Source organism: Ranitomeya variabilis, chromosome 3, assembly GCF_051348905.1.
Source record: "Ranitomeya variabilis isolate aRanVar5 chromosome 3, aRanVar5.hap1, whole genome shotgun sequence".
Classification (NCBI taxonomy): domain Eukaryota; kingdom Metazoa; phylum Chordata; class Amphibia; order Anura; family Dendrobatidae; genus Ranitomeya; species Ranitomeya variabilis.
This window is the reverse complement of record NC_135234.1, coordinates 424220016-424364194: the sequence shown is the minus strand read 5'-3', so window position 1 is coordinate 424364194 and position 144179 is coordinate 424220016. Positions and strand designations below refer to the sequence as shown.

At 44.7% G+C, this 144179-nt stretch overlaps 1 protein-coding gene across 1 annotated transcript; it reads left to right on the top strand.

Annotated features, from left to right (window-relative positions):
* Positions 1-50035: 50035 nt before the first annotated feature.
* Positions 50036-127824, top strand: GUSB (glucuronidase beta). The gene is made up of 12 exons (XM_077296375.1): positions 50036-50239; positions 56313-56501; positions 65985-66166; positions 81764-81906; positions 95896-96083; positions 96616-96768; positions 104014-104192; positions 105311-105457; positions 112575-112659; positions 121177-121353; positions 127160-127295; positions 127382-127824. Exons 1-12 carry the CDS (start codon positions 50036-50038, stop codon positions 127516-127518), a joined length of 1920 nt encoding a protein of 639 aa, XP_077152490.1. The 3' UTR covers positions 127519-127824.
* Positions 127825-144179: the final 16355 nt, after the last annotated feature.

The window sequence follows — 144179 nt, the reverse complement described above, 5'->3', positions numbered from 1 at the left end:
AGTGTTGTAATATGCTTCCATAGTGGAGGCAGGAAACCAGGTGACAGTACAGACCATGACTGGTCCATGCTGCTCTTCAGAGCAATTTTGGCAATCAAGAATTAATATACTGATTACTGTTCACAACCCAGCCCTATACTGTTTTTTCTTTAAAACAGGTCCACTTCTTTAGAGCAGGCACACTTTAAAATAAAACAACATATTCCCCTTAGTTTTAAAGTCTCATAGATCTCGTGCCAAACCTCAGCATTAGACAGAGAAAAACTTTGCCTGGAAGGTTTCATGATTAATGCTAGTGTTACAGCAGCATTAATTACAATTGTATTCTCTTCAGGTAAAGACTACAAAGTTCTCTTTGGAACTTGGACTTCCCGTGATGACTATGAGAGATGTACAGATGAGCAGAACAACGGCTGTACGCAACCACTTTTCTGCTTTAAGGAATTGAAGAAACTTCAGATCTCCACTGCTTCACCCTTTATATGTTGCAGTCAGTGTATGTGGCTCCTGTGTTAGGCATATCGGTTATGTCATTACATCTGTAAATCAGGAAAAGCCTGTGCGCAGCTCCAGCCTAAAATAATAACTAAACAGAAGATACTTGGCACCTTAACCAGCAGGAAACATCTGCGCCGACATCCCTGCAGGAAACGGTGCATCCTGGATATTGGAACAATCTGCCCCTAGACTAGAGGGAAACTCAAGTAAAGATTGTAATTTATTGTAATTATTCATAAAAATGCAAGCAGAGACATTTTCATGACAACTGCTTCCTGACACATTAGCCCACCAGGCGGTAGAAGTTTCCTCTTTGACAACTTGTTGTACGTTTGCGTGTCTGTGCACCAGAAGTGTACATCAGTCTGGTGTGCCAGACACAGGATTGCATATAAAACCGACATATCAATTGTTTCTTCATAATTGTCCTTTATTTTGGATTCACTTTTGTGTTTGGCTTCAAAATTACCATAAAAACTTAAAGTGATTATCCAGGACTTTGATTATTTTTTGCTATGAGGTTAAGAACTTACAAGTAGTTGCTAACTACCTGACCTCTGACAAAGCTACGATGTGGTAGCGATACGCATGGGTTTAGCATTATCGGGCACCTTTTCTTATTTATGCCCCGCTGATCTCATTTGGGTGTACTCTACATCCATAGGCTGATTATAATGAGGGCAATCTCATTATAATATTTTGTGCTCCACCATTGATGGCGCTCATTGCCAGACAGGGAGTGTTCCTGAAGCTCCACTGCTGGCAATACAGAATGGCAGCAAAGTGAAAGGAGATCTCCTATTGCCTTATCTGTGACTCAGTTGGTGTGCCAACGTAATCTCAAAAATATGTATGCCCCGGCCACAAGACTACGTGGAGCTGCAGAAGTTCTTAGGGGGAGGAATTTTATTTGATCAAAAAAGGAATAAAATGTTGGTGGGAGAGAAGGCATTATATTATAATAAATTAAGGGAAGAAGGTCGGAGAGAGAATATTATTTATTATATTATTATTAATATTATAATGAATTGAGGGTGGGGTGTGGGAGAGAGGACATGACATAAAGACTTGGGGGGCATGTAAATATGAATTAGAGGGGCATGTAATTATAACGAACTGGCCCAGCGGATGGAGCACAGTGATAGGGGGTTGAGGATTCAGCACAGTGACTGATAATGAATTTGGGGAAAGAGTTCAGTGGCTAATTAATTTATATGTTCATTGGGTGGGGAAAAGTGAAAGGTGACGGGGGCACTGTGGTGAATTGTCAATGTACCATTTTTTTTTTAATTATATACTAATGGTGGGTGAATGTCTGTATTCAGCGGCAAAGTATTGAGGGAGTTCTTATTCAGGAAACAAATGTGTACTGTGAGGGGAATAATATGCGAAGGTCGTTATGTGTCCTCCAGGATACGCATAGAAGCATACTAAACCCGCTGGAGTGCATTGTAATTACAGCCGCAGCTCTGGTTGCAATTAAAAATAAAATAGAGTGTGGATCAAACTATTTGATCAAGTCAGATTTAAGAAAATCTAGTATGGGCTTTAATTTTTAGAGAGATCTACAGGATGGTAGTGGGATGGATCTCTCCCTCCACTCTGGGAGTTGTGAGTGGTCCATGTCCACGATTCACATTTAAACTTTGAGTTTAGGTTTGGGTGTGTCAGTTTGTGTATTGCTAGAAGCAGAGTAGGGAGCTCTGTGCAGTACTGGTCTGCGTGAATACTGAACACAGGCCAGAGAAGGCAACACAATTGATGCACCCACGAGTGATATGGCGGTGCAGTCGCCCATGGCAATCGGTTTGGAACTGACAGTATTGGATGTCCCGACTGTAATCTGAAGGATAATGTTTGCCATTACTTTGTGAGTTTTGAAATGAAATACTTTTAAGTTGAACAAACCTGGGTCACTGCCTCTTTACCACACTGTGTGAACACCGCTGCATTACATATGGTTGAGAATGCGGGCACTGTGAACTAAAGGCATACCCGAACGAAAACTTCATGTCTATGATTATGCCAGAGCTTACCAATTTCCAAGTGGACTGAAGTGCTCGCCAAGTTCCTGATGGGAGATGCCCAGAAGGTCTAATTTGACCTCAGTCGGGAGGATGCTCCAGACTATGGGAAATTCAAATGTGAGATTCTTGCCCTACTGGGGTTTAATACTTATGTACAGGCACAACGTGTGGTATCAGTGGTCTTTTGTGGAGACCCGACCCGCTGGGTCCCAGGCGTATGACACCTTGTGGTTAGTGAATAAGTGTCTCCTGCCTGAGACCTTGAGCCCACCCCATATGTAGAGAAGGTAATAGTTGACCTTTTGGTGTGAACTCTGTGAGCATCTAAAACAGCATTGGGTGGGGAAAGGGGACCCGGTAACCAAGACCAGGTGGTTAGCTTGATCGAGCATTATACAGCCACCCAGGACTTCGTACGAGACTCTGCCCTACTGTGGGTATCACACCGGCCCATACAAGCCCAGGAGCCTGGGAAAGGGTAACATCCGTCTGCTGGGGACAGTCAGAACTGAGCCCATATTGAGTAGGTATCTCGGAGTGAGGGTGGCAAGAGATCAGTTTCCTCTAAATTGGTCTCAGCTATTTGCTGAGAGCCATCTTGCAGGTACGTGCGCTGACCCTTTAAAAACAGGGCAGCCGAGACACAGGCAGCATGCTGGGGAACATGCCGCACGACCGGGGCAGTAAGTCAGCGCACCTGCATAGAGGCGTTGTGACGCCTAGAAAGGGATGTGTTACGAGAGTGGACCATCTGGTTCGCGGCTCTGAAGCTCCCACGGGCGAGCGGGCCTGGGTGGGCCAACCCCTACACAGGGATCGTTAGGAGCAGACCCGAGGGAGTCAAGTACCCCAACAGCTGGCACCAAGAGGGACGGCTCAAGAGGAAACACTCAGATGGACGCACAGGCTAAGAACCAGGGAGGATTAGACAGGTAGAACCAGGCAGGAAGACTAGAACAGACAGGTAGGCAGTACAGGGCAGAAAGGGGCCAGAACTGCATACAGAATGCACACGGTAATCAGGCGCCGCCAATATGGAGGAGCCGCCTGATATACTGTGTGCCGACACCTGATTGGAGTGAAAATGTCTCTGGGAAGGTGCAGAGAGGGTTAATAGGGAGCTGAGAGGGTTAATGCACGGAGCTGAGACTGACCGGAAAGAGGAAGAAGAGAGCACCACGCTGAAACTCCCTGACGGCAGAATGACAGGACGGAGGATCAGCGCGGCGCCTGAGGCGGTGAGCTGAAGGCAGGACAGAGGACGTGGAGACAGGGGCCACAGCAGAGGTAGTGGCAGCGCGGCGCCTGGTGCGGTAAGCGGGGAGCGGAGCAGAGGACCCGGGAGCGGAGGCAGCGGCCGCAGCAGAAGTTGTGGCAGTGCGGCGCCTGGAGCAGTAAGAGGGGAGCAGAGGCAGCAGCTGCAACAGAGGTAGCGGTGGCTGCAGTGGGGTAGCGGCAGCAGCGGCCGCAGGCATGACAGGCGTAAAGAGAGAGCCATGTGGGGATGCTGACGGTAGTGTTGCAAGTAGCTTGTTGATGGTTATAGGAAGTGATTGCATTTATTTAATCCAAAGGGGGTGCAACTAAATATTAAGTTGAGGGTACCAACAATTTTGTTTGGACCATTTTGGGGATTTTGTGTGAAATGGTGTCCAATTTGCCTTTTTTTCCTCAGTTTTTTTTTTTGCGTCCCAATACACACAAAGGAAATAAAGACGTGTAAAACAAAACGTGTAAATGCCAAAATTTTCAGGGATAAATACTGAATTCTCTGAAACAATTTCAAGGGTGCCAACACTGTCACTTATTACATGGCAATCCATTTTTTTGTGTATAGGGCCATCCTGTTTTATATAGTGCCATAGTAACCTCTATTATGTATAGCGTAATGTATAGCACTGAACATAAAGGAAAAACAAGGTGCAGTCTTTTTGGATCAGAGCATCTGTGTGTTCGTGACATGCCAAGTGATACATCAGATGCTGGAGCAGCTCACAATCTCTATACTGCTCAGGACCCTGACTACTCTTAATCTGTGCCCTAACATTACTTTCAGGCTCGGTTTTAGACAAAGTGGGGCCCTGGGCAAAAGTTTAAAGTGGAGCCCCAAATGTTCACATATTGCACCATCACACAGAAACATTTTAGTTGTATTTCCATGCGCTGAGTGAGTTCAGGCCATTAAACAAGCGTGATCAACAATATTGAGGTTGTTTGAAGTTTGTTTCCCGGTCTCTTTACACTGGCTGAGGAAGAATGATCGCCACAGAACAATCACTAGTAAATCATCTGTCCCCATAAAGTATCATGTTATCAGCAGCATATCTGCACTGGGTGATGTGCTGCTGAGAACAATGATTTCTATTCCAGCATAAAAAAATCACTTGATGAATCGGCAGCATTTTGCTCGTTTAGTATAATACACTCCATAGTCCTCTACATAGTATAATACACCCTCTAGTCTTCCATATACTACAATGCACACCCCATAAACTTCCATATAGTATAATGTGCTCCATAGTCTTCCACATAGTATAATGTCCCCTATAGTCCTTGATATAGTATAATACACTCCCCATAGACCTCCTTATAGAATAATACACTCCCCATAGTCCTCCATATAGTAGAATGCACACCCCATAGTCCTACTTATAGTATAATGCACTCCCCATAGTCTATCATATAGTATAATGCACTCCCCATAGACCTCTATATAGTATAATGCAGCCTCCATATAGTACATGGAGTATAATGCAGCCCCCATATAGTACACATAGTATAATGCCACGACACATATAGTACATAACGCAGTATAACGCAGCATCATAGAGTATAACGCAGCACCATAGAGTATAACACAGCCCCATAGAGTATAAATGTAGCCCAATAGAGTACAATGCAGCCATATAAAATATAATGCAGCCCCCATAAAGTATAAAGCAGCCCCCACAGAGTACAATGCAGCACCAGAGCATAATTCAGCCCCATAAAATATAATACAGCCCCCATATAGTATAATGCAGCAACCACAGAGTATAATGCAGACCCCATAGAGTTTAGTGCAGCCCCCATAGCATATAATGCAGCCTAATCTAATATATAAAGCTGAATGTGTGTGTGTGTGTATGTATGTATGTATGTATGTATGTCCGGGATTGGCATCTGAACCGTAGCAGCTACAGCCACAAAATTTTGCACAGTCACACGTCTGGACCCCGAGAGCGTCATAGGCTATGTTGTGAGGTGAAATTTTAACCCCGCGCTTTCCAATTCACCAAACAATTTTGCCCCTATCTACATAATGGGGAAAAAGTGAAAGGAAAAGTGTTGGAGGCGTCGCAGCTACAGGCACAAAATTTTGCACAGTCACACGTCTGGACCCTGAGAGCGTCAAAGCTATATTGTGAGGTGAAATTTTAACCCCGCGCTTTCCAAGTCACCAAACAATTTTGCCCCTATCTACATAATGGGGAAAAAATGAAAGGAAAAGTGTTGGAGGCAAATTAACAGCTGCCAGATGTGAACAAGGGGGACTTAAAGAATGACAGCGATGGCACCAAAGAGTATATACTGTACAGTTGCTAAGGTGGGGCCCCAACATGGGATAATCACACCACCACGGGGATATGAACACACACACAAAATGCGCCACACACTACCACGTGCTCGAACACATATACCACCCTCAGTGCACATTTCACCACACATACACCAACCTCGCCACATAAAAGTAGAAACACAAAAGTCGCCGCTCAAAACTCGCCACGCGCAAAACTCTCCACATGCAAAACTCGCCACACGTGCAAAACTCGCCACACGCAAAACTTGCACACGCAGAAAAATTGCCACACGCAGAAAAATTGCCACATGCACAAAAGTTGCAACACATGCAAAAGTTGCCTCACACAAAACTTGCACATACTCAAAAGGCACCACACATAAAACTCGCCACGCGCAAAACTCGCCATGCGCAAAACTTGCTGCACACAACTTGCTACACTAACCTGTCACATGCAACTCGACACACAAAAAGTTGCTACACGCATGTCGCCACACAAAACTCATCTCACAAAAGTCCCTACATGCATGTCGCCACACGCAACTCAACACACACAACTTGACACACGAAACTCGCCCTAAAACACACACAAGTCTGGTATCCTTCAAAAATAAAAATCTGATTAATAAGCAGACAAACTACAAGAGCAACAAATGTACCATATAGGAATCCGGCAGCTGTCAGTCACATGACCAGTCTATTATGTGTATGTGTGAGCTAATATATACTGCCAGGGGGTGGGCTTACTGTTGGCTGGGGATTTATCAGGCTGCCATTTTAGCTTACAAATACTGAGGTAAAAATACTGACCAAATAACGTGTGAACGAGGGCTAATACAGGAGGAGATGGCATACAGCTATATACTATATACAGGAGATGACACACAGGTATATACTATTTACAGGGGAGATGACACACAGGTATATACTATATACAGGAGGAGATGACACACAGATATATACTATATACAGGAGAGATGACACACAGGTATATACTATATAGAGGAGGAGATGACATACAGGTACATACTACATACAGGAGGAGATGACATACAGGTATATACTATATACAGGAGGAGATGACACACAGGTATATACTATATACAGGAGCAGATTACCTACAGGTATATAGTATATACAGGAGGAGATGACACAGGTATATGCTATGTATAGGAGGAGATGACATACAGGTATATACTATATACAGGAGATGACACACAGATATATACTATATATAGGTGAGATGACACACAGGTATATACTATATACAGGAGATTACATACAGGTATATCTAATATATAAAGCTGAATGTGTGTATGTATGTATGTGTGTATGTCCGGGATTGGCATCTGTACCGTCGCAGCTACAGCCACAAAATTTTGCACAGTCACACGTCTGGACCCCGAGAGCGTCATAGGCTATGTTGTGAGGTGAAATTTTAACCCCGCGCGTTCCAATTCACCAAACAATTTTGCTCCTATCTACATAATGGGGAAAAAGTGAAGGGAAAAGTGTTGGAGGAAAATTGACAGCTGCCAGATGTGAACAATGAGGACTTAAAGAATGAGAGCGATGGCGACAAAGAGTATATACCGTACAGTTGCTAAGGTGGGGCCCCGACATGGGATACTCACCACACACGGGGATATGAACACAAACACAAAATGCGCCACACACTACCACGTGCTTGAACACATATACCACCCTCAGCACACATTTCACCACACACACACACCAACCTCGCCACATAAAAGTCGAAACACAAAAGTCACCACTCAAAACTCGCTACATGCAAAACTCGCCATATGCAAAACTAGGCTCACGCAAAACTCGCCACACGTGCAAAACTCACCTCATGGAAAACTCACCTCATGCAAAACTTGCACACACAGAAAAATTGCCACATGTACAAAAGTTGCACCACATGCAAAAGTTGCCTCACACAAAACTTGCACATACTCAAAATGCACCACACATAAAACTCGCCACGCGCAAAACTCGCCATGCACAAATCTTGCTGCACACAACTTGCTACACTAACCTGTCACATGCAACTCAACACACAAAATGTTGCTACACGCATGTCGCCACACAAAACTCATCTCACAAAAGTCGCTACATGCATGTCGCCACACGCAACTCAACACACACAACTTGACACATAAAACTCGCCCTAAAACACACACAAGTCTGGTATTGTCCTTCAAAAATAAAAATCTGATTAATAAGCAAACTACAAGAGCAACAAATGTACCATATAGGAAATACGGCAGCTGTCAGTCACATGACCTGTCTATTATGTGTATGTGTGAACTAATATATACTGCCAGGGGGGAGGGCTTCCTGTTGGCTGGGGATTTATCAGGCTGCCAATAGCAACCAATCACAGCTCAGCTTCTATTTTGCTACAGTTAATTAACCTGAGCTCTGATTGGTTAATATAGGCAACAAAGACATTCTCAGTATAACAAAGCTAATATATGTTGTGAAATGCTTCTATTTGCTTAGTTTTTGCCTTTTAATAATTACATTTCTATCTATTTGTTTTGTGGTTTTTGTGTGCAGAATAAATTTTTGTTAACACATTCTATTTTGCTAACAGCAGTCATTAACCCGAGCGAAGCCGGGTAGTACAGCTAGTAGAGTATAATGCAGCCCCCACAGAGTATAATTCAGCCCCATATAGTGTAAGGCAGCAACCAGTATAATGCAAGACCCATACAGTATAATTCACACACCATATTACTTCAATATTATAGCCACCACGTACTCACTAATTTAAAAATGAATAAATATATACTCACCTCTCATCGTTCTCCCGCTGCTCTGGTCTCTGCAGCATGTGTACTCAACTTCACTGCTCGGCACAGCATGGCGCACGATGAAGTCACGCCCGCTGCTTCAGCAGCAGAGGAGGAATGATGGGAGAGGAAGCGTCACTTGACGCTCTCTCCTCCATCATTGACTTCAACTGTATGAGTATCTATGATGCTGATACAGTTGAATGTGGAGGTGGGCGGAGTCAGTGCTGGCCCTCATAGCGGCCTGCCACTGGCTGGAGGCTCCTAGGGGAGGGGGACTCTAGGCAAATGCCTAGTTTGCCTGCCCCTAACGCTGGCCATGCTTACTTGTGGATCTTGTCTTGTATTCTGAATATATCAAGCAATGTTTGGGGGGTTTATTGCCCCTTTATTAGTTTCTTACCATTTGTATTCATATTTTATTCACTTAATTGTATTTGCATTTTAAGCTGTACACGCTTTAACCAGGAGGACAAATAATCCTATTAACGGGGATATTCCGGACTTTATAAAAAAAAAAAGTACCCAAGCACTAACAGACATTTAATTGCTACTTACCTGCCTGTTGTGCCTGGTGCCGTTCTTCTGTAAGGTTCCCGAGCGAGGTAGTCGTGGACGAGCTGCTGCTTCTGCATGCTCTTCCACTGATAGGACTCAAACCCAGCAGTTCTTGTGCACCAGGGGACAGCTCTTCCCTCTGAGCTATTTAGCTCTCTGGACAGTTCCTTGCTGAACCAGATACTAATACTGTGTTGTTCCTGAGTGTCTCCACCCTGAGTTCCTGATTGTTTCCACCCCGATTTCCTGATTGGCTCAACCCTGTGATCTCCTAATTGAACACCCTACTTAAACCTGGCACTGCACTTCCTTCCTTGAGAGATTATTGTGTTCCCAGCCTTTAGTCTAGCTGCTTTCCACCTGCTGCTTATCCTCAAGATTCTACTGCTGTTAAAATGTACCGACCTCTGGCTATTTCCTGAATACAATACCTGCTTATCCTTCCAACTACACTGCTGCACCATTTACCGACCTCTGGCTATTTCCTGTCTACGATGCCTGCTTATCCTCCCAACTATACAGCTGCACTGTGTACCAGCCTCTGGCTATTTCCTGACTACAATGCCTGCTTATCCTCCCAACTATACTGCTCCATGTACCGACTTCTGGCTATTTCCTGACTAAAATACCTGCTTATCCTCCCAACTATACTGCTGCACCGTGTACCGACCTCTGGAAATTTCCTGACTACGATGCCTGCTTATCCTCCCAACTATACAGCTCCATGAACCGACCTCTGGCTTTTTCCTGACTACAATGCCTGCTTATCCTCCCAACTATATTGCTCCATGAACCGACCTCTGGCTATTTCCTGACTACGATACCTGCTTATCCTCCAAACTATATTGCTCCATAAACCGACCTCTGGCTATTTCCTGACTACGATACCTGCTTATCCTCCCAACTATTCTGCTGAACCGTGTACCGACCTCTCGCTATTTCCTGACTACAATACCTGCTTATCCTTCCAACTATACTGCTGCACCATTTACCGACCTCTGGCTATTTCCTGTCTACGATGCCTGCTTATCCTCCCAACTATACAGCTGCACTGTGTACCAACCTCTGGCTATTTCCTGACTACGATACCTGCTTATCCTCCCAACAATATTGCTCCGTGTACCGACCTCTGGCTATTTCCTGACTACGATACCTGCTTATCCTCCCAACTATACTGCTGCACTGTGTAGTGACCTCTGGCTATTTCCTGACTACAATGCCTGCTTATCCTCCCAACTATACTGCTGCACTGTGTAGCAACCTCTGGCTATTTCCTGACTACAATGCCTGCTTATCCTCCCAACTATACTGCTCCATGTACCGACTTCTGGCTATTTCCTGACTAAAATACCTGCTTATCCTCCCAACTATACTGCTGCACCGTGTACCGACCTCTGGAAATTTCCTGACTACGATGCCTGCTTATCCTCCCAACTATACAGCTGCACTGTGTACCAACCTCTGGCTATTTCCTGCCTACGATACCTGCTTATCCTCCCAACTATATTGCTCCGTGTACCGACCTCTGGCTATTTCCTGACTATGATACCTGCTTATTCTCTCAACTATGCTGCTGCACCATGTACCAAACTCTGGCCATTTCCTGACTACAATACCTGCTTATCCTCCCAACTATACTGCTGCACCGACCGTGTACCGACCTGTGGCTATTTCCTGACTACAATGCCTGCTTATCCTCCCAACTATACAGCTCCATGTACCGATCTCTGGCTATTTCCTGACTACGATACCTGCTTATCCTCCCAACTATATTGCTCCATGAACCGACCTCTGGCTATTTCCTGACTACGATACCTGCTTATCCTCCCAACTATATTGCACCGTGTACCGACCTCTGGCCATTTCCTGACTACAATACCTGTTTATCCTCCCAACTATACTACTGCACCGTTTACCGACCCATGGCTATTTCCTGACTACGATACCTGCTTATCCTCCCAACTATGCTGCTGCACTGTGTACCGACCTCTGGCCATTTCCTGACTACGATACCTGCTTATCCTCCCAACTATGCTGCTGCACTGTGTACCAACCTCTGTCTGGCCATTTCCTGACCACAATACCTGCTTATCCTCCCAACTATGCTGCTGCACCGTGTACCGACCTCTAGCTATTTCCTGACTACAATGCCTGCTTATCCTCCCAACTATACTGCTCCATGTACCGACTTCTGGCTATTTCCTGACTACGATACCTGCTTATCGTCCCAACTATACTGCTGCTCCATGTACCGACATCTGGCTATTTCCTGACTACTATACCTGCTTATCCTCCCAACTATACTGCTGCACCGTGTACCGACCTCTGGAAATTTCCTGACTACGATGCCTGCTTATCCTCCCAACTATACTGCTGCTCTGTGTACCGACCTTTGGCTATTTCTTGACGATGCTACCTGCTGGTGCTGCCACTAGTGGTTGCAATTTCACTACTCCAACTCAGGTGAGTCTATAACAACCACCCTAAAGGATTATTGTGTCCCAATCCCGGTGTGCTGTTAGGTACAGGGTGCAGCTCACTTGTGAGCCATAGGCCTCCGCTGACTCCAGACTTCCATCTTTAGGAACCGCCACACACAATCCAGGGGACACCAAGTGCTTTTCAACAGTCAACCTTTTACTGAACAGTTCACAGTCATTACAGTGGAGCATCTCGGATAGGGCAGAACAGGTTACAGTCTTTCCCTTAGGTACTGGACATTACTTCAGCTGTAGTATTCAATCCCGATAAAGTATCCCTTTTCCTGCTGTCTCCACTACCTCTAGGGATCCCTCCCCAGCTATGGCATTGCACCTGTATTCCTTCATCCTCTGCCTTTGAGGATCCATGTCTATCTTCCCCTGCAGGTTCGATGTGCCCGAGTGCCCCAGCGACAATCTCGTGGTCCCAGGCCCGATGAATGGATGCGCATGAAGGAGTTGCATGGCAATCCACTGCCCCAAGTGATAGGCCTATGTTGGCCCTAGCAGCCCTCTGCACTTGAACTCCACAAAGCACTTGCTTAAACCTTCCACTACTCCTAACCAGCCATAACCATTAAGTACCTCTCCTTTTATTAACACTATTCCCTTCCCATCTGTGGGCCTGTACCTAACATTTACTATGTCTTATCTATTTCCTATCTCCTACTGTATATTACTAATAATCCTTGCTTCCATTTATCTATAAACACTTATCTCTATACACTATCATGGGGTTTTGCCATCTGCCCCGCTTTCCTACACATTACTATAACATATTAAATAGGAATTATACACATACACATTAAATGCATAAAATGCATAACACTGTTCACATTACACAAGCATCCGGCGTTTGTCTTCAGGATAGACAGGATAAATAACCAAAAACACAACAAGGGACAGCATCATTACAATAAACATCTATAAAGCTGTCATGATATCCTATAAATATATATTGTATAGAGAAAAACACAATAAACCAAGGACTACGTAGCAGGACGAGTCGCTAAAAAGATACAACCAAAAAAGATTGGGTCACAAGGGCCCAAAGAAAACTACCAAACGTCCATATAGAATGATATATAAAACATGTATCTTTATTGATTCAAACAATTAAGTATATCAAAAGTAGAAAATACATCAAATTACAGAAAACAGGTGAGGTACAGCTCTGCATGGTGTGCGCAGACACCACACAGGCGTGCAAGCATATTAAGGGCACAGGAGTCCCAGGACAGATACACCCGTCATGATAAATAAATATATCCAAACAACAAGAGGTTAATACTCAAGAGGTTAATGCTCATCAAATATAATTGTTTGCAATATATGCATCATGAAAAGAGCCATAATGGCAAGGTACTAATCCATACAAAGATAAATAAATTACCTCTTAGTAGAAGGACGGGTGATATGTCACCGGGGTCCGTGCGCCCTCCCCGACGCACGTTTCGGTTATAACACCTTCTTCAGGGGGAGGGTAAGACAGTCCACGTCCTCACACTATCCATAAGACCACTCCTGCCGGGAATTCAGAAGCCTCTGCTGACGTCACATCTACAGAGCAGAGGCTTCTTTTATGGTCTCTTCTGTAGACAGGGCGGGACTTCCATCATTCTGATTGACGCTGCCTAACTGTGGGAACTGTCAATCAGGAAGTCCTGCTCCGTAGCGTCAGCAGAGGCAACTCTGGACGAGGAAGAACAGGCAGTTGCAATTAGCGTCTTAGTGCTTAGGTACTTTTTTTTTTGCAAAGTCCCAGATACACCCTTTAATGTTTGCCTGATGCTGAGATTATTTTTAAATTATTATATTCATCCTCGTGTTTGTTGTTTTAATGTTGTTTTATTTTGTTATTAACTGTCAGTGTTGTACTATTATTTCATACAAATTGGCATTTTTTATCATTGGTGTGCAGTATTTTCTCTGTGCAGCTACCTTTTGTGGCATAGTTCTGAGCTGATGGCACTGCTGGGCATCTGATTTTGAAGGGTAATAAAAATAATGTCTTTCATCTGCTGCACTAAGTTTCCCTGTTGTCCCCGTCTGCGGTCCTTAAGGTTGCCCATATCTCGGTGCCCTATATGTTGAGAAATACATCCATCATGGAATACCACCGGGGAGGCATGTGACGTAGACAGACTGATGCTGTTTGGAAGCGAAGGCCGGTCACACAAATATTCATGTTAGATTTCTCTTTTGCATTTTGAATTGATAAATAAACTATTAACACTTCTTTAATTGAAAACATTCTTACTTTGTAGCAGTTTTTTGCGCCGGCATAACCCTTTTACACAGTCCAGGCTATCATTTACACTTTTCCTTTATTTTGGATTCACTTTTGTGTTTTGCAAAACAAAACCCTAGAAACCTCCTACTAAACTTCAATGTGTGATTGCAGCCTATTATCCGAATATAAAATCCAGAGCATCACTTTACATTTCTATGTTTTGAATTTTTTTTATTTAAATGCTTTAAAAAAAAAAAAAAGCAATGCACGTGACAAGTTGTGTCTGAAGCTCATGTGGAGACCTATGTGTTGTCATGGTAACAGACCACTGAGTGTGTGTAACTGGACCCTGTAGTCACATACTTCCCTTGTGGGCATCACCAACCCCCTTTTCCCGTGGGCCTCTGCTGGTCCCACCCTTAGGCTGTGTGCACACGTTGCGGATTTTGATATGGATCCGCAGCGTTTTTGGACCCGCAGAATTGAATCAAATCCGCAGTGTAGTGCACAAGCAATGTTAATCAATGGGAAATCTAGAATTGGTGTGCAGATGCTGCGGAAAAATCCGCGCGGATTCGCGTTTTATTTTCCACAGCATGTCAGTTCTTTTTGCGGATCTGCAGTATTTCTGCACCCATTGACTTCCATTGTGTCAGTCACATCCGCAGCTAAACCGCAGGTGTAAAAAGATTTGCAGTTTTGCTGCAGAGTTGCATGCGAAAAACACTGCAGATAGGGAGGAGGAAGTGTGTGGGCGGAGAATATGTGTGTGGGCAGAGACTGTGTGCAGAGATGTGCATGTCTGTGTGCGGGGGTTGTGTGTGTGTGGGCGTGTGCACGGCTGTGTGTGTGTGTGTGTGTGTGTGTAGACTGGCATTGTCCGATGGGACTACTATGTCTGCTGTCACATAGAACAGTGACAGCATTAGCCGATGATGGGATGGTAGTCCCATCATCCGGCTACTGTGTTCAATAGTAAAATAAAAAAACACCTATACACATACAGTATATACATATACACATACAGCACATACGCACCAAACAGCTAATTCCCGACGCCCTCGATCACCTGCAAAAAAAATAAAATAATAAACCAACAGTATAGTTCTGTTCCAATGTAATCCATTTAATAATTGTCCCACAACGATCTCCAGAGTAGAGCTGTCACATCGGGAGATGTGACCTCTCTACATGGCTCCGGTGATACAGTGACCGGAGGTGATCCTCCCACAGAGAATCATTCTGCCGCCTAGAGGTCACCTGAGTTCATGCTGTCACTTGCGGCACCGCTGCGTGAGAAAATTCTCACACAGCTGTAGTGGCGTAAAGTGAGAGCACGAACTCTGATGATACACTGCGGGAGTATTATCTCCGGTCAGTGTATCATCGGAGGCCCCTGTAGAGAAGTCACATCTCCCGATGTGACAGTTCTACATGGCAGATCGTCGTGGGACACTCCTTATTAAATGGATTACATCGGAACAGGGAGTATTTGTGTTGGTTTATTTTTTATTTTTGCAGAACGAGGAAAACTGTGTGTTTTATTTAATTAAAATACTTTATTCTGGCTGTGTCTTTATTTAACAAGTAAAAACTATAGGATTAGTAATGGATAGGTGTCTCATAGACGCTTCTCCATTACTAAGCCGTGGGCTTGATGTCACCTTCAATACAAAGGTGACATCAACCCCACAACTATTACCCCACTTGCCACCGCTACAAGGCAAGTGGGAAGAGAAAGGCTAAATGCCAGAATTGGTGCATCTTAGAGGTGCGCCATTTCTGGGGCGGCTGAGAGCTGGTGTTTGTAGCCAGGGAGGGCAATATCCATGGCCCCTTCCTAGGCTATTAATATCAGCCCGCAGCTGTCTGCATAGCCTTTGCTGGTTATTAATTATAGGGGGTGTGGAGAAACGGGGTCAGTGGGTGCCTTCGTCCGCTGGCCCGGCTGTCTATAGCAAGACTGCATGGACCAGGGCTCATACCACTGAACGTCCGCTCTATCTCCCAGTGGGCAATACACTACACAGACAACACAGGGTTAAGCTAAAAGTGTGGCAATACTTTATTGAACCACAACACACCATAGCAAACCGAACAATCTCAGCAATTACCCCAAGATGGTGCACATTACAGGGCCTCACCCTTCCACTGACTCGCCAAGATAATGGAAGATGTTATATCAGAGCTCCCAGGGTCGCTATTCCACCTGTGATATACACACAGAGAAGAGATATCGACAAGCGTAGGAAGATGACAGAACAGTCCATAGAGTCCGTACAAGGTCAAAAGCCAGTTGACATGATGTCAGAGCTCCCAGGGTCGCTATTCCACCTGTGATACACACACAGAGAAAAGATAACGACAAGCGTAGGGAGATGACCAAGAACTGTCCATAGAGTCCATACAAGGTCCAAAACCAGTTGACACGAGAGTCACCACTTAGCTTATCTGACCATCTCCATGGAACCAGGCGATCCAGTGACCATTCTCCAAACATATCCATGGTTCAGAGATGGTCACTGGATCAGATCTGTGTCCTTTTCAGCCGAAACCCCTAGGTTGTTTCCTATAGAATCATAGATCAGTGTACCTCGTGATGGTGCCATGATGAATTGGCTGCAGTTCTTTCTCTTGTCTGTTGGGTGTTTTGCCGAATGTCCGGCTGTTACCTCTGTGTTACTACAGTCTCCCATGATGTGATCTCTGAGTCTTTTAATACCCAAGACATGTAAGCTATTTTTAGAATTACCCAGGGTCCTTCAGTCCAACATCAAGATAAGGCAAACAATGGCGATGGGATCAAGAAGCGCTATTAGCATATCAGCACACATCAATAAACAAAGCTTAACACACCCTATGTACAGTCACTATTACATACACAGTATGTAAGGCTACTTTCACACCTGCATCGTTTGTCCTCCGTCGCAATGCGTCGTTTTGGGGAAAAAAACGCATCCTGCAAATGTGCCCGCAGGATGCGTTTTTTCCCATAGACTCGTATTGCTGACGGATCGTGACGTATGGCCGTACGTCGCATCCGTCGTGCACTGGATGCATCGTGTTTTGGCGGACCATCACGAAAAAACGTTCAAGGAAACGTTTTTTCGTACGTCGGATCCTGCATTTCCTACCGCGCATGCGCGGCTGGAACTCCGCCCCCTCCTCCCCAGGACTTTAAAATGGACAGCGGATGTATTGAAAAACTGCATCCGCTGCCCACATTGTGCCGAAATTTCACAACGTCCGTCGGTACGTCGCGCCGACGCATTGTGACGGCCGCCAGACGACGCAAGTGTGAAAGAAGTCTTAGATAGTATATCAGTTGGCAAGTCTGTCTTCTTGACCCACCAGACATAAACACTTAAATTCACAAGCCAATATACAGATAAAAAGCCAGTTCTTTTGGTTTGCAAAAACATGGTTGTCTGGGAAATTAAGATACAATCTGGTTTCTTCACAGGGGGACCCTACGTCATTTTTCTTGGGGTCCCCTATTTTAATAGCCAGTAAAGGCTAAATGTATGGCTGCATGTATTTCTATGCAGCTGAACGCTACGGTCCGAGTGACAGCGGCAGTGCCAGGTACTGAGGTGCGAGGTGTGTGTAACTCTTTATGTACGATTTTATTATGTTTATTACTAGTGATGAGCGAATATACTTGTTACTCGAGATTTCTCGAGCACGCTCGGGTGTCCTCCGAGTATTTTTTAGTACTCGGAGTTTTAAGGTACCTTCACACTGAACAACTTAACAACGATAACGATAGCGATCCGTGACATTGCAGCTTCCTGGATAGCGATATCGTTGTGTTTGACACGCAGCAGCGATCAGGATCCAGCAGAGCACAGCGGTGACGTCACCGCTCTGCTTTACGGCCGGCGCTTACACAGTGCAGGGAAGCGGATGCCGGGGGACGCGACAGACACCGGAATGTAAGTATGTAGTGTTTTTTTTTTTTTACATTTACACTGGTAACCAGGGTAAACATTGGGTTACTAAGCGCGGCCCTGCTCTTAGTAACCCGATGTTTACCCTGGTTACCCGGGGACTTCGGCATCGTTGGTCGCTGGAGAGCTGTCTGTGTGACAGCTCTCCAGCGACCACAAAACAACGAAACAGCGACGCTGCAGCGATCGGCATCGTTGTCTATATCGCTGCAGCGTCGCTTAATGTGACGGTACCTTTAGTTTTCCTCACCTCAGCTGAATGATTTACATCTGTTAGCCAGCTTGATTACATGTGGGGATTCCCTAGCAACCAGGCAACCCCCACATGTACTTATGCTGGCTAACAGATGTAAATCATTGAGCTGCGAAATAAAAACTGAATTTCCGAGAACTAAAAAATTCTCTGAGGACCCCTGAGCGTGCTCGAGAAATCTCGAGTAACGAGTATATTCGCTCATCACTATTTATTATATATATAGTATTTATATATTCAGTTATATTTGATTTGTGTGTGTGAATATTATATGTGAACATGGTATGTGATGATATTAACTAAAGCAATTGTTACCATCCACCTCTCGTGTCTCCCCTTTTCCTCATGGTTTGTAAGCTTGCGAGCAGGGCCCTCATTCCTACTGGTATCTGTTTTGAACTGTGATTTCTGTTATGCTGTAATGTCTTTTGTCTGTACAAGTCCCCTCTATAAGTTGTAAAGCGCTGTGGAATATGTTGGCGCTATATAAATAAAATTATTATTATTATTATTATTATATTATGGTCTTCAATGGAGTATGGAAAAGAAGAGGTGGGACAAAGAAATGACACAATTTTTTTTGTTAAATAATATATCTTTATTTAGCTTAGAAGAATGCATACAAATCCGCATTAAGGCCATGTGCACACTTTGTGGTTTTGACCGCGGATCCGCGGCGTTTTTGACTCTGCGGATCTGCAGCAGTTTTCCATGCGGTCTACAGTACCATGCAAACCTATGGAAAACCAAATCCGCTGTGCACATGCTGCGGAAAAAACCGTGCGGAAACGCAGCGTTGTTTTTTCTGCAGCATGTCAATTCTTTGTGCAGATCTGCAGCGTTTCTGCACCCATTGACTTGCATTGAGTTGGGCAATTCCGCAGCAAAACCGCAGATCTGTGGTTTAGCTGTGGTGCAACGCTGCAAATCGGGAGGGGGGAAGAGTATGGGCGGTGCGTGGGCGGAGACTGTGTGTGTGTGCGGGCAGGGTCTGTGCGGGACCGTTGGGGGTCTGTGCTGGCGGTGTCTGTGCGGGACCGTCGGGGTCTGTGCGGGCCTGCCGGGGGTCTGTGTGGGCCTGTCCGTGGTCTGTGTGGGCCTGCCGGGGGTCTGTGTGGGCCTGTCGGGGGTCTGTGCGGGCCTGCTGGGGGTCTGTGCGGGTTGTTGTGGGGTCTGTGCGGGCCTCTCGGGGGTCTTTGTGTCTGTGTGCAGGCATCGTCCGATGAGACTACAAGTCCCATCGGGCTATGCCTGCTTCAATGACAGTTAATGACACATTAGCCAATGATGGGACAGTAGTAGTCCCATCATCCGGCTAATGTGTTGAATGTAAAAAAACCTACAAACATACATACATACTAAATACATGCTACATACATACATACTACATACATACATACTACATACATACAACATACATACAGCATACTACATACATACTACATACAGCATACTACATACATACAACATACTACATACATACTACATACATACTACATACATACTACATACAGCATACTAAATACATACAACATACTACATACATATTTATACATACATACTACATACATACATACACACACCATACTACATTCATACTACATACATAAAACATTCATACAACAAACATACTACATACATACAACATACTACATACATACTACATACATACACACAACATACTACATACAACATACTACATGCATACTACAAACATACTACATACATACTACATACATACAACATACTACATACAATACATTCATACATTACATACAATACATACATATAACATACAGTACATATAACATAGAGTACATACTCACCATCACTTGTCACTTTGATCCCGAAGCCAGTGTCACCTGTAAAAAATATTAAAATAATAAACAACCAATATACTCCCTGATCCGCAGAAATCCAATAAAAACGAGTGTCCCACGACGATCTCCCGTGGAGAGCAGCAGCATCAGCTGATGCGACCGCTCTCTAGGGGCTCCAGGAATACAATGACGGAAGATATCCTTCCGCACTGTATTGCTCCGCCACGGTAAAAAGTAGTCCCTAGTCTCACTTTTGGCACTGCTGTGTGAAGGTATGTGCACACGTTGTGGATTCTCTGCGGATTCGCAGCGTTTTTTGCGGTGCAGAAACGCTGCAGATCCGCAATTGATTTACAGTACAATGTAAATCAATGAGAAAAAAAAAAGCTGTGCACACGTTGCAGAAAATCTGGTGCGGAAACGATGTTGATTAAAAGAAGTAGCATGTCACTTCTTTTTTGTGGATCTGCAGCGTTTTTGTACCCATTCCATTATAGAAATCCTCAGGGGTAAAAAACGCAGTAAATCCGAAAAAAAAAACCGCAGCCAAAACGCACAAAAAACGCTGCAGATACGCACAAAAAACACGACAAATCCGCAACTGCGTTTTCTGCCAGGAGAGGCAGAATCCGCACCAGAAATTCCTAAGGCTAATCCGTGTGCATATAGCGTGAGAAAGTTCCCACACAGCAAATGCCATAAAGTGAGACCAGTGAACTACAGTAACCTCTCAGTGATGCACTGCAGGAGCCATTGTCTCCTGTCAGTGTGTCACTGGAGGTCCTATAGAGCAGTGACATCTCCCGATGTCACTGTTCTATAGGGGACATCGTCGTGGGACACTCGTTATTAATTGGACTGCGTCGGACAGGTAGTATACGGTTTATTATTTTAAGTTTTTTGCAGGCGCTGAAGTATGGTAAGTATGGTTAAATTAAGAATAATAAAATACTTTTTTCTGGCTGTGTCTTAATTTTTCTTTTCTCTTTCACTACTCTAGTATTAATAGTGGATAGGCGTCTTATTGACGCCTCTCCATTATTAACCCGGCTTAATGTCACCTTACAATAGCAAGGTGACATTAACCCCTTATTACCCCATATCCCACCGCTACTTGGGAGTGGGAAGAGAGGGGCTAAGTGCCGGAATTGGTGCGTCTTACAGATGCGCCATTTCTGGGGCGGCTGCGAACTGGTATTTGTAGCCGGGGGGGGGGGGGGGCAATATCCATGGCCCCTCTCTGGGCTATGAATAGCAGCCCACAGCTGTCTGCATAGCCTTTCTGGCTATAAAATATAGGGGGACCCCACGTCATTTTTTTGGGGGGTCCCCCTATTTTAATAGCCAGTAATGGCTACGCAGACAGCTGTGGGCTGATAGTCATAGCCTGGGAGGGGCCATGGGTATTACCCCCTTCCCAGGCTACAAATATTGGCCCCCGGCCGTCGGCATTCCCCCTCTGGTGCAGAAAATTGCGCAGGAGCCCATGCCATTTTTTTCCTTTTTTTTTTATTAAACGCTCATTAAGAAACATTGGCCTTTCTATTATATATCTATGGCTATATCGATCTATAGATATATTTATATATAGACTAGATGGTGGCCCAATTCTAACGCATTGGGTATTCTAGAATATGTATGTATGTATATAGCAGCCACATAGTATATAGCACAGGCCACGACATATTCTTGAATACCCGATGCATTAATACAGGCCATGTAGTATATAACAGTGGCCACGCAGTATATAACACAGCCCACGCAGTATATAACATTTCCCATGTAGTATATAACACAGGGCACGCAGTATACAACACAGCACATGTAGTATATAACACAGCCCAAACAGTATATAGCACTGCCTACGCAGCATATAACATTGACCACATAGTATATAACACTGCCCACAAAGTATATAGCAGCCATGCAGTATATAGCGCAGCCCACACGGTATATAACATTGACCACATAGTATATAACACAGCCCACGTAGTATATAGCAGCCATGTAGTATATAACGCAGCCCACACAGTATATAACACAGCCCACGTAGTATATAGCAGTGTGGGCACCATATCCCTGTTAACAAAAATAATTAAAATAAAAAAGTTCTATACTCACCCTCCGGCGTCCAGCGAAGCTGTGTCCATACGTGCGCGGCTGCCGCCAGCTTCCGTTCCCAGGATGCATTGCGAAATTACCCAGATGACGTAGCGGTCTCGCGAGACCGCTAAGTCTTCTGTGTAATTTCGCAATGCATCTCTGGGAACGGAAGCTGGCGGCAGCCGCGCGCCTCGGCGGACGACGGAAGGTGAGAATAGCAGGTTTTTTTAATTATTTTTAACATTAGATCTTTTTACTATTGATGCCGCATAGGCAGCATCAATAGAAAAAGTTGGTCACACAGGGTTAATAGAGGCGTTAACGGAGTGCGTTACCCGCGGCATAACGCGGTCCGTTAAAGCTGTCATTAACCCTGTGTGAGCGCTGACTGGACGGTAGTATGGAGCGGGCTAATTCTCTGCAGGACTGTGCCCATCTCTGATTGGTCGCGGCAGCCAGGACAGGCAGCTGGCGAGACCAATCAGCGACGCGGGATTTCCGTGACGGAAGTTGCACACAGAAAGATGGAAATACCCCTTAGACAATTATATATAGATGTATCTGTAGATACATAGATATATCTATCTATCATATATCTGGCTGCATTCACACATCAGGTTTTTGCTGTCAGGCACAATCCGGCGAGTTTTGAAAAAAAACGGATCGTTTTTTTTCCGCCGGATCCGTTTTTTCTCAGAGTTGTATTAGCGCCGGATTGCGCCTAATTGCCACACGTTTCATCTGTTTTTTGCCGGATCCGTCAGAAAAGTTGTTTCCAGCGGACGGAGAAAACAGAAGAACGTTTTTTCTGTCCGGCGAAAAAACCGCAGCAACTGATCCGGCGAAAAACGTATGAAACTGAGATGTGAAATTATGAATCCGGCCTCCGAATCCGTTTTTTCATTCATTTTTTCCATTGAAATCATTCACATCTTTCGTTCTCTCTCTCTAAAAAAAAAAAACAACGGATCAGTTGCATCAGTTTTTCACTATTTGCAACGGATCGGTTTTTCAAAAATTAGCCGGATCCTGCCTGACGGATAGATGTAGATAAATATATGGATAGTTAGGCTACTTTCACACATCAGTTTGTTTCCGTCAGGCAGGATCCGGTGAATTTGTGGAAAAACGGATGCAACTGAGCCGTTTTTTAGAGAGAGAGAGAATAGAAGATGTGCATGATTTCAATGGAAAAAAATCATGGAAAACCGGATACGGAGGCCGGATTCATAATTTCACATCTGTTTCATACATTTTTTGCCGGATCCGTCGCTGTGCGTTTTTTCACCGGACAGAAAAAACTTTCCTCTGTATGTTATCTCCATCTGGCGGAAACAGTTTTTTTTTACGGATCCGGCAAAAAACGGATGAAACATGTGGCCATCAGGTGCAATCCGGTCCCTAAGGCTTCTTTCACACTTGCGTCGGTGCGTCTACGCACGCAGTTTTTCAAAGCATCCGCTGCCCATTCTGAAGTCCGGGGAGGACGGGGCGGAGTTCCGGCCGCGCATGTAGGAAATGGACGCGACGTACGGAAAAACGTTCCCTTGAACGTTTTTTCGTGCCGACGGTCCGCCAAAACACGACGCATCCAGTGCACGACGGACACGACGTGTAGCTAAATGTCGCGGTCCGTCGGCAATACAAGTCTATGGGCAAAAAACGCATCCTGCGGGCACATTTGCAGGATCCGTTTTTTCCCCAAAATGACGTATTGCGACTGACGTCACACGACCCAAGTATGAAAGACGCCTAATACAACTCTGAGAAAAAAAAGATCCGGCAAAAAAAAAAAACGGATCCGTTTTTTTTTTCAAAACTCGCCGGATTGTGCCTGACGGCAAAAACCTGATGTGCGAAAATAGCCTAACTATCCATATATCTATCTACATCTATCTATCTCATTCCTTCTGTCTATCTATATGTGTAATGGAGTGTGGGTTGGACAAATGTAAAAGAGGAGGTTGGACAAGAAATTACAACACAAATCTTTTTTTTTTGTTTAATAATACATCTTTATTTAGCTTTCAAAATCGCATACAAAACTGCTTAAGGCTGTGTGCACACGCAGCAGATTTTTCGCGTTTTTTTCGCTATAAGGGCTCATTTCCACTGGCGAGGAAAACGGACGAGTGCAATCCGATAAAAAATCGGATTGCACTCGGACCAATGTTATTCAATAGGTGTCTTTTCATTTGCGATTTTTTTCTCGGCCGAAATCGGACTGAGAAAAAAATCGCAGCTTGCTGCGATTTGCTGCGAGTCTCGGCCGAGACTCGCCAATGCAAGTCAATGGGTGCGAGAAAAAAATCGCACAGCACTCGCACCATGCGAGTTCTGTCCGATTTTTACGCACCGGTGTCCTTTGAAAAGCCGGCAATTCAGCGCGGTGTACAGTAAAATCACACCGACAGGTTAGAATAGAGTAGATATATGCACATAGAATGTGTGTATATACATATATATATGTCAGTGAGACACCTATATATGTATATTTATATTTAATGCAGCGCTAGATAGCATTAAAGCCGCTAATTCAATTGCCGGCTTTTGCTCTCTCCTGCACAAACCCGACAGGATATGAGACATGATTACATACAGTAAACCATCTCATATCCTCTTTTTTTTTGCATATTCCACACTACTAATGTTAGTAGTGTGTATGTGCAAAATTTGGCCGCTGTAGCTGCTCAAATAAAGGGTTAAATGGCGGAAAAAATTGGCGTGGGCTCCCGCGCAATTTTCTCCGCCAGAGTGGTAAAGCCAGTGACTGAGGGCAGATATTAATAGCCAGGAGAGGGTCCATAGTTATTGGCCCCCCCGTGGCTAACAACATCTGCCCCCAGCCACCCCAGAAAAGGCACATCTGGAAGATGCGCCTATTCTGGCACTTGGCCACTCTCTTCCCACTCCCTGTAGCGGTGGGCTATGGGGTAATGAAGGGTTAATGCCACCTTGCTATTGGAAGGTGACATTAAGCCAGATTAATAATGGAGAGGCGTCAATTATGACAACTATTCATTATTAATCCAATTGTATGAAAGGGTTAAAAAACACACACACACATGATTTAAAAGTAGTTTAATGAAATAAACACAGCGGTTGTTGTAATAATTTATTGTTCTCTCAATCCATCAGGAACACCCTCGCTTGGAAAAATAATAAACGCACAAGATACATACCTTCTGGTGAACCGTCTCGTCCCACGAAGTAATCCATCTGAAGGGGCTAACTAATATTACAGGCACGAGCTGCGATAAACCACTGGCTCGTGCCTGTAATCCCCCGGGTGCTGAAAGGAAAGCAGTGATCTATACTTACATTCAGTCGCGGTGAGGCGCCCTCTGGTGGATGTTCTCATGAACTGCAGCCTGGGAACTTTTTCCCACGCTCCAGGTCATATGAGGACATCCACCAGGGGGCGCATCACCGCGACTGAAGGAAATGTAGGTCAATGACCTACATTTCATTCATTCGCTGGGGAATTACAAGCACGAGCACAGCTGCATTTAGCAGGGCTCCTGCCTGTAATATTAGTTAACCCCTTCAGATGGATTACTTCGTGGGACGAGACGGTTCACCAGAAGGTATGTATCTTGTGCATTTATTATTTTTCAAAGCGAGGGTTTCCTAATGGATTGAGAGAACAATAAATTATTACAACAACCGCTGTGTTTATTGCATTAAACTACTTTTAAATCATGCGTGTGTGTGTGTTTTTTAACCCTTTCCAACAATTGGATTAATAATGGATAGGTGTCACAATTGACGCCTCTCCATTATTAATCTGGCTTAATGTCACCTTACAATAGCAAGTTGACATTAACCCTTCATTACCCCATATCCCACCGCTACAGGGAGTGGGAAGAGAGTGGCCAAGTGCCAGAATAGGCGCATCTTCCAGATGTGCCTTTTCTGGGGTGGCTGGGGGCAGATGTTTTTAGCCACGGGGGGGGCAATAACCATGGACCCTCTCCTGGCTATTAATATCTGCCCTCAGTCACTGGCTTTACCACTCTGGCGGAGAAAATTGCGCGGGAGCCCACGCCAATTTTTTCCGCCATCTAACCCTTTATTTGAGCAGCTACAGCGGCCAAATTTTGCACATACACACTACTAACATTAGTAGTGTGGAATATGCAAAAAAAAAAAGGATATGAGATGGTTTACTGTATGTAATCATGTCTCATATCCTGTCGGGTTTGTGAAGGAGAGAGCAAAAGCCGGCAATTGAATTAGCGGCTTTTATGCTATCTAGCGCTGCATTAAATATAAATATACATATATAGGTGTCTCACTGACATATATATATGTATATACACACATTCTATGTGCATATATCTACTCTATTCTAACCTGTCAGTGTGATTTTACTGTACACAGCGCTGATTTGCCGGCTTTTCAAAGGACACTGGTGGGTAAAAATCGGACAGCAATACGGATGTCATACTGATGTCATACGGATGATGCGATTAAAAATCGCATTGCACTCGCATTGCACTTGCATGACAATCGCATACGTTACATCCGTTTTTTCGGTCCAGATTACGGACCGATTTGTCTCTCGGCAGTGGAAATGAGCCCTAAAAACGCGAAAAAAGCGCATACATTTTGCATCCCATCATTTAGAATGCATTCTGCAATTTTTGTGAACATGATGCGTTTTTTTCCATGAAAAAAACACATCGCGGTAAAAAACGCAGCATGTTAATTAATTTTACGGATTTTTTGCGGATTTCCCACTATATTATTGCATTGGGAACCCCCGGAAAAATCTGCAAAAAAAGCACCAAAAACGCGGTAAATAACGCGCAAAAAACGCATGCGGATTTCTTGCAGAAAATGTCCAGTTTTGCTCAGGAACTGTCTGCAAGAAATCCTGAACGTGTGCACATAGCCTAAAAACGCATCAAAAACGCACCTGCGTTATCTGCCAAGACCTGCGGATTTAGTGCAGAAAAATCCACATCACGATCCACAATCCGCACGGATTCCCTTAGGCTGTGTGCACACGTCGCGTTTTTTCGCTATAAAAACGCTATAAAACCGCAAAAATAACGCTCACATTAAACATCCTATTAATTAGAATGCAATCCGCAAATGTTGTGCACATACTGAGTATTTTTCCGCAGCGGAAACAATTTGTGGTAAAATACGCATGTTCATTATATTTGCGGAATCGCGGCAATTCTGCGCCCATAGACTTCTATTGGAGAGCTTGAATTCCGCAAATCTAAAAAATGTTAGAGAAATTCAAGCGCATTTGCGGCGGTAAAAAATGCGGCATACAGGAAGTGACATGGCCATCCCATCATGCCATGCCAGGAGCATCCCATAATCCAGGAAGACAAGATAATATCCGTCTTCCTGGATGATGGGTGCCAACATGGACTGGTATGACCGGATGGAGCTGGATGTGCCTTTAACGATTAGTGTGTTAAGTGTCTATGTGTGTGTCCGTGTGTGTTTCTGTGTGTGGTGTATATTGTGTATGTGTGTTGTCAGACATAGGCCGATGAGACTAGTACTACTCCCTTCAGCCTATGTCTGTTCCCTATAGTCGCAGCAGGCTCAGCTCGATGGGAGCAGTATTTCCCATCGAACTGTTCCTGCTTCCAAAAAAAACAAAAAAATGTTTTTTTTATTTTTTTAAAATCGTCCTCGACCCGATATATTTCCCCCCCTCCCCCAATTCCCATATTAATTTTGTTTAGGCCAATTTCTTGTCCCCCAAATTATATTTGCCTTTTTTTTTTAAACCCCCACAAAAAAAGTTTAATTGGTGGCCAGTGGATAGTGTCCCGTATTCCCCCCCCCCCAAAAAAAAAAAAGTTTAATTGGTGGACAGTGGATAGTGTCCTGTATTTTTCACACCCCAAAAAAGTTTCATTGGTGGCCAGTGGTTACCTGTGAAATTAATTATACATACCTGTCCCGGACGATCACCACCTAAAATAAAAGTAAAAAAAAAACCCGTACTCACCTACACACCCAATTCCACGAAGCCCTCGTCCAAAAAAAAGTTAAAAAACAAAACCACAATGTATACCTACCCTCCGCAGCATCCAATTAAACGAGTGTCCCACGATGATCTACAGTTTAGAGCAGCCACATAACATGTGGCTGCTCTAAACCGCGGCCGCCTATACAATGAACGGGGTCGTAAAGCGATCCCGTTCACTGTATACCGAGTTCTCCCGAAGGCAGCTCGCGCTGCTCGGGTGAACTCGTTCTGTAGTCACTGCGGCTGCGCTGACTCCCCGGCTGACCGGAGGTGAACTCGGTAGCGTGGGAAAATTTCCCACGCTTATCAGTTCATCTCCGGTCAGCCATGGGAGTGGTTTACAGCGGGGCTGGTTGCATTAGCACAGGTCCCGTTGTAAACTTGTTAACCCTTTGCTTTGCAATAAAAAATGTGGTCAAAAACCTGTTGTCATTATTTCATTAACCCCTTCACCCCCAAGGGTGGTTTGCACGTTAATGACCAGGCCATTCTGACCACTGTCCCTTTATGAGGTTATAACTCTGGAACGCTTCAACGGATCCTGGTGATTCTGACATTGTTTTCTCGTGACATATTGTACTTCATGTCAGTGGTAAAATTTCTTTGATATTACCTGCGTTTATTTGTGAAAAAAACGGAAATTTGGCGAAAATTTTGAAAGTTTTGCAACTTTCCAACTTTGAATTTTTATGCAATTAAATCACAGTGATATGTCACACAAAATACTTAATAAGTAACATTTCCCACATGTCTACTTTACATCAGCACAATTTTGGAACCAAAATTTTTTTTTGTTAGGGAGTTATAAGGGTTAAAAGTTGACCAGCAATTTCTCATTTTTACAACACCATTTTTTTTTAGGGACCACATCTCATTTGAAGTCATTTTGAGGGGTCTATATGATAGAAAATACCCAAGTGTGACACCATTCTAAAAACTGCACCCCTCAAGTTGCTCAAAACCACATTCAAGAAGTTTATTAACCCTTCAGGTGTTTCACAGGAATTTTTGGAATGTTTAAATAAAAATGAACATTTAACTTTTTTTCACAAAAAATTTACTTCAGCTCCAATTTGTTTAATTTTACCAAGGGTAACAAGAGAAAATGGACCCCAAAAGATGTTGTACAATTTGTCCTGAGTACGCCGATACCCCATATGTGGGGGTAAACCACTGTTTGGGCGCATGACAGAGCTCGGAAGCGAAGGAGCGCCATTTGACTTTAAAATGCAAAATTGACTGGAATTGAGATGGGACGCCATGTTGCGTTTGGAGAGCCCCTGATGTGTCTAAACATTGAAACCCCCCACAAGTGACACCATTTTGGAAAGTAGACCCCCTAAGGAACTTATCTAGAGGTGTGGTGAGCACTTTGACCCACCAAGTGCTTCACAGAAGTTTATAATGCAGAGCCGTAAAAATAAAACAAAAATTTTTTCCCACAAAAATTATTTTTTAGCCCCCAGTTTTGTATTTTTCCAAGGGTAACAGAAGAAATTGGACTGTAAATATTGTTGTCCAATTTGTCCTGAGTACGCTGATACCTGATATATGGGGGTGAACCACCGTTTGAGCGCATGGCAGAGCTCGGAAGGGAAGGAGCATCATTTGGAATGCAGACTTAGATGGATTGGTCTGCAGGCGTCACATTGCGTTTGCAGAGCCCCTAATGTACCTAAACAGTAGAAACCCCCCACAAGTGACCCAATATTGGAAACTAGACCCCCCAAGGAACTTATCTAGTTGTGTTGTGAGAACTTTGAACCCCCAAGTGTTTCACTACAGTTTATAACGCAGAGCCGTGCAAATAAAAAATATTTTTTTTTCCACAAAAATTATTTTTTAGCCCCAGTTTTGTATTTTCCCAAGGGTAACAGGAGAAATTTGACCCCAAAAGTTGTTCTCCAATGTGTTCCGAGTACGCTGATACCCCATATGTTGGGGTAAACCCCTGATTGGGCGCACGGGAGAGCTCGGAAGGGAAGGAGCAGTTTTACTTCTTCAACGCAGAATTCGCTGGAATTGAGATCGGACGCCATGTCGCGTTTGGAGAGCCCCTGATGTGCCTAAACAGTGGAAACCCCCCAATTATAACTGAAACCCTAATCCAAACACACCCCTAACCCTAATCCCAACGGTAACCCTAACCACACCTCTAACCCAGACACACCACTAACCCTAATCCCAACCCTATTCCCAACCGTAAATGTAATCCAAACCCTAACCCTAACTTTAGCCCCAACCCTAACTGTAGCTTTAACCCTAGCCCTAACCCTAGCCCTAACTCTAACCCTAATGGGAAAATGGAAATAAATACATTTTTTAAATTTTTTAATTTTTCCCTAACTAAGCGGGTGATGAAGGGGGGTTTGATTTACTTTTATAGCGGGTTTTTTAGCGGATTTTTATGATTGGCAGCCGTCACACACTGAAAGACGCTTTTTATTGTAAAAAATATTTTTTGAGTTACCACATTTTGAGAGCTATAATTGTTCCATATTTGAGTCCACAGAGTCATGTGAGGTCTTGTTTTTTGCGGGACGAGTTGACGTTTTTATTGGTAACATGTTTGGGCACGGGAGATTTTTTTATCGCTTTTTATTCCGATTTTTTGTGAGGCAGAATGACCAAAAACCAGCTATTCATGAATTTCTTTTGGGGGAGGCGTTTATATCGTTCCACGTTTGGTAAAATTGATAAAGCAGTTTTTTTCGTTGGGTCAGTACGATTACAGCGATACCTCATTTATATCAGATATTTATGTTTTGGCGCTTTTATATGATAAAAACTATTTTATAGAAAAATTATTTTGACATCACTTTATTCTGAGGACTATAACTTTTTTATTTTTTTGCTGATGATGCTGTATGGCAGCTCGTTTTTTGCGGGACAAGATGACGTTTTCAACGGTACCATGGTTATTTATATCCGTCTTTTTGATCGCGTGTTATTCCACTTTTTGTTTGGCGGTATGAGAACAAAGCGTTGTTTTTTGCCTCGTTTTTTTTTTTTTTTTTTATGGTGTTCACTGAAGGGGTTAACTAGTGATATAGTTTTATAGGTGGGGTCGTTATGGACGCGGCGATACTAAATATGTGTACTTTTATTGTTTGATTTTTTTTTTTATTTAGATAAAGAAATTTATTTATGGGAATAATTTTTTTTTTTTCTTTATTTAGGAATTTTGTTTTCTTTTTTTTTTTTTACACATGTGGAATTTTTTTATTTTTTACTGTTTTACTTTGTCCCAGGGGGGGACATCACAGATCGCTGATCTGACAGTTTGCACAGCATTCTGTCAGATCGGCGATCTGACTCACAGTGCTGCAGGCTTACCAAGCGCTTGCTCTGAGCAGGCAATCGGTAAGCCACCTCCCTCCCTGCAGGACCCAGATGCCGCGGCCATTTTGGATCTGGGCCTGCTGCAGGGAGGAGAGGTAAGAGACCCTCGCAGCAACGCGATCACATCGCGTTGCTCCGGGGGTCTCAGGGAAGCCCGCAGGGAGCCCCCTTCCTGCGCGATGCTTCCCTGTACCGCCGGCACACCGCGATCATGTTTGATCGCGGTGTGCCGGGGGTTAATGTGCCGGGGGCGGTCCGTGACCGCTACTGGCACATAGTGCCGGATGTCAGCTGCGATAGGCAGCTGACACCCGGCCGCGATCGGCCGCGCTCCCCCCGTGAGCGCGGCCGATCTCGCTGGACGTACTATTCCGTCCTTGGGAATTAGGGCCCACCCCACATAGACGGAATAGTACGTCCAATGGCAGAAAGGGGTTAAAATACTTTTTCCAGAATGTTTTATTAACCCTTTATTATAGGATTAATAATGGATAGGTGTCTTATTGACCCTTCTCCATTATTAAACCGGCTTAATGTCACCTTTCAATAGGAAGTTGACATTAACCCTTTATTACCCCATATCCCACCGCTACACGGGAGTGGGAAGAGAGAGGCTAAGTGCCAGAAAAGGCGCATTTTGCTGATGCGCCTATTCTTGGGTGGCTGAGGGCAGATGTTTTTAGCCGGGAGGGGGCCCAATAACCATGGTCCCTCTCTAGGCTATTAATATCTGCCCTCAGTCACTGGCTTTCCCACTCTGGCAGAGAAAATTGCGCGGGAGCCCACGCCATTTTTTTCCGTGATTTAACCCTTTATTTTCACACCTAGAGCTCCCAAATTTAGGGTTAGGGTTGTGGCTAGGGTTAGGATTAGGGGTAGGGTTAGGATTAGGGCTAGGGTTGTGGCTAGGGCTAGGATTAGGGCTGTGTTATATACTGCATGGGCTGTGTTATATACTACATGGGAAATGTTATATACTGTTTGGGCTGTTATATACTGCGTGGCCTGTATTAACGCATCGGGTATTCTACAATATGTCGTGGCCTGTGCTATGTACTATGTGGCTGCTATATACATACATATTCTAGAATACCCGATGCATTGGAATTGGGCCACCATCTAGTGTATAGATAAAATATTTAGATTTCTTATCCAAATAATAATTTGAAAAAATGTATTGACTGGTTCTCTCTAAAAATTGTAGATAGAAAAACACCCGGAGGTCTGGGACCGTGCCAGTGAAGAGTATAAAGCATCCTCTTCAAAACGTGATGCCTGGCCAGCCATTGTCACGGAAATTTATCCTCAGTGGCCTCAACTACCTAAATCGGGGCAAAAAATTATTTGTAACTATTTTAAATTTGTGCTTTTTTTTTTTTTTTTTTTTAAGTATTCCTTTATAATTTTCTTTTACTTGTTCCATTTCAGTGGACGATGTGAAAAAAAGGTGGAGATCTGTGACCGACAGGCTGGTGAAGGCACAGAGGACAGAAAGCGGCAGCTCGCCATCAAAGAAGAGGGTGCCATTCGCAGAACAGCTGCAGTTTATTTTAAATAGCAGAAATTTGCGGCGGTAAGTTATATATATATATTTTGTTTTATCTTCAACGTTTCACAATACTCTTATTAAACATGTCTTTTTTATTCCTTGTACAGAACTGAAGGCAATGTAAGGGCCCAAACCCCACCGGTCCATGAAGGCAACAGCCCAGAGCATGGTGTTGGAGAGGAGGTGGAGGACTTTCCAATGTGCTCCTCACCAAATCCACCCTTGCCTAGGCCGTCATCCTCTATGTATGCTGCTGTTACGGCACCCTCCTGTACGGTGGCAAGTTCGTCCTCTGCGGTGGATGCGGCGTTGGTGTCTTCTGCCGTTGCTCCTGCCTCTGGCGCTGCGTCAAGCTCTGCTGGTGGCGGTTCAAGGCCCACTGGGATGGGGGCTGGTTCTGCCCGTCCCATGCCATTGGTTAGGGCAGCACCCAAGAAGGGCAAAAAAAAGGAGACTTCGACTAGTGTCATTGAAGCTATCACTAGTCGAACCCTCAATATCATCGACAATTCTTTGACACAAGATGAGATGGACAAATATGGTTCAGTGATAGCCAGCCGCCTAAGGTCCATGCCATGGGACAGGCAGAGCCTCTGTATGACAGCAGTCAATGCTGTTCTAATGGCTGCTGCTGTCCCATCACCAATACCCCCATCACAAGACATAGTAGTGGCGATTATGAAGGCATTTAATTACCCAAGTGGGCCACCACCAGCAGCTGCTTCGCAGCGTTTTTTCCATGCAGCAGCATACAGGCCCGACTCTGCAGAAGCCTACACTTCCAGCCACTGTACAGTAACTTGTCCAAGTACTTGGCATAATGTCTCCCAAAATACTAGTATTTCATCACAAGAACTGTTTCCGGGGTATGGGTACGAGCCGGAGTACCAGCAGTTTTGAGGATTTCTGTCCCAAACCCCCCGTCCTGTTGACAGGTTGTGATAACGTCCATTGTTCATGCACTTTTTTGTCCTATTGACAGGTTGTGATAACGTCCATTGTTGATGGACTTTTTTGGACAATGTTTGTCCTTGTCTTGTTATATGTACGTCAGTTAACGACGTTTGGTTTTTATGTGTAGTACAAATTTTTATTTTTGAATAAAAACTAAATTTGTATTTGAAAAAATGTGTGGCCGGAGTACCAGCAGTTTTGAGGATTTCTGTCCCAAACCCCCCTGTCCTGTTGACAGGTTGTGATAACGTCCATTGTTGATGGACTGTTTTGGGCAATGTTTGTCCTTGTGTTGTTATATCTACGTCAGTTAACAACGTTTGGTTTTTATGTGTACTACATATTTAATTTTGAATAAAAACTAAATTTGTATTTGAAAAAATGTGTGGTCATTTTTTATTTTAACACCTTCCCGACCCATGACACCACGTAGGCGTCATGAAAGTCGGTGCCAATCCGACCCATGACGCCTATGTGGCGTCATGGAATGATCGCGTCCCTGCAGATCGGGTGAAAGGGTTAACTCCAACTTCACCTGATCTGCAGGGACAGGGGGAGTGGTACTTCAGCCCGGGGGGGTGGCTTCCCCCCCCCCCCCCGTGGCTACGATCGCTCTGATTGGCTGTTTCACTTTCAACAGCCAATCAGAGCGATTTGTAATATTTCACTATGAAAACTGGTGAAATATTACAATCCAGCCATGGCCGATGCTGCAATATCATCGGCCATGGCTGGAAACCTTGATCTGTCTCCCCCCCCCCCACCGCCACTGATCGCCTCCCCAGTCCTCCGTCCTGTGCTCCGCTCCCCCGTCCTCATGTCTGCTCCCCCCGTGCTCCGATCCCACCCCCCTGTGCTCCGATCACCCCCCCCCCGTGCTCCGATCCCCCCCCCCCTCATACTTACCGAGCCTCCCGGTGTCTGTCCGTCTTCTCCACGGGCGCCGCCATCTTCCAAAATGGCGGGCGCATGCGCAGTGCGCCCGTCGAATCTGCCGCCTGGCAGATTTGTTCCAGCTACATTTTGATCACTGTGATAAAACCTATCACAGTGATCAAAATAAAAAAAATAGTAAATGAACCCCCCCCCCTTTATCACCCCCATAGGTAGGGACAATAATAAAATAAAGAAAATATTTTTTTTTTCCACTAGGGTTAGAACTAGGGTTAGAACTAGAGTTAGGGGTAGGGTTAGGGTTAGAACTAGGGTTAGCGTTAGAATTAGCCTATGTGCACACGGTGTGGATTTGGCTGCGGATCCGCAGCGGATTGGCCGCTGCGGATTCGTAGCAGTGTTCCATCAGGTTTACAGTACCATGTAAACCTATGGAAAACCAAATCCGCTGTGCCCATGGTGCGGAAAATCCCGCTCGGAAATGCTGTGTTGTATTTTCCGCAGCATGTCAATTCTTTGTGCGGATTTCGCAGCGTTTTACACCTGTTCCTCAATAGGAATCCGCAGGTTGAAATCCGCATAAAAAACACTGGAAATCCGCGGTAAATCCGCAGGTAAAACGCAGTGCCTTTTACCTGCGGATTTTTCAAAAATTGTGCGGAAAAATCTCACACGAATCCTCAACGTGGGCACATAGCCTTAGGGTTGGAATTAGAGTTAGGGTTGGAATTAGGGCTAGGGTTGGAAATAGTGTTAATAGGCTTGTGGTTAGGGTTATGGTTAGGGGTGTGTTGGGGTTAAAGTTGTGGTTAGGGTTGGGGTTAGGATTAGGGTTGGGATTAGGGTTGTGGTTAGGGTTATGGCTAGAGTTGGGATTAGGGTTAGGGGTGTGTTGGAGTTAGAATTGAAGGGTTTCCACTGTATAGGCACATCAGGGGGTCTCCAAACGCAACATGGCGCCACCATTGATTCCAGCCAATCTTGCGTTCAAAAAGTCAAATGGTGCTCCCTCCCTTCCGAGCCCCAACGTGCGCCCAAACAGTGGTTTACCCCCACATATGGGGTACCATCATACTCAGGATAAACTGGGCAACAATTATTGGGGTCCAGTTTCTCCTGTTACCCTTGCAAAAATAAAAAATTGCTTGCTAAAACATAATTTTAGAGGAATGAAAAATTATTTTTTATTTTCGCGGCTCTGCGTTATTAACTTCTGTGAAGCACTTGGGGGTTCAAAGTGCTCACCACACATCTAGATAAGTTCCCTTGGGGTTCTAGTTTCCAAAATGGGGTCATTTGTGGGGAGTTTCTACTGTTTAGGCACATCAGGGACTCTGCAAACGCAATGTGACGCCCGCAGAGCATTCCATCGAAGTCTGCATTTCAAAACGTCACTACTTCCCTTCCGAACCCCGATGTGTGCCCAAACAGTGGTTTACCCCCACATATGGGGTATCAGCGTACTCAGGAGAAACTGGACAACAACTTTTGGGGTCCAATTTCTCCTGTTACCCTTGGGAAAATAAAAAATTGTGGGCTAAAAAATCATTTTTGAGAAAAGAAAAATTATTTTTTATTTTCATGGCTCTGGGAGTCTAGTTTCCAAAATGGGGTCACTTGTGGGGGAGCTCCAACGTTTAGGTACACAGGGGCTCTCCAAACGCAACATGTCCGCTAACGATGGAGATAATTTTTCATTCAAAAAGTCAAATGGCGCTCCTTCCCTTCCGTGCCTTACCATGTGCCCAAACAGTGGTTTACCCCCACATGTGAGGTATCGGTGTACTCAGAAGAAATTGCCCAACAAATTTTAGGATCCATATTATCCTGTTGCCCATGTGAAAATGAAAAAATTGAGGCTAAAATAATTTTTTTGTGAAAAAAAAGTACTTTTTAATTTTTACGGATCATGTTGTGAAGCACCTGGGGGTTTAAAGTGCTCACTATGCTTCTAGATAAGTTCCTTGGGGGGTCTAGTTTCCAAAATGGGGTCACTTGTGGGGGAGCTCTGTTTAGGCACACAGGGGCTCTCCAAACGCAACATGGTGTCAGCTAAAGATTGGAGCCAATTTTTCATTCAAAAAGTCAAATGGCGCTCCTTCCCTTCCGAGCCCTGCCGTGCGCCCAAACAGTGATTTACCCCCACATATGAGGTATCAGCGTACTCAGGACAAATTGGACAACAACGTTCGTGGTCCATTTTCTCCTTTTACCCTTGGGAAAATAAAAAAAATTGTTGCTAAAAGATCATTTTTGTGACTAAAAAGTTAAATGTTCATTTTTTCCTTCCATGTTGCTTCTGCTGCTGTGAAACATCTGAAGGGTTAATAAACTTCTTGAATGTGGTTTTGAGCACCTTGAGGGGTGCTGTTTTTAGAATGGTGTCACTTTTGGGTATTTTCAGCCATATAGAACCCTCAAACTGACTTCAATTGTGAGGTGGTCCCTAAAAAAAATGGCTTTGTAAATTTTGTTGTAAAAATGAGAAAACGCTGGTCAAATTTTAACCCTTATAACTTCCTAGCAAAAAAAAATTTTGTTTCCAAAATTGTGCTGATGTAAATTAGAAAAAAGAAACAAAACCAGCTCACCGCATGATCACTGTCTGTGCACGGAACTCCACGTGGATGGACGCAGTTGTCAGAGAAAGGAAACGAAAAAAAAAACTTGTTCCAGCACCACTTGAGTAAAATCCAGGCTTGTAACTTAATTTTCGCCAAAGTAAAAACAGTGATAACACGCTCTACTGGACACACCAGGGCACAAACAGCGACGCGTTTCGATCTACTGAGCTTTATCAAAGCTTTATACACAGAATTGTGAATCCTGTATATATCCCCTCACAACCAATCAGGATCAAGAATGATGATCATATGATCCGATATAAGGTCCTACAAGTATGAAGGAATCCCCTATCTATTGCACTCCGTAATGCCTGAACACAATATTTAAAATTGTACATACTATAACATAAATAACAAAATGAAACATACATGAACTCATAATAACAACAACATTAATAATGAAACATCAATTCATTGCGTTTGTTGAGGCCAGTTGGAAACCGAGTATTTAAATAATAAATCCAGAAGGCTTCACGGGTATGTAAAATCCGTCTCAGATCCCCGCCTCGCGCAGGTCTATTTACTTTTTCTATTCCCTGAACTCGAAAAAACTTTGTGCTGCGTGAATGAACTGAGATGAAATGTTTGGACACCGTGGAAATCGTGCGGGTAGAATTACCAGTGTGACCGATTATCATATAAATGCTCGCCAATGCGGATCTTCAATTTGCGGGACGTGCATCCAACGTATGATAAATGACAGGCAATGCAATCAATTTTGTAAATAACAAACTCAGTGTTACAATTAATATATTGTTTGATGTTAAAACTCTGAGTTATCATGATTATGGAAAATTTTAGTAATATTTACATGTGCACAAGTTCTGCAAATATTAGACCCGCATTTATAAAATCCGCTACAATCCAACCAAGTTTTATTTTTATTTCGATTGACTCCAAACATACTCGGCGAAATCCTGTTGCCTATAGACGGAGCTCTCCTGGCAACAACATTAATGCCAGCATGTAATATCCTGGCCAACTTTTCATCTTCATGTAGGATAGGAAGGAATTTATTAATAATTCCCTTAATTTGTTGGAACTGCGGGCTGAATTGAAAACATACATAGGGTTTATTAATATCAGTGGAGACCGTGGTTTTAGACTGTTCTCGGGAAATAAGATCCTCGCGTTTTTTATGGCTAAGAATTTTATGGGCTCTATTAAGTGTCCAGTCTGGATATTGACGTCTTTTTAATTTATTTGATACCAACTCTAATTCTCTATTTAAGGCAAGATCGTTACTACAATTCCGTTTGATTCTGACATATTCACCCACTGGAACGGAACGGATGGTATGTTTGGGGTGTCCGCTGCTGGCATGCAAAATAGTGTTTCCACTAAGTGATTTATGAAACGTGTTAGTTGAAATAAAACAATCTTTTGTGCCACTCAAATTGAGATCCAAAAATTGAATATGGTCCGAATTGTGTCTATATGTGAACCGAATATTATATTTATTGGAATTTAAATAATCTATAAATTCTGGTATGGCAGATACATCGGCGCCCCACAATATGAGTAGGTCATCGATGTATCGGCCATACCATACTAGACAGGACAAAAACGGATTGGACGCAGAAAAAATAAATTCGTGTTCCCAAAACGCCATTACCAAATTAGCCAGGGAAGGTGAAAATTTCGCACCCATGGCCACACCTGATTTTTGCAAAAAAAACCTCTCCATTGAAAGAAAAAAAATTGTGAGTCATGAGAAAAAAAATTACCTGTAAAATGAAATTCTTTAAATCAACAGAATAACTACTAAATTCATCCAAATGAAATTGAAGGGCACACATCGCTAAATCATGCGGAATGCACGTGTACAATGAAATTACATCGCAACATAGCCAGGAATAATTGCTACGCCAGATTTTCTCCGAAAACACTTTTAACACTTCTTTGGTATCTTTTAGATATCCAGGAATTCTATACACCAAAGGTTTTAATAGTGAACAGGGCCGGACTGGCCATCGGGCAGTTCTGGCAAATGCCAGAAGGGCCGATGGCAGTAGTGGGCCGCTCGAGTGTGCCGCTGTCGGCACACTCCCCACGCTGTCGCGGCACACTCCCGGCCCCGCATTCAACTATACAGTTGAATGCAATGATGGAGGAGAGAGCGTCTGCTGACGCCCCCTCTCCCATCATTCCCCGCTCTGCCTGCCGCTGACACTGCGGGTGCGCGATGACGTCATATCATCGCGCACCTGCTGTGTGACCGGGCGGGCAGACTGCAGCTGCTGAGACCGGAGCCAGGAGCAGCACGGGGCACGAGGAGAGAGGTGAGTAGAGTGTTTTTTTTGTCAATAAGTGATGACTGGATTGTGGAGCTATTGGGGGGGGGGGGGGGGGGCTGGCTGCATTCCATTCCATGGGCCTGTGCTGCATTATATTCTATGGGGCTGGTTGCATTCCATTCTATGGGCCTGTGCTGCATTATATTCTATGGGGCTGGCTGCATTCCATTCCATGGGCCTGTGCTGCATTATATTCTATGGGGCTGGCTGCATTCCATTCTATGGGAGCTGTGCTGCATTATATTCTATGGGGCTGGCTGCATTCCATTCTATGGGAGCTGTGCTGCATTATATTCTATGGGGCTGGCTGTATTCCATTCCATGGGCCTGTGCTGCATTATATTCTATGGGGCTGGCTGCATTCCATTCTATAGGAGCTGTGCTGCATTATATTCTATGGGGCTGGCTGCATTCCATTCCATGGGCCTGTGCTGCATTATATTCTATGGGGCTGACTGCATTCCATTCTATAGGAGCTGTGCTGCATTATATTCTATGGGGCTGGCTGCATTCCATTCCATGGGCCTGTGCTGCATTATATTCTATGGGGCTGGCTGCATTACATTCTATGGGGACTGGCTGCATTACATTCTATGGGGGCTGGCTGCATTACAGTCTATGGGGGCTGTGCTGCATTACATTCTATGGGGGCTGTGCTGTATTACATTCTATGGGGGCTGTGCTGTATTACATTCTATGGGGGCTGTGCTGTATTACATTCTATGGGGGCTGTGCTGTATTACATTCTATGGGGGCTGGCTGTATTACATTCTATGGGGGCTGTGCTGCATTACATTCTATGGGGGCTGTGCTGCATTACATTATATGGGGCTGTGCTGCATTGCATTCTATGGGGCTGTGCTGCATTACATTCTATGGGAGCTGTGCTGCATTAAATTCTATGGGGCTGGCTGCATTACATTCTATGGGGGCTGTGCTGCATTACATTCTATGGGGGCTGTGCTGCATTACATTCTATGGGGGCTGTGCTGCATTACATTCTATGGGGGCTGTGCTGTATTATAGTCTATGGGGGCTGTGCTGTATTACATTCTATGAGGTCTGTGCTGCATTATATTCTATGTTGCTGTGCTGTATTACATTCTATGGGGGCTGTGCTGTATTACATTCTATGGGGGCTTTGCTGTATTACATTCTATGGGGGCTGTGCTGTATTACATTCTATGGGGGCTGTGCTGTATTACATTCTATGGGGGCTGTGCTGTATTACATTCTATGGGGGCTGTGCTGTATTACATTCTATGGGGGCTGTGCTGCATTACATTATATGGGGCTGTGCTGAATTGCATTCTATAGGGCTGTGCTGCATTACATTCTATGGGAGCTGTGCTGCATTAAATTCTATGGGGCTGGCTGCATTACATTCTATGGGGGCTGTGCTGCATTACATTCTATGGGGGCTGTGCTGCATTACATTCTATGGGGGCTGTGCTGTATTATAGTCTATGGGGGGCTGTGCTATATTACATTCTATGAGGTCTGTGCTGCATTATATTCTATGGGGCTGTGCTGTATTACATTCTATGGGGGCTGTGCTGCATTATATTCTATGGGGCTGGCTGTATTCCATTACATGGGCCTGTGCTGCATTATATTCTATGGGGCTGGCTGCATTCCATTCTATAGGAGCTGTGCTGCATTATATTCTATGGGGCTGGCTGCATTCCATTCCATGGGCCTGTGCTGCATTATATTCTATGGGGCTGACTGCATTCCATTCTATAGGAGCTGTGCTGCATTATATTCTATGGGGCTGGCTGCATTCCATTCCATGGGCCTGTGCTGCATTATATTCTATGGGGCTGGCTGCATTACATTCTATGGGGACTGGCTGCATTACATTCTATGGGGGCTGGCTGCATTACAGTCTATGGGGGCTGTGCTGCATTACATTCTATGGGGGCTGTGCTGCATTACATTCTATGGGGGCTGTGCTGTATTACATTCTATGGGGGCTGTGCTGTATTACATTCTATGGGGGCTGGCTGTATTACATTCTATGGGGCTGCGCTGCATTGCATTCTATGGGGCTGTGCTGCATTACATTCTATGGGAGCTGTGCTGCACTAAATTCTATGGGGCTGGCTGCATTACATTCTATGGGGGCTGTGCTGCATTACATTCTATGGGGGCTGTGCTGCATTACATTCTATGGGGGCTGTGCTGCATTACATTCTATGGGGGCTGTGCTGTATTATAGTCTATGGGGGCTGTGCTGTATTACATTCTATGAGGTCTGTGCTGCATTATATTCTATGGGGCTGTGCTGTATTACATTCTATGGGGGCTGTGCTGCATTACATTATATGGGGCTGTGCTGAATTGCATTCTATAGGGCTGTGCTGCATTACATTCTATGGGAGCTGTGCTGCATTAAATTCTATGGGGCTGTGCTGAATTGCATTCTATAGGGCTGTGCTGCATTACACTCTATGGGAGCTGTGCTGCATTAAATTCTATGGGGCTGGCTGCATTACATTCTATGGGGGCTGTGCTGCATTACATTCTATGGGGGCTGTGCTGCATTACATTCTATGGGGGCTGTGCTGTATTATAGTCTATGGGGGCTGTGCTGTATTACATTCTATGAGGTCTGTGCTGCATTATATTCTATGGGGCTGTGCTGTATTACATTCTATGGGGGCTGTGCTGTATTACATTCTGTGGGGGCTGTGCTGTATTATAGTCTATGGGGGCTGTGCAGCATTACATTCTATGGGGCAGTGCTGTATTATAGTCTATGGGGGCTGTGCTGTATTACATTCTATGGGGCTGTGCTGTATTATAGTCTATGGGGGCTGTGCTGTATTACATTCAATTGGGACTGAGCTGTAATGCTGGATACAGCTGTGATTATATGTTATATAGTCGTGTTACACTCCCCTCACTTCTTGTAGCCTACAAGTGTACAAAGATATTATACAGTCACCATGCGACAAGTGGGCCTGTGTGACTTCAAATCCCAGGGCTGAATTTTAGTCCCAGTCCGGCCCTGATAGTGAATCAACCCACTCGCATAAGTGCTCATTAGTTGAGCCAATACCCGAGACTATTGGTCTCATAGGTGGTATGGTATCACATTTATGGACTTTGGGGAGTCCATGAAGGATCGGACAAATGGGATCTTTAACAATCAAATAATCCACCTGTTTTTTTGAAAGCACACCCAAACTAAAACCCTCCTCAATAATTTTATCTACTTGATGTTTAAATTTAGTGGAGGGATTAGACTGAAGTTTTTCATAGGTCACTGAATCTGAAAGTAATTCCATAATTTTGGAGCAATAATCAATAGAATTTAGAACTACCACCAATCCCCCCTTGTCTGACATCTTAATTATTAAATCATCCATTTCTTTTAATTCACGCAAAGCCTGCCACTGTCTGCGGGAAAAATTATTAGTACTGTAATTACAAGTCATAGCTGTTTTGTCATTATTCAGCTTTCTAATTTCTTTCTCAACAATCTCCTGAAACCTGTCCATGCATTCAGATCTTGCATGGACAGGATAAAAGTGTGGATTTTTGGTAACCAGATCAAGAGATTGATTGATGGTAGGAATATCAGACAAATTTTCTGTATTTAAAGATTGTAACGTAACTAGAGCAACCTGTTCAGAAATTCATTCTCAATAACATTATTTTGCTCAATATTGTCACTAGGGTCTGTGTTTTCTGCATTGTCCAAAAAATGTTTTTTGATAGTAAGGTTGCGCATGAATTTATTCACGTCTAAAATAGTAGAAAACAAGTCAAATTTCTGATGAGGCACAAAATTGAGACCCAGGGAAAGAACTTCCAATTGATCCTGGGTGAGATGTCTTGCAGATAAATTTAGAACATTGTCATTAATGGGAGTGTTTATTTGAACAGGCGTCTCCTGCGGCTATGTTGCGATGTAATTTCATTGTACACGTGCATTCCGCATGATTTAGCGATGTGTGCCCTTCAATTTCATTTGGATGAATTTAGTAGTTATTCTGTTGATTTAAAGAATTTCATTTTACAGGTAATTTTTTTTCTCATGACTCACAATTTTTTTACTTTCAATGGAGAGGTTTTTTTGCAAAAATCAGGTGTGGCCATGGGTGCGAAATTTTCACCTTCCCTGGCTAATTTGGTAATGGCGTTTTGGGAACACGAATTTATTTTTTCTGCGTCCAATCCGTTTTTGTCCTGTCTAGTATGGTATGGCCGATACATCGATGACCTACTCATATTGTGGGGCGCCGATGTATCTGCCATACCAGAATTTATAGATTATTTAAATTCCAATAAATATAATATTCGGTTCACATATAGACACAATTCGGACCATATTCAATTTTTGGATCTCAATTTGAGTGGCACAAAAGATTGTTTTATTTCAACTAACACGTTTCATAAATCACTTAGTGGAAACACTATTTTGCATGCCAGCAGCGGACACCCCAAACATACCATCCGTTCCGTTCCAGTGGGTGAATATGTCAGAATCAAACGGAATTGTAGTAACGATCTTGCCTTAAATAGAGAATTAGAGTTGGTATCAAATAAATTAAAAAGACGTCAATATCCAGACTGGACACTTAATAGAGCCCATAAAATTCTTAGCCATAAAAAACGCGAGGATCTTATTTCCCGAGAACAATCTAAAACCACGGTCTCCACTGATATTAATAAACCCTATGTATGTTTTCAATTCAGCCCGCAGTTCCAACAAATTAAGGGAATTATTAATAAATTCCTTCCTATCCTACATGAAGATGAAAAGTTGGCCAGGATATTACATGCTGGCATTAATGTTGTTGCCAGGAGAGCTCCGTCTATAGGCAACAGGATTTCGCCGAGTATGTTTGGAGTCAATCGAAATAAAAATAAAACTTGGTTGGATTGTAGCGGATTTTGTAAATGCGGGTCTAATATTTGCAGAACTTGTGCACATGTAAATATTACTAAAATTTTCCATAATCATGATAACTCAGAGTTTTAACATCAAACAATATATTAATTGTAACACTGAGTTTGTTATTTACAAAATTGATTGCATTGCCTGTCATTTATCATACGTTGGATGCACGTCCCGCAAATTGAAGATCCGCATTGGCGAGCATTAATATGATATCGGTCACACTGGTAATTCTACCCGCACGATTTCCACGGTGTCCAAACATTTCATCTCAGTTCATTCACGCAGCACAAAGTTTTTTCGAGTTCAGGGAATAGAAAAAGTAAATAGACCTGCGCGAGGCGGGGATCTGAGACGGATTTTACATACCCGTGAAGCCTTCTGGATTTATTATTTAAATACTCGGTTTCCAACTGGCCTCAACAAACGCAATGAATTGATGTTTCATTATTAATGTTGTTGTTATTATGAGTTCATGTATGTTTCATTTTGTTATTTATGTTATAGTATGTACAATTTTAAATATTGTGTTCAGGCATTACGATGTGCAATAGATAGGGGATTCCTTCATACTTGTAGGACCTTATATCGGATCATATGATCATCATTCTTGATCCTGATTGGTTGTGAGGGGATATATACGGGATTCACAATTCTGTGTATATAGCTTTGATAAAGATCAGTAGATCGAAACGCGTCGCTGTTTGTGCCCTGGTGTGTCCAGTAGAGCGTGTTATCACTGTTTTTACTTTGGCGAAAATAAAGTTACAAGCCTGGATTTTACTCAAGTGGTGCTGGAACAAGTTTTTTTTCGTTTCCTTTCGCTGATGTAAATTAGACATGTGGGAAATGTTATTTATTAACTATTTTGTGTCACATAACTCTGTGATTTAACAGAATAAAAATTCAAAATGTGAAAATTGCGAAATTTTCAAAATTTTCACCAAATTTCTGTTTTTTCACAAATAAACTCAGAAATTATCGACCTAAATTTACCACTAACATGAAGCCCATTATGTCACGAAAAAAAACTATCTCAGAACCGCTAGGATCCGTTGAAGCGTTCCTGAGTTATTACCTCATAAAGGGACACTGGTCAGAATTGCAAAAAACGGCCAGGCCAGGTCATTAAGGTCAAAATAGGCTGGGTCATGAAGGGGTTAAAAAAGGATATGCTTATTTACAGTATGCTAACAGTGAGTAATGGGATCAGTAAAAGTGTCAGTCACTAAAGAGTAAGTCGTGGACACAAGGTTTGAAATTTCAAACAAAGTTCTTTTTTATTAATTTATTTTTTTTTTTGGTTAAATGCTGAAGAACACAAGGGCCTTGATTGCCTGGGGTTAGCCATGCGATCTGCTCTGCTGTACTGCTGAAGAACACAAGGGCCTTGATTGCTTGGGGTTAGCCATGCGATCTGCTCTGCTGTACTGCTGAAGAACACAAGGGCCTTGATTGCTTGGGGTTAGCCATGCGATCTGCTCTGCTGTACTGCTGAAGAACACAAGGGCCTTGATTGCTTGGGGTTAGCCATGCGATCTGCTCTGCTGTACTGCTGAAGAACACAAGGGCCTTGATTGCTTGGGGTTAGCCATGCGATCTGCTCTGCTGTACTGCTGAAGAACACAAGGGCCTTGATTGCTTGGGGTTAGCCATCCGATCTGCTCTGCTGTACTGCTGAAGAACACAAGGGCCTTGATTGCTTGGGGTTAGCCATCCGATCTGCTCTGCTGTACTGCTGAAGAACACAAGGGTCTTGATTGCTTGGGGTTAGCCATCCGATCTGCTCTGCTGTACTGCTGAAGAACACAAGGGCCTTGATTGCTTGGGGTTAGCCATCCGATCTGCTCTGCTGTACTGCTGAAGAACACAAGGGCCTTGATTGCTTGGGGTTAGCCATCCGATCTGCTGTACAGGCTGACAACTTGTTTGGGGTTAGGTGTCCGATCTTCTCTGCTGTTCAGGCTGCTCAACACCAGCACAGGAGTATTGCCAGTGCACGGCACCTTCAGGACTCATGAAGTAGTCAGTGAAGGTTTCTCGCACACGCACCCCCGAGCTGGATTGCCTTCCTTGACCCAAGTTGTCCACTGCAATTAATTCAGACAGCTGTGACTCCTCAACTACCTCTGTGCTGTAGTCACGAACGTAGTTGTGGAGAACACAGCATGCCTTTATGACAGTGTCAACGGTCTCCGTATCTAACTGGATGGCAGTGTGAAAGATACTCCACTGACTACACATGATCCCAAAGGTGCATTCCACATATTTTCGTGCACGGCTCAGCCTACAGTTGAAAATCCTCCGCCGGTCATCCAGTGCCCTTCGTGGGTATGGGCGCAGCAGGTTGGTCTCTAAGGGAAATGCCTCATCCGATACCATCACAAAGGGTACTGGATGTGTGGAACCGGGCAAAGGTCTTGGGGCTGGGAGCGTTCCGCCATCTCGAAGAATTTGAAGTCCAGTCTGTGATGATTGCAGCACCCGAGAGTCCCCAGAACTGCCATAAGCACCGACGTCGATGGCAACAAACTTGTAATGTGCGTCAGCCACCGCCATCAGGACCACAGAAAAATACTTCTTATAATTAAAGAAGCGTGATCCTGATTGTGGTGGCTGCTGAACCCTTACATGTTTGCCATCGACAGCACCTACGCAGTTGGGGAAATTGGCCACAGTTTGAAAGCCTGCTGCAACCTGCAGCCAAGTCTCCTCGGTTGGGCAAGGCATCACGATGGGCTGCAACTTCTGCCAGATGACGGCACATGTGCATCTCACAATTTGAGAGATGGTGGATTTGCCAACCCTAAATTGGAGGTGCAGGGATGTGTAGCTTTCTCCGGTGGCCAAAAACCTGAAAAAAAAAATTAGAATATTTTTAATAACAATAAAAATATGTATGGCAACATAAAAAATACGATTCAGGGGCACTATATCTGTCAACATTGTGGCGCAGTGGCAGCATTATGGGGACACTGGCAGCATTGTGGCGCAGTGGCAGCATTATGGGGGCGCTGGCAGCATTGTGGCGCAGTGGCAACATTATGGGGGCAGTGGCAGCATTGTGGCGCAGTGGCAGCATTATGGGGGCAGTGGCAGCATTGCGGCGCAGTGGCAGCATTATGGGAGCGCTGGCAGCATTGTGGCGCAGTGGCAGCATTATGGGGGCAGTGGCAGCATTGTGGCGCAGTGGCAGCATTATGGGAGCGCTGGCAGCATTGTGGCGCAGTGGCAGCATTATGGGGGCGCTGGCAGCATTGTGGCGCAGTGGCAACATTATGGGGGCAGTGGCAGCATTGTGGCACAGTGGCAGCATTATGGGGGCAGTGGCAGCATTGTGGCGCAGTGGCAGCATTATGGGAGCGCTGGCAGCATTGTGGCGCAGTGGCAGCATTATGGGGGCAGTGTGGCAGCATTAACTATGGGGGCAATGTGTCTGGCAGTATGTGTAAAAAAAAAAAAAAAAAATTGGCCTTACCGCAAGGTGATGAGCAGCCTTTCCTCTGCAGAGATCGATCTTCGCATGACCGTGTGTTCATAACTGAGGTGTGGAGCAAGAATAATCAGAAGGCGATCAAATGCCTGAATGGTAAGCCGGCAAAACTGGATACATTTCTCCGGATAACTGAATTAAATTAAAAAATTTATAAATTATTTTAAACACACAGATATAATGTAACACAACATTGTATAACAGCAAAAAAAAAAAAAAAAATGAACACAGGTGACAATATATCTTTTCTCCCTATATCTTACCTCCTTAAATCTTGATAAAGGACATGGAAGTGTCCCTTTTCCTCCCGCTCCTGAATGATGGGATGAACCCACATCCGTTTTGGTCGTCTTCTACTCCTTCTCCTCCGAGATTGCTCCTATGGGAGAATATAGTCTTTATTATTACATGGTACTGTACAACGCATGGAAAATCGCTGCTAAGGCTACTTTCACACTGATCCGTCGGTACGGGCCCGTCGCAATGTGTCAGGCCGACGTACCGACGCACGTTGTGAAATAACTGCACGACGTGGGCAGCGGATGCAGTTTTTCTACGCATCTGCTGCCCATTCTGCAGTCCGGGGAGGAGAGGGCGGAGTTCCGGCCGCGCATGCGCGGTTGTAAATGGTGGACGTGACGCACAAAAAATCATTACATGGAACTTTTTGTGTGCCGACGGTCCGCTAAAACACGACGCATCTGTTGCACGACATGTGGCCATCCGTCGCTAATACAAGTGTATGGGAAAAAAACGCATCCTGCGGGCACATTTGCAGGATCCGTTTTTTTTCCCAAAACGACGGATTGCGATGGAGCTCTAATCCACAGCATCAGAAACACGGCATATCCGCAAAGTGTGCACATCTAATGACATTATCTTAGGCTAAGTTCACACTAGCGTTGTGCGCCGCTGCGTCGGCGACGCAACGCACAACGCACGCAAAAACGCGGCAAAACGCACGCAAAAACGCTGCGTTTTGCGACGCATGCGTCGGTTTTTGCCGAAAATCGGACGCAAGAAAAATGCAACTTGTTGCGTTTTCTTGGTCCGACGCTTGCGGCAAAAAAGACGCATGTGTGGCACAACGCAACAAAAAAAACGCATGCGTCCCCCATGTTAAGTATAGGGGCGCATGACGCATGCGTCGCCGCTGCGTCGCCGACGCAAACCCGACGCACATTAGCTTAACGCTAATGTGAACGTAGCCTCACCTGCTCGCTGTGGTGGTGCAGCAAGAGCAGTGCCGTCAGCAGCAAAAGATGGTTCTGTTGTGGGGTAAGACGCCAATGGGGCTGAACGTGCGTCATGTTGAATGCAACAAGAAGGCAAAATGGAGAAGAGGGGTTGGAACAGGAAATAACCTCATGGGAGCCCTTTTTTTTTAAACAACTTTATGTGTGGTTAATAACGCTACACTTACGCTTAAAAAACGCACCAAAAACGCATGCGGATTTCCTGGGAACGATGTCAGGTTTTTCTCACATTCCTGACGTGTGCACATACTCACAGCACATGACGGTACACTCGGTCCTGGCAGTGGGAGCGCAGATGAGTTCACCATAACCCCACCCGCCTTCTCTCCCCCAGTTAGTTTCCTCCATCACGTGACAGAGCGGATCATGTGACCTGCCGCCGTTGTCACACACAGAGCAGGGAGAGAACAGGGCTGGAGCAGACCGCGGCCATGTGCGGACTATGGGGCTGCTGGACGATGCTGCTCCTGGCCACAGGCCTCACTGCTGTGCTGGGTGGCGGCATGTTATATCCGAGGGAGACCTCCACCAGGGAGCTGAAGGAGCTGAGCGGTATCTGGAGCTTCCGGGCGGATAATTCCCCTGACAGAGATGAGGGGTTCCGGCGGCAGTGGTACGGACGGTGGCTGAGAGAGGTAAGTGCCCGGAGTGTGCCCAGGTCTGGTGTCCTCTGAGCTCCGTTACTGGGCGACCTCACAAGCCAGGCAATGGGATGGCGGACATTGCTGCGTCTCTAATAACGGGATAGGAGCATGTCACCCCCTCCCCCCCAGTGCCAGCCCCTGTGTGTCAGTGCCCCCTCCTCCCCAGTGCCAGCCCCTGTGTGTCAGTGCCCCCTCCTCCCCAGTGCCAGCCCCTGTGTGTCAGCGCCCCCTCCTCCCCAGTGCCAGCCCCTGTGTCAGCGCCCCCTCCTCCCCAGTGCCAGCTCCTGTGTGTCAGCGCCCCCTCCTCCCCAGTGCCAGCTCCTGTGTGTCAGCGCCCCCTCCTCCCCAGTGCCAGCTCCTGTGTGTCAGCGCCCCCTCCTCCCCAGTGCCAGCTCCTGTGTGTCAGCGCCCCCTCCTCCCCAGTGCCAGCTCCTGTGTGTCAGCGCCCCTCCTCCCCAGTGCCAGCTCCTGTGTGTCAGTGCCCCCTCCTCCCCAGTGCCAGCTCCTGTGTGTCAGCGCCCCTCCTCCCCAGTGCCAGCCCCTGTGTGTCAGTGCCCCCTCCTCCCCAGTGCCAGCCCCTGTGTGTCAGCGCCCCCTCCTCCCCAGTGCCAGCCCCTGTGTGTCAGCGCCCCCTCCTCCCCAGTGCCAGCCCCTGTGTGTCAGCGCCCCCTCCTCCCCAGTGCCAGCCCCTGTGTGTCAGCGCCCCCTCCTCCCCAGTGCCAGCCCCTGTGTGTCAGCGCCCCCTCCTCCCCAGTGCCAGCCCCTGTGTGTCAGCGCTCCCTCCTCCCCAGTGCCAGCCCCTGTGTCAGCGCCCCCTCCTCCCCAGTGCCAGCCCCTGTGTGTCAGCGCCCCCTCCTCCCCAGTGCCAGCCCCTGTGTGTCAGCGCCCCCTCCTCCCCAGTGCCAGCCCCTGTGTGTCAGCGCCCCCTCCTCCCCAGTGCCAGCCCCTGTGTGTCAGCGCCCCCTCCTCCCCAGTGCCAGCTCCTGTGTGTCAGCGCCCCCTCCTCCCCAGTGCCAGCTCCTGTGTGTCAGCGCCCCTTCCTCCCCAGTGCCAGGCGCTCCTGTGTGTCAGCGCCAGCTCCTGTGTGTCAGCGCCCCCTCCTCCCCAGTGCCAGCCCCTGTGTGTCAGCGCGCCCTCCTCCCCAATGCCAGCCCCTGTGTCAGCGCCCCCTCCTCCCCAGTGCCAGCCCCTGTGTGTCAGCGCCCCCTCCTCCCCAGTGCCAGCTCCTGTGTGTCAGCGCCCCCTCCTCCCCAGTGCCAGCTCCTGTGTGTCAGCGCCCCCTCCTCCCCAGTGCCAGCTCCTGTGTGTCAGCGCCCCCTCCTCCCCAGTGCCAGCTCCTGTGTGTCAGCGCCCCCTCCTCCCCAGTGCCAGCTCCTGTGTGTCTTATTTGAAAAAACTGACCGTCACATCCATACATAGACTAAGTGTGAACAGGTGCTGAACCTAGAGTAACCAACTCATATACAGTCAAGTAAAAAAGGCAGCACACTGCAGCGCTAAGACATGCAAACATGAAACATGAAAACTGAACTGCAATACTGCACTAGAAATATGAAAAATGAGAGCGTTTAGCGCATAAAAATGGCCAATTTTATGTGTACCTGATAGCCCCTTTACGGCATCTCTCTTATATCAGGTCCTACGCTTGCCTACCTCGCTGAGAATAAACGTCTCCATGTGAATGGGTACCTGTGAAAAACCTCTTCCTAGACTCATATTCTCTCTCTCTGTGGAGGGGTGCTGGACCTGCTGTAATTAAAACACCTGAGGCTAGGAGGCGGAGTGCTCAGTCAGAAGGCTAAATAATATATTTGAAAAAACTGACCGTCACATCCATACATAGACTAAGTGTGAACAGGTGCTGAACCTAGAGTAACCAACTCATATACAGTCAAGTAAAAAAGGCAGCACACTGCAGCGCTAAGACATGCAAACATGAAAACTGAACTGCAATACTGCACTAGAAATATGAAAAATGAGAGCGTTTAGCGCATAAAAATGGCCAATTTTATGTGTACCTGATGCCCCCTCCTCCCCAGTGCCAGCTCCTGTGTGTCAGTGCCCCCTCCTCCCCAGTGCCAGCCCCTGTGTGTCAGTGCCCCCTCCTCCCCAGTGCCAGCCCCTGTGTCAGTGCCCCCTCCTCCCCAGTGCCAGCTCCTGTGTGTCAGCGCCCCCTCCTCCCCAGTGCCAGCTACTGTGTCAGTGCCCCCTCCTCACCAGTGCCAGCTCCTGTGTGTCAGTGCCCCCTCCTCACCAGTGCCCCCGCCTCCCCAGTGCCAGCCTTCATGTATGTGACCCACTCTTCTCAACAGGGCCAACACCCTGGCAAAGCACCCCACCTTAGTCAGTATCTATGTGTGGTAATGCACCCTTCTCACCATTACCAGCTCTTGTGTGTACCAATGAACCCCCCCCCCCCCCCCCCCTTGGTGCCCTCTCTTTGTGTGACTTCCACCCACCACGGTGCAGGCTTATTTTTTGTAGTAAAGCCTCTTCCTGTCAGAGGCAGCTCCTATGTGTGTGGCAGCTTTCATGTGTAGCAGAGCAGTTTGCCCCACTGGTGCTATTTCTTCTATATGACAGAGCATCGTCACCGGTGCCAGCTCTGGTGTGGGCATAGCACCATTGCCTTTGGTGCTGACTGAGTGGCAAAGCACGTTACCCAACACAGTGCCAGCTTTTGTGCATAGTACAGTACCCTTGTCAGCAGTGGCATCTTTTTGTGTAGCAAAGGACCATTCTCATCAGTGCCAGCTCTAATATGTAGGAAATCAGAAGGGAAAGAAATGCGAGTTGTTACTCAGCTGCTTGTGTCGGGCAGTGTGAGTGGTCTTTGGCTATGTGCACACGCTGCGGATTTTGTTGCGGATCTGCAGCGGATTTGCCGCTGCGCATTCGAAGCAGTTTCCATGAGTTTACAGTACCATGTAAACCTATGGAAAACCAAATCCGCAGTGCACATGCTGCGGAAAAAACTGTGCGGAAACGCTGTGTTGTTTATTCCACAGCATGTCAATTCTTTGAGCGGTTTCCGCAGCGGTTTACACCTGCTCCTCAATAGGAATCCGCAGGTGGAAAACCACGGTAATTCCGCAGTGTGGATTTTTCTGCGGATTTACCAAAATCAGTGCCGACAAAAATCCCCACACCATTCCGCAACGTGTGCACATACCCTTATTCCGTCAGCTGCGTCTGCTGAATCCCGGGCCCTCGTGTATGGGGTCTACAGACTGGTAATGTGAAGCTAAAAAATCATGGACTTGGTGAGCACTGCCTGGAAGATGAGGATCCAAGAGGTAAATATGAAACCTTTATTAGCCTGTAGGAGGAATTAACAATTAATTTTTATTGTTATTACGGTAACTAAAACCATTCTCACGTGCAGTATAAGTGTTGCATAATAAAATGGAGTGTAGCAGCACACAAATAGCTGGGTACTACCATAAATTAGATCATGCAGCAAAAACATGCGGACCACCGCCAAACGACCATCAGGTCCGCAACCTTGTCGACAATCAACCAAATGCTATTCCCTTAGAACTCGGTTTTATACTATAATCCATAGCATTTAGAATAACTACATAAATTTGTTTAAAAGGGGAGCAAAGCTTAAATTACTCTCGGACTCATAGGCCTAGGGTTAACGTACATTTGTAACACCCATACAGCTTTAATGGTAATATTTCTCTTGTCATCCAGAAAAAAACAGTAACTGTAAAATTGAACATAGCCTATTACATATACAGAGTATTAGAACCTAGCTTATTATATTACAAAATAAACAGCTTGTAAAAGGTATCCCACCCAAGGGGTCACCATATCTACATCCAATACAGAAACCGTTCATGTGGCCCAGGATTCTTTCTGATATAATAAAAGAACCATCTCACCCATTCAATGTGGCTTTTTAATATCTCCATATTCATAGCCGAGTACATGGGTCAATCATAATTCCTTCATACCCCACCGCCCGACGCGTTTCTTCTCATAGATTCATCATGGGAATGACAGATATATGGAGGCTCCTCGTGCCACCATTATGGAAGGTCGCCAGTTCTGGACAGTATGTGTGAGGCTGTTCAAGCATTAAAACCTTTATTACACTATGCGTTTCGGAGCCGATTAGGTCCCTTCATCAGATGTATAGTTACCGGATATTACTAATGATGACCCTAATATAGGTCACTGATAACATAGTAAATTAATTATACAAAATTGGAAATACACATAAAACATGATTAAAATACAATATTCTAATCCCCTATATGTGACTTGATGTATGAATGATCTGAGTTTTTCTATCCACTAAGGAAGTTAGCCTGGGCTAGCCTCTGGGAGGATTCGCCATATTAACCCTTCCTTATTTCGTATACCTTCATTCAAACCACCAGGCTTTAAAGCTGATTGTTTGAAAATCCATTAGGATTCTCTATTAATAAGTTTCTTAAAGCAGTTAGGGCTATCCTCTGGTGTCTGTTCTATTATTGTTTAATTTTTAACTGCTTGGACCTTTTTGATGTTCTGTTAAATAGTGTCTCGATAAACTGTGGTTAGTAACCCATTGCAAATGTGATATCTCTGCTTAGTCATCATTTTGAGTAGTGATCGTATGGTCCTCCCCGCATAGTGAGGATTAGTTAGATTGTAATACATACCGTGCCTTGTGAAAGTATTCGGCCCCCTGGAACTTTTCAACCTTTTCCCACATATCATGCTTCAAACATAAAGATACCAAATGTAACTTTTTGGTGAAGAATCAACAACAAGTGGAACACAATTGTGAAGTTGAACGAAATGTATTGGTTATTTTAAATATTTGTGGAAAATCAAAAACTGAAAAGCGCAGCGTGCAATATCTAACTTTGTTTACCGTAATTCTTTTTTGTTTTATCACTGCTTCCTCCATAAAGGCAATCTATTTGATTAAGTGTTTTTGTGCATCTGTATGCATCACTTAGGAGTAGGACATAAAATTTCTTGGATATTTTTTCTCCTTGCATCTTTTTTTGGAGGACTCCTGTCTCTCATGAAATCTGTATCATGAGTACAATTTTTTTTTTACATGTCTATACTGTCCAGTTTACAGTTAACTATAATAGGAACATCCTCTGATATCTGTTCTAACAGCTTTAACTCCTTCACAGATCGACTCCAAAACACGTAGTGTAATAAAAGTTTTATACTTTATACTCTTGGATCCTTATCTTCCTGGCAACGCTCAACAAGTCAATGATTTTTTTCTTCCGTCACATTATCAGTCTTTTTGTGCTCTGCCACACAGGGTGGACTGGAGCAGGGGCGCTGTGCTGTGCAGGTGGGCGGGAGCAAGGGTCGCTGTGCTGTGCAGGTGGGCTGGAGCATGGGGCGCAGGAGGGCTGGAGCAGGGGACGCTGTGCTGTGCAGGTGGGCTGGAGCATGGGGCGCAGGAGGGCTGGAGCAGGGGACGCTGTGTTGTGCAGGTGGGCTGGAGCATGGGGCGCAGGAGGGCTGGAGCAGGGGACGCTGTGCTGTGCAGGTGGGCTGGAGCAGGGGGCGCTGTGCTGTGCAGGTGGGCTGGAGCATGTGGCGCGCAGGAGGGCTGGAGCAGGGGGCACTGTGGCGCGCAGGAGGGCTGGAGCAGGGGGCGCTGTGGCGCGCAGGAGGGCTGGAGCAGGGGACGCTGTGCTGTGCAGGTGGGCTGGAGCATGTGGCGCGCAGGAGGGCTGGAGCAGGGGGCACTGTGGCGCGCAGGAGGGCTGGAGCAGGGGGCGCTGTGGCACGCAGGAGGGCTGGAGCAGGGGACGCTGTGCTGTGCAGGTGGGCTGGAGCATGTGGCGCGCAGGAGGGCTGGAGCAGGGGGCGCTGTGGCACGCAGGAGGGCTGGAGCAGGGGACGCTGTGGCGCGCTGGAGGGCTGGGGCAGGCGCACTCCGCTGCGTGGAAGAGCAGGGTTGCAGGCAACCAATGTTAACTGATTTGCACACATTTGATACATTCACATATGTGATTAGTGATGTGATAAGCTAGGTCTTTATACACTTGATTATACAGAAATATAATAACCTCTGCAATGTTTCACCCCATAGACTGGCCCTGTTCTAGACATGCCAGTGCCTGCCAGCTACAACGATATCACTCAGGACATTGGCTTAAGAAATTTCATTGGATGGGCATGGTATGATAAAGAAGTTTGGGTGCCCAGTCGCTGGTTGGAAGACTTGGCCTCTAACAGAATCGTACTGCGCGTTGGCAGTGCCCATTATTTCTCTATAGTGGTGAGTACTGCATTACTAAGGAATATACAAACCTATATAATTGATGCTTATGTAGGAATAGAGCTTGATATCAGAAGCTCTGAATCCTAGAAGGCTAGGCGATTGATATCCCGCTGATATGTCTAGATTTTATTTCATGATCAGGCCACCGCTTTTTATTTTACAGTGAAGAGGTTTTCTGGATTCTTTCTAAAGGGGGGAAAATAGTAGGGAAAGTTATAAAATGAAAAAAAAAAAACATTACTTACCCCTTCCATCACTTCAGTAATGTCCCCAGTAAGTTTCAGTAATGTCCCCAGTAAGTTCCAGCACTTGCTTCCCATCCAGTACTCACATGGCTCTGAAGCCTATCACTGGATTTAGGGTTAGGAGAATAATGGATGGGATGTTTGCCAATGGATGCTATATGTGCAAACCTCACCTTCGAGGCCAGGGATTGACTGCATCTGCTGTGGAAATAATGGATGGGGCATCCTCACTGCCCGAGAGGCATAAGATTCGAGAAGTAAGTAATGGTTATTTCTGTATATTATAAAGCTCCTGACACTTTGCCAACTTTTGAAAAGTCCAGGAAAACATCTTTAAAGATGAATTTGGTAGGGGACAACCACCGATCACCATAATGACAGAGATTGTTCAACTCATTTTAGGGTACGTTCACACAGGACTTTTTTGCTGCTTTTTTTTGCTGCTTTTTTTTATGCTAATTTAGGTGCGTTATTTTGGTGCGTTTTTTGGGTACGTTCACACAGGACTTTTTTGCTGCTTTTTTTTGCTGCAGATTTTTGCTGCAGATTTTTGCTGCTTTTTTTATGCCAATTTTCAGCTGCTAGGACACCTCACAATGGCTCTTCACACCTCACAATGGCTCTTCACACCTTACTACCAGGAACTCCTTCACAATAGATCACAATCAGGACACCTCACAATGGCTCTTCACACCTCACAATGACTCACAATGGCTCTTCACACCTCACTAACCACACCCCTAAGCTCTTGGCTGTGAGATCCCTTCCTGCTGGCCATGATTTTCTGCACAAAAAACGCAGCAAATAATGCTACATGCGTTTTTTCAGCGTTTTTGCAGCGTTTTTTTCATCACCCATTCAAGTCAATGGGTGAAAAAACGCTGCAAAAACGCTGAAAGAAGTGACATGCCCTATGTCCAAAAAAAGCAGCAAAGCAGAAAATACTGATCAAACAAAAAACCAACGTGTGTGCATGAGATTTCTGAAATCTCATAGGCTTTACTGGTACTGTAAAAAGCAGCTGAAAATTAGCATAAAAAAAAGCAGCAAAAAAAAGCAGCAAAAAAAAGCAGCAAAAAAGTCCTGTGTGAACGTACCCTTAAAGCTCTTTGTGCACCTTTGGCGTCACCGAACAGTTAAGTACAGCTTCCCACCTAATTGTTTTCCATAGATCTCTGACGGGCATTTAGGTAACTTTTTCCCAATTTAAAATAAAGAAAAATATCTGGTATCACCACTTCTGTAAAAATGTTCTAAATTTAAACATGAAATTAATTAACCCGATCGGTAAATGCTGTAACGAGAAAAAAAATCAAAACACCAGAATTGCACTTTTTCTGTCACCGAACCTTAAAAACAATACAGTAAATGGCAATCAAACGTCTTATGAGCCCCGAAATCGTATCAGTGGAAATGTCAGTTGACCCCACAAAAAGCAATCCTTCAAACTTCTCCATTGATGAAAAGGTAAAAACTTTGAGTTTCTGAAAATGAGACTGCATTAAAAAATATATATATTTATTTATTTATGGCAGAAAGTGTTGGCATCCTTGAAATTGTTCCAGGAAATGAAATATTTCTCCCAGAAAATTATTGCAATTATACATGTTTTGTTATACACATGTTTATTTCATTCTGTATGTATTGGAACAACACACAAAAAACTGAAAAAAACAAAAGTCAAATTGGACATAATTTCACACACAATCCCAAAAATGGGCAGGATAAAATTGTTGGTACTCTCAACTTTAATATTTGATTGCACAACCTTTGGAATAAATAACTGCACTCAATCACTTCCTTTAACCATAAATAAGCTTGTTACACCTCTTGACTGAAATTTTGGACCACTCTTCGTTTGCAAACCGCTCCAGGTCTCTCATATTTGAAGGATGTCTTATCCTAACAACAGTTTTAAGATATCTCCTCGGGTATTCAATGGGATTTATATCCGGACTCATTGCTGGCCATTTCAAAACTCTCCAGAAATTTGTTTCAATCCATTTTTGTGTGTTTCTTGAAGGCTATGTTTGGGGTTATTGTCCTTATAGAAGACCCATGACCTAGGATGCAAATCCTGCTTTCTGACACTGGACACTACATTGAGTCACAAAATCCGTTGGTAATTTTCAGATTTCATGATGCCTTGCACATAGAAAAGACACCCAGTGCCAGAGGCATTAAAACAACCTCAAGACAGCTTTGAACTTCCATCTTATTTAACTGTAGGTACTGTGTTTTTTTTCTTTGTAGGCCTCATTAAATTTTTGGTAAACAATAGAATGTTTGCATTACCAAAAAACTCCTCTCTTGGTGTCATCTGTCCACAAGATGCTTTCCCAAAAGGAATTTGGCTTCCTCGCGTACATTTTGGCAAACTGCAGTTTAGCTTTTTTAAAGTCTTTTTATCAGCAGTGGGGTCCTCCTGTTTCTCCTTCCATAGCCTTTAATTTCTTTCTAATGTCGACGTATAGTTCGCGCTGATACTGGTGCACCCTGAGCCTGCAGGATAGCTTGAATTTCTTTGGAACTTGATTGGGGCTGCTTGTGCTCCATATTTACTATCCTGCGTTGCAACCTTTCATCAATTTTACCCTGCTGTCCACATTCAGGGAGATTAGCTACAGTGCCATGGGTTGTAAATTTCTTGATTATGTTGCGCACTGTGGATAAAGGAGCATCAGTATATCTGGAGATTGACTTGTAACCTTGAGATTGTTAATATTTTTCAACAATTTTGGTTCTGAAGTCTTCAGACAGTACTCTTCTCTTCGAAAATCTTGCAGAAAAAAGCGGCAACACTCACCAATCCGGGTGCGGTCCAAAGACTTTATTGAGGTGTACAGAAGAACATCATACCATCCTCATCACGGCACGGCACGGGGTGTTACAAAGGAAAGGAGGTGAGCAGGACGTGACGACGGCCGTTTCGCGCCTGTGCCGGCGCTTCTACGGGTCTGGGGTGCAGAGGAATGACGTGGACGTAAATAGGTCAGAAGGAGACAAGGCCCCTCCGGTTCCACACCCATTCCCTCTGCCATCCCAGGACAAAGTGCAACATGTGTACAAATAAAACCTTATTAAAAACAAAGACCAGACCTATAAATAAGCTTCCTACTGTCAGGGTCTCGAGAGTTTGTCCGGAATATCACAACTACGGGAGAAATTTAGTCATACGCAGCTGCCGCTCACCCGCAACGCAGCACCCTGTAGGCATCACGCGAACTCCTACTTCTCAAATAGATACTCTCACGGGGTCCAGAGGGGAGAGAGGAGTAGGGATAGAGGAGGGGGAAACAGAAAACAGGGAACTCATCGCCTGAGGGCAACTCACCTAAGAGATCATAAGTGCCTCAGGTCCCCTAGAGGAAGACCGACATATCCAACCTGTCATTCAGGCCAGCCGGACCCATTGCGCGCGTGCGCATTATCCATTTGGCCTCCTTTCTTAATAATAGTTTCTGCAAATCACCCCCTTGTACAGGTAAAGCAACCCTCTCCACCCCCGCAAATCTGAGAACCTCAGGGTCCCCTGAGTGGACGTCTCTAACATGTTCAATTAACCTGGGTACTCCTTTGCCTGTTCGAACCGATCTGAAATGCTCCCTAAAACGAACACATAATTGGCGAATGGTCTTTCCTATGTAAAATCTCTTACAAGGACATAATACCACGTAGACCACATAATCGGTCTTACACGAAATGAATTGCTGGACTGTATGACTAACAGGACCTATATTGAGTACTCGTCCGGTAATATGATACCAACAAGAGACACAAAAACCGCAACGATAATTGCCTTTAGGGACTGATTGTTCTAACCATCCTGATCTGGGGTTGGACACACGATTGCGGACCAATACATCCCTGATTCGTGTACTCCTCCTATTGGAAATGAGAGGCCCGCCCATCACCCTATCCGACAGATCTTTATCACCCGCTAGTATGTGCCAGTGCTTCCTGATAGACGCCCTTATCTCCTGGTTCATTGGACCATAACGAAAACAGAAGGTGAAACGTTGCCCCACCGGGGTTCTGGTCCCATCGACCCTACCTCGTTCATGTCCATTCACACGTTCGACAGCCTCCTGTAGCAAATTCCCTGGATAGCCTCTCTCACGAAGTCTCGCACACAAATCTCCAGATTGCTCCTCAAAGCCCGATTGTGTGTTGTTAATCCTTCTCGTACGGAGAAGCTGACTGTAGGGCAGTGAACGCTTAGTGTGTTCCGGATGAAAACTATTGTAGTGCAGGAGTGAATTAGTGGCGGTAGATTCACGGTAGATGGAAGTGCAAATCCCTTCACCGTGAATTTCAACCGCCACATCCAAAAATTGCAAACTAGTGCCCCCAAACACAGAAGTAAAAGCCATCCCCATGGTGTTGGAGGAATTCAGATACTGAACAAACGACTCAAACTCCCCCTCCGTCCCATCCCACACCAGGAACACGTCATCCACGTATCTCAGATAAAGTTTTATGTGTTTGAGGAAGTCATTTTTAGAAGAATACACGTATATCTCCTCAAAAACAGCCAAATACAGATTAGCAAATGTACATGCAGCCGGGGTCCCCATGGCAGTCCCCGTGGTCTGGACATACCATGTGTCCAGAAAAGTAAATGCATTATGGGTCAATACAAACCTCAAACCATCGCATACGAAATCAATGAAGGTAGGACTCCTATCAGTGGTGTGCAACACTCGCCTGATAGTATCCACCCCCAGAGACTGCGGGATCCTGGTATAGAGGTTGACCACATCGATGGACGCCAAGGAGAACCCCGGCTGCCATGTAAAGCCCTGTATATGGTTTAAAAAGGAATTCGTGTCCCTGATGTAGGAGGGGACAGAACGGAGCAAAGGTCGAAGCAACCAATCCAAATACTGGGAGAGGGGTTCCGTCAGGGAGCCCACCCCTGACACGATGGGTCTTCCCGGGGGTTGGGTGACGGATTTGTGTACTTTGGGGAGATAGTACCAGTGGGGCCTGGTAGGAAACTCTGGGAATAATTTCTCGGCTTTTCTCTGCGTGATGACCCCGGACTCCACAGATGCCCTCAGAAAGGAACGTAATTCAGTTTTAAATCTGTTAGTTGGGTCTCCAGATAGTTGCCGACCCACCTCTGCCAGATACATCTCCCTCGGTATCAAAACCACTTTACCCCCTTTATCCGCTGGTCGCAGAATGACGTCTGTCCACCCCATCATCTCCCTTAGTGCAACCCTCTCTGAATTGGTCAAATTATGTGGGGCCTGTTTGTACACCAAGGCTTCCATGTCCCTCAGTACTAATGTCTCAAACAAATCCACCACATTACCTGGGGAAGTCACTGGCATATAAGTGGAAGAAACTCCACCTGTGAAAGGGGCAACCTGACTGGGCACACTCGCCATAAAATCATCATCCGTGAGACTCAACAATAAAGCGGCGTCCTCACGGACATCCGCCAGCGTTTCACCATCCATACCTGCCATGAATCCCAATGGTCCTATGGCACAGGGCCGTTCCCCTTCCAAACTCATTGTATTACCAGGACCAGACGAAAGGGCTTTGTGGAGGTGGATTTTTCTGATAGCTTTAAAGAGGTCAACCTGGAACTCAGGGAAATCAAAATTATCAGGAATACAATAATTAAGACCTTTGGATAATAGTGCTAATTGTGCGGGTTCTAATACACGATCAGTCAAATTTATTACACAATTCTCAGAAACCGAAGCTCCCCAGCCCCTATCTCCAAGACACGTTCTTCCTCTTGTGCCTCCAGGCGGGTACGTGGCTGCCGCCTTCCCCTTCGGGTGCTCTTCCTAAAGGGAAAGAGGTGGTGGCTATAGTGGTCATGGGAGTCTCCAGTGTGGAACCATCCCCTGCTTCCATGCTCGTGGCGGTTCCCTCACTGAGACTAGAGTCCGACTCCGTGGTTAAATAGTCCTTGCGGCGGAACGAATTACGCCTCTTGGCTCTTCGTTTCCTGCCAGTGCCCGATTTTCCTCCTAAAGGATGTGGCTGATGCATCTCCTTGTGTACCTTATGCCAAGAAAAAATCTGTCCTGAGTCATAGTCACCCTTATCACGGATAAATTTATCCCTTTTCTGCTGTTTAATTTCAGCTTGAATGGGGACTAATCTATTGTCCAGCTTCTTATTCAACGCAGTCCACTGGCTCTCCGTGAGCCTATTTTTCAATTCAGTTTGAGTTTTACAAATGTCAGCATTCACCAATTCGTAATTCTGTACGTTGGACTTTAAAACCAACGATAGTAGGTCTTGGGAGCACCTTAGCATGATACTCTCCCACTCTGATTTAAACGTGGCATCGCTGCTAAAGTGTGATATTTCCTTCCACACCCGCAACCCTCTCGGGACTCGACCGTTGTCTTTGTAAGATTGAAGAGAGTTGTTTGTCCAAAATAGCCTGATCTCTCTCTCCGACAAACTCATAAGCTTGTATTCCAAGGCCTTGGTACTTAACATGTGTACCTCGTCCACCTGCTCACACTCCTTAAAATAGTCCATTACGTTCTCCCGGCCGGCCTGTAGACCCACACGAACCGAGGAACAATCAGGATCCATTTTCAATTGACTATTACCTCTCTCGGTAGTCAAATAAACATGCGCCCGCTCCAAATGCACAGCGTGCTTGCTCGGAAAAAAGAAATGCAAATGTCTATCACCGAGAAAAAATGAGCCGCACAGCACGTGCAATAATAAATCAGCTGCGGTACATATCAAGCATGACCAACGGGAAACCTGATGTCCAGGAGAGGTGCTTGCACATAACAGATGAACGCTGAGAAAATCTTGCAGAAAAAAGCGGCAACACTCACCAATCCGGGTGCGGTCCAAAGACTTTATTGAGGTGTACAGAAGAACATCATACCATCCTCATCACGGCACGGCACGGGGTGTTACAAAGGAAAGGAGGTGAGCAGGACGCGACGACGGCCGTTTCGCGCCTGTGCCGGCGCTTCTACGGGTCTGGGGTGCAGAGGAATGACGTGGACGTAAATAGGTCAGAAGGAGACAAGGCCCCTCCTCCCCTCCGGTTCCACACCCATTCCCTCTGCCATCCCAGGACAAAGTGCAACATGTGTACAAATAAAACCTTATTAAAAACAAAGACCAGACCTATAAATAAGCTTCCTACTGTCAGGGTCTCGAGAGTTTGTCGGGAATATCACAACTACGGGAGAAATTTAGTCATACGCAGCTGCCGCTCACCCGCAACGCAGCACCCTGTAGGCATCATGTTAGCGACGTCCACTCAGGGGACCCTGAGGTTCTCAGATTTGCGGGGGTGGAGAGGGTTGCTTTACCTGTACAAGGGGGTGATTTGCAGAAACTATTATTTAGAAAGGAGGCCAAATGGATAATGCGCACGCGCGCAATGGGTCCGGCCGGCCTGAATGACAGGTTGGATATGTCGGTCTTCCTCTAGGGGACCTGAGGCACTCATGATCTCTTAGGTGAGTTGCCCTCAGGCGATGAGTTCCCTGTTTTCTGTTTCCCCCTCCTCTATCCCTACTCCTCTCTCCCCTCTGGACCCCGTGAGAGTATCTATTTGAGAAGTAGGAGTTCGCGTGATGCCTACAGGGTGCTGCGTTGCGGGTGAGCGGCAGCTGCGTATGACTAAATTTCTCCTGTAGTTGTGATATTCCCGACAAACTCTCGAGACCCTGACAGTAGGAAGCTTATTTATAGGTCTGGTCTTTGTTTTTAATAAGGTTTTATTTGTACACATGTTGCACTTTGTCCTGGGATGGCAGAGGGAATGGGCGTGGAACCGGAGGGGAAGAGGGGCCTTGTCTCCTTCTGACCTATTTACGTCCACGTCATTCCTCTGCACCCCAGACCCGTAGAAGCGCCGGCACAGGCGCGAAACGGCCGTCGTCACGTCCTGCTCACCTCCATTCCTTTGTAACACTCCGTGCCGTGCCGTGATGAGGATGGTATGATGTTCTTCTGTACACCTCAATAAAGTCTTTGGACCGCACCCGGATTGGTGAGTGTTGCCGCTTTTTTCTGCAAGATTTTCTCAGCGTTCATCTGTTATATGCGAGCACCTCTCCTGGACATTAGGTTTCCCGTTGGTCATGCTTGATATGTACCGCAGCTGATTTATTATTGCACGTGCTGTGCGGCTCATTTTTTCTCGGTGATAGACATTTGCAGTACTCTTCTCTTCCTAGTCCCCATGCTTAGTGACACACACACACACACACACACACACACACACACACACACACACACACACACACACACACACACACTGCATAGATTAAGCAGACATCTCCCCTTTTTATCTGGTTTCAGGTGTGATTTTCATATTGCCACACCTTTTACTTGCCACAGGTAACTTGGAACAAGCATCACATGCTTGAAACAAAGTTCTTTACTCTGAATTTTGGAAAAATGCCAACAGTTTTGTCCTGCCAATTTTTGGAGTTTTGTGAAAATGATGTTGAACGCATTGCTTTTTTGTGTTCCAATACACACAAAGGAAATAAACATGTGTATAGCAAAACATGTAACTGCAATAATTTTCCGGGAAAAAAACTTTATTTTCTGGAACAATTTCAGGGGTGCCAACACTTTTGGCCATGACCATATATATGCATGTCTGGTATTATCTTGATTGTACGGACTTGGAGAATTACATTACTATGGACAACTTGTCCTGCAAAAAACAAGCCCTCATGCCGCTATGTCGACCGAAAAGGGGGGGGCGCGAACGAAAGCAAAAAATTGCCCTAGAGGAAAATTGTTTTCAGGTCCAGATTTCTGTTAAAAATGTCTTAACATAACTTTATATGGGACCATACTGTGTACTGTCATGTTCTTCAATGTATACTAGTGTGCAATAAGCTTCTTCAAATACATTTATCGACTATCCAGATAAAAGGTGATACATGTATGACTACAGAGTCGCAGCACTCCTAAGAACAATGTCCTTTTACTCTGTGTGTACAAACATGGTAAGAAAGAATAGAATGGAGCGATAGAGACCATGCTGCGTACAGTCTGTGAGACTGACTGGGACTGCTGTTATGATTTTGCCCACGCAAAAAGAAACTCATAGTCCACTAAGCATTACATTAGACAGGAAAAAAAATAGAGCAAATAGTGTGTAAAGTGTTGGAAAAAGGGACGTTTCCAATATGTTCTATTTTTTTTTTTAATTTGAGTTTGCTTTTCATTTTTTTGGTCTTTAAATACTACTATGTCTTGTTTGCAGTGGGTTAACGGTGTTCAGGTAACACAGCATGAAGGAGGACACCTGCCATTTGAAGTCGACATATCCACTGTTGTAAAAGGTAGTTTAGGATCTCCCTGTCGCATCACTATTGCTGTGAATAATACCCTCACTCTAAACACCTTACCTCCAGGATCCATCGAATTCATGAATGACCCCGCACGGTAAGTATCGTGTTCGGTCCACAGCCTTTTCTACTAGTTCTTGAGTTGGAAACATTGAGGCAGATTAATTAATCCTTTGTACTATTTAAACAGTGTGAATTTATCACAGTGTCTTATGCTTAATGGTATATTTTGCAGCATAATTTTGGTGCACATTGTGACACTTTTTTATTAAGTCCCATTTACTTCCTAGCCACTCTTAGCTAACTCTCCCATATTCTTCACCAAACGTTCCTGTGTTCTCCATGAGAAAGCGGCCAGCCTACACGTCGGCCGGCTGGTAGTCTCTGGGAGAAAAATATGATCGTCCAGTCTGAAACCGGACACTCCCAATTCTCATTTCCTCCAACAATCAGTCGACCGGCAGCCTCATATATAATAATTAGACTGTTGGTCAAAACCGTTGATATCGGCGGGATCGACTGACATTAATCTAATGTGTATGCCTCTACTTGTCAGTTGATACCAAAAAAATGTGGAAGACTTATAATAAATGTGGTGCAAGATACTTGATTTGTGGTGCATTGAGCCAAAAGTATTCTACATTTAACATGGTAGATCTCCTATAATGTCAATTTTGGAGGAAATGTATTTTAGATATTATGAAAACCTATTAATTTTGGAGGGACTATTTTGCAACAAATGCACAGAGAGGTAAAATTTGCACAGTGGCGTAGCCAGACATTATACAGAAGGTGCATCCATTAACCAGAAGAAAGAAAAGTGGGCTATTGGAATTGAAAAAATAATGCGTAGGCCTTGTCACACACCTAAAAATAGAAGAATAAAAGGATCAATCAAAACGTCAAATCTACCCCAAAATGGGGTCTATGCCATAAAAACCCAGTGTAGACAAAAATGAATTAAAAAATAAATTAAGGACAGTAACACAACAATAAGAAATGTAAAAAAACGACATAGGTACAGGGGTGTACACCCAGAATTAGTTAAAAAAAAATAAAAAACAAAACAGCGAGTCAAATTATACATAGTGAGGTGTGATGCTAGCCATTGTATAAATCTATATATAATGTAAGAATTGCTGTTTTGTATATTTTCTCCTAAAACTAAAAAAAGTTGTTAAAAGTCTGCTAATAACTTATTTGTACCACAAAATATGATTCTACCGACAAGTACAACTTCGCCTGAAGTCAGGAAGCCCTCACACGATTGTCGCCCAAAAATAAAAAGTTATTGCTCCTGGAATGCGGCAATGAAGAATTGAAAATAGAAATGGTTTGTAATTCGTGTCCAAAACTGTCACAAACACAACCGAAGGGCTGGGTACCCTGATAACTAGGCTAAAGTTCATCCACAGTGCACCCTAAAACAATGTACACAAGCAATGTCAAGAATGAACCTAAGCCTAAAGTGTTAGGCTGTAAGGGTTAAATAATAGTGATGAGCAAACGTGCTCGGATAACGTGTTATCTGAGCATGCTCGAGTGTTATCAAGTATCTTTTGCGTGCTCATATAATATGTTCAAGTACCCGTGGCTGCATGTTTTGCGGCTGTCGGACAGCAGCTACACATGCGCGGATTGCCTAACGGCTGCAAAGCATGCAGCTGCAGGGACTCGACCATGTTATCCAATTACACATGAGCATGCTCGGATGACACGTTAACTGAGCTCATTTGCTCATCACTATTAAATAATCAATACCGAAGCTTGTATTTTTGAGAAGCGTGTGAGGAGGAAAACTGCATGAATTACGTCACTTTATGTGGCTTCCTCAGGGATGCTGTCCCAAAGTGTAACCTGTAATGACTAACGCGCTTTTGTTTTTTTCCTCCCTTTATTCCTAATAATACAACTTTTTTTATTTTCTATCAACATAACTGCAATCGCTTCCTATACCATAAACAAGCTTCTTACACCTCTCAACTGGAATTTTTGAACCACTCTTCTTTTGCAAACTGCTCCAGGTCTCTCATTATTTGAAAGATGCCTTCTCCCAACAGCAATTTTAAGATCTCTCCACAATTGTTCAATGACATTTAGATCTGGACTCATTGCTGGCCGCTTTAGAACTCGCCAGCGCTTTGTTTCAATCCATTTCTGGGGGCTTCTTGAAATATCTTTGGGGTTATTGTCCTGCTGGAAGACCCATGACCTAGGACACAAACCTGACACTGGGCACTACATTGCAACCCAAAATTTGTTGGTAATCTTCAGATTTCATGATGCCTTGCACACATGCATCCAGTGCCAGAAGCAGCAAAACAACCCCAAAACATCCTTTGAACAGCCACCATATTTGACTGTATAGGCACTGTGTTCTTTTCTTTGTAAGCCTCATGTGTTCAGTAAACAGTAGAATGATGTGCTTTACCAAAAAGCTCTATTTTGGTCTCATCTGTCCACAAGACGCTTTCCCAGAAGATTTTGACTTACTCTCGTACATTTTGGCAGACATCAGTCTAGCTTTTTTTTATGTCTATATATCAGCAGTGGGGTCCTCCTGGGTCTCCTGCCATAGCTTTTCATTTAAATCAAATATTGACGGATAGTTTGCGCTGACACAGATGCACCCTGAGCCTGCAGAACAACTTTAATTTCTTTGGAATTTTCTCTGCGGTCCACATCCAGGGAGATCAGCTACAGTGCCATGGGTTGTAAATTTTTTGGTTATGTTGCGCACCGTGGACAAAGGAACATCCGTATATCTGGAGATGGACTTGTAACCTTGAGGTTGTTGATATTTTTCAACAATTTTGGTTCTGAAGTTCTCAAAGAGTTCTCTTCTCCTGTTTCTGTTCTCCATACTTAGTGTGGCACACACAGACACAATGCAAAGATTGAGTTAACTTCTCCCCTTTTTATCTGCGTTCAGGTGTTATTTTCATATTGCCAGCACCTGCTACTTGCCATAGGTGATTTTGTTGAAAAAAACATCACATGCTTGAAACAAAGTTGTGTACCCACAGTTTTGAAAACAATTGTGTCCTACCCATTTTGGGGTTTTTGTGTGAAATTGTATCCAATTTGCCTTTTTTTCTCTTTTTTTATGTTGTTCTAATACACACAAATAAAATAAACGTGTATAACAAAACATGTAAGCGCAATAAATTTTCTGGGAGAAATACTTCATTTTATGGAACTACTTCAAGGGTGCCAACACTTTCAGACATGACATGTATGCATGTGTATATATAAAGTAAGTATCGTGAAAAAGTGTTATGCAGGTGTGAGGAAATATGCTTTTAAAAATAGAAATATTTAATAGTTTATTTTTATCAATTAACAAAATGCAAAGTGACTGAACAAAAGCGAAATCTAAATCAAATCACAATTTAGTTTGACCATGTTTTGCCCTCAAAACAGCATTAATTCTTTAGGGTGCATTTGCACACATTTTTTGAAGGAGCTAGACAGAGAGGTTGTCCCAAACGTCTAACCACAGATCTTCAATCCTTTAATGTAATCTCACACAGAATAAATTATGTTGACATCAGGGCCAGATTATCACTTCCAGGGCTCCTTGGCTCTGTTTGGACTCATTATCCTGCTGCAGAACAAATTTGGAGTCAGATGCCTCCTTTATGGTATTACATGATGGATAAGTATCTGCATATATTAGCATTAAGGACCCCGTTAAAGAGTACCTGTCACACCAAAAAATGCTATTAACCTGCACATATGGGGTTAATCTGCGGGTTAATGGCTTTCGGGACCTGCCCAGTGCCAGCTCATTGAGTCTGCTGCTGGGAAGAAGTGTAACTTTTTTTCCCACAGCAGCAGTCACCACTCTGTGTATAGAGAGCGGCAGCTGTAACTGCGCTCCCTCCCCTGTCACTGACTGACGACTCGCTCAGCATTAGTCTGCTGCCAGTCAATGCCGGGGGCACAGTTACAGCCGCTGCTCTGTACACGCAGAATGTCTCATTGCCACCACCCCGTGAATAAAACCCGAACACTATCGGGAGGGAGGCAGAAGTTCATTTCCTCCCAGCAGCGGGGCACAAAGTGCTGGCTCCGGGCAGGTTCAGAACACTATATTTAACCTGCAGATTTCTGGTGTGGTTTTTTTTTTTTCACGTGAGAGGGTCTCTTTAATTTTTATCAAATCCTCAACTTCCTTTTTTGAAAGATTGCCCCAAGCTTGCAAGGACCCTCCACCTTGCTTCACTGTTATCTGCAACCAGGCATTATTGTATTTTCTCCAGTCTTTCAGCAAACTGTTTTCTGTTACAGCCAGATGACTCGTCAGTCCAGAGCATCTGCTGCCATTTTTCTGCACCCAAGTTACATTGTTTTCGAACATACCGTATTTTCCGCTTTGTAAGACGCACTTTATTTCCCCCAAATTTTGGGGGGAAATGTGAGTGCGTCTAACAAAGCGGATATACCGCTTACCATTACAGGCTGGGATGAGGGGGTGTCCGCTGTCGTCCGCCGCCGCTGCCGGGGTTGTCTGCTGCTGCCCCGGGTGATGCTGGAGGCTCCGGTGCTGCGGGGGGCTCTGGCGACATTTTGTGAAAGACCAGAGCCCCCCGGCAGTTCGTCCATGCGTTCCAGTATGACTAATTCCGGGAAAATGGCCACCGGAATCTCGGGAGATGAGATTTCAGCGCTGAGATCTCATCTCTCGAGATTCCGGCGGCCATTTTCCCGGAGTCAGTCATACAGGAACGCATGGACGAACTGCCGGGGGGCTCTGGCCTTTCACAAAATGTCGCCAGAGACCCTGCAGCACCGGAGACAGCCCTGCAGCACCGGAGACAGCCCTGCAGCACAGGAGCCCCCTGCAGACCCCTCATCCCAGCTTGCAGCACAGGAGCCCCCCTGCAGCACAGCAGCCCCCTGCAGAACCCCTCATCCCAGCCTGCAGCAATGCTCCACTCCTGCCTCCAGCAACGAGCCTGGGACCCTGATCCACCACAGCCACAACCCCTGGTAAGTAATAAGACGCATGGATTATAAGACACCCCACCAATTTATTAAAAAAAGTTTTTTCCTATTTTTCTCCTCAAAATGTGGGGTGCGTCTTATAATCCGGAGCGTCTTACAAAGCGAAAAATACGGTAGTTGAATCACTTGGCCTTGTTTCCATGTCAAAGGTATGGTTTTTGCCCTCAATTCTTCCATGGGGACTACATTTGTCTAGACTCATCCAAACAGGAGATAGATGTAGCTGAGTCCCACTGGTTACAGCCGGTTCTGGACTGATGGCACTTTGGAAGGGAAGTAATCTTGAGGTATCTTGCATCTGTTGCACTAAGATTCATTTGCCGTCCACTACTTTGCCCCTTTTTTGGTGTCCTCAAAGCTGAGAAATACAGGCAAATATTTATCCATTATGCAATACCATCAAGGAGGTGTCTGACTTAAAATTTATTCTGCAGCAGGACAGCAACCACAAAGATACAGCCAGTGTCATTTAGAAATATCTTCAGCGTAAAGAGGAACAAGGAGACATAGAAGTGATGATATAGCCATAAGAAGATCTGTGGTTAGTTCTCTAGGATGTTTGCAACAACCTTCTGACCAAGGTGTGCAAGTGTACCTAGAAGAAGTAATGCTAGCCCCCCCCCCGTCAAAAAATGAAATAAAGGGGGGGTCTCATGGCATTACAGATCTTAGGATTATTGTGGTGATCAGATATGCACATTGGGCTTTAATTTAGGGTTCAATCTCAGGTCAGTTTAAATGTCCATGGTGAGCTATTTTTAGAAGCTCTGGTTTTAACTGGCGCTTTTGGCGCCCATTTCAAATGGTTTTTATTGGTGGTTATGGTTGTTAGGCAGATTTATTCTGCTATATATTTGCCAGCTTTTACCAGGGAACATCATTCCGCTGGAGCAGTGAAGAAAAGAAGAGACCTTCTTCAAGACGGAAGATTTGCTGCGGCAGCTGATCTCCAGAGCCGGCGCTGAGGGTGGGGTTGACTGGCTAAGGAGCTGCCTCGCTATAGAACCTTATGAGGTAGCTTCCGAAGCCGTCTCCCCCCCTCCCTTACCGGCATCCCAGGCCGAGTCCTCGCGTCAAGATTCTGCAGAACCGCCGTCTGTCAATGGAACTCCGGGCTCTCCAGCGCTGCCGACACCGCAGGAAGGACCGCGCCAGACACAGAGACCTAGACGCCGCTCTCAAGCGCCATCCAGGAAGTCGCGCGGCGCTGCAGCCAGGAGATCTCGCAGCCCAGCACGAGATCTCCCACAGCGTCCTCAGACGTCATCGGCCGCGTCATCAGTGAGCGCTGGCAGCTCAGGGGTAAGATGCAGCCGTACAAGCGCTGCGGAAACCCCTCTGTCAGGCGCCCTGTCGGCGATAGCGGCGGCCTCCTCCAGCATCCCAGCTCCCGCACCGGACCGCGTGCTCCCGCAGCGTGAGGACTCCATCGGGTCAGGTTCAGCTGGCTCGCACCGGCGCTCGCCCAACATGGAGGGCTGGAGCGCTGGCAACTCTTCTGGACGCAGCAGCGACGCCATCAGTAGGGGTGAGAACATTCATGTGCCCCTGTCTGTCTCGCACGCTGATTTTAAAAATATGATCAAGGATGTGGTTTCAGAGACACTGGGGGAGGTTTTTAAATCTCCTTCTCCCACAGTTGTCAGTTTTGACAACAGTCCTGGAATTTCCACATCCTCTACTGTAATTCCTCAGAATCATTTTAAAGAAGCTCTGACTTGTGAGCTTTCTCCCCTTGGTTTTCATCTCAGCTCAGCAACAAAGGAGCTGATTTGGAGTAACCAATACATTGATTTATTTTCTTTGCTTCCTCGCAGGGATCAGCCGGGTAGGTTGGAAAGGCGCGATGAAAAATCTGATTCTGATGACGTTAAGCGTGGTCACATCAGATCTTTCAACAATTGGATACAGGCCTTTTCAATTTATTCGGCGGTCCTGGGCGAGAAATCACCTAATTTATGTAGTAAATTGTTTCAACACATTGACATAATTTTGGAGGCATACCGCAACTTTGGCGGTTTTGCCTGGATTAATTATGATGAATCCTTTAGGCAAAAGTTAGCTGTTCATCCTGACCTCTCCTGGGGTACGAAGGATGTCGGGCTTTGGATTAATCTGATGCTGCCTCAGAGACAGTCTTCAGCTAAACAGGTGTCATCAGCCCTCCCTAAGAAGGGCGTCTGTTTTGCTTTTAATGACTCTGTCTGTAAGTGGAATACTAACTGCAGATTTCGACACGAGTGTTCATTTTGCGGTAATGCGCACTCTATGTCACGATGCTTTAAAAAGCAGTCCGCTCAGCAAACACTTTCCAGGGACAGTAATGCAAAAAGCCTCGACCCCAGTGAAGCTGGAAAGACTGGTGTACTGGCTAAACAAGTACCCAGATCTGCTGAGCAGTAATTTAATTTTTAACGGATTTTCTAAAGGTTTTTTTGTGCCTTCTTTTAAAGGGATCGGTTGTAAGTTGTTAAGGAATCTTCCCTCTTTGGCATTTAATCCCGAAATAGCTAGAGAAAAATTTTTTAGCGAGCTGGAACTTGGTAGGGTCGCAGGTCCTTTTACCTCCCCTCCTTTCCCGAATTTTCGTATTTCTCCGCTGGGTTTAGTACCCAAAAAAGATACGGGATCTTTCCGCCTGATTCACCACCTATCGTACCCCACCGGTTCATCTTTGAATGATGAGGTAGATAAGGACGTCTGTTCTGTTAGCTACTCATCATTTGACTTGGCCATAGACATGCTTAGGAATATGGGTAAGAACGCTCTTATGTCCAAATCGGACATTAAGTCGGCGTTTCGGTTGTTACCTATAGATCCTAACGGTTTTAATTCATTAGGCTTTTATTTTGAAAACCAGTTTTTCTTTGACAAATGCCTCCCTATGGGTTTTTCCCTGTCTTGTTTTTACTTCGAGAGCTTCTCATCATTTTTGCATTGGATACTGGAATCCAATTCCCCTAATGTCAATATTTTGCATTATCTAGACGATTTTTTGTTTGTAGGCCCCCCTGAATCTTCAATTTGTTTAGATACACTTAATAGTTTTATTAAAATGTGCGAGTATTTTGGCGTTCCCATTGCCCATGAGAAAACCGTTTTTCCTTGTAATTGTATCGAGTTTTTAGGCGTTACGTTAGACTCGGTTAAAATGGAATCCAGACTCCCGCTGGACAAAATTGTAAAATTATCCACTGCACTAAATAATTGTCTTACCAAAAAGAAGGTGATCTTAAAGGATCTTCAATCTTTACTCGGCCTACTAAATTTTGCTTTGCGTATTATTCCAATCGGTCGAGTTTTTTCTAGACGGCTTTATGATGCTACCAAAGGATTATCGTCTCCTACTTCTCATATCAGAGTTTCTTCTGAGATGAAGGAGGATGTAAAAATTTGGTTAGAATTTCTTTCAGATTTTAACGGAAAGTCTTGCTGGCAAACTGCTTTTATTTCTGCTGACTCAATCCCCTTCTCTGTTTCTGTGAATTCCACTTCCGGATGTGGTGTTCTCTTGTCACATCATTGGTGTCATGTTCAGTGGCCATCTCATTGGTTGGATTCTCATATCACAAATAATGAGATGGTGCTGGAACTCTTTGCAATTTTTTTGGGGCTCTATTTATGGGGCTCTTTGATTCAGAACTCCAGGTTAAGCATTTTTTCATTGAATCAAGGAGTACTTCTCTCCATAAACACCCTGTCCTCTAAAAATAAATGCGCTTCTTTGATTATAAGACAATTGGTTTTAACATGCCTAAAATTTAATATTTGGATCAAAGCGAAGCAAGGCGTGAGTGCATGGGCTTCAGTGGCGGGTTCACTGTGCAAACATGAGCGGTCATTCTTTTGCTTACAGGTACCCAACGCAGATTTGGAGCCAACTCCTTGCCCGCAGTCAATTTGGGAGCTGATTTCGATTTGATTCCTCAGTGTATTAGGAATTCCCTCTCGGCTAGATCATGGGCCGATTATTCGGCCGCGTGGCTTAGATGGGTGAATTTTTGCGCCCTTCATAACTTAAATTGTAATGTATCCAATGCCCTATCCGGCCTGCAGTTTGCAGTATCTTTGTCTGAATCAGGCCTCTCCCACTCAGCTATAGCTAAATCCATTGCAGGGGTATCGTTTTTTCTAAAATTAAGGGGTAACCCCCCGCTAACTAGTTTTTTCCCTTTAAAGCAATTTTTGAAGGGCTTGAAGAGATCTAACTTTAAACCCGATTCAAGACGCCCGATCTCTTTCCAGCTTTTGAAGGAATTATGCTTAGCGCTCCCTGATGTTTGTAGTTCTAGAGAGGAGAGCGTTTTATTTTATTCAATATTCACACTCACATTTTTCGGTGCCTTGCGGGTTGGCGAGGTAGTCTCAACCAACAAATCGGAACCTTCTGGTCTGTTCATGTCTGATGTCAGAGTTGATAATTCTCAAGTAGTTTTATTTATTAGAAAATCAAAAACAGACCAGATGGGCAGAGGATCTAGGTTAATTATTAACGCTTTCCCTGAGCCGTTAATCTGCCCAGTAGCTAGTTTATTGCGTTGGCTTACTATTAGGCCAGATATTTCAGGCCCATTATTTATTCATTTGGATGGTTTACCTGTAACTATATTTCAATTCAATGCAGTTCTAAAAAAATGCTTATGTTCTTTGAATTACCAACACCTTAGGATCACTTCCCATTCTTTCCGTATAGGAGCTGCTACCGAAGCAGCCAGATCAGGTTTAGAGGATGCTTCAATACAGAAATTGGGTAGATGGGAATCTAATAGATTCAAATTGTATGTTCGCCACGAACTTTACGATTACTAATTATCTATTTATTTTTCAGGTCCATTCATAGTTTGGATTATTGGACACTCGTATATTTTTTGGGCAGAGAAGAGGGCCAGGCAGAGAATTTATACTGAGAATTTATCATTTAATTCTTCTCAAGTTCAGATCTTCTGGCACAGTGTTCGGGGCATGAAATGGTCAAGTTTTTGTTTTGAGTTTAGAAAATGTATTAACATGTTTCCTTTTCCAGATTTAGTGATTTTTCATTTGTCCGGTAACGATTTGGGCAAAATGAGAACTTTAGATTTATTAGCTTTTATGAGGTCTGATATTTGCAGCATTAGACAGTCCTTTCCGTCTGTGGGTCTTGTTTTTTCCGAAATTGTCCCCAGAATTTTATGGTCTGATTCGAAGTTTTTATTTTTGGATAAGATTCGTAAAAGAATTAATAGGAGTATGAGTAAATTTTTACCATTAATTGGCGGTTTTTCTTTTCGTCATGAGGAATTAGAAGGGTTTTTACCAGGTCTTTTCCGTACTGATTTGGTCCATTTATCGGTTATTGGATTGGATATTTTTAACTTAAATTTACAATCGATGGTTGAAAAGTGGCTGTGTGGTTATGGGGGGGCCTCGCCTCTTTGAGGCTTGGCTCTTGGGAAAATCGCCCATTGGTATGGGCGGATTGGATTTGGTGTTTTTATGGAAATATGGAAGTTGTGATTACATTATTTATTCTGTTTGTAACTGGTTTAACCCTAAATAAACATCACGGCCATTTTTCTTCCACTCAATAAATTCTGTGTTGTGTTTTTATTTATTATTTAAGGAATAGATCTTGTAATGCCATGCTAGCCCCCCCCCGTCAAAAAATGAAATAAAGGGGGGGTCTCATGGCATTACAGATCTTAGGATTATTGTGGTGATCAGATATGCACATTGGGCTTTAATTTAGGGTTCAATCTCAGGTCAGTTTAAATGTCCATGGTGAGCTATTTTTAGAAGCTCTGGTTTTAACTGGCGCTTTTGGCGCCCATTTCAAATGGTTTTTATTGGTGGTTATGGTTGTTAGGCAGATTTATTCTGCTATATATTTGCCAGCTTTTACCAGGGAACATCATTCCGCTGGAGCAGTGAAGAAAAGAAGAGCCCACCCTCCCTCCCCTTTTCTTTGTTAAGTCCCTGTCGTGATGTTCTTGTTTGTGGGAAAATCGCCCATTGGTATGGGCGGATTGGATTTGGTGTTTTTATGGAAATATGGAAGTTGTGATTACATTATTTATTCTGTTTGTAACTGGTTTAACCCTAAATAAACATCACGGCCATTTTTCTTCCACTCAATAAATTCTGTGTTGTGTTTTTATTTATTATTTAAGGAATAGATCTTGTAATGCCATGCTGTTGAAGGCAGAGGGTGATCACACCAATTTTTATTTGATCCTCAGCATCAGTTGTTTTGTTTTTTTTGTCCTTGAGGGGTAACCTACATCTGGAGTGTCTGGTTTCGGAACATAGATAGAAGAGAAGGCGCTTACCCAGGCGTGGCCCGGTCGCCTAAAAGAGAGGCGGTGTGCCTGCTGCATCACAATGGAGATCCTGGAAGCGCTGCAGTGGGTCTATTGGGGGCTCTAGCTGGCATGTGGACGTGGGTGGTGAATGCGTTTCCGTGAGTCGGGTGTGCGTATGCATGGGGTGAGCCGCAAGACGTGCGGCCAGATGACTTCTAACCCGGAAATGATGATTCACTTCCCGTGGGTTCAGAGGAGGTGTCCAAGTGGAGGGAGGCACTGTACCAGGCTGGTCTCACATTAAATTGCGGTTGAGGACGCCAGAAGAGCATGTTTGGCTCCCTCTTTCCCTCCAGTTTGACAATGGAGCAGAAGTGATGGCGTATCAGCGGCAATCTCACTGGTTATGGAGAAGATACCAAAAGTGACGCTGAGACCAGCCAGCAGGGCAACAGCACTAATAGAGCGGATTGGATTGGATCCACAACCTCCAGGGCAGATCATTCTGGTGATATGATTCGGCTTCCATATCTTGTATCGATGGTAGCCACTGAGTGGTGAGTGACTTTTGTGAAAGTTCGCCTGTTTATAATAGGTCCATTCTCTTTTTGCTTGTTGGGAGAGACCTAGGAAATGCTTAAACATAAAGAGTGTGCTCTTTGCAGAGAAGGCTTGCCCAACTCGTGGCAGAAGAGACTCTGCTGTGCTTGTGTTGAAAAGACAGTATGCGAAGAGCCTTCTAATCTTGCCATGAATCCAAATCCTTGATCCCCCTATGAAGGTGACAGTGCAGGACATCGTTTTTTTTTGTTGGGGGGGGGGGGTGCCTGAAGCTAAAAAAGTGGCAAACCTTTCCAGTAAATGAGAAAATCCAGGCCTTCATTAGAAAATAATGAAAAAAAACGAGAAGAAAGGTTACCTGCCCTCATCATCCAGGGATGTATCCCGAGGAAGTCTCTTTGAAGAAGATGCGGCAGCAGTATGGACTAACACACCTAAAGGCCATGTTCACACAGTGCGTTTTTTACTGCAGAACCGCAGCGGTTTTGCCGCTGCGGTTCCGCAGCTTTTTTCCATGCAGGGTACAGTACATTGTACCCTATGGAAAACAGGAACCGCTGTGCACATGATCCTGAATTTAAAAAAAAAAGCCGCGCTGAATAGCTGCGGGAAAAAAGAAGGAGCATGTCACTTCTTTGCCCGAAACAGCAGCGGTTCTGCACCCATAGACCTCCATTGTGAGATCAAACCCGCAGTAAAACCCGCAGATCAAAAATATATCTGCGGGTTTTATTGCGGTTTGTGGTGCAGAACCGCAGCAGCCGGAAGTGCGGGGAAGCGGCCGGAAGTGCGTCGGCGGAAGTGCGTGGGCGGAGAGACATGGAGGCATACCGTCGCATGGGGATCGTGATTGATTTGGTATGTGTGTGTGTATGTGTGTGTGTGTGTGTGTGTGTGTGTGTGTGTGTGTGTCCCCATGCGACGCTAGTGCCACCATTGTGCTAAGTCGCCGTATGGGACTACTACTCCCATCCGGTATTAGGATGGGAGAGTTGTCCCTGTGTCCGGCGACTTAGCACAGTTGTAAAGTTACACAAAACACCTACACACAATACACATACATGACACACAGTACATACAACATAGAGTATATACTCACCAACAGCACACTTGTAGGCGAAGCCCTCGATCCTCCAGGAAAAAATCACAAAATAAAAAATCAAATTCATACTCCCTGTCCGCAGAATCCATAAAACGAGTGTCCCACGCCGATCCCCTGCTCTCCGGCGATACACTGCCAGGAGCGAAGCTCCTAGCAGTGTATGGCGTACTGTCCCGGAGTTCAATGACTCCGGCGTCTCGGTTAACAGCAGTACAGCTGCATTGAACTTTCCCACGCAGCACTGCCGTTAAGCGAGAGTGCCGGGGTCAATGACCGCCGGTAAACTCGCTCGCGCATGCGCAGTGACACACCGACAGGAACTATGGCTCCTGTCAGTGTGTTGCTGCAGCCGTGGAGAGCAGACATATCTCTGGATGTGTCTGTTCTCCATGGAAAATCTTCGTGGGATACGTGGCACTTAAATACGTGGCAATTAAATACGTGACACGTGGCACTTATACGTGATACGTGTCACTTAAATACGTGGCACTGAAATACGTGATACGTGGCACTTTGATACGTGGCACGTGTCACTTAAATACGTGGCACGTGGCACTGAAATACGTGGCACGTGGCACTGAAATACGTGATACGTGGCACTTTGATACGTGGCACTTAAATACGTGGCACTGAAATACGTGATACGTGTCACTTAAATACGTGGCACTGAAATACGTGATACGTGGCACTTTGATACGTGGCACTGAAATACGTGGCACTGTGATACGTGGCACTTAAATACGTGGCACTTAAATACGTGGCACTTAAATATGTGGCACTGAAATACGTGGCACTTAAATACGTGATACGTGGCACTTAAATACGTGGCACTTAGGCTATGTTCACATTTGCGTTGTGCGCCGCATGCGTCCTTTTTTTGATTGATTTTGGACGCAGCAAAAATGCAACTTGCTGCGTCCTCTGCGCCCGGATGCGTGCGCTGCAGTGACGCATGCGGCGCAAAACGCAAGTGCGACGCATGTCCATGCGCCCCCATGTTAAATATAGGGACGCATGACGTAGACTTAAATAGCTGGATAGAGCTGGATCCGCGGGCTGTGATCTGGCCTACGCTCAGCACTCTGCGGAGCGCTGTCATTCAAAACACGTCCACTCATTTTGGTGTTTAGTCCCAAAATGGAGGATGGAAGAAGAAAAGGGTTGGACAAGGAAATGACATCATTTCTTTTTTTTTTTCCCCCACTGCAGTTAAAGCTTTATTTGTGTCAAACACAGACAATCTGCAGAGAAAACTGCATAAAAAAACCGCACTAAAAACCGCATCAAAAACGCACCAAAAACGCACCTGCGTTTTCTGCCAAGAGCTGCGGTTTTTGTCCTGAAAAAAAAGGATTGAAATCAGGATCGTGTGAACATACCCAAAATGTGTCAGTGGCCAAGGCATCTAAAAGATCTACATTGCCTTTTGAGGAAAAGAGAATAAGAAGTTGTCCACTACTTGGACAAGTCCTTCTCCGATCCCACGCTTGGCCCTGATAAAATAAAAAACCTGCGCTTTCCTCTTCATGTTCAATTCGTACGAAGGCGGGGACAGGGACTCCAGTGCTGATTGGGCACCAGGCTCAGATGTCGCAACAACGGGACAAGAGCTCCGAGACCACGAGTGCCAACACCGCTGGAACGCCATGAGAGGGGAGTATATGCTATTTTTTAATTTTATTGGCGTCAAACATTTAGATAAAGAACGGGTTGTCCTAGTAGTAGACAACCCCTTTAAAGATCCTTTAGCTAGGACAGCAGATGTTTATACTGTGTGCAGGACTATGTGGGGCCCATTATACTGTGTGGAGTACTATGTGGGGCCAGCGACGGCTCTCACTTCCTGTTGATTACTTATTCATCCATAGGTGGGGACAGAGGCGCCAGCTCTGATTGGATGCAGGGCTCACATGAAGTAACAACCTCACTTGAGCCCTGTGAATGTGAGTGCCAACACCACTGGAATGGCAAGAGAGGGGAGAATATGCTTTTCTTTTAACTAGGGCAAACATTCACATTGAGAACGGATTGTCCTAGTACTGCGCAGCCATTTTAATGGGTCTGTAGAACCCTGGTGCGCTGAACTTCTAGCAGTGGGATGCAGGGTATATATGTTGAATGTGCTAACATTAAACTACTTTTTTTTGTTCAGGGTTAGTACTCAAAAATAGGTCAAGAATGTAATTTGTTTAAATTTGATATTTTTTTTCCACCTTGGATGTTTAATTTTTATTTTTTTTAAAGGAGTTTTCTGAAATAATAAAAGAACCTCTAATTGCCATTGAAATCCATTTCAGCTTATGTGCACACTATGCTTGGCTTACCTGTGTGCATAAATGAAATCCTGACTACCAATATCCCACGCTACTGCAAATCACAATGTACAGCATGAGAATGTTAAGGCCAGTGATTGGCTGCAGCACTCGCATGGTTAAATGGCACATTATCACTGCAGTCAGGGAAACAAAAACCATGTAGGAACATGGTAGCAGCAAGAAATTCAATAGGTGTTTTTTTCTGAAAACCCATTTAAATGTGGTGGAAAAGTGTTACAAGTGTTTTTAGTTTTGTATTGTATTTCATTGTTTCATTCATAGTAGCCATTGGCTATTTTTCTTATACAATTCATGACCTATTCTGTATCTTGATCAGTGGGTAGATTGCTATTTAAATTTGTACCATTTTCTGATCTAAGATGTAAAATACATAACTCACACCATGGTCTTCTTTTTCATCATAGATATCCTAAAGGATATTTTATTCAAAATACAGAGTTTGATTTCTTTAATTATGCCGGAATACATCGCCCTGTGGTTCTTTACACAACTCCCTCGGTGTACATTGATGACATCACCGTTATTACTGACAGATGGGATAAAACAGGTAAGAATTCTTGTCATCCAGTTGCATGGTCCTAACCCCATAACGACTGCCGATACTAATTAAAACTTCGTTCATTAAGGGGCCTTATTCCCTCATAGCTGTTTTAAAACGGCTGTGAGAAATAAAGTAATAGCGCCTCCAGAGTTGTAAAATTGATGTGTTTTCAGCTGCCGGGGGTAGCTGAGGCACTGGAGAACACAGACAGGGCTGTTTTTTGCAGTCCCCAATCACGTTATTTACCTTATGGTCTTCATGTAAAAAAAAAAATTAAATCCAGTAAAAAAAAACAAACAAACAAAAACTTTCTCTTCTGATATGATCTATTATGTCACAGAAGTGAGAAATGGTGTCACCAAGTCCCCCACGGTATCTCCAGCCCCCATCCCCCCTCCTCTTCATCCCAAAGCAAAATAGCAGGCATATGCGCTGTGCTCCCGCTTGATCTGCCAGCCAGCACCTGGCACCATCATGAGCCAATTTAATTGGTTCCTGATGTTTAATCACTGTGATAGATCTTATCACAGCGATCAAAACCCAAAATGTTTTAAAAATATGACAGCACTTGGGCTTTGCCTCTCTTCTCCCCCTATAGTTGGTCTGCGAGAGAAGAGAGTTACACAAAGTGCTGTCCTGTCTTTGAAAGAAAAATCAAAGTTCAAGATCAATTTGAATACATCCTTCCCAAATCTTCTATTCAGCTCCCTGATCTAGCCCACAAACCCTCTTGTCATCCCCTAATCAGATTCCCTTTTTTACATTTTATTTCACTGAATGAAATATTCCAGTTGCAAATCTTTATTCAGTACATAGTGGAACGCGTTAAGAACAATAAAACATAAAATGTTCAATGTAAATCATAATTAATATCCCATGGAGGTCTGGATTTGGAATGATACTCAAAATCAAAGTGGAAAATCAAATTTTATAGACTGATCCCGCTTCAGTGGAAATGCCTCAAAACAAGGAAATGATGCTCAGTAGTTTTTGTGGCATGTATGACCTCCCTACAATGCCTGGGCATGCTTCTGATGAGGCGACGGGTGTTCTCCTGAGGGATCTCCTCCCAAACCTGGATTAAAGCATTAGTCAACTCCTGGACAATTTGTGGTAACGTTGGTGGATGGAACGAGACATTATGTCCCAGATGTGCTCAATTGGATTCAGGTCTGAGGAACGGGTGGGCCAGTCCATAGCATCAATGTCTTCATCATGCAGGAACTGCTGACACACTTCAGCCATATGAGGCCTAGCATTGTCATGCATCAGAAGGAACCCAGGGCCCATTGAACCTTCATATGGTCTCACAATGGGTCTGAGGATCTCATCCCAGTACTTAGTGGCAATCAGAGTACCTCTTTGGTAGCACATGGATGGCTGTGCTGATTTCCAAGGAAATACTCTTCCACACCATTACTGAACTACTGCCGAACCGGTCATGCTGGAAGATGTTACAGGCAGCAGAACGTTCTCCACCGTGTCTCAAGACTGTCTTGGGCTAAGTTCACATTAGCGTTGTGCGACGCAGCGTCGGGCGCCGCTGCGTCGCCGCATGCGTCATGCGCCCCTATATTTAACATGGGGGCGCATGGACATGCGTTGTGCTGCGTTTTTTGACACATGCGTTTTTTGGGGCGCACGCGTCAGGGCGCACAGGACGCAGCAAGTTGCATTTTTTTTGCGTCCAACTTTCGGCAAAAAAGGACGCATGCGTCGCAAAACGCAGCGTTTTAGCGTGCGTTTTGTTGCGTTTTTGTTTGCGTTGTGCGTTGCGTCGCCGACGCTGCGTCGCACAACGCAAATGTGAACGTAGCCTTGTCTGTCACATGTGCTCAGTGTGAACCTGCTCTCATCCGTGAAGGGCATATGGCGCCAATGTCAAATCTGCCAATATTGGTGTCCTCTAGCAAATGCCAATCGCCCTGCTCAGTGTTGGGCTGTAAGCACAACACCCACATGTTGACTCCTGGCCCTCATACCACCCTCATGGACTCTGTGTCTGACAGTTTGAGAAGACTTATGGATGATAGTGGCCTGCTGGAGGCCATTTTGCACGGCCCTGGCACAGATTCTCCTGTTCCTCCTTGCACAAAAGAGGAGCTAGCGATCCTGCTGCTTGGTTTTTGCCCTTTTATGGCCCCCTCGACGTTTCCTGGTTTACTGGTGTCTAATGGTTTCTGCTCCATGCTCTGGACACTGTGATGACAGACACAGTTACCCTTCTGGCCACATATCGCATTGATGTGCCATGCTGGAAGAGTTTTGCACTACCTGAGTAACCTCTGTGGGTTGTAGACACCGCCTCATTCTACTGTGCGTACCTCTAGGGGTGAGAGCAATGTCAAAATGCAAAAGTGACCAAAACAACAGCCAAAAAGGATGAGAACAGAGAAATGGTCTGTGGTCTCTACTTGCCACCTGCAAGACCACTCCTTTATAGGGGTTGCCTTGCTAATGGCCTATAATTTCTACCTGTTGTTCCATTTGCATAACAGCAGGAGAAATTGATTCACATCAGTTTTGCTTCATAACTAGACAGGTTGATTTCACAGTGTGATTGACTTGGAGTTACATTGTGCTGTTTAAGTATTCCGTTTATTCTTTTGATCAGTGCGTGCACATGTGTATGTAAAAAAAAAAAAATGTATACAATATACATACACACAAAAATTGAAGAGAAACAGAGGACAGGAACTCTGAGGACAGGAACTCTGTTGGAAGAAGTAATCTTACAGGTCACCATTTAATGGGCCTTGAAATGTGACTTAGGCTACGTTCACATTTGCGTTGTGCGCCGCAGCGTCGGCGCCAAAACGCAGCAAAACGCATGCACAACGCTGCGTTTTGCGCCACGCATGCGGTGCAAAACGCTGCGTTTTTGGGAAACGCAGTTGCGTTTTCAACAAAAAAACGCAGCGTTTTGCGCCGCATGCGTTTTTTTGTGCAGTGAGTCATTCTTCATCCCACCCACAAAAAAAAAGTGTCTACACAATAGATAAGGACCACCAATGGCTAGAAGAGGGTTGGTGTTTATGTAATTGTGTATATATACCCTGGCAGACATGAATTCCTCCCATTTTGCTGGTATTCATGATGGAGCGTCCCATGGACAGTATCTACATGGATATGGAGATGGAATTTGCCTTTGCTCATGCCTATGCTGTCGCCTGTTCTCATCAAAGGGAAAGGGAAAAACGGAGATGGATTCGTCGCCGCTTTTGGATACACCCTATCTTGGAAGTCCGGGAGAGCCGTGGAGCATACCATAGCTTGTTTGGCGAACTGAATGACAACCTGGAGAAATATTTCGAGTACACCAGGATGTCTCAGGAGAGCTTCCGGTATCTTCTGCGTCGGGTGGAAGGAGCCATTAGCAGGCAGGACACGCAGCTCCGGAGAGCTATTTCCGCAGAGGAACGGCTGCTGGTGACTCTACGGTACGTAGCTGTTTGAATGACTGTGATATGTTCTTCCCTTTTTTTTTATTTTATTTTTTTTATTTTTTTTGGGGGTGGTATGGTCAATGTACTTTTATAAATTGCAATGTACTTTAATGTAATTTCTTTATCTTCTTGGCAGTTTCCTGGCTACCGGAGAGACCTTGAGATCCCTTCAATTTCAGTTCCGGATTGGAGTCTCCACTCTCTCCGGAATTATTGCTGAGACATGCCGCGCTTTGTGGGATAATCTCCGGGAGGAATTTTTACCCGTCCCTACAAGCGATATCTGGTTGGCCAACGCACAGAAATTTGACCAAGTGTGTTCGTTTCCAAACTGTATTGGCGCGGTGGATGGCAAGCACATTCGGATTACCAAGCCAGGGAAAAGTGGATCCCTTTTCTACAACTATAAAAAATACTTTTCCACTGTGCTGATGGCAATTGCCGGTGCGGACTGCCGTTTTCTCGCAGTGGACATTGGTGCGTTTGGCCGTTCAAATGACTCGCGCACATTTAAAGAGTCGGATATGGGCCAAAAATTATATGGGAACAATTTTAATTTCCCACAGCCACGACCTCTTCCCCACACCGAAGGCCCTGCGATGCCATTTGTTGTGGTTGGGGATGAGGCATTCCAAATGTCTGGCAACCTATTGAAACCCTACTCCAGTCGGGGCTTGGACCACACCAAAAGGGTTTTCAATTACAGACTGTCCAGGGCCAGAAGGACTGTGGAGTGCGCCTTTGGCATCCTTGTCTCCAAATGGCGGATATTAGGATCCGCCATTAATCTGAAAACTGAGACAGTGGATGAGGTGGTGAAGGCGTGTGTGGTTCTCCACAATTATATTCTGTCCAAAGAGAGACTGAACGTGGATCTCGATGAAACCATAGCCAACCCATTGCCCGATTTCCATGATCATCCTCTGAGGACAAGTGTGGAAATTGCGCAGATGAGGGATCGTTTTGCGGCCTATTTTGTGTCAGATGTTGGCCGTGTGTCATGGCAAGATACAATGGTGTAGTAAACTGTTGGACTGTATTCTGGTGTGACTATGCTAAAAATAGTTCACCAATGTAATGTGCCTTATCTAAAAAACTTGGAACCCTTTGTTTTTAAAATGTTGTGTTTTAATAAAAAAAAATTTCTTCAGTTTTCTACCCTGCTTCAAAGACAAAATTTATACCATACCATATAACATATTTATTTGGTTGTCAGATCGCCGTGTATCGTTGTGTTTGACAGCAAAAACAACGATACCAGCGATGTTTTACAATGGTAATCAGGGTAAATATCGGCTTACTAAGCGTAGGGCGGCGCTTAGTAACCTGATATTTACCCTGTTTACCAGTGTGAAAGTTTAAAAAAAAAACAGTACATATACTCATCTTCGCGTCCCCCGGCGTATGCTTCCTGCACTGACTGAGCGCCGGCCGGAAAGTGAATGCACAGCACAGCGGTGATGTGACCGCTCTGCTGTTAGGGCCGTCACTCAGTCAGGGCAGGGAAGCGGACGCCGGGGGACGCAATTCTGAGTGTATGTACTGTTGTTTTATTTACATTTCACTGGTAACCAGGGTAATCATCGGAAGCGCGGCGGCCTGCGCTTAGCAACCTGATGTTTACCCTGGTTACCCGGGGACCTCGGTATCGTTGGTCGCTGGAGAGCTGTCACACAGACAGCTCTCCAGCGACCAAATAGCGATGCTGCAGTGATCTGCATCATTGTATGTTTCGCTGCAGCATTGTTAAGTGTGAAGGTACCTTTACGGTATGTGTCCACGTTCAGGATTGCATCAGGATTTTGTCACGATTTTTCATCAGTATTTGTAAGCCAAAACCAGGAGTGGAACAATTAGAGGCAAAGTAGAATAGAAACATCTGATCCACTTCTGTATTTATCACCCACTCCTGGTTTTGGGTTACAAATACTGATGAAAAATCGTGACCAAATCCTGATGCAATCCTGAGCGTGGACACATACCCTTAGTGATTGAAAACACCTCATACACTTTATTGTTTGTAAACACCTCATACAGCAATGAGAGACACACCAAAAAAGGCAAAATAAAAATGGTAAAAATAGTGTCTGACATTGCATATATGAGTTGTTTGAAGCACAAAATATGTGTAGACGGCGCACGGTGTGACTTGCTGAGAAGTATACAGGAAAATAAGAGCAAATATTGTTGTATTAAAACCAAAATTTTTTATTGGGGGGAAACAGGAAAAAAAAAAGGGGAAATAAACTTAGGGGGTATCAACCTGTGCCACCATGGGGGAATGGTATGGTTCTTTTTGGGAATGGGGAGCGGAAAATGAGGATGATGACGACGACGAGGAGGAGGAGGATGTTGACCTATTATAGTCCAGGAGGCTGGATGGCAGGTCTAAACCCTCCGCAGGGTATAATGGGGAGGAAACCGCCACCTCTGTAGGGGAGGGAGGAGGCAACACGAGCCTTTGCGTGGTTCTTGGTTGGCTCTGGCTGCTCCTGCTGCGGCTAGAGCCCCGACGTGTACTTGTTGTTTGTACTGGAGCAGCCAGAGCCTCAGTGCGTGTCCTCTTGCTTTTGTGCTTTCTTTTCCTTTTCTTTCCACGATCGGTATTAGCTCCCCCAGAATGATGGCTGCGGGAGGATGAGGGCCTGGCAGGAGCAGGAGTCGGCGGCACACTGCTATGGTGCCTGTGGTGGCGTCGCTCGGCACTTGGACCAGGGTGGGGTGGCTGGAGTGGCTCTGCAGCAGTAGTCGGAGTCACGCTAGCCAGCGACGGCACTACGGGCAGTGTCGCTGACTGCATGACCCGAGCCTGCTGCAGAGCCCTCACGTAGGCATTGTTGCAGGATTGCATCACCGAAATCTGGAGTTCCGGCGTAAGGTGTTCCACCATGCCCTTACCAATAGTACTTAAAAAATGTTTTGCCGGATTCGAGAGCTCGGCTTCCATATTTTCAAGGCGTCGTTCGATACTGGACAGACGAGTGTCCATTTTATCGCTCAACGCCTTGAAACAGTTCTGGAAAACCGTGCTCAAATGCAAAAATTCGGGCATGGCTGGCCTGTCCGAGGCCCGCTGGCGCTGTCGGGAATTCCCAAACGAAGGTGCGCCAGAGGCCTCGTGCAGGGGAACACCTGATGGACCGGCTGCCGGTTCTCCAGATGGTGGTGCAAGCCTGCTGTCGCTGTGGGAGGGCTGTGACGGGTCAGATGGCGATTCATGAAGGTCCGCTCCTGCGGGGCGAGCTCGCTCGAGGGTGCTGCTGTGTGTCCTGTGAAAAGATAAGGAAAGAATTAGCCTTCAATTAATGAACTATCACATACGCCAACTCCTGTAATAAAATTAACATTACATGACACATCAATACATTACAATCCCCTGTCTCTCAGGGTACCGTCACACAGTGCAATTTTGATCGCTACGACGGCACGATCCGTGACGTCGCAGCGATCGTATGATTATCGCTCCAGCGTCGTAGACTGCGGTCACACGTTGCAATCACGGCGCTGGAGCGATGCCGAAGTCCCCGGGTAACCAGGGTAAACATCGGGTAACTAAGCGCAGGGCCGCGCTTAGTAACCCGATGTTTACCGTGGTTACCAGCGTAAAAGTAAAAAAAAAACAAACAGTACATACTCACCATCTGATGTCCGTCCGGTCCCTTGCCGTCCGCTTCCTGCTCTGACAGATCCGGCCGTACAGTGAGAGCAGAGTGCAGCGGTGACGTCACCGCTGTGATCTGCTCTCACTTTCCGGCTGGCAGACAGTCAGAGCGGGAAGCGGACGGCAAGGGACCGTACGGACATCAGATGGTGAGCATGTACGGTTTTTTTTTTTTTTACTTTTACGCTGGTAACCACGGTAAACATCGGGTTACTAAGCGCGGCCCTGCGCTTAGTTACCCGATGTTTACCCTGGTTACCAGCGAACGCATCGCTGGATCGCTGTCACACACAACGATCCAGCGATGTCAGCGGGTGATCAAGCGACGAAAGAAAGTTCCAAACGATCTGCTACGACGTACGATTCTCAGCAGGGTCCCTGATCGCTGCTGCGTGTCAGACACTGCGATATCGTAACGATATCACTAGAACGTCACGAATCGTACCGTCGTAGCGATCAAAATTGCACTGTGTGACGGTACCCTCAGTCTGTGTGGCCTATAATAAATTGCTGATTGTTATCGCCAGCTGACCATTAGGGCTGACGATAACAATCATGGACATACCTACGGCAGAAAATGACTGGTCATTCCCGCTGCCAAAGCCAATGCATACCTCTGTCATCGTTTTCAAAAAATTTTTTTAAAAAAATCTTTCTTGATGCTGCCTATGCTGCCAAATTAGTAAAAAATTTAAAGTCAAGAAAAACATTTAAAAAAAAAAAAAAAAAAAAATCACTTTGCTGATCTGATCGCAGGAACGGCCATGACGTTAGGATCATGTGATCCAGACGTCATCATTATTCCTGCGATCAGAACTACCCTGACTCAGAACGTAACCTGTCATGGACTACAATGACTCACGCCTAACCAAAAAAATTACTAATGGGCTATATACCATTACACTAGGGTAAAAGGATGGCCAAAATGCTACGATGACTACATGGATGGCCAATACACTATGTTCCTTTGGAAATATACTATGTGGATACGTGGCTAGAACGTGTACTATGTGGCTGCGATATAGTGGCCTGGCAATATACTATGTGGATGCACAATGTACGTGGCTGGGCAATGTACTATGTGGCTGTGCAATATGCTATGTGTCTGGGCAATGTACAATGTGGCTGTGCAATATGCTATGTGTCTGGGCAATGTACAATGTGGCTGTGCAATATGGTATGTTGACAAAATACTTACTGTCGGCGGCCAAGGACCGGTCTTAAGAACTCTAGTGCCCTGTTATATTTATAGGGCACCGACTTGGACGCAGCAGCACCACTCCGAGCTTGCTCCTCCGCAGCATGGATCCCCTTATTGAAACGGTCCTTCATGGATCGCCATCTGGTCCTCAACTTTTTCACTGTGAATGTAAAGACAAAAAAATGGTTACATATTTAGCATTTTAAAAGGATAAAACAACCGTGTGCGATGCAAAGTTTAGGCGTTGATCGCATCACACACGGTTGTGTTTATCCTGGCAAGATGGGTCATAGCAGCGTATCTGCAATACTCACTAAAGTTGCCTTTGGCCTTCGCTGAGGCACTGTCAAAGCCATCCCACAGCGACTTTGCCACCTCTGCCCACAAACGCCTCGACACCACCTGGTCCATGTGCCGAGGGTCACGGCTGTCCCACAACGGGCCACGCTCCTGGATGCTGGAGATCAGGAGGTCCACATCAATACTGTCTCCTTGGGCCCGTTGTGAAACCTAGAAAAATTAGAAAACAAATAGGTTACAAATATGCAAATAATAACAACCACCAGTACCTGGCATGATAGGTACCTTTGCCCTATCCTTTGCCATTTGATGTATGTATATTGATGTTTTCTACACCTGTGTTTTGGAATGTTTGTGTGCAGGGAGTTCAACTTTATTTTACCTTCCCCCAATACTTGCTGCCCTGAAAATCTATAATGTAATTAAAGGCCCCGTCTCACATAGCGATTTACCAACGATCACGACCAGCGATACTACCTGGCCGTGATCGTTGGTAAGTCGTTGTGTGGTTGCTGGGGAGCTGTCACACAGACCGCTCTCTCCAGCGACCAACGATCAGGGGAACGACTTCGGCATCGTTGAAACTGTCTTCAACGATGCCGAAGTCCCCCTGCAGCACCCGGGTAACCAGGGTAAACATCGGGTTACTAAGCGCGGCCCTGCGCTTAGTAACCCGATGTTTACCCTGGTTACCAGTGAAGACATCGCTGGATCGGTGTCACACACACCGATTCAGCGATGTCAGCGGGGCCTCAACGACCAAAAATTGGCCCAGGCCATTCCAACACGACCAGCGATCTCACAGCAGGGGCCTGATCGCTGGTACGTGTCACACATAGCGAGATCGCTACTGAGGTCGCTGTTGCGTCACAAAACTTGTGACTCAGCAGCGATCTCGCTAGCGATCTCGCTATGTGTGACGGGGGCCTAAGCTTAGTAAACATCCCTAGTGAAAGCAGGATGCTCCTCAAATGTAATGTTCCTCACAGCAGGATGCTACTGAAAAAAAAAAGATAAAAAAAAAAAAATACTCACTCGCCGGCCTGACGCCACATCTTGGCCCCGATCTCTCTGCTCCCGCTGACTGCCTTCCCCCTCACTTGAAGAAGCCTGGAAAAATTGTATACAAAAATTATTGTCAATGCTACAAATGGCAGCGAATAGTAAGCAAATGGACATAATTACTCACCGCACTCCCCCGCGCCAATTGGCTATGCTCAGAAGAACTTGGCATTGTTGCAAGTTTGTTCTGCAATGAAAAAATGAGCAAAAAATCACATCCAATGCCACATACAATAAAATAGGCCCAAAACATTAAAACAACCACAATTGACTGTTGACTGATAGGACAATGAAAACTCAAAAAGCGACACCACAACGCCATACATTGCAAGAGAATACAATCGAAGAAACAATACAAGAATAGACCCAAACAAAATTAAGCAAAAATAGACACCTATGTAAAAATTTCTAAAGCTACAAAATTCTAAAAAAAAAACTTACAGGAAAAAAAAAGGCACAATGAAATAGCAAACTAATGAACGCCATAATTTACAATTACAACAAGACATGATCCAAAACAACGCCATCTGGTGACATCCACCGAAATACATCAGAAAAAGGCGCTAAATAACATTCTAGATAATAAGCAATAAACATTACGGGACAACCGCTGTTACAATATACAGCAACCCAAAAGATAAAACATAGTCAAATAGAAAAGAAAACACAATAAATTAAAAAAAAAAAGGCCACCAACTAAAAAAAAAAAATAAATAAAGGCCATACTACACACTTGTCAATGGAAACATTCAAGAAAGGAGATACATACGGAAGCCATAGGGAAAACGACGTTAAACCATCATAGTTAAAACCAAAAAAAAAAAAAGGGAAAATACAATTGAAAATAGAATGGCATATAGCAGCCCAGAACAATACAATACAAATGAAACATCATAAATGTAGCCCCCCCACCAGCACGAAAAGACACTCAAGTAAAGCAAAAAAACGGACAACAGCATAATAAAACACAGCAAGACATGAGCCAAGAAAACGCCATACGGATACCCCCAACAATAGAAACCAGAAAAAGACATGCACCATAAATTTAACAAGAAAAAATCAGCCAAAAAAAAGACATTGAACAACCGCATGACACCAGAAAAAGCCAAAACCAATCCAAAACCAAGCAAGGCCGAAGACAAGAAACGCCATCATATAACGCCAGAAGTACATCAAAACCAGATTAAAAAAACACAATTTTTCACTAACAACCCACAGTGCCATAACCGTACAATAGCACAGACCAAACATTGCACAAATTAAATCAAAATCAAAAAATAAAACACAGAATAAAAAATATGCAAAGAGAAATATATACTTACAGGTTGTGAAAGCAGGTTTCTCCTCAGTGACTTGTCTTGTCTGATAGCCTTGTGAAAGACAATGCCAAACCCCTTTTTTTCTCTCTATATATAGTGGGTTTTTTTTGTCTAGACAAAGTCTAGACAATGTTTTGCATTTTTTAGTGGAAACCGCATGCGTCGTACAACGCACCACGACGCAAGTACTTGCGTCGTCTGCGTTGTCAATACAAGTCAATGGGAAAAAAGGCGCATCGACGACGCAAACACGACGCATGCGTTTTTTACAAAGTCTGCGCCGCCCAAAAAATGCAACATGTTGCGTTTGCCGCGCCCTGACAGGTGCGCCCTAACGCCGCATGCGGCGTACAACGCACCAAAACGCATGACAACGCATGTACATGCGGCGCCATGCGGCCCCAATGTTAATGATAGGGCCGCACGCCGCATGCGTTTTGGTGCGGCGACGACGCTGCGGCGCACACCGCAAATGTGAACGTAGCCTTAGGATAAAATAAAATCCAATTAAGAATCTCAGAAATGTTTATATGTGTAGAATAAAAACAAAATGACTAATATTAGAATTGTTCAGGGAGTGACACAGAATCTGCCTCTGAAGCAGAACTGTCTTCAGCCAGTGACGACAACTCCTTCCTCCATGAGATCCCACAGCCTGATGATAAGTGGAGTCAGTCATCACTGCTGAAATATCACAGGCAGGGCCAAGTTCCGCAGTCGCCCCATCGCTGAGGTATCCCGACAATTCCTTTTCCCTCACTTATGAGCTTCCTTCTGACAATTCATTCACTCCAAGCATGTCAAATATAGTGTCAAATTCTATAACATGTGCGAGCACACAGTGAAGTACACCTCCACCTTTCTAATTTACGATGGTAAAGACCTCCAAATAAACCCTCTAAACTGCTCCCAGACAGTTGGTATCCTGGGTAAAATTGTCTGGGAACTAGTAATGTCATTTCTGCATCAAAGGTATCGCATGTATACTGAAAACTATGACAAGATTATCTCCCCATAATTATAAAAATCACTCCATGCGGCAAATACAGGGGCCTGTGGGACAGTCATAAACAAAACAAGTAGCTTTTCCATCACAGTTGGTGTTCGGCCGTTTGGAAAAAGGGGTGTCATTCTCGCTTGCAGGTGACCAACTTTTTGAAGTGGGATGACTGAAAAGACATCTACATGCTGACCACGCTGCATATGGACACTGATCGCAGCTTCAAGTCACCTAAGAGACTACTTAAAGTAATAAAACAAAATGTTTTTCCAAACTGTTACAAAACTACACATTTGGGATCACTGTATTCATAAAAGACCGATCCATCCAAATATAATATACTAGATGGCAGCCCGATTCTAAAGAATCGGGAGTCTAGAATCCATATATACTTTATTTATTCAAATGTAAGAATAATACAATTAATAAATAATAGTAAGAAAGAACAAAAAATGGCTGCACTCACCAGCTCTTGACAATTCTTGACAGTACGGCACATTTCTGATTGGTCGCTCGCGGCAGGCGGCAACCAATCAGAAAAGTGCCGCGCACCACGAAGGCATATATCTTTGTCCACCCTGAGCGGGTGTAGGACGCTGGTGACGTCACTTATCTCCGGACATTATCTCCGGACAAAGCCACGGAAGTTGGCACAAATTGCCGGAAGTAGTATTCTAGGCAATTATATATTAGATTTTAATGTTATCAGTGTTTACCTTTGAACGTTTATATTGTATTGTTCTGTCACCAGCCATGTGTACGATTATCGGCCGAAAGCCTCTCTGGAACCAATAATCACCCCATGTAAAGGTATCTTTATAAGTTAAAGATTCAGAATACTATGACTTTTATCATATCCTGAACAGTCAAGTTTTTTATGAACCGTTAAGGTTTTCTGGTTGAAGTAAAAAAAACTCTGAGTGTTTACAGTTTGAAACCATAAAATGTTGAAAAATTATGTCATTCTTGAGTATATCACTCAATGGTGCTCATAAACGTGTCAAATTTGATCTATAATATACTTTAATATACGTTACTTTAATCTTTAATATACTTAAGAACAGGGCCCCAGACATCACACAGGGGGTCTGAAACACCGCACAGTGGTCCAAAATATCGCTGTGCTCTGCCTGGGGCCCCATATGCTGCCTGGGGCCCCTGTGCTCTGCCTGGGGCCCCATATGCTGCCTGGGGCCCCTGTGCTCTGCCTGGGGCCCCTGTGCTCTGCCTGGGGCCCCATATGCTGCCTGGGGCCCCTGTGCTCTGCCTGGGGCCCCATATGCTGCCTGGGGCCCCTGTGCTCTGCCTGGGGCCACTGTGCTCTGCCTGGGGCCCCATAGTCTGCCTGGGGCCCCTGTGCTCTGCCTGGGACCACTGTGCTCTGCCTGGGGCCCCATATGCTGCCTGGGGCCCCTGTGCTCTGCCTGGGGCCACTGTGCTCTGCCTGGGGCCCCATATGCTGCCTGGGGCCCCTGTGCTCTGCCTGGGTGTAGGACACTGGTGACGTCACTTATCTCCGGACATTAGCTCCGGACATTATCTCCGGACATTACCTCCGGACAAAGCCACGGAAGTTGGCACAAATTGCAGGAAGTAGTATTCTAGGCAATTATATATTAGATAATATGATCCGTAAGCGGTGTAACAAAAAGAAAATGCCAGAATTACATGGGTTTTTTTTGACTGTTGCAACATTGAAATAACAGGTGATCAAAACATCGTATCTACCCCAAAATTGTATCCGTAAAAACATCAGCTTAGGGCGCAAAAAATAAACTATCATACTGACCTATATCCTGAAAATTGAAAGTGTTATGGGTCTTGGAAAATGGCTACACAAGCAAAGGGCCCAAATTTCCAAAAAAATTTTTCACTTAAAAAACGGAATAGCAGAAATGAAAAATCACCTGGTCATGAATAGTTTCTGGACGTTTGGTTTCAGTAGAGTTCTACTACTCAGAACACCTCTAATCATTACATGTTTCTTTTTTCTTATTTTTTGACAGGATTTGTAAGGTATCAAGTATCTGTAGTTGGCTCAGAATATTACTCAGTAGCTGTTACCTTGCGTTGTAAATTTGATCAAGTGGTAGCCACGGCACAGGGGGCTATAGGAGAGCTGAAAGTGGCCAATGCAAATTTCTGGTGGCCGTATTTAATGGATGAAAACCCTGGATATCTCTATTCGCTTGAGGTAAGGTAGACCCCTACAAATTTATATTTTCTTCAGGCATTGTCAAGTATACGAAATGCTACGTATCGGTGACCTCTACAACACTCCACTGTTTAGACTTTTTTTTTTGTGCTGGGTCATAGGAGCCGGGCTATGAAAATGTCAGTGCTAGAATCATCTTAGGACGCGTGGCTACGAGACCTTACGATGGCCATACTTTTCCCAGACAGTAGAGCACAGCATACTACACTATTTTCCAGTATTTTTTATGGAAGCTATAAATGTCTTAGTCACATACTAAGCTTTCAGGAGTACTATAAAGCCCGCCATACACATGATATGGCTGCTTGCGTATGGGGCCATAAGCGTGCCTCAGTAAATGCATATATGCTCATTAAAGCGCTATAATATTCATGGCAACTATAGCTTTGTCTCTTACCTCTGAACACTTACATCTCAGCCATTTTGTCAGACCATAAGTGTGTATTATTGATATTTTAGGGTGCCGTATTTCTTTTTATAAAAGATGTTTCAAAGAAATTGTTAATTTTAGGTGAAAATAAATGTGAATACACAAAGTGGGGTGTATGAGGATGTTTATACTTTACCTGTTGGCATAAGAACAATCCAAGTGTCCGCTCAGCAATTCCTCATCAATGGGAAACCTTTCTACTTCCATGGAGTAAACAAGCATGAAGACTATGATGTAAGTAAGCAAAGTCATTGACTAATTGGAATAGTGTACTCGACTATGTTAAATTTGTATTTAAGAAAAAATATATATTTACAATGGAAAATTCAGTTTAATTAAATTTCTTAGTATAATACGTGACTGAGAAGGCTTTGTCTGTGTACAATAAAGACTTCCTTTAAGCATCTTGAGAGATCCTTCGCTCTAATGCTATAGGATGGATCTGTACATTTAAGAGCACCTGCAACTTTTGTTCGATAATGGATATATACAGTATTGTGCAAAGGTTTTAGACATTTGTGAAAAAATGATGCAAAGTAAGAATATTTTCAAACATATAGAAGTGTCACTTATCAGAATGCAAAGTGAATGAACAAAAGAGAAATCTGAATCAAATCAATATTTGATGTGCCCACTCTTTGCCTTCAAAACAACATTAGTTATTCTAGTTCCACTTGTACAAAGTCAGGAAAATTGTAGGATTATAATCCATGCATGAGTAACACATTTTTATCAAAAGGGTGATAATGATCAGCATTTTCATATAGGTTTAAACACAGTTATTAACTGAAACAGAAATAATTGTGTAGGAGGCGTAAAATTAGGTGAACAATAGACAAACTCTGCTGCATAGGTGAGTTTCTGGAAGACAGCTTAATGTCACAGGTCATGGCACCATGGCAAAACTGAGCACAGACACAAGGTAGTTATACTGCATTGACAAGGTCTCTTCCAGGCAAATATTGCAAACCAGACCGGGGGGTTTCAGGATATGCTGTTCAAGCTTTTTTTGAAAAAGCACCAGGAAAAGGTACACAGTGGTCTACCACAGACATATCATCATACTTCCCTTCAATATTAAAGTATATTCAGAAGTGCCATCAATTCAGAACTGGCAAGAACCGTGGGACCCAGCTACACCCATCTACTGTTCAGAGAATTCTGGCCAAAAGTCATCATTGAAGTATTTCAGCCCAAAACCATACCTTTGACATAGAAGCAAGGCCAAGATAATCAAGTATGCACAAAAATATAGGAACCAGGATTCAGAAAAATGGCAACAGGTCCTCTGGACTGAGCAGTCGAAATGTGAAATATTTGGCCGTAGCAGAAGAGAGTTTGTTTGTTTTCCAAATAACTGGGGGCGTTACAATAATAAGTGGTTGCAAGCAATAGTGAAGCATGAGGGAGCTTCCTTGCAAATTTTGTGCTGCATTTCAGCAAATGAAGTTGGAGTTTAGATAAGGATTAATGGTGTAGTACTGAGAAATACAGGCAGAAGCTTTTCCGACATGCAATACTAAAAAAGAGCCATCTAATTGGCTCCAAATGTATTCTGCAGGACAAGGATGCATAAGAACAAGAAGTCCTGGAAGAGATTGTGTCCCCGCAGAGCATTGATATCAACATTGAGTCTCTGTGGGATTACATGAAGAAACAGAATGATCTGTGCAAGCCTACATCCACAGAAGATCTGTGGTTAGTTCTCCATAATGTTTGGTACAACCTCCCTGCTGAGTTCCTTCAGAAACTTTGTGAAATTGTACCTAGAAGAATTGATGAATTGAGGTTGATTTGAAGGCATAGGGTGCTCACACCAAATATAGGTTTGATTTAGATGTCTCTTTTGTTCATTCACTTGGCTTTTTTTCTTTGCTAAAAATAAAGTTAGCTTTTTTTTTTTTTTTTTGAAGCATTCTTTTTTTTTTTTTCCCATACATGCCTAAAACACTTACACAGTACTGTATACGTCATAATTGCACATGTACAACCTCTGTATCAGTGCGATTCGTTATCGGAGCCGTGCTGATATACATAGTTGAGCTCCTGCTAGAACTGCGCGGATTGCTAAGAACACCTAACCTCTCATATGCCATGGTCAAAGTGACAGCAGCAGAGGGGTGTGAATGAGCGAGTGCATCCTCCCATCAGAACACTCGCACTCCTCACCATCATTCATGGGATGCCAATGGGTTTGTCCAACACATGAATTAGTAAAATTTAAATCTTGGAAAAAGAACCAATAATAATAATAATAATAATAATAATAATTTTATTTATATAGCGCCAACATATTCCGCAGCGCTTTACAACTTATAGAGGGGACTTATACAGACAACAGACATTACAGCATAACAGAAATCACAGTTCAAAACAGATACCAGGAGGAATGAGGGCCCTGCTGCTCGCAAGCTTACAATCTATGAGGAAAAGGGGAGACACAAGAGGTGGATGGTAACAATTGCTTTAGTTATTTGGACCAGCCATAGTGTAAGGCTCGGGTGTTCATGTAAAGCTGCATGAACCAGTTAACTGCCTAAGTATGTAACAGTACAGACACAGAGGCTATTAACTGCATAAAGTGTATGAGAACATGATGGAGGAACGTGATTATGTTGTTGTTTTTTATTAATAGGCCACACAGGGATAATTAGGTTAATGCGTTGAGGCGGTAGGCCAGTCTGAACAAATGAGTTTTTAGGGCACGCTTAAAACTGTGGGGATTGGGGATTAATTGTATTAACCTAGGTAGTGCATTCCAAAGAATCGGCGCCGCACATGTAAAGTCTTGGAGACGGGAGTGGGAGGTTCTGATTATTGAGGATGCTAACCTGAGGTCATTAGCAGAGCGGAGGGCACGGGTAGGTTGGTAGACTGAGACCAGAGAGGAGATGTAGGGTGGTGCTGAGCCATGGAGTGCTTTGTGGATGAGGGTAGTAGTTTTGTACTGGATTCTGGATTGGATGGGTAGCCAGTGTAATGACTGGCACAAGGTAGAGGCATCGGTGTAACGGTTGGCGAGGAATATGATCCTGGCAGCAGCATTCAGGACAGATTGGAGCGGGGAGAGTCTGGTAAAAGGTAGGCCAATTAGTAGAGAGTTACAATAGTCCAGACGAGAATGAATAAGTGAGACAGTAAGAGTTTTTGCAGAGTCGAAAGTAAGAAAAGGGCGAATTCTGGAAATGTTTTTGAGATGCAGATAAGAAGAGCGAGCCAGTGATCGGATGTGGGGGGTGAATGAAAGCTCGGAATCAAGGATGACTCCAAGGCAGCGGGCATGTTGCTTTGGAGTAATGGTGGAACCACACACGGAGATGGCAATGTCGGGCAAAGGTAGGTTTGTAGAGGGAGAGAACACGAGGAGTTCAGTTTTTGACAGGTTCAGTTTCAGATAGAGGGAGGACATGATGTTAGAGATAGCGGTAAGACAATCACTGGTGTTTTCTAAAAAGGTCGGCGTGATAACAGGAGAAGAGGTATATAATTGGGTGTCGTCAGCATAGAGATGGTACTGGAAACCAAATCTACTGATTGTTTGTCCAATAGGGGCAGTATACAAAGAGAAGAGGAGGGGGCCTAGGACTGATCCTTGAGGAACCCCAACAGTAAGGGGAAGGTGAGAGGAGGAGGAACCAGCAAAACAAACAGTGAAGGATCGGCCAGAGAGATAGGAGGAGAACCAAGAGAGAACGGTGTCCTTGAGGCCGATGGAGCGGAGCATAGTGAGGAGGAGCTGATGATCCACAGTGTCGAATGCTGCGGAGAGATCCAAGAGAATTAGCATGGAATAGTGACCATTAGATTTAGCTGTTAGTAGGTCATTAGAGACTTTAGTGAGGGCAGTTTCAGTAGAGTGTAAAGAGCGGAAACCAGATTGAAGAGGGTCGAGAAGAGAATTATCTGAGAGATAGCGGGTAAGACGGGAGTGGACCAGGCGTTCCAGGAGTTTAGAGATGAAGGGAAGATTAGAGACAGGTCTATAATTAGCGGCACAATTTTGATCGAGGGAGGGCTTTTTAAGTAGTGGATGTATGATGGCATGCTTAAATGAGGAGGGAAAAATACCGGAAGTGAGGGAAAGGTTGAATATTTTTGTTAGGTGAGAGGTGACAGCCGGGGAAAGGGACTGGAGGAGATGCGACGGAATGGGGTCGCTGGTGCAAGTGGTCGGGCGAGAAGATGCAAGGAGCCTGCTTACTTCTTCTTCTGTAACTGGTTCAAAGTCAGAGAGTGAACTAGATGCAGTGGGGGAGGGAGGACAGTGCTTGGTATGAAGAGATTGGGAAATGATTTCCTGTCGAATGTGGTCAATTTTTTCTTTGAAGTAATTGGCCAGATCGTCAGCGTGGAGATCTGTGGTTGGGGCCTGCTCTCTTGGGTTGAGTAGGGACCGGAAAGTGTCAGAGACGTTTAGGGTTATTGGACAGCGAGGTGATGAGGGTGTTGAAATAGGTTTGTTTGGAGAGGTGAAGGGCAGAGTTGTATGTTTTTAACATGAACTTATAATGGATGAAATCTTCGGGCAGATTAGATTTTCTCCACAGACGTTCGGCGCACCTGGAGCACCACTGCAGGAAACGTGTTTGCAGCGTGTGCCACGGTTGTCGCCGTCTGTGCCGAGTTGTTCTATGTATAGGAGGTGCAGCTTCTTCCAGGGCACTTTGCAGGGTTTCATTGTAATGCTTCAGAGCAGAATCAGGACAAGAGATGGAGGAGATTGGGGCCAATGAAGACTGCAAGTTCTTCATAAGTTTCTGGGTGTTAATGGCCTGTATGTTTCTATAAGTGTGGAAAGTGGGGATGACCTGAGCGGGATGGCAGTTCTTGATAGAGAATGAAAGAAGGTTGTGGTCAGAGAGCGGGAGAGGGGAGTTTGTGAAATCATCCAGTGAGCAAAGCCGGGAGAAGACCAAATCAAGGGAGTTTCCATCATCATGTGTTGGAGAGTTAGTATGCTGCGAGAGGCCGAAAGAGGAGGTTAGAGATAAAAGGTGAGAAGCAGATGGGGAGAGGGGAGAAGCAATTGGGATATTGAAATCACCCATGATAAGGGTGGGGGTGTCACAGGAGAGAAAGTGTGGAAGCCAGGTGGCAAAATGATCCAGGAACTGGTGAGAGGGGCCGGGAGGACGATACACCACCGCCACTCGCATGGAGAAGGGGACGTAGAATCTGACAGCATGGACCTCAAAGGAAGGGAATACAAGTGAGGGTACTTGGGGGATAACTTGGAAGGTACATTTGGGTGAAAGGAGCAGACCAACGCCTCCACCTGCTCTGTTGTCTGATCTTGGGGTATGAGAAAAGTGTAGTCCACCAAATGAGAGAGCAGCAGCAGCGGTGGTGGTGTCTGACTGCTGGATCCAGGTTTCAGTAAGAGCCAGGAGATTAAGAGAGTTAGAAAGGAAGAAGTCATGAATGAAGGAGAGTTTATTACACACAGAGCGAGAATTCCAAAGAGCACAATTGAAAGAGACAGAAGGCATGCATGGAATATTAATAAGGTTAGAGGGGTTTCTGGGTGTAGCAATTGCGAGGTTTGACTGGCTATAACATGGGGGCCGGGGTTCGGAGAGATGTCTCCAGCAACTAGGAGAAGGAGGATAGAAAGAGTGAGCAGATGGTTAAGTGATTTGTGAGAGCGTCTCTTGTGTTGGATGGTGGGACTGAATGGATCTGTACTGTTAAGCAATGTGAACAGAGCATGAGTGCTATACATAGGAGAGGCCAGGACAGAGGGGCCAATATGGATGGAGTGTAAAGAGTTGATGCAAGGGCGGTGATTGTGTGTGAAAGCAGCAGCCATGATATAGATTATACAAATACATATGGTGAGTATTTGCTGTGTGCCAACTGAATAGGGAATAGATTTTGATTGTCTTACCTGTCTCCTGCCCTGTCTAACTGCCATGTTATAACTGCTGAATACTTAGAAAAAAAAGTACTTTGAAAAAAAAAAAAAATGTACACGAATAATAGTGCACGAATGCCCCCTGCATGAATGCTTCCCCAAGCTATATCTACATTTATAGGTGGCCAGCTCTTAGATCTCACTTTTTTTTTTTTTTTTTTTTTTTTTGGTCTTCCCCCCTCTCATTACCAATCAATCTAACTCAATTGAGACAGCAGGGCACAATAAATGTAGTGATCAGATAAACAAATGTCCAGGTCTACATGGATCATAAACCCCTTTGAAAAACAGTTATGCGAACTCTTGGCATAAGGACAAGCAATGGCATAACTGTGTTTTTTCTCCCCATAAATAAATATTAAAAGTTAAGTAATTACATATTTCTCAAAATAATTCCCCTGACAAGTACAAGTCAATCCAAAAACAAGCCCTCATATGGATACATCAATAAAAACAATATGACTTCTGGAGTGCTTCATTGAAAAATAGACCTTGTCCATAAAGGGTTCATTTAAAGCAACCCATGAGCAAATTTGTTCAACAAGTTACCTATTGCCCAAAGTGTCTCACAAATGCAACATATGCGAGAAACAAGTAATTAGGCGCACTGCCATATATACATTAAGAGTATACCGAGGGTGCAATGTCAGTAATAGAAACCAGTTTTAGCAAAAAAGGAAAGCATTACTGCAAAGAAAATTGCACACCATCCAATAATAAGAAACAAATATAATAAAATATAACAGACTGATTTTATTAACTCATCAAAGACACCACAAACAATTAAAACATAATTAAAAGTACAAACACCATCAAACAGGTAGTAGAGACCATAACTTAGACATAATTGTAACCCAAATTCAACCTAGTGGCTTATGAGGCGGTGTGCAGTCTACCTAATTGGACAATGTCATGAATGGCCCATATGAATACAGAGACACCTATACGCAAAAAAAGAGAAGTAGAAGGCCGTTTGTCCAAGGTGATATGAAGCTAGCTAGCCAACTAACATGTCTAACATAGACATAGGACACTTGAGAATAAGACCTAAGCCTTCACGATTTATTCAGTTCTCTGAATTTCCTTTTGTGGAAGGAACAATAAAGGGTCTGTTGGATACATAAAATGCTTTGTATTAATATCTGTTTTTAAACCCTAACCACTCTGGACATTTCTTTATTTTAAAATGCCTATACAGCCAATCCCTATATGTGTTTTCTTATTTCCTGTGACGTTTTGTTCTAGTCGTAGCATTCACTGGGGATTCTCAAATGGGGCTTCACCGGGAGGGTGGCTCTGCTGTTTGTTCTCCACAGCTTCTATCACCCCTCTGAAGCACGACATATAGGGAATTTTCAAATAAAGCAAACTACAAAAATGGTCAGGGTTTAAAAATGGATATTTACACAGGTCATTTTATGTATCGGACAGCCCCCTTTATAGTACAATAAAATATATATTCACACACACTATATTATTCATTTTCTTTAGTTTTTAACATAAATGTGTTAACTCTAAATAAACAATATAGCATTTATAAACCAACTGATCATTTGCTTTTCAAGATTAGAGGAAAAGGTCTGGACTGGTCTACAATCGTGAAGGATTTTAACCTGTTAAAATGGCTGGGAGCAAACTCATTCCGGACTAGTCATTACCCATATGCTGAAGAGATCATGGACCTGTGCGATAAATATGGTATTGTGGTCATCGATGAATGTCCAGGAGTGGGCATAAGACAGGCGTAAGGAACACTTATTGTAATTGTCTGCTTTTTTTTTTTTTTTGCAAAAAACTCTATAGAGAATAGAAGATCTTAAGATGAGCTTTTCTTCACGGGACTTTTTAGAAGGGTTTTCTAAGATCACAATATTGGTGGACTATCCTTAATAGGCAATTAAAGGGAACCTGTCACCCCCAAAATCAAAGATGAGCTAAGCCCACTGGCATCAGGGGCTTATCTACAGCATTCTGTAATGTGCAGCATTGTCCCATTGATGTATATAGGAAAATGCTTCATCCACTAACACTGCTTAGTAGATGCTTAGCAGATGCACACAAAGATGTTAACATTGGCTGCAGTTTAAACAAGTTTTAAAGTGGGGTAGAATCTAACATTTATTGGACAATGGTGGTGGAAGACATAAATACAAAAAACAACTATACCTACCTCGCATACTGGCGCTACTCCTCAGAACTCAGTACTTGTCTGCAGTCAGTCTCCTGGCATCAGCATAGGCAAGGGGTGTCACATAATCGTCTGAATCGTCTGCACATTTAGTCCAAACAGAAATATGTTCTGATGTGATGCCCCCATTGGATTTTGATGACAGGAGACTGGCGGGGGACACAATGCTGAGTGCGGAGGATTATATCGGGCTAGGAGGTAACTATAAGATTTTATTTTATTTTTTTTTAATTTCCTGGGCCCATTAAATTTAACTTTTGTAGTAGTGGACATGGACAACCCCTTTAAGATTAGTGATAATTTCTTAATGTGTGACACATGGAATCATTTAACATTTCCTCCTTTCCTTCTATAGCAATCTGTCATTTATTTTGCACATAAAGTTATTGCACCCCCTTACCATCACATGCGTAGCGCAATTGGTTCTAGAGCCTTAACGTGAAAGCTTTTTAAGTACAAAAATGCTTTGTAATATCTGATGTAGGCTGGAAGTGCTCGCATGCCACTGACCACTGTTTGGTCACACATTCCAGTGGTGTCCACAGTTCTGAATACATGTACTTGTCGGTTAGTATTAGCTATGCATATAGTATAAATATAAGCGTCAAGGGGTGGAACCGCCAAATGAATATTTCCTTTGATCTGTGCCTTGTTTTTCTTTGTGTTACTGTTAGAGAAAGTTTTGGAAACAAGTCTCTGCAACATCATTTAGTTGTCATGGAGGAACTTGTACAAAGAGATAAAAACCGACCTTCAGTGGTGATGTGGTCAGTCGCCAATGAGCCGGCCTCTCAGCTGCCTCCTGCAGGATATTATTTTAAGTAAGTGGGTAACCTTGCTGAATACAATAAAGCATCGTCCCATATATCATTATTACCATATTGGTACAAAATGGTAATATTCTGTCAAATTTATTTTCCCTGTATGTATCGCCATCATGGCCTTTTTACGATTTTGCTGATTTTCTGGTTAGCAGTAATTGGAAGTATACTACGTAATAACAAAAAAGAATATATATATATATATATATATATATATATATATATATATATTTTATACCGTATTTTTCGGACTATAAGACGCACCGGACTATAAGGCGCACCCAGGTTTTAGAGGTGGAAAATAGGGAAAAAAATATTTCAAGCGAAAAAAAATGTGGTAAAATATTTAATAACATAAATAACATACTATTATATGTGGTGTTGTTATATATAATAGTATGTTATTATGTTGGAAGCTGCGGGACCAGTGTGGTGTCTGTGAAGTACGATATGAAGACGCTGGAGGGTGAGTATAAGGGCTCATTTCCACATGCGAGGCACACGTCCGTATCTCGCATGTGGAAACCAAGCTCTGGCGCCGGCACTTTGGAGCGGAGCTGTGCAGCTCCATGTGTTCCTATGCGGCCGCACGCTCCGCTCTGGAGTCCTGGCTCCACAGCTTGGTTTCCACATGCGAGATACGGACGTGTGCCTCGCATGTGGAAATGAGCCCTAAGAATGGGTGCACAGGGCTTATAGTGAAAGCACCACTCCAGCACTGCAAAATAACACTGGAGTGCTGCTTTAAAATCCCATGGGAGAACTATAACTCCCAGCATGTCCTGCAGATCCTATGACATGCTGGGAGTTATAGTTCACCAAAGGAGTGGCAGAGTGCTTTATTGTGTTTTGTAAAGACTGACCTCTTAATTGTGGCAGCCAGCCACACTGTGGTGAGGTAAAAGCTGGAGCATCCCATGGCTGCACACACACAGAGCCCTCCCTGTTGTTGTTGCCTTTCCACAGCGCAGGACATAAGAGGAAGCTGCAGATTCTAGGTGGGAGTCTGAAGGACCTGTGATGATGTCAGATGAGGGAGGGCTCTGAGCTGCCATGTGATGCTCCAGCCCGCCCACTTCTGACATCACACAGGTCCTCCCTGTGCACCAGACAGCTCAGCGTCCAGCACAGGCAGGTATTCAGCGATCTCCTGGCCCCTGCTGCTGCCTCCTCCCCCGGACACACAGATTCTCCCCGGAATCAGCTGCTGGGGAAACTGTGTGTCGCTGCTTAAGTGCATCATTCATTTGCTGCTCCCGGCTCACCGCTCAGCTGATCGGTGGGCGTGGAGCCGCTAATGAATATTCACTGCACTTAATCAGCGGGGCCATGTGCTTTCCCCAGCAGCTGATTCCGGGCAGCGGGGACATCCTGAAGTGGGATAACAGTGCGATCCCACTCGCTGCTGCCCCCCTCCCCACATGCTATATCCGTACTATAAGACGCACCCACACTTTCCTCCCAAATTTGGAGGAAAAAAAGTGCGTCTTATAGTCCGAAAAATACGGTATATATATTCCTGGTCCTAAAGCATTGCTGGACAAGTACATTTTTGCCTTTTGTTGTCTAGGTGAACAACTCAAATGCAAGTCTGGAGTTTTTCCATTACAAAGTGGAGCAGATTGCCACTATATGATTTGCACTGGTGCAATGGTGTTTCAATGCAGATATTACTCTATAGCTGTCAGTGGTAATGCACTTTCACGTACACTAATAAAACCTGAATGATAAAAATTAAAACAAAAAAAAATACCATCCTTATGCCTGTACATTTTCTAAAATTGTCACCTGGCACATTGTAAAAATTACACCCTACACTTTCAGGCATCTTTATGCAATTTTGCATCAAAGCATATTTTGTTAAATGTTTGAACTTTTAGCCACAAAACCAGAATTTTTAAGCAGGATGAGCTGTATCACTTACTCCTAAACATAAAAGTTTAAGATGTATAGAAATGCCATATAGCTACTGTTAGTTACATTCCACATATTGTCATACGATCATCAGAGCTGAAGATCCCAATTGTTCTGCAATGCAGATTCAGTAAAAATTGGCAGGATTAGATAGAGGGTAGTTGAGAAATTGCTCATTTTCTCCTCCATTAGTTAAAATAAATAGTGGTAACACAAACAATTTGACTCCAGGGGTTCATCTACATGAGTATGCCATGTGGCTGTGGTGCCTGTACTTAGTACAAGGCTGATGTGATAGCTACACATCACAACTTCTGCTGTCTCCATGAGTAAGACTGCCGAATTCTGCCTGTCTGCGACACACACTATCTTTTCCTGTATGCCCACGTGATCACATGTATATGCACCCTTGACAATGGTCCAGGAAATTAAATGTCTCCCAGAAAATTATTGCAATCACCCATGTTTTGTGATACTCATCCTTTTTGTATATTCAAATAACACGAAACAAAAGGCAAATTGGACACAATTTCACACACAACCCCAAAAATGGGCTTAACAACATTGTTGGCACCCTCATCTAAATATTTGGTTGCATACCGCTTACACCTCTCTACTGGAATTTTGGACCACTCTTCTTTTGCAAACTGCTCCAGGTCTCATATTTGAAAGGTGTCTTCTCCCAAGAGCAATTTTAAGATCTTTCCACAGGTGTTCAATGGGATTTAGATCAGGACGTATTGCTGGCCACTTCAGACCTCTCCAGAGCTTTATTTCCATCCATTTGTGGGTGCTTCTTGAAATAAGTTTGGGGTCATAGTCCTGCTGGAAGACCCATGACTTAGGACAGACAGAAACCCAGCTTTCTGATACTAGGCACTACATTGAGACCAAAAATTCTTTGGTAATCTTAAGATTTCATGATGCCTTTCATATAGACAAAGCACCGAGTGCCAAAGACAGCAAAACAACCCTGAAAACATCTTTGAACCTCTGCTATATTTTACTGTAGGTACCATGCTTTTTTCTTTGAAAGCCTCATTCTGTTTTCTGTAAAAAGTAGAATGATGCGCTTTACCAAACAGTTCTATTTTGGTGACATCTGTCCACAAGATCCCAGAAGGATTTTGGTTTACGTACATTTTGGCATACTGCAGTCTAGATTTTTATGTTTATGTCTGAGTCAGCAATGGGGTCCTCCTGGGTCTCCTGTCATAGCATTTAATTTGTTTCAAATGTGGACAGATAGTTTACGGTGACACAGATGCACGAGTCTGCACGACAGCTTGAATTTCTTTTGATCTTGATTGAGGCTGCTTATCCACCATCATGTGTTGCAACCTTTCATCAATTTTTCTGCGCTGTCCACGTCCAGGGAGATTAGCTACAGTGCCATGGGTTGTAAACGTCTTGATTATGTTGCACACCATGAACAAAGGAACATCAAGATATCTGGAGATGGACTTGTAACCTTGAGATTGTTAGTATTTTTAAACAATTTTGGTTCTCAAGTCCTCAGATAGTTCTGTTATCCATGCTTAGTGTGACACACATCGACTCAATTATTTGCATTGTGTTTCTTCTGCTCCCCTTTTTATCTGGTTTCAGGTGATTTTTCATATTACCCACACCTATTACTTGCCACAGGTAAGTTTGAACAAGCATCACATGTTTGAAACAACGATGTTTACCCACAATTTTGGAAAAGTGCCAGCAATTTTGTCCTGCCCATTTCGGAGGTTTTGAGTGAAATTATGTCCAGTTTGCTTTTTCTTCTTTTTTTTTCTGTTTTATTTTTGTGGTGCTCCAATACACAGAAAGGAAATAAACCTGTGTAATTGCAATACTTTTCTGTGAGAAACACTTAATTTTCTGGAGCAATTTCAAGAGTGCCAACACATTCGGCCATAACTGTATGAGATTACGTTACTTGCAGTTACGTGCTGACTAGTCAGATCAGGCTTCTCTCAATAGAAAAGAGCAGCATGTGTCTATTTGGTACGTGACCGCAAGAAGGAAAATTGCATGTGACCACTGATTTACACGGGGTAAACAGGGGAATCGTGACAGTGTCACAAATTGGCAGTCTTTATTTATATTAAGTGTCTGCAGACTTTGCTTCTTAGAACTTACAATCCCTTTTTAATATGCTTCAATCATTTGCTATAACTACAATTATTTCACTAGGTTCAAAGTAACAGCTCATTGTGATGAACTTCAATTCTCTATCTCATCATTGAGGACACAGTAGATCATGGATGTTTGAAGCTGCCTTTAGGAGGCTGACACTAGGCAAAAAGTTGACTCCTCCTCAGCAGGGTATAAGCACCAACTGGCACAAAGCTTTCCAGTTTTAGCTTTGTATCAGTAGGAGGCAGACACGGGTCTGGGTCACGGGTTTCTACCTTAGGGTTTTGTTAATTTTTATTATTGTTTTCCCTTTTTTCTTTCAGATTGAGCTTGTGACTATGGAAAACAGAGTGTAACCGCTCACTCTGTCTTCCCACCTTTATAGACTTAGAGAACAGTGTGACCTGATCCACATAATACCCTGTTTGGTCTACGCGGCAGGACCCTACCCCCAACATATCAAGTGTGTTTTGGGGCAGCCAGACGGACAGTCCTTGCCATCTATTCCCAGCTTGATCGTCCACCATAACGAGATGACGCAGGGGGAAGACCAGACCGATTCACAGTGAGTCTCCTCCCATAGCTCCTGAAGGCTGTTATTCATTTTGTGAAGGAGTCGAGACTGCATCCAGACCAGGTACTTTCGTTTTCCATGTGGTCGCCGGCAGTGGGGGCTCCTGACAGTCATCAGACTAGTTCCCTGTGCACAGGATTGGGCTTGACTAAGACCCCCCACCTTCCCCATCCAATGGCTCTGTCCCTAACATGGGGCTCATCGTTCTTTTAGTCGATGTGGGAGTTGCATTTTATTTCTCCATCCATGGTGCAGCTCCCCACTCCTGGGTCAGTTCGCCAGCTGGGCTGCATCTATTACAGTCTGTAGCTGACCTAACCAAGGTTTCCCAGATCTTGGTCGCGGTCCTTGTCCGTCTGCCTAAACCATCCACCGCCTCTGGTACTTCCAAGAGCTCCCCGGATCAGATCGGCACCATGTACCTATTTGCTCCAACATGGCAGATCGCATATAAGATCCATGAAACGGGTGAATTCCAGCTCCTTTGGATCTCCCTCACCTTCCACATCCTCCAAGATTTTTTCCGTCTCATGTTCCTCCTCTCCTGATACCTAGGCAATCATTGAGTCCGACCTTTGCTCTGAGTCAGACTTGGACCTCGATTCTGACCAGGCTTCCAAGGTTCAAGACATGATAGACAGTCTGATAGTAACCGTGGATCAGACTCTCAATATTGAAAAAGAGGTCCTATTGCACACGAAGCTGACAGTATCCTTCAAGAAACACCCTTGCAGGTTTTCTCCAACCATAAGGAGTTTGTCAAGATATTCTCCAAGGAGTGGGAGCATCCGGAAATACTGTTTCAAAGGAGTCATGGATATTTTGTATTCCTTTCCCTCCAACCTACTCAAAACTTGGGCCGAGTCCCCTGTTGTGGGCCCTCCATTATCTTGGTTGTCCTCCAACACGATTCTCCCTCTTCCTGATGGCACTTCTCTCAAGTACCCTACCGACAGACATATCAAATCTCTAGCCAAGTCTGCATTTGAGGCCACGGGTGACACACTCTGCCCTACCTTCGCTTCCACCTGGGTCTACAAATCTGTCGCCGCCTGGGCAAAGCTCCTTCGTCTGGGTATCCTTTCAGGTGCCCTATCCCATGATCCTCCTGATCTCTCAGATCATATTGCTCATGTGGGAAAATATCTTCTTTCTGCATCTATAGACGCTGCTGGTTGATTGACGCTGGATTCCAACAACATTGTGGCCATGCACAGAGTCCTGTGGCTCAAGGCTTGGAATGCAGACGCAGCCTCTAACAAATTCCTCACCAGCTTTCCCTTCCAGGGCCTCCTGCCTGTTCAGAATCAGACTGGATCAGATCATTACCGATGTTCCCGGCAGAAAGAGCATCTCTCTTCCGCAGCCGAGACCCAAGTGCCCTCCTTGCAGGAAGCGCACAATACAATTTTGCTCCTTCCTCCGGGACATCCAACCGTCGGGACCGGTTGCCTTCTCAGGAGAAGAGTAAGAGACCCTCGTTTAAGCCAGCCCCTTTCTAGCAGCCATGAGGTTGACAAAACAAGCCCTTCCGATCCAGATGAAATAGATTTTCTTCCGCATGACGGGTGGTCCTCACCTGGGAACTCTCCTAGGGTGGGTGGCCATCTTTTAGTCTGGGACTTGTTGCTTTCTGTAGTCAATGATGCCTGGGTCAGAGAGGTCTTCAGCAAAGGTTAGGAAAAAACATTTAATCTCTCCCACTTTATCATTTTTTTTTTCTAGTCCCGTCCCTCAAGGAATCCCTTCCTGATTCCCATTTTTTTTTTGTTCGTTTTTTTTCAAGCCATCTCCCCCTTCAGACAGGCATCATCATTCCCATTCCTCTTCCGGACCGCTTATCGGGTTTCTGTTTAAACCTTTTTGTGGTTCCAAAGAAGGACAGTTCTGTTTGTCCTATCCTCAACCTCAAACTCCTGAAAAAGCGAGTTTGCCTTTGACATTTCAGAATGGAGTCCCTCCGTTCAGTGATAGCCTCCATGGAACCCGCTATGTTCCTCTGTTCAGTGGACATCCAGGACACCTACCTTCCCATCCAGATCTGTGCACCTCCTCAATAATTCCTCCATTTTGCTGTTCAAGATTTACCTACAAATTACGTCCACCCCCCAGTGTTTCCACGAAGGTCATGGCACCTCTTACCTCCCAGAGGGATTCTAGTTAACCTCTACCTGGACTACCTTCTCATCAAAACCGTATCCTATCTGGACTGCTGCAAGACACGCTCTCTCGTCAGGGCTGCTAATCAACAGAGCTAAGTCCTCTCTGATCCCAACCCAATGCCTAGTTTTCCTGGGAATGCTGTTGGACATTGCATACAACAGAGTCTTTATTCGAAGGAAAAAGTTGTGTCAGCCTCCTAGTAGCAGCAGCATACACCCATGGTCTCCTTTGTATCCCAATGAAGACTCCGAGAAACAGATTTTACGATAAGTACTAACTTCGTTAATATCACCAAGCTTATATTTTGATAAATAATTATTTTTTTTACTTCCACAGGACAATCATCGCTCACACTAAGGATTTGGACAGCACTAGACCAGTAACTTATGTCAGCAATGCAAACTTTGAGAGGGACCAAGGAGTAAGTTGTTTAAACTTTTTTTTTTAAACTCGTTTATTAAACATAAAAGAAACCACAACAAGGTGCACATGATATTGTAACCAAACTAATACACAAGTATAATTCCAGTCATCTTAATACGCAACTTGTTATACAGCTTCGTTCATAGAAATGTTAGGACATTACAGTACACCCAAGGAACCTATAATAAAACTTTGAGCTTTTAAAAACCCATCATCTTGCTGCCAAAAGGAAAAACAGAAACCAAAATCCACTGTAACGAACATATATTTTAAATATTGAAAAGAGGCGGTGACCAATGAAAATTCTGTCATTTAATGTAGGAAAGCTAGGCTATCCATCACGTGACGACATGGTGAGGTACGATGAGTTCCATATATCCCAGATCTTATCAAATTTTCCCATGCAACCCCTATTCTGGTATAGTGTGCGTTCGAAAGGTATTACTGAGTTCACCAGATCGACCCATGCTCTGAGTGACGGATTATTGTTCCCCATCCATCTTAAAGCTATTATTTTCCTCGCTAAAAAAAGTGTTTCTCTCAGAAAAATTTGTACATGGTGCCCCCATATCTCATCATCTAGTACTCCGAATAAACATGTTAATGGATCTAAAGGGACAGAAATATGCACTAGAGAGGATAGTAAGGATATCACCTCACTCCAAAAGGATTGAATGATTGGACAGCCCCAGATCATGTGTAGAAAATCCGCCTCCTCTGTATGGCATCTCAAACATTCCGAAGAGCCACTCCTACCCATTTTAAATAGCCGCGACGGGGTTAGATAAGCTTGATGTATTATATATAGCTGGATCATTCTATTGTTAGCCGAGGGGGATACCTTGGATGGGGACTCTAAAATTATTTCCCAGTCCTCATCCTGAAGATCTGGAATTAAAAGCTTCCATTTCCCTTTAACCGGCAATACCTCAGAATCCGCACCCACAGACAACAGATGTGTATATAGCGTGGATATGAGACCTCGGGGCCCCTGTGATTTGAGGATCCCTATTAACGGAAGGGATGATATTATTGACATAGAACCCATTCTGCGTATATATGATTGTAACGCTGATCTAAGTTGCAAATAACGAAAGAATTGGGATCTTGGAATATCACATTTAACTCGTAGCTGTTCAAAAGACATCAACACACCCTGTTCATATAAATTATTAATGGAAGCAATCCCATGCGAGATCCAAAATTGGGTGGATGGGTGATCTAACAGCTCCCGGAGACACTCATTATTCCATAATGGCATTTCGGCTATAATATTTTCAAAGTGAACGACTTTTTTCCCCTGACGCCAGACCGATCTTGCCAGGCGAAGGAGTGGTAACAATTTAGGGGTATTGGGTTTGTCTATTTCCAAAAAACCCAGTAAACACTCCGTTTTTGCAGCATGGGCCAGATGACTTTCCGAATTTGGAAGATGACCCCCAGGCATCCACGCACTCAGAGCTCTTAATTGTCCGGCTAAGTAATACAGAAAAAAATTTGGTAACGCTACACCCCCCATCTGTTTGGATCTATGCAGAGTAGATAGCTTAAGTTTAGGTCTAGATTTCCCCCACACAAGAGATGATATCAAGGAATTTAGGTTTGAAAAAAAGGATCTGGGGACAGGAACTGCACTGTGCTGAAGGGAATAGTTGAGCTTCGGAAGTAGTATCATCTTAATCAGATTTATACGGCCAGAGACAGACAATGGCAGTTTCTCCCACACCGTAAATTTATATTTAACTAGATCTAATAATGGCAGAATATTAAGTTGTAAATCAAGTTTGCTACATCTAGGTATATTTATTCCTAAATATTTAAAGTGGGACACTACTGGTAATGGTGATAGCTCCTCAAGGTGATCAGCCGGAGCATGGGAGAGGGACATCAAGGAGGACTTATCCCAATTTATATATAATCCAGAGTACCCACTAAATTTATTTATGATGGAAATCACCTGTGGCAGTGTCTCTTCTACATCATCCATAAATACTACCATGTCATCTGCATAAAGGCCAACAGTCTCTACACGGTTAGCTATCTCAATACCTTTAATAGACGGGGTAGATCTCATACGTGCCGCTAGTGCTTCGATAGCAAGGGCAAAAAGGGCCGGCGAAAGGGGGCAACCCTGCCGGGTCCCTCTCATTAGGGGGAAAGCATCTGACTGGGAATTATTGATTATTATCCGGGCTTTAGGTTTCATATATATTGCACTGATCCATTTTTGAAATTTGGGGCCGAAACTATATTTCTGCAGACATGCATTTAAAAAGGACCATTCAAGGGAATCAAACGCCTTGGTCGCGTCCAGCGAGGCCAGAGCCCATCTGTTTTCCAATTTTAATGAGCTACATTGTGTTACCGACTGGACCCTCCTAATATTAATAGATGTATTTTTACCAGGCATAAATCCGGTCTGGTCTGGGTGTATTATATCTAATATTACTGTATTCAATCTAGTGGCTAGTATTTTAGTAAAAATTTTATAGTCAACGTTTACCAGTGATATAGGGCGGTATGATCCACATTGCAGGGGGTCCTTACCTTCCTTTTTTAAAACTATAATATTTGCATCATAAAAAGAATCTGGCAAAGAACCTCCTCCCCTCCAAATTCCCTGGAACACCTTCAAAAGACTTGGTGCCAGGTGATCTCGATATTGCCTATATAGTTCTATGGGAAACCCGTCGGGGCCTGGTGCCTTCCCAGAGGCCATGTCCGCTATAGCAGTGTTAATTTCCTCCAAGGTAAAATCTGCGTCTAAAAAAGCTTGTTGTGCAGAGCTCAACACAGGAAATTCAATATCTGACAAGTAACCCAGACAGTCCAACGTATTAAGGTCCCCTTGAGAACGGTATAGCTTTTTATAATATTCCTGAAAGCATTGAAGTATGTCACTCGTGGAGGTCACTATTATACCATCTGATTTCCGGATTTTAAGTATAGTATTTGATGTATTGTGTTGTCGTACCATGAAGGCTAATAGTTTACTTGATTGATTCCCCAGTTCAAAGTAAGTTTGTCGAGTGAAAAAAAGTTTACGTTTGGATTTAGTATCAACATATTGTGCATGCAATCTGTGGGATAACAACCACTCTGCCCTGTTCACACTGGTCTGATTAGCGATATAGGCTTTTTCTGAGTCCCTCAGTCGTTTTTCCATCTCATCATCTTCACGAGAAGTTTTCCGTTTAATGTAGGAGATTGAAGACGTCAGGCAACCTCTCATGAACGCTTTAAGAGCGTCCCAAAATATATTTATATTTTGTGGCTCTGGATCGGATGTTATGAAACAGTCTAGTTGGTCTAGAATTCTATCATTGGGGCCAATCAGTTTTAACCAGAATGGATTTAGTTTCCAAACCCTCTCCTGTCTCCTCCGACCAAAGTTAAGTTTAAGGATTACTGGGCTGTGGTCTGAAATACCTCTATTCCCATGTTGTACCTCCTCCACCCAAATTGCCAGATTGCTGGAGCCAAAGATATAATCCAGGCGAGATAAAGTGCGCCGGACCGACGAATGACAGGTGTACTCTTTTTTTATCTGGGTATTGTATCCTCCATAAATCCAACCACCCACTGCCCTCCATGAATGTAGATAAACGAGATCGGCCGAGAGTCACCTCCGGAGCCCCATCTTCAAGTCTGAGTCTGTCAAGGCCCTCATCCATAACCAGATTAAAATCGCCCATGCACACAATATGTGCATCTGGGTAGTTTAAAGTAAAACCCAGTGCCTTTTTTATGTTGGACATATTAGCAGGGGGGGGATTATATATACAAATAATAACATATTCCTTCAAATCAATCCATGCGTGTACAAAAATAAAACGCCCTTCAGTGTCTCTCCGTATCTCTCCGACTTCCCATTTAATATCTTTATGGATTAACAACGAGACCCCTCTAGAGTAGCTCGTATGAAATGTGTGAACAGACCACTGTACCCACGGTTTCTGGACATAACGGGCCGAATCCCTTGTCAAGTGTGTTTCAACCAGAGTGACCACATGTGGGTGATAGCGTTTTATCTGGGAAAATACTTTAACTCTTTTTCGTGGTGATCCCAGGCCTCTCACATTCCAGGTCAACCATGTAAGATTAGATGCCATACTCTCTTAGTCGCATACTATAAACATTGTTACACCAACATATTCCTGATATACAGTGGAGAAACACATCATTTTGGCAGCAATTTTTTGTAGAACAAGCTTGAACAAAACTATAAGATAGAAACAGTGTATAAAAAAACCAAACAGTGTAGGAGTGAAGTCCCATACTCCTATAGACAAGAAAAAACGGGGATATCCTCACTGAAATCAGCGTCCGATATTGTTGATAAATTCGACGCCTTCCTTGGAAGCTCCATTTCGTGATCAATAGCACAAATATTTTAGAATTATTTTGCATTGGCCGCACCGTGGGTTCGCAGCCATTCAACCGCCTCTTCTGGGTCAGTAAAAAACACAGAGGTACCCTCATAGACCACTCTCAATCTAGTAGGGTATATCATGGAATATATGACATTGCGATCTCTGAGTTGTTTCTTTATATCGATAAAACGTGCCCTTTGTTTCTGAAGCTCCACCGAAAAATCCGGGAAGATTGAAATGGTAGCATTGTGAAATTTAATAGGGCTTTTCTGCCTTGCTAGACGCAGGATAGCGTCTCTATCTTTACCGTTGAGAAGGCGCGCCAAGAGAGGCCTCGGGGGGGCTCCGGGGGGAAGAGGTCTTGTGGGAACCCTGTGGGCTCTCTCCACGGAGAAAGTTGAGGAGAATTCACCCCCCAAGGAGGATTTTAGCCAGTCTTCCAAAAATTCTTCAGGGTGCTGGCCCTCAGAACGTTCTGGTAGACCAACAATCCGGATGTTATTTCGTCGTAGTCTATTTTCCAGATCATCTGCTTTCTGTTTCCAAGCATTAATGGAGCCAGCCACCTTTGTCAATTTAGCCTCCATGGGGGGAATAACATCCTCCACCTGAGAAACTCTTGTTTCCACCTCCGTAATGCGACCTCCCATACTTTGCATATCATGTCTCAGACGGCCCACCTCAGTATGCACGTCCTCTATCTTTTCTGTAAGAGTAGATCTGGTCAAGGAGATAGCTTGCATTAATTGTTCAGAGGCTCGTTTAAGATTTAATTCTTCCTGTACCCCCTCCTCATTACTATCTGATGGACGGCCCTTACGTGGCGCTAGTGAGGAACTGTTCCTAAGGTTCCGACCACCATCAGGGGGATCCTCTCTGGCATATTTTTTCAATTTGTCGGCGGTTGCCGAACCCTTTGAATGCTGCATGACTCTTTGAGGTGGAAGGCAATATGGTGGTTGTGAGGGGTCACGAGACAGGCAGGATGCCCCTAATCACAATGGGTCAGGTTATATGCAGCAGTGTCTAATCAGTTGAAATAAGTAAACTTAGTGCACCAGGGGGGAGGAGAAGGGTCGCAGCCCACGGAGACAGCAGCAAGGAGGGGTGCCAAACCCTCCAAATCTATAGCGCCGACAGAGGGAGATGTCTTCAGACTGGGGGGAAGACCGGGGCCAATATTTCAGGGCACACACCGATAATCCCCACTATAATTAATGAATGCCAGTAACGGTCACCTCCCCTGAAGCGCTGCCCGGATAATGCTTAGTGCAGCAACTCCTCCTGTCTGAGTGCGCACCTGCAGAATGTCTGCCGCCTCTCTCCAGTACCGCCGATCCACTCCTCCAATCTCCAGTGCCGTCGGATTATGCTGCAGAGCCGCCTAGGTACGCTGAAGTCCCAGCGGTACTGTTAAAAGTTGCGCCGCTCTGTGATCTCCTGGGCGCGCGCTCACAAAGATGGCCGCCGCCTCGTGTGTCCCGCTGCACTCACAGGTTCCCTCGGGTCCCAAGCCGTCCTCCAGCCTTGGAAGACCACCCACTGCAACCGCTCACCTCCCGGTGCCTCAGGAGAACCGTAGGTGGTGATTATTCCACTTTTAAAGAGGTTAATGTGCCCGGATAATAGCAGGATATTAGGAGCTCCAGCCAAGTGCGTCTGCTCGCTCCAGCTACATAGCCACGCCCCCCAAGTTGTTTAAACTTAATCACAATTTACAGCATTTACAGTGGTGATGACGAGATTAAAAGCAAAAAATCAGATATATTGTATGGATAAAAATACTGGGATACCCTACAAATTAAAGGGAACCAGGTTTTTCCCATATGATGTATGGTCACCACCTTTAGGGCCTTTTTTACTGCATACTGGAATGCTGTAAAAAAAAAAAAAAAAAAATCCCCGGCTCCTCCTCGCTTTGTGCAATTGCCGTCCTACTTCTCCAATTCTTGTGGGTGACGCGTCCTATGTCATCCACAGTGTCCTCTGTAGCTCTCCTGCACAGGCGCACTACTATCTGCCCTGCCGAGCAAGGTATTTTATTTCGCATGTACCCGGAAAGGACAAAGATGAATCAGTAGTTAAGCCGGCGCATGCACACTACAGTACTTTACTCTGCCCTCTGCAGGCCACATAGAAATGCACCTGCGATGGAGGACACTGAGTGGATGATGTAGGATGCATCATCCACATGGACCAGGGAAGGAGGATGGGGCAGTTGCGAGAAGAAATCAACTCGACAAACTCATTGGACTGCCCCGTCTGTAAGTATTTTATTAGGATCTGCAGACTGGATTGGAAGCTTTTTTACAGCATTCTGGTGTGCTGCAAAACAATTAAAACCCGTAGTGGAAAAACCTGTGACCCTTTCCCTTTAAACCTACAGGCTCATTTAGGACATCCCATTCTAAATTCGTAGTTTTTAAAGGGAGTCTTTCTGCAGGTTTTTGCTATGTAATCTGATAGGATGAGATAGGGGCAGAGACAATGATTTCATCAATATGTCACTTACTAGGCTGTGTGCTGTTGTTTCAATACAACACGTTTTATCAGCAGAACATTATCACTGCTTGTAATATATCTGGTTTGTCTCCTAGACGAACCATGCCCCCAGCAGTAATTAGCAGCTTTCTGTGCACATTGTATAGTGACAGTAAGCTGATAATCAGGGGTGTGGAAAGGTCAACTTTCTGAGCTCTGCTTCATCTAAAAACACTGATTGTGTCACAACTACAGCACCCAGTAAACAAAGTGATACATCATTAGAATCAGGGTTTCTTTTCCTACATTTTGCTGCTCTCATATAAGGTAGCAAAATCCTGGTGACAGATTTTATTTGATATGGATCTGGTCCTCTCTTTGCAGGTAGTATGCCTTCCCCTCTTCTGGGAAGGCTATCTACTACATTTGTGTGTTTTGGAAATTTTAAAACAGCATTTGTGAGGTCAGACACTGATGTTAGATGAGAGGTCCTGGTACACAATCTCTGTTCTAGTTCTTCCCCAAGGTGTACAATGCAGTAGAGGTCAGGGCTCTGTGCGGGCGACTCAAGGTCTTCTACACCAAAGTTTCCCAACCATTTCTTTATGGACCTTGTTTGTGCACTGGAGCACAGTTATGCTGCAACAGAAAAGGGCCTTCCCCCAACCTGTTCCTTGAAAGTTAGAAGTATGCAATTGTCCAAAATGTTCTGGCATGCTGAAGCATTGAGATTTCCTTTTACTGGAACTAAAGGGCCTAGGCCAATCCATGGAAAACAACCCTCCACCATACGTTACACTTGCCACACTACAGTCGGACAGGTAATGGTCTCCTTGTATTTGCCATACCAAGACTCATTCACCAGACTGCCAGACAGAGCACTCCGCTAAAGAGAACACATTTCCACTTCTCCAGAGTCCAGTAGTGATACTCTTTCCACCACTGCATGTGATGCTTGGCATTGTGCTTGGTGATGTAAGGCTTGTGTGCAGCTGCTTGAAGCCCAAGCACTGTTCTCCTCAGGACTCGATGATATTTGGGAGGGAAGAAGTTTCAGGAACTGACGTGTTACAACAGTGGCGTTTCTTACGGTACCCTGCTCAAATTCAGTGCGCTTATTAGAACGAGCTAATCTTTCACAAATATCTGTAAACTGGTTTAATGTTAATTGTATAATCAGTTTGTTGTTTTCGTTATTATTTCCCCGTATATTCATTCCCTCCACAAATTTCCCAATTTTTTTATGTTGCCCCATTCTCACCTTTCCTTTTCTTATTATAATATAAATCAATAAAAATATTTGAAAACAAATACGGTAGCTGTAACAGCAGACTGCATGGCTAGGGGGCTGTATTGTATACTCCTGCATCAATGGGGCTGAATGATAAACCTGCATTTAATGATCGAGGTGTGTTCCAGTACTTTTGTCCATGTAGTGTGCATTTGTAACAGTGGGCAGTCTGAAATGTCATTAGTTTATTTTCTATTTGTCCACAGCCCAGATACAGTATGTGAGTTATCCACATTTTATCACAATGGTCCCCTGAAATGCCAGAATAATGACCAGGAAAATCCAAATGTATTTTATAGAATTTCTGCCCGATGTTTCACCACAGTGCAAAATAACATGATGTTTTTGTTGTACATTTATATGTGTCTAGGCTCCATATGTGGATGTGATCTGTGTCAATAGCTATTTCTCCTGGTACCATGACCCTGGTCATTTGGAAGTAATTCAGCTCCAGCTAAACAACCAATTTGACAGCTGGTATGACAAATACCAGAAACCTATCATACAGACCGAATATGGCGCAGATACTATACCAGGCTTCCATAGTGTAAGTATCTTATTACTTCCAAGGGATGGCTCAGAAAGCTGTCCCTGTCCACACCACTGATGCACACTGGGGAAAATAAGTATTTGTTAAATAAATACATTGAAAAAACATGTGAGGTCCCCTCTATTTTTGATAACAAGCGCAGGTAAAGGAGACCGCTGGGGTTTAGTATTCTCACGCTTGGAAGGTCATCCCCAGCCTAAAAATAGCAGCAGCCCCCGCAAAGGCGCATCCATTAGTTCATCAACTTTGGCTCTTTGCCTGGCTCTTCCCGCCTGCCCTGGTGCGTTGGCAAGTGGGGTAGTTAATGTCAGCTGTTTAATGTCTGCTGACATCAAGCCAAGGGGTTAGTAATGTAGAGGCATCTATAAGACACCCCCATTACTAAGGGTACCGTCACATTAAGCGACGCTGCAGCGATAGCGACAACGATGCCGATCGCTGCAGCGTCGCTGTTTGATCGCTGGAGAGCTGTCACACAGACCGCTCTCCAGCGACCAACGATGCCGAGGTCCCCGGGTAACCAGGGTACACATCGGGTTGCTAAGCGCAGGGCCGCGCTTAGTAACCCGATGTTTACCCTGGTTACCAGCGTAAAAGTAAAAAAAACAAACAGTACATACTCACCTGCGCGTCTCCCAGCGTCTGCTTCCTGACACTGACTGAGCTCCGGCCCTAACAGCACAGCGGTGACGTCACCGCTGTGCTTTCACTTTCACTTTAGAGCCGGATCTCAGTCAGAGCAGGAAGCAGACGCTGGAGGACGCGCAGGTGAGCATGTACTGTTTGTTTTTTTTACTTTTACGCTGGTAACCAGGGTAAACATCGGGTTACTAAGCGCGGCCCTGCGCTTAGTAACCCGATGTTTACCCTGGTTACCAGTGTAAAACATCGCTGGTATCGTTGCTTTTGGTGTCAAACACAACGATACACGGCGATCGGACGACCAAATAAAGTTCTGGACTTTATTCAGCGACCAGCGACATCACAGCAGGATCCTGATCGCTGCTGCGTGTCAAACTAAACGATATCGCTAGCGATGACGCTGCAACGTCACGGATCGCTAGCGATATCGTTTAGTGTGACGGTACCTTAACCCCATAGTGAAAAGCAATAAATACACACACAGAGAAGTCCTGGGAGGGTGAGCACGATCCCTGATCTTCTGGACTGGCCAGCAACACTTGCCACTTTCAGGTAATGGATGTTTCATGGTCGGCCTATTTGGGCACAGTTGCTGGTGACTACGTGGCATGTTATTTATTAATACATTAGATATTGTGGTGTATTAATTGCCAGACAGCTTCCATTAAGAGAATTGTGATTTTGTTGCTATATACCAATCATTGTATTAACTCCTGCATTTTGATTATTGTTCTTTACAGGAACAATTCATAGACATCTATATTCCTCTAGTGCTATATTGTAGTTGCTTGGCCTGTGTTATATTGATTTTTTTTTCAGGGATTTTTGGGCTGATATTATTATTCCCACTCTGGTACTCATGAATTTTTTTTCTGTGTCTCTCCCTCCACATTTGGAGGTTTTTAGCCCTGTCTTTTTTTTATTCATCTACTTTTTATTTTAATTGTTCATTAATAAAAAATTGACTTTTATTCTACTTTTGTTGGAATCTCTTCTTGTCTGGTGGCAACTATGCCACTAATAGACATTTTTTGATGTATATTATCTGAAGTGTCTAACAGCTATTTATTTTGCAGACATATTGGTATTATCACTATGCACAGGTGGTGGCTGGAGAATACTCTCATCAGCATCACCTGCTCTCGCTGATGGCAGCAAGAGCAGGTGACACTGATGACACCAGCAGTCATCAATCGACCCCTGACCGGCCGTAACCTTTTCACAGCCGCTGGCTCACGCGCTGTTCTCTATGTGACAGCGTGGGTACCGCAATACCCAATGGTTGTGACCTGCGGTGTCTTCAGTACGATTACCACCGGTCAAAGCCAATGTTTCCCACGCTGTCACACCGATGACAGCATGGGAATTGCTGGATGTTCGGGCCCCCCATTCACTTGAATGGGGTTCAGGATCAAGTTTGGGTACCGTTCTGGTACCCGAACCAAGCTTCTTTTTTTTTTGTGAAGTTCTGCCGGACCAAGACATTGAAGGGTCAGTCCATCCCTAGTAACAACCCATCCAGTCCACACAGGCAAAGAAATCAAACCATGGATGTCCATAAATTAAGTTATGGGTAATAATGAGAAATGACACAGGGAAAAAGTATTGAACATGCTTACTGAAATTTATTTAATACTTTGTACAAAAATCTTGTGACCACTTCATAACGCCTCCTGTATGGAGAAACTAGTCACATGCATTGCTTAGATGTGATTTTAGCTCAATCTTCTACAAAACAATCTTCATTAGAAGAAGCCCATGGAACTTTCAGGATTTGAACTCTGAGCTTTAGTTCCTTCTATAAATTTCCTGTTGGATTTAGGTCAAATGATTGCATGGGCCATTTTAGCAGCTTTATTTTGAAACCAATTGAGAGCTTCCTTGGCGCTGTGTGTTTGGGATCATTGTCCACCCTCATTTCATCTTCGTCATCCTGGTAGATTGCGGCAGACTTTTATCTGGAATATCTTTGTACATTTGTCCATTCATCCTTCCTTCAATTATAAGAAGTTTGCCAGTGTCGTATGATGAAAAACAGCCCCACACCATGATGTTCACAACTCAAAACTTCACTATTTTTGTGGTGTTTTTGGAGTGATATGCAGTGCCTTTTGGCCTAGAAACATGGTGTGTATTGTGACATCCAAAGACTTCAATTTTGGTCTCATCTAACCAGACTATATTCTCCAAGTATTTCACAGGCTTTTCTAAATGTTGCAAACTGTAAATGCGCTAGAACATTCTTTTTATTCAGCAATGAAGTCTTGCATGGTCTGCATGCATACAGGCCACGGAGGCTGAATTATAGTTTTCTTTGAAACAACTGCACTGTTGATTCCTGGTCTTTCTGTAGCTCTCCGTAGGTGGTCCTTGGCTCTTGAACAACTCTTCTGATAATTATTTTCGCTCCTCTATCTGAAATCTTGCAGGGAGCACCTAGTTGTGGCCGTTTTATGGTGGAATGATGATCTTTCCACTTCTGGATTATGGTCCTAACAGCACTCACTGGAACCTTCAGTTGTTTAGAAATTCTTCTGTAACCAATGACATTAGTATAGTTTTACCCACCATGAGATGTTTTTTGTGTCGCACCTTGGTAATGAGACACTTTTTTTTTTTTTTATAGGCCATCAGTTAAACCAACTGATATTTTTCAGTAAGTGGCAGGATTGCTTTCTAATTACTGAAAGATTTTAGCTAGTGTCATGACTTTCCGTGGCTTTTGCACTTTTGTTTCTTCATGTGTTCAATATTTTTTCCCTGTGTTATCTATATATATGAGGCATCATGATTACTCGCTAATCCCGCCCTCTGCACAGTAGCTCCGCCCCACACACATCACCACACATAATCCCGCCCCCCACCCCAATATTACACACAATCCCGCCCCCACCACATTACCACACACAATCCCGCCCCCCCACCACATTACCACACACAATCCCGCCCCCCCACCACATCACCACACGAGGCTCCGTCCCCACACATTACCACACGAGGCTCCGTACCCACATTGCCATACGAGGCTCCGTCCCCCCACATTGCCATACGAGGCTCCGTCCTCACACATTACCACACGAGGCTCCGTCCCCCCACATTACCACACGAGGCTCCATCCCCCCACATTACCACACAAGGCTCTGTCCCCCCACATTACCACACGAGGCTCCGTCCCCACACATTACCACACGAGGCTCCGTACCCACATTGCCATACGAGGCTCCGTCCCCCCACATTGCCATACGAGGCTCCGTCCCCCCTCATTGCCATACGAGGCTCCGTCCCCCCTCATTGCCATACGAGGCTCCGTCCCCCCACATTGCCATACGAGGCTCCGTCCCCCCACATTGCCATACGAGGCTCCGTCCCCCCACATTACCACACGAGGCTCCATCCTCACACATTACCACACGAGGCTGCGTCCCCACACATTACCACACGAGGCTCCGTCCCCCCACATTACCACACGAGGCTCCGTACCCACATTACCACACGAGGCTCCGTCCCCACACATTACCACACGAGGCTCCGTACCCACATTGCCACACGAGGCTCCGTCCCCCCACATTGCCATACGAGGCTCCATCCCCCCACATTGCCATACGAGGCTCCGTCCCCCCACATTGCCATACGAGGCTCCGTCCCCCCACATTGCCATACGAGGCTCCGTCCCCCCACATTGCCATACGAGGCTCCGTCCCCCCACATTGCCATACGAGGCTCCGTCCCCCCACATTGCCATACGAGGCTCCGTCCCCCCACATTGCCATACGAGGCTCCGTCCCCCCACATTGCCATACGAGGCTCCGTCCCCCCACATTGCCATACGAGGCTCCGTCCTCACACATTACCACACGAGGCTGCGTCCCCACACATTACCACACGAGGCTGCGTCCCCCCACATTACCACACGAGGCTGCGTCCCCGGCTGCGTCCCCCCACATTACCACACAAGGCTGCGTCCCCCCACATTACCACACGAGGCTCTGTCCCCCCACATTACCACACGAGGCTGCGTCCCCACACATTACCACATGAGGCTGCGTCCCCACACATTACCACACGAGGCTGCGTCCCCACACATTACCACACGAGGCTGCGTCCCCACACATTACCACACGAGGCTGCGTACCCACATTACCACACGAGGCTCCGTCCCCACACATTACCACACGAGGCTCCGTCCCCACACATTACCACACGAGGCTGCGTCCCCACACATTACCACACGAGGCTCCGTCCTCACACATTACCACACGAGGCTGCGTCCCCACACATTACCACACGAGGCTGCGTCCCCCCACATTACCACACGAGGCTCCGTCCTCACACATTACCACACGAGGCTGCGTCCCCACACATTACCACACGAGGCTGCGTCCCCACACATTACCACACGAGGCTGCGTCCCCACACATTACCACACGAGGCTGCGTCCCCACACATTACCACACGAGGCTGCGTCCCCACACATTACCGCTATTGAATGTTGTCATTATTTACTTTAGTTTAATCACTAGCAGTGTTAACTAGATAGCAATGAGCATGCCGAGCGTTAGCTGGCTGGAAACAGCTAGTTTCTCATTATAACACATTTCTGATCATTACTTTCCACCAAAGATAAGTTGCTGCAATAGGTGCCTGGCAGCTATTTATTCCTCTCTCTTTTCAAAACTTTTTGAGGGGGTTTAGAAGAAATACCTGTTGGCTTACCGTAATTAAGGCCCAGAGAATGATCATTTTTATGCCTGCATAAAATAATTTAGCCTGACGAACTAGCGTTTTGCTTGTTTGTCAGATGATTGACAGCCTGTTTAGATGATAATCCTAATAATTTGTTCATGATTATCGTCCCATTTAAATTGACCCTAAGTGTCTGGTGACAGGTGTCAAAGGTGTGCGGCCAGCTTTAGAGTTGTGTGTTAGCATGTTTGACCATGATGACCACGCATTGGACCCTGATGATTTATCGGTCACTTTTGTTGCTCACAGCAAAACCAAAAATTAACCATGTTAAATTATGTTGCTGGTTTACATAGAGGAACTCAAATACTATACATTTTTATATATAATGTAGGCTGTGTGTGTTGGAATCTAACTGAATGCTGTAGGTTCTTATTTCCAGTGCTTTACACATGAATACACTGTCTTTGGATTTCAGGACCCCCCATTAATGTTTACAGAGGAATATCAGGCATTAGTATTAAAACACTATCACTCTGTATTGGATGAAAAGAGGAAGAAATGTGTCATTGGAGAACTGATATGGAACTTTGCAGACTTCATGACAGCTCAGAGTAAGTCCTATCTATCGAACTATCTATCTATCATGAGCCAGTTACTTATATATTATTTACATTCAATATTAATTTTCCCAATGCAGCCGTTACAAGAGTTGTGGGGAACAAGAAAGGAATCTTCACCCGTCAGAGACAACCCAAATCATCCGCTTTTATCCTGCGGGACAGATACTGGAAGCTGGCCAATAGCACAGGGTATCTACATAAACCTACTGTATAAGCTTTCCACCTGTTACACTCAATATTTATACAAAAGGAGCTGCCATAGACTTGCTTGTGGACTGCCTAAACCGCCTATGGGAGAAATCTAACAAATGATCTGCACCAGTTGTGTGATGATAGAAAGTCACACATGATGGCGTAAATCATATTTGCTAAATAATTCACATTCCTTTTCTCCCCTCTAGACACTTTTCAAAAGTGGGCTGTATTGACCACAATTTGGTGCAAATCTACATCTGCTTGGACTTGGGTGTGATTTCACTTTTTGATGGATGGACAACTAACAATACACCAAATTTATTAAGCGGTTTGTGTGTCTCTTAATAAATTTTCTGGTTTACTCCTATGACCAATTTTTATTAAGAGGTGTGTGTGTCTCTTAATAAATTTGCTGGTTTACTCCTAGGAAGTACAGATTAACACTGCTTCCTACATAAGTTTTAGAATATGATATGAATGTTCCAAATAAGCCAGAAATAGCATGTGAACCTCTTATCGCTTATAGAAAATATGCTAAAAGTGCCTTGAATGTCCTGATGCCAAATTGCACAATATATGTACTGTAATATACTGGGGTATACTCAACCCCAGTCTTCATTTCTCTTTATGAGTGAGGGTAGTAGAATGTTTATTTGAAATTTGTTTTTACAGTCATTGGGAAATTGCTCTATTTAGGCTTTTTGGTATCTTTAAATGGGAATGAAAATCATTGATTGTAATAAAAAAAGAAAAAAAAATCTAATGTTTTTTTTTTGCATGAGTAACTAATTTGAAATCTTAATCTCACGTTTTATGAAGGTTGCATAATTGCATATATTTGCTTTGCAAAGTACTAATAGATCGTGTATATGCCCATGCAAAAAACATCATATATGTCTGAACAAAAAGAAAATCATTAAAATAATAATAAAAGCTAAAAAAAAAACAGTACAGAAAAAGTGAAGCTGCACTACCCAAAATTAATACTTGCAAAGGATCAAGGTCTTCAGGAATACTTTCTTTAAAAAGAAAAAAAGTGGCACACAAAATCCACACCTTCCCGCACCCCAGCAGATTCAGCCCATGCTGTTCCAGAGATGTCAGTCAGCTCTGGATGCAGAGGTTGCCCCGTTCGGATGTCACCGGACCACTGCAGCCTGAGTTGGCTTCCTAACAGGACAGACACTGCTTCCAGAACAGGCAGAGACCTCCAGAATGGGCCAGGCTGGATCCACAGAGTGCTGGAGAGTGAGTATGTCTCCATTTATTATTTTCAGACAACTCATTTAATCGGAAACATTGTCCTATGGGCCGAATAAAGTCCGCTTCACATTAACTGAATTTGTTATGCTGTTTTTTTTTTTTTGTTTTTTTTTAAGAAAGCATGAAAATTATTCGGAATTGCTTTTTTTTTTTAAGGCTGGGGTCACATTCGCACATGTGACCCCGGCCTAACCCTTTATAATTTACCGTATACACTTGTGTATAAGCCAACCCAAGTATAAGCCGAGGCACCTAATTTTGCCACAAAAATACTGGGAAAACGTATTGACTCAAGTATAAGCCGGGTATGCATTGTTCCCTCATCCCCATCCTTGTCTGCATGGCTCCTTATTCCCATCCTTGTCTGCATGGCTCCTTATTCCCATCCTTGTCTGCATGGCTCCTTATTCCCATGCTTGTCTGCATGGCTCCTTATTCCCGTCCTTGTCTGCATGGCTCCTTATTCCCGTCCTTGTCTGCATGGCTCCTTATTCCCATCCTTGTCTGCATGGCTCCCTATTCCGATCCTTGTCTGCATGGCTCCCTATTCCCATCCTTGTCTGCATGGCTCCTTATTCCCATCGTTGTCTGCATGGCTCCTTATTCCCATCCTTGCATGCATGCTTCCTCATCCCTATCCTTGCATGCGTGGTCCTTATTCCCCATGAGAAAAGCATAAAAGCAAACAAAAACCCCATCCTACTTACCTTCCCTGTGCAGCCTCGCAACATCTTGTTCAGGTGCCAGCAGCTCATGTTGCCAAGCAGTCATGCGTCCCCCGCTCATTAAGGGAATGAATATCCTCATCTCTCCATGCCTATGGGAGTGGAGAGAGATGAATATTCATTACCTTAATGAGCAGGCACCCGTGATAGCTTGGCGGTTGCTCCTGTAACTGTACGCACTATAAGAGAAATGAATATTAATTTTCAATGCAGTGAATATTCATTTCTCTTTAGCAGCGGTCAAAGGCTTTAGCTGCAGCCGTCGGTTCATGCCTTCTGTGGCCCGCTGCAACGCCGCTCCCCCGCCGTCTTCTGGCACAGTGACTCGTGAATACGCCGAGGGGGGCGTTTTCCACACAAAAAAAATGTGCTGAAAAACTCTGCTTATACACCAGTACCGTGCATGCTTGGCCGGAATGAGCGCTGCCCGAACCCTAACCACAGCACTAGGTGTGCACACTGACTTTGAAGGAGTCAGCAGCGCAAACTCCGTAGGGGGCGGGTCACCCCCTTTCGTCATTTCCTCCTGTTAGTGGCCGCCGCTTGCCACAGCCAGAATTGTAGCGAGCAGCTTCAAAAAGCTAGAAAGACCAGTATTGTTCCCTTACTATCTTCATTGCATACACAAAATGGTCCAATCTTTGAATAAAATCTTTATTTACAGGCATTCATCAAAAGGGGTAACCGTGTACTGTACCGTAGCCCGGTATACATATTACATCATTCTTACATATCATATTAGATTAGACTCATCCTGACCGTTCAAGATGGAATAGTGTCTGAGCAGGTTATGGACATGCTTCCCCTCAAGATGAGCTTTTTCAAAGGTCTTGCACGTTGGGACAAGGGTGTTGAATGCGCTCCGGTCAACGCAGAAAACGGTTACGTCATCCATGTAAAGCGAGCACTTGATCCTGTTTCGTACTGGTAAAGTGATCTCTCAATTCTGCCGCATAGCCTCTGCGGAATGTTCTATAATAAACAAGAGGTGAGAGAGGGCTGCTTTGTCTGACTCCAGAGAGGACTGGAAAGGGGTCAGTCTTCTAGCTTTTCACCAACAACATGCTGTGAGTATCAAGGTACATCAGTCAGATATATGAATAAAACATGTTACCACAACCTAACCTGTGCACCACCTTGCCCATGAACTTATGGGAAACCCAGTTGAAAAACGTTTCCTAATCCAAGGAGACTAGGGCCACGTGTCCACAGTGGGCTTTGATGTACACGACCGTGTCCAGTATGAGAGCGAGGCTGTCTGCGATGCGACATCCGGAGATACCACAGGTCTGGTCTGGGTGGATGATTCGTGCTATGACCGTCTACAGTCTCATCGCCATCGTTTTAGCCTGGATCCTGTAGTCCACTATCAGAAGAAAACTCAAAAACTGAGGCATTCAGGCCTTCGCCACCACCTTCTCGTACAGTTACAACAGGTCCAGACACATTAGGCCTCCCAGCCCTACATGGAGCTCTGTTGGAAGACTGTCACTGCCTGGGGTCCTACCGGTCTTAACAGATTAAGCAATGCACCTACCGTCAGAAGGGCCTGCAGGGTCACAATGGTTAGATATACCTGGCGGGAACATTTATGGGTCTGTAGTCTTGCGAGAGTAGAGGTCGCTGTAGATAACGCTGCCGACCCACATCACGTAGTTTTTCCCACATCATATGTTTCCTCTCTCTTCTCGCAGTTCTTCCAGTGGCGTGTGGCTGTCACTGAGTTTCCTGAAAAAGAATAAATTACGTTTCTCACCCTTCTCAAAGTTCTCCACTTTGGAATGGAACATGATTCCTCCTTCGTGACTTTTCAGGCTTTTCTTGGTTTCCTCCAACTCATTAAAAGTATCAACCGCAGTGAAGAAGGTCCTGCAGCGACCGCAGCTTGCACTGCAGGCCTCCTGAAGTACCTCTTCTCACTTGCCTGTTGACTCTTGGCCTGAAAGAAACATCGAAGCTCAAATTTAACATACTCCCAACAGTCAAACGGTTTGTAAGCTCCGCTTCTAGGACCGCAACGTTGGCAACTCTAAGTTCCTTGATGATTTCAGCCTGTGCCAGCAGAGAACAATTCAGCTGCCAGGGCCGGAGAGAAAATGATGGCCTAGAACACCTTGAAAGTGAATGGCTCAGAGAAGTGGCAGGGAACCATAGAGTGCCTACTCTAGCTGACTGCCTGAGAGGTGAAGACAAAGTCAATCCTGGAGCAGAGCCAGCCATCGGTTTGGCTCCAAAAATAGCTTGTAGAGCCTCTCCCCATTTAACCCATAACATCCATGAGAGAGGCCTCTCATTTTTCTCGAAGAGCAGCTTGGATGCGACATCCAACTTAGTAGACATGCCAAAACTACATCCATCCTTCTTACTCGAACAGTTGAAATCCCTGGCCAGCACTACGATCCTGGTGGTGGCGAGCAGAGGTCACAGGGCCAGGAGGAGCTCCAGGTGCTCATTCTTCACAGGAGATGCGTACACGTTGACGTAGCTTACAGTTTCCCCTGCCCAGGTGTTGTATCTAACCAATAACCTGCCGAAGACTAGCTCCTGAACAAAATCAAGCTTGAAAGCACCTGATCAGAATAGTGACACCTCCAGTCACCTCTGCCAGACCAGTAGGACGGACCGTGGGACCACTTCCTAGCCAGATGGGTGAAAGACCTAGGGGAGCGAAGAGAACATTCCTGCAACATACAAACATCACACAACTGAACAGTAAGATAGGTGTAAGCAGTCTGACATCTGGATTTGTCCCTGATACTCCAAACATTGATGGAAAAGACGTTAAGATTAACCATCATTAGGAAAAAGAGAGAAGTTAGCGCACGTGATACGCCCTAGTTAGCACTCCAGTCGGGTGGATCCTCTTTGGGGACTACTAGTCCCCTTGTCTTCTAGCTCATTGTTTTCCAAACCCCATCCTCACGGTCCCTCAACACATCATGTTTTCATGATTTCCTTAGTATTGAACAGGTGAGAGAACCTTTGGCAGTTTCTGATACCTTAATAATAATTCCATCACAGGTGCAATACTAAGGAAGTTCTGAAAACATGATATGTTTGAGAAACACTGTTCTAGATGATCAAGAAGCAAAGTTAGGATGTCCGTGGCTTCCAGTTCCTCCACCTCTGGTTCAGCCACCGGGGATCTCACTATTTGCTCCATCTCTTTTGACGCTGAGAGAATAGTCCAATGTCAACTCTTATATTGACCTATTCAATGATGCACTGAACATAGCAGGAGCAAGTATCTGATCCTCTCTGAAGTTGCTCACTACACTTCTGGGTGAATCTTTGTAGTGGGAAGCAGTGATGAAAAGGGGGCCAGCCCCGTATTGTGTGCACACACAGTGGCCACAGTTAGGGTTCAGGCAGCATGTGCTGTCCGAGTCATGGAACTGCTCAATATACTAATTGAAGGCCGCGTAACATTGCACCAACATCATGGCCACACTAAGATTGCCCCAACGCCCCCTCATTTGCATATGGAATATAAAGCTCTTTCAAGAAATTACTGCAATGAAATGACTTGTGCTAATGTGATCTTTATAGGGGATAAGTCAACTCTCTAACTTTTTGTAGTTTAGTTTGCATTTCAGGGGTAACAGACTCCCTTAAGACATTTATATGAATGAGGTTCTAAGGGCTCATTCAAATGTCCGTATTTTTTAGATTGAACTCGTACTCTCTGGTGTCTGGGGCTGTTAACATAGTTTGTGTTGAAGGGTCACATAAGACCAAAGAGTTCAACCTATACCCTAACTGGATCAACACGAGGAAGGGAAAACCGCAATCGGGTAGACACGAATACCTCCTTATTAGAGGAGTATATCCTTCAAGACTCCAAATAAGGCAATCAGAATGCAGTAGTTCCCTGGATCAAAGTTCCATCCCTGAATTTAGTAACCATAACATGTAATATTATATTTTTCGAGAAAGGCATCCAGGCCCTCCTTGAACTTTTGTAATGAATCAACCATTACAACATCATGTGGCAGAGAGTGCAAGAGAGTTCCATAGTCTCACTGCTCTTACAGTAAAGTATAACTTTCTTTAACATGTCAGTGTATTTTTGCAGTCTGAATTCTCTGTATCAAAACACAAAATTATGTCTGACTTTGATCCAAATAAGAGATCAAACTTGTCAGTGCAAGTATATGGGTACGTGAAATTAAAATCAGACACAGTCGGATACTATTTGTGTATTGTACGATTTTCATGTTTGCTTAAAGGAAAAGCTCGGAAAAACATCTGATATGCAGAAAAAAAAAAAAAAAGTAAAAAATGACACTAACCAAACACTACTGAAAATATGATCAATGATGAACATCGGTCTCATTGCCTAAGGGTACGTGCTGCCCACGATCAGGATGAGTAGCGTTTAGGACACAGCTGACCTGCACTGCATCCGAAACATTGCGTTCTACATTCGAAGCATAGTGGATGTGATTTATAGCAATCTCATGTCCACTGTGCTTCTATTTAATGCTGTGTAAATTCATCCGCGGTGCAGGTTTACGAGCCGCAGCATGTCAATTTCAGTAGTGGAGATGCTAGTATCTGCTCAATAGTCTCCCCCATAGCCATTCATTGGATGGATTAAATCCACATGGTTCACCGAACACGCTGCAATTTCCTGATCGTGGGACTTAAGCTTAGCTATAAAGGGAATCTGTCACAAGGTGTTTGGTACCCTATCAGAGCAGCATGCATGATGTAGGGGCAGAGACCTGTATTCTAGGGATGCATCACTTACTGGGCTGCTTGCAGAAGTTTTGAAAAAATCTATCTGCTGCAGATCTAGCAGTTCTCTGAATGCTGAGCTCTGTATAATCCCACCCACACCACTGATTGGCAGCTTTCTGTGAACACTGTGCATGGGCAGAACGTTGAGGCCAGGCTTATACAGAGCTCATGATTATGGAGGACTACATAGCAGCAGGTTTATTAGTCTTGCAGTTATAATCTCCCGCTGAAAAAAAGATCAAAATTACAGCAATCAACAAGTGACATATCGCTGGAATTGGGGTCTCTGGACCTACATTATGCTGCTCATTTTTCTGAGCCTTAAAGGGAATCTGTCTCCAGGTTTTTGCCACCTTATTGAAGTGTAATGTGCCTAATCAGAGGACATATCCATGATGCATAGTGATCAATAACCCCTATGATGATATATCAATACCTTCCCCCACACCACGGTCAAAGTTTCCACTTCTCACTTGCTTCTTGTTCTCTTTGTTTCCAGCCATTGGCAAAGTCCCTAAGTCCACATACTTTCCAAATAGCTGATAAGCTACGAGTGATTTAACTGTCGAAATCTGTCTCTTTTCAGAAACACTGCTAAGATTGTTTGGATAGAAATTACTTTATTTAAATATACTTTATACACCATATTCCACACACCCTGTTCTTGCCACCATTATAGAATGCACAAGACCTACATTTATATTCTTGTATTAAATTTTACTCTAAAGCATTTGCCCACAATGTCTCCTGTTAGTTTAAAACTGCATTGATTATTCTTAAAGGGAGCCTGTCATTACCGATAAATCTTAACCTGAAGATATAGGGACAATTTGCAGGTTAATAGCATTATGAAGGTGCCAGCTGCAGTACAGAAAATGCAGCACCTGGAAGAAAATGAACTTTTTAATTTCCCTTCACCCATTACGGCAAACCTGAGAGAGGGATCCGCCCAGCCAGGACAGGAACCTACTGAAATAAAAGGGCAGTACCTCTCCCCCCGCTTCAGTTGGGTTCCTGTCCTTGATGGGATTCCCGTACTGAAAATGGACGGTAACCTGTAATGGGTGAAAGGAAAAGGTCAGAAGAACAGGTCTCGTACTTGTGGCGTCGGCCTTAGGGTGGCTGGAAGCGCTGTCCACGGGTCCTCCGGGGGCTCTGTGCACACGCGGGCGGCACAGCTCTGCCCTGGCTCGGTCCACCGCGCCGCCCTTCTCCTGCTGCGCTCCCCGGGCCGGCTGCCTGCTGGTCTCAGCATGGTAGAGCGGCAGGGGCATCTTCCGGCGAGTATTGCCGATGTCACAGGGCAGGGCTTGCTGGGTAGGGGTGTGCCATCACAGGTGCGCCGGAAACAAGATGGCGGCGCCCTACGTGACGCCGGCCAGGATTGGAATAGGACAGCGTTCCCGTGTGGCTTTTGCGGGGGAGGGCCCACAAGATGGCACTGATTACCCCTTCTAAAGGGCAAGTAGCGGAGCAGGTGGCTGCTGAAGCCAGATCACCGCACCTGGTGAATATGGACCAAAGCAATCTTCAGCAGCAGCCAATACAGCCAACAGCTCACCATCATCGTTGACACAATGGAGGCAGCCGTTCGAGTGGGAGGAGCAGCAGCCATCCCAGCCAGAGGAGTAGGGCATCCCAGGACTCCTCAGTGTTATGTGTCCCACTGCAGCCTCCACATCCGGTACCCTTGAATGACAACGGGTGGTAAGTGATCTCCATGAATGTCATCAAGTTGTTAACGGGCCCCTTATTGTTTGTTTAAATCATTAGGAGAGGCCTAGGAAACCTATTGTAAAGAAGAGGAACAGGGAGTGCTCGCTATGCAAGGGCCCCCTGGCGATTGATTGGCAGAAAGACCTCTACTCCGACTTAATCCACAGAACCATTAGTGAGGAGACCCCTGATTTCGCAGCAAACCTTCGATCCGTTATTAGGTCCGAAGTGGAGGGCTCCCTTAAAACCCTGTTGAAAGAGGGAAGAAAAAGCTTAGAGATGTTTCCTCTAATTCTGACTCCTCTTCTAAATCATCACAGCGTGAATGCTATACTGAATCCTCGTCCTCCTCGGACAGTGACACGGGGGGCAGACTGTGCTTTCCCTTGGAGGACACGGATAGACTACTTAAGGCCATTAGGACAACTATCGGCCTAAAGGAGGAAAAAGCAGCCAAGTCCCTTGAGGACGTCATGTTTGGAGGATTAGAGGAAAAGAAAAAAATGCACCTTTCTGGTCATCGCTAAGGTTCAGGCCCTCCTTAATAGAGTGGAGGAGGCCAGAGAAATCTGGTGCCCTGCCCTCATCTTTAAAAAGGAGATATCCCTTTGAAGAGAAGGATGCAGAGTCATGGGATAAGGTCTCTAGAATCGATGGCGCTGTATCCAGATCATCTAAGAGGTCAGCGCTTCCCTTGGAAGATTCAGGGGTACTCAGGGACCTAGGGCCGGCTCCAGGTTTTTGAGGGCCCCGGGCGAAAGAGTCTCAGTGGGCCCCCCTTTAACACCTACCAGGATTCATGATGCACAGATACAGCAGAGAAATATAGGTATAGTACAATGCCAGATTTCACTTCTTACATGAGTGATCGCTATTGTAAACTCTACAATACCAGACAGCAGAGGGGCTTTATATAAGTCAACCCCTTATATGCCAATTTAGGCGACCTATTCCCTCTTCTTCAGTTGCCAGTAGGCATTTTATTGTTAGCTAAACTTGCTGCAAAGAAAAAACTGCATACATTGAATATGACAATTTTTTAATGGCAAACTTTTTAAAGTAAACATTAGAAAGTATCAACGTAGAACATTTGTAAAAGTGCAAAACGGGTAGCATATAGCACAGCCACGTAGTATATAGCACAGCCACGCAGTATATAACACTGCCCACGTAGTATATAGCACAGCCACGTAGCATATAGCACAGCCCACGTAGCATATAGCACAGCCCACGTAGCATATAGCACAGCCCACGTAGCATATAGCACAGCCCACGTAGCATATAGCACAGCCCACGTAGCATATAGCACAGCCCACGTAGCATATAACAGCCCACAAACTATATGACACAGCCTACGTAGCATATAGCACAGCTACGTAGCATATAGCACAGCTACGTAGTATATAACACAGCCACTTAGCATATAGTGGCTCACCTGGCGGCCTCCGGATCCAGCCCAGGACTTCGCGATGCTCCCGCCAGCTCCCGTTCCCAGTGATGCTTTGCGGCAATGACCTGTGATTACGTAGCGGTTTCGCGTGATCCTACGTCATCTGGGGTCATTTCGCAAGGCATTACTGGGAATGGGAAGAGCGGGAAGGCTGCGGGGGCCGCCAGGAGGTGAGAATAGCACGATTTTTTTTATTATTTTGAACATATCTTTTTACTATTGATGCTGCATAGGCAGCATCAATAGTAAAAAGTTGGTCACACTTGTCAAAATGGGGCCCCCCCCCCCGTCCCGCTAGGGCCCTGGCACTTGCCCGGGAGCGTCGGCTGCTGACGCTGGCCCTGCAGGGACCCATTAGATAAAAAAGGCAGTCATTTATCTAAGACATACATGGGAAGCGATAGCGGGAGGACTGAAATCGCTGGAACTTGTACTGCACTTTCCCTAATGATTTGGCTACAGCAGCTGGAGGAGCAGCTTAAGTCCAAGGTGTCAAGAGATAAAATCCGGTCAGACATGTCTGTATTCTACGGAGCTGCAGAATTCCTGGCGGATACATCCGCTGACTGTGAGACTGGCAGCCAGGTCAGCTAGTCTTATCAAACGCAGCAAGACGGGCCTTATGGCTCAAAGGCTGTCCAGGAGATCTGCTGGCAAAGAACAAGCTATGTTCCTTACCGTGTCTTGGTCAGTTTTTATTCGGGAAAAAGCTGGATGACATCCTGGAGAAAAGAGGCTCTCCCAGGGGAGCAGAGAAGATCTTCGTTTTGGAGGAAAACAGTCAATAGGGGACGTCCTCCGGGAGAAAGAAGGAAGTTGGAAGATAGAGGAAAAAGAGAGTCTGGATTCATGTTCGGCTGTCCTTTCCTACACTTCCAAGAAGTCCTCACAATGACGTCAGAACAGCAGTAGGGGAGGCTTTCTCTCTTTGCTCAGGCCTGGGAAAACATCTCCTCCAGCACCTGGGTCCTGAATATAGTAAGGGAATGCCTGAGGATAGAGTTTCACCATGTTGCGCATCAAACATTTGTAGTAACCCCCATCGGCAGGAGAACAACTTGCTCTAGAGACAGAGATTCTGGGCCTAGTGGACAAACAGGTCTTACGCGAGGTACTGGGCGAACAAAAAGGAAGGGGATTTTATTCCCTTTTCTTTTTGATTAAAGAAGCCGGATGGCTCATTCAAAACCATCATAAATCTCAGAGGTCTCAATCGCTGGGTAAAAAATCATACGTTCAAGATGGAGTCACTGAGTATGGCCATAAAACTTCTCCATCACAATTGTTTTATGGTGGTAGTCGACTTAAAGGATGCTTACTATCACATCCCAATCCATCCGGACCATCAGAAATACCTGAGGGTAGCCCTATACATTCAAGGCAAAGTCAGACATTTTCAGTTCGGAGCTCTTCCCTTTGGACTGTCAATAGCCCCGAAAGTATTCACCAAAGTGATAGCGGAGATGACAGCCTTCTTCCTTATCCAGAACACAGTTATCGTTCCTTATCTGAACGACTTTCTGAAAGAGATGTCGCAGATCGGGAGGAGGGAAGTGTGTGGGCGGAGACTGTGTGTGTGTGTGTGTGTGTGTGTGTCAGCAGCCATTGTCTGATGGGACTACTGCTCCCATCTGGCTATGAATGCTCACAGTGACCGCATTGCCGATGATGGGAAAGTAGTCCCATCAGACAATGCATGTGTTCAGTAGTAAAAAAAAAAAAAAAACATACAGCAGACATACAGGACATGCATTACAGACAGTGCATATAACATACAGTACATACTCACCAATCACCTAGTTCCCGAAGCCCTCGATCTCCTGTAATAAAAATAATATAATAAACCAACCTATACTTACCTTTCTGTAGTCCAGTTAATAACGAGTGTCCCATGACGATCTCCCGTGTAGAACAGTGACATCGGGCGATGTCCGTGCTCTACAGGGCCTCCGCGATTAACTAAAAGGCGGAGGTAATCATCCACAATGTATCCCTCCGCCACTGCCGGGAGAGAGGTCACCCGAGTTCATTCTCTCATTGGCAGCGCTGTGTGAGAAAATTCCCACACAGCATTGCCGTAAAGTGAGCCTGAACTCTGGTAACCTCTTCAGCGATGCACTGCAGGAGCCATTATCTCCTGTCAGCGCATCGTGGGAGGCCCTGTAGAGCAGTGACATCACCCGATGTCACTTCTATAGAGGAGACACTTTTCGTGGGACACTTTTTATTAATTGGACTACATTGGAACAGGGAGTATACTGTTGGTTTATTAGTCTTTATTTTTTGCAGGTGATCGATTTGTCTTCGGGCAATTAGGCGTGTTTGTAAGTATGGGAAAATCAAGAATATTAAAATACTTTTTTTCTGGCTTAGTCTTTCACTACTATAGGATTAGTAATGGATAGGTGTCTTATTGACACCTCTCCATTACTAAAGGGCTTAATGTCACCTTACAATCAAAGGTGACATTAACCTCTTATTACCCCATGTGCCACCACTACAGGGCAGTGGGAAGAGAGAGCCTAAGTGCCGGAACTGGCGCATCTTACAGATGCACCATTTCTGAGGTGGCTGAGAACTGGTATTTGTAGCTGGGGGGGGCAATATCCATGGTCCCTCTCTATGCTATGAATATCAGCCCGCAGCTGTCTGCATAGCCTTTCTGGCTATTAATTATAGGGGACCTCACTTCATTTTTTTTTTGGGGGGGGGGTCCCCCATTTTAATAGCCAGTAAAGGATAATTATACAAGATTATTAAATTATTTTCTATCTATTATGTATCTATAATTATTTATATAGCACCATTAATTCCATTGTGGTGTACACAGTAAACAAAACTAACAATGGCAGACTGATACAGAGAGAAGAGGACCCTGCTCTTGCAGGCTTACATTCTACAGGATTATGGGAAAGGAGACAGTAGGTCAGGGGTTGCAGTAGCTCTGATGGTGTTGAGGTGGCCGTGTGGTCATTACAGGTTGTATGCTTCTTTGAAGAGATGGGTTTTCAGGCTCCGTTTGAAGGATCCAAATGTGGATAACCGGATGTGTTGGGTCACAGAATTCCAGATGATGGGGGATATTCGGGAGAAGTCTTGGAGGCGATTGGGTGAGGAGCGAATAAGCGTGAGGAGAGAAGGAGGTCTTGGGAGGACCGGAGATTACGTGAGGGAAGGTATTGAGAGATTAGATCGGAAGAGAAAGGTTATGGATGGCTTTGTAGGTCAGTGTTAGTAGTTTAAACTGGATTTGCTAGGAAATTGGGAGCCATTGAAGGGATTTGCAAAGAGGGGAAGCAGGAGTGTATCGTGGAGAGAGATTAATTAGTCTGGCAGCAGAGTTAAGGACGGACTGGAGAGGTGCGAGAGTGTTAGAAGGTAGGCCATAGAAGAGGATGTTGCAATAGTCGAGGCGGGAGATGATTAGGGCATGCACAAGCATTTTGGTAGAGTAAGGGTTGAGGAAAGGACGGATTCTGGAAATATTTTTGAGCTGGAGGCCACAGGAGGTGGCGAGAGCTTGGATGTGCGGTTTGAAGGACAGGGCAGAGTCAAGGGTTACTCCAATGCAGCGGATTACCGGAACAGAGGAAAGTGTGAATTCATTTATTGTGATAGATAGATCAGGTAGGGAGGGTATGCAAGATGGAGGAAAGATAATTAGTTCAGATTTGTCCACATTGAGTTTGAGGTAGAGAGTGGAGAAGAAGGAGGTTATGGCAGATAGACACTCTGGGATTCTGGAGAGCATAGAGGTGACATCTGTGCCAGAGAGGTAGATCTGAGTGTCATCAGCTTATAGATGGTACTAGAAGTCATAGGAGTTTGAGTTGTCCCAGGCCAAGGGTATAGATTGAGAAGAGAAGGGGTCCTAGGACAGAGCCTTGAGGGTCACCAACAGAGAGGGGGCGAGATGAAGAGGTAGTATGGCAGTAGGAAACGCTAAATGTGCAGTTGGTAAGGTATGAGGAAATCCAGGATAGGGCAAGGTCTTTTACCCCAAAGGAAGAGAGGATCTGTAGTAGGAGGCAGTGGTCAACTGTGACGAAGGCAGAGGACAGGTCTAGAAGGAGGAGTATAGAGAATTGTCTGTTAGCTTTGGCTGTAAGTAGGTCATTTGTAAGTTTGGTCAGGGCAGTCTCAGTGGAATGGTGGGGATGGAAGCCAGATTGTAGATTGTTGAAGAGCGAGTTAGATTCAAGGTGAAAGGAAAGTTCAGCGTGCTGCTCAAGGAGTTTGGAAGCAAATGGGAGCAAAGATATGAGGCGATAGCTGGACATAGCGCTTGGGTCAAGGGATGACTTTTTGAGGATAGGTTTGATTGTGACATGTTTGAAAGCAGAGGGGAAGGTACCAGAAGTTAGTGATAGATTGAAGAGATGGGTTAGGGATGGGATTATTGTAGTGGGGAGGTTTGGGAGGAGGTGGGATGGGGTCAAATGCACAAGTGGTGAGGTGTGATTTAGAGAGAAGATGAGCAAGCTGTCCTTCAGTGATTTTGGAGAGAAGTTATGGGGTTAGGGCATTGGTCTGGCATACAAAGGAGTTGTGGTGGTCGGACAACAAAGACTTGCCTTGTTTGCTCGATCTTATTTTTGAAGTGCGTGGCAAAGTCCTCAGCAAAGATGAGGGAGGTTGGAGGGGGCAGTGGTGGGCAGAGGAGGGAGTTAAAGGTGTTGAACAACTGTTTGCGGTTGTGGGATAAGGAAGATACAAGGGATGTAAAGTAGGCCTGTTTAGCAGAGGTGAGAGCTGAGTTGAACGCGAGTGTTGCTTGTTTGAGTGCAGTGAAATCTTTTTGCGAATTCTTCCAATGCCGTTCTGCAGTTCTGGATACTTGCCGAAGTTTTTTAGTGATGTTATTGTGCCAGGGTTTGTGAATTGATTCGTCACACTCTGCTATGCATGACCGGGGCGACCGAGTTGATGGCTGATGCAAGAGTGGCATTGTAGAAACTAGTGACCGTGTCTGTGTCATGGAGTGAAGCTTTGGAGGACAGTGGCCGAATAGAGTCAGAGTGTGTGCGAGTGTCTAGATGTGCGAGGGGGGTGTGCATGTTGCTGGACATGGGTGACCGGTGTGGAGGACAGTGATGAGAAAGTGAGTAGAAGGTGGTCAGATAGAGGGAGAGGGGAGGTTGTGAAGTTAGATAGGGAGCAGAAACGGGCGAAGACCAGGTCTAGTGTGTGTCCGTCTGTGTGTGGCTGAGGAGGACCACTGAGTAAGTCCAAAGGATGAAGTAAGGGACAGGAGTTTGGAGGCTGCTGACTAGCGGGTGTCAATGGGGATGTTGAAGTCACCCATGATGATGGTGGGAATGTCAGCAGAGAGAAAGTGAAGAAGTCATGTGGAGAATTGGTCAATAAAGGCAGTTGTTGGGCCCGGAGGTCGGTATATGACGGCCACTTGGAGGTTGGAGGGAGAGTAGATGCGGACAGAGTGGACTTCAAAAGAGGGGAGGATAAGGGAGGGAAGAGGTGGGATTGGGTTAAAGGTGCAGTTAGAAGAAAGGAGAAGGCCCACTTCTCTACCATGTCTGTTGCCAGGGCGAGGAGTGTGGGTAAATTGGAGGCCGCCGTAACATAGCACAGCAGGGGAGGCTGTGTCAGAGGGTGTCAGCCATGTTTCGGTGAGGCCCAGGAAGGAAAGATTAGGAGAGGTAAAGAGTGGAGTTTATTGCAGACGGAGCGAGCATTCCAGAGAGAGGGAGCAGGGCGGTGGGCGTCAAGGGCACAGGTTTGAGGTGGGCAAGGTTTCGGATGTTTATATTGGTTTGGGAGCAATAGAAGGGGGTAATAATGGGAGGTATGAGATGTGGCAGTCCAGGATTGGGAGATATGTCGCCAGCAGTGATGTGAAGCAGAGACAGAGCAGGTGGGAGGAGAGTGGGCGGCTTGTTTTGTGTTTTATTAGGAGAGATCTGAGGTTGAGGAGCAGGTCAGGTGGGGAGGCAAGAGGGAAGGAAAGATTATTACATGGTTAGAGGGTGCTGGGGTTTGGGGATAGCGAAGGAGAGTAAGGAGTAATGGAGCCAAATTTTTTAGAGTGTATGTCAGCATGATGACAGTAAGTGTGGAGGAAAGAGAAAAAAATTTAGTATATTTAATAACCGTGGTTAGGCGTACCTTCTGTTCACTTCTGGCATATTTCTGCTGTTGTCCTTTCATCTATCATCAATCTATTATCTATCTGTCTGTAAACATTATTGTTCAATGGAGTATGTAAAATAAGAGGTTGGATAAAGAAATGACATCACAATTTTTTTTTAAATAATAGACCTTTAGGTTACAAAAACGCATACGAATACGCATGAAAATCTGCATCAAAAACGCACAGATTTTTACCTGCGTCTTCTGCCAAGAGATGCAGAATCTGCACAGAAAATTCCACAGGCAAATCTGCAACGTATGCACATACCCTAACAATTACTTTTAGATATTGAACACGGGTTTAGTTTTGTTTTTTGTTTTAATGGGGGCAGGACAAATGACAGAGATTTCAATGGAAAGCGACATTTTTATTCATTCTTTTCTTACCTTCTATTTTTTTTCTTAATTCATTCATTTCTTTTGCACTCTCTGCCCCCCTCCCCCCTCCCATTAAGTCATAAAAAAACCTTTTGGGGGCATTTAAATATTTTCCTTTTTTTTTGTTCTTTCCTTGTAACTGAGCGATATTAGCCCCAGTTACTGGGGAATTGTTGTCTGGGTTTTGTATGACAAGGCAGCTGCTTTTCCCTCCATATACCCAGTGATCAGAAGCGCAAGCTTCCCATTACTGAA

Excerpts from the sequence above, each read along its gene's own strand:
- GUSB (XM_077296375.1), top strand. The coding sequence starts at position 50,036 with ATGTGCGGACTATGGGGCTGCTGGACGATGCTGCTCCTGGCCACAGGC. Across the intron at positions 96,769-104,013 it reads ACAAGCATGAAGACTATGAT|ATTAGAGGAAAAGGTCTGGA; the intron begins GTAAGTAAGCAA and ends TTGCTTTTCAAG. Across the intron at positions 104,193-105,310 it reads GGAGTGGGCATAAGACAGGC|AGAAAGTTTTGGAAACAAGT; the intron begins GTAAGGAACACT and ends TGTTACTGTTAG.